The 144,179-nt window shown below is 46.5% G+C and overlaps 1 protein-coding gene across 4 annotated transcripts; it reads left to right on the forward strand.

Moving 5' to 3' along the window:
* Positions 1 to 10,653: 10,653 nt before the first annotated feature.
* LOC147122730 (annexin A5-like) lies at positions 10,654 to 88,971 on the forward strand. Of its 4 annotated transcripts, XM_086009928.1 has the most exons (13): positions 10,654 to 10,808; positions 11,058 to 11,084; positions 19,141 to 19,225; positions 29,681 to 29,775; positions 31,311 to 31,424; positions 57,807 to 57,897; positions 60,932 to 61,011; positions 66,967 to 67,023; positions 76,900 to 76,993; positions 80,837 to 80,932; positions 81,300 to 81,358; positions 85,279 to 85,401; positions 87,937 to 88,971. In XM_086009928.1, exons 2-13 carry the CDS (start codon positions 11,067 to 11,069, stop codon positions 87,997 to 87,999), a joined length of 975 nt encoding a protein of 324 aa, XP_085866054.1. In that variant the 5' UTR covers positions 10,654 to 10,808; positions 11,058 to 11,066; the 3' UTR covers positions 88,000 to 88,971. The 4 variants fall into 4 exon arrangements, 3 of the variants coding, with proteins under 3 accessions (XP_085866054.1, XP_085866064.1, XP_085866044.1); XM_086009938.1 differs by lacking the exon at positions 11,058 to 11,084 and having other exon boundaries at positions 10,656 to 10,808; XM_086009918.1 differs by lacking the exons at positions 10,654 to 10,808; positions 11,058 to 11,084 and adding an exon at positions 15,727 to 15,815.
* The last annotated feature ends 55,208 nt before the right edge of the window (positions 88,972 to 144,179 follow it).

Genomic DNA, 144,179 nt, shown 5'->3' on the forward strand with positions numbered 1-144,179 from the left:
CATTTCCTCCTTTTCAATTTGACATTGTGGGAATTCAACCTTTGAAGCACTAAATCTAACACTTCTCGATTTTCTTCCTTGCTGCTTGTTGCGATCAGCATAAACAATTTGGAATTCCTTGCAAAATCTTATCCATTGTAGCCTGGAAGATTTTGGGGTGTGGGGGGGGGACTTTACACCAAACGGCAGCTTGGTGCCTGAGCACAGTCCCTTGTGTGTGAGATGGTGAGATACTGTTGATTCTCTTTGTCAACATTCAGCTGAGCGTAAGCGTGCGACAGGTGAAGCTTGGAGAAAATCTTTGACCCAGAGAGTGCTGCATATAAATCTTGCGATGTACGTAATGGGTACTGCTCATCGTCATCTGCTTGGTTGATAGTAACCTTGTAGACACCGCACAAGCGTACAGTTTTGTCTGCTTTGGGCACTGCCACAATCGGGGTAGCCCATTCACTTTTGTCAGTTTTTACTAGCACTCCGTTCTCTCTGACCTTCGCTAGCTCTTCCTCCACCTGACTTTTCAACGCATAGGAGACTGGTCTTGCCTTACAATGGACAGCTTCGCATTGGACTTGATGCGGATATACGCATCATATCCAGTGATGGCCTCATAACTGTCTGTGAACATGCCTTCGTACTTGTTCAGCATTGTGTCGAGTTGCTTCTTTGAAACATCTACACTGAAGATGTTTTTCCAGTCTAGTTTTAACTTTCTCAACCAGTCTTTGCCCATGAGAGTTGGCCTGTTGTTGTAGCTCACTACAATAATAGGCAGATTTACTGACTGGCCCTTGTGTTGAACTGTACATTCCATTTGTCCACATGTCTCTAGGATTTCTTTGGAGTAGGTTTTTAACTCTACGGTACTCTTTGTAAGTGGTACTTGATTAAACTTACTCTCCTCTGTGTCCTTACTCATGATAGAGCAGTCCGCCACCATGTCGACATGCATAACAAAATATTTCTGCTTGATCAAAAGTTTTGTACGGAAGTCTTTCTCACGACTGCTAGCGTTGCCGCTAGTGGCATAGATACTGTAGCTGCCTAGTCTTCAACATCAGGTGTGTTCACTTCAATATTGTGAAATCCTCCCTTTTGTTGTCACTGCTTTGCATTGCCACTAGAATAGTTCTTAATTCCTGCTTTAGATCTAGCTCTGCAAGCTGTTGAAATATGGCCTTACTTCTGGCAGTGAAAACACTTCACATTTCTGTATTGGCAGGACTGTGGTGAGTGATTTCCATTGCAGTGATAACAATTCACTGAATTGCTCTCACCGACATGCTTTTGACTCGGTCTCACAACTTTAGGTTTGGTGGTGACTTTAAGACTGTAGACCACAGCTGCACTAGTCACTTGAGTCTTAGATGCTATCTCCATAGATGCTTTGTCAAATGTTAGGGTCGGAGTGTTCAGTAACTTGGACTGTGTGCGCTCATCCACCAGTCCACACACAAACTTATCTCACAACACACGATCCAAAAATGTGCCGAAGTTACAATGCAAAGACAGGTTCTTAAGAGCTACAATGTACTCATTGATGGTTTCACTTTGTTTTTGGTTTCTGGTACCAAACATATAGCTCTCTGCTATTTCTAACAGCAAACATTCAAAGACCGAATAGATTTACTTCAGTAGTCGAAAAGATACATTTCTCTTTGTTAAAAGTTAAACCAACTTTTTCCGCAGCTTGAAGGAATCTTTTTAAATTAGAATCATGCTCCACCCTTGATTTGCCACACACTGTGATGTCATCTAAGTATGAAAAGGTGTCTTGTGATTGGTTGTTTGTTAACTGCCTTGGGATATATGTTGTAATCTCATTGGTAGTTGATGATCACATGATGTGTTGTGGCCGCCTTAAATTCAGTTCTTTTCCAGCTTTGGTTGGGACTGGATGTGGGAAGATGTGCTGCAGAGTTTAAAGTTAATAAAGCCTAGCTTTGGAAGGCAAATCTATTCTTTATTTCAAATAGGTCTAAGAGCGTTAAAAAAAACAAGCCTGAAGGCTTTGTGTCTTAATGCGAGGAGCATTTGTAATAAGGTGGATGAATTCGCTGCGCAAATAGAGGTAAATGAATATGATTTGTTTGGGATTACGGAAACGTGGCTCAAGGATGGCAAGGCTGGGAACTCAACATCCAGGGGTATTCGATATTCAGGAAAGATAGGCAAAAAGGAAAGGGAGGTGGGGTAGCATTACTGGTTAAAGAAGGGATTTACACAATTGTAATGAAGGATATTAGCTCTGATGATGTGGAATCTGTATGGGTAGAATTGAGAAATACTAAGGGGAAAAAAACATTAGTGGGAGTGGTATATAGACCTCCAAACAGTAAGGCGGAGGTTGGGGGTGGCATTAAAAGGGAAATTAAAGAAGCGTGCAATAAGGGCACAGCAGTCATCATGGGTGACTTTAATCTACATATAGATTGGGCTAACCAAATTAGTAACAATAATGTGGAGGAGGAATTCCTGGAGTGTTTACGGGATGGTTTCCTGGACCAATATGTCGAGGAACCAACCAGAGATCAGGCCATCTTAGACTGGGTATTATGTAACGAGAAAGGATTAATTAGCAATCTTGTTGTACGAGGCCCCTTGGGTCGGAGCGATCATAATATGATCGAATTCTTCATTAAGATGGAGAATGAAGCAGTTGACTCAGAAACTAGGGTCCTCAATTTAAATAAAGGAAACTACGATGGTCTGAGGAGCGAGTTGGGTAGGATTGATTGGGGAATGGCACTCAAAGGGTTGACAGTGGATAGGCAATGGCAAACATTCAAAGACCGAATGGATGAACGACAGAAGTTGTTCATCCCAGTTTGGCATAAAAATAAAACAAAAAAGGTGACTCAACCGTGGCTAACAAGGGAAATTAGGGATAGCATAAGATCCAAGGAGAGGACATACAAATTGGCCAGAAAAAGCAATAATCCTGAGGATTGGGAGCAGTTTAGGATTCAACAAAGGAGGACAAAGGGATTAATTAAGAAAGGGAAAATAGAATATGAGAGTAAGTTTTCAGGGAACATAAAAACTGACTGTAAAAGCTTTTATAGATATGTGAAGAGAAAAAGATTAGTGAAGTCAAGCGTAGGTCCCTTGCAGTCAGAATCGGGGGAATTTATAATGGGGAACGAAGAAATGGCAGACCAAATAAATACATATTTTGGTTCTGTCTTCACAAAGGAGGACACAAATAACCTCCCAGAAATGCCGGGGAACATAGGGTCTGATGAAAGGGTGGAACTGAAAGAAATCAGTATTTGTAGGGAAATGGTGTTAGGAAAATTGATGGGACTAAAGGCCGATAAATCCCCAGGGCCTGATAATCTACATCCCAGGGTGCTTAAGGAAGTGGCCCTAGAAATAATAGATGCATTGCTGGTCATCTTCCAGAACTTGATAGACTCTGGAACAGTACCCATGGATTGGAGGGTAGCTAATGTTACCCCACTATTCAAAAAAGGTAGCAGAGAAAAAGCGGGGAATTATAGACCGGTAAGCCTGACATCGGTAGTGGGGAAAATGCTAGAGTCCATTATAAAAGATGTAACAGCAGAGCACTTGGAAAGCAGTGACAGGATCGGACAAAGTCAACATGGATTTACAAAAGGTAAATCATGCTTGACGAATCTACTGGAATTTTTTGAGGATGTAACTGGTAAAATAGATACGGGAGAACCAGTGGATGTGGTGTATTTGGACTTTCAGAAGGCTTTCGATAAGGTCCCGCATAAGAGAGTAGCGTGCAAAATTAAGGCACATGGGATTGGGGGCAAGGTATTGACTTGGATAGAGAACTGGTTGGCAGACAGAAAGCAAAGAGTTGGAACAAACGGGTCGTTTTCCGAGTGGCAGGCAGTGACTAGTGGGGTACCGCAAGGATCGGTCCTAGGACCTCAGCTGTTCACAATATATATTAATGATCTGGACGAGGGAATTGGATGCAATATCTCCAAATTTGCAGACGACACAAAGCTGGGTGGGAGGGTATGCTGTGAGGAGGAGGTCATGAAACTCCAGTACGATTTGGACAGGTTAGATGATTGGGCAGAAACATGGCAAATGCACTTTAATGTGGATAAATGTGAGGTTATCCACTTTGGTGGCAAAAACAGGAAGGCAGATTATTATTTGAATGGCAATAGATTGGGGGAAGTGCAAAGAGACCTGGGTGTGCTTGTGTACCAGTCGCTGAAGGTAAGCATGCAGGTGCAGCAGGCGGTTAAGAAGGCAAATGAAATGTTGGCCTTCATAGCAAGTGGGTTCGAGTACAGGAACAAGGATGTCTTGCTACAGTTGTACAGGGCCTTGGTGAGACCGCACCTTGAGTATTGTGTGCAGTTTTGGTCGCCTTATCTGAGGAAGGACGTTCTTGCCATGGAAGGAGTGCAGCGAAGATTCACCAGGCTGATACCTGGGATGGCAGGAATGACGTATGAGGAGAGATTGTGTTGATTGGGCTTATACTCACTGGAGTTTAGAAGATTGAGAGGGGATCTCATCGAAACCTATAAAATTCTGTCAGGCCTGGACAGACTAGATGCAGGAAGGATGTTCCCAATGGCCGGGGAGTCCAGAACCAGGGGTCATAGTCTAAGGATAAGGGGTAGGCCATTTAGGACAGAGATGAGGAGGAATTTCTTCACCCAGAGAGTGGTGAACCTGTGGAATTCTCTGCCACAGAGGGCGGTGGAGGCCAGTTCATTAAATATATTCAAGAAAGAGTTGGATATATTTCTTAAGGCTAAAGGGATCAAGGGATACGGGGGGAGAAGGCAGGGACAGGGTACTGAATTTGGATGATCAGCCATGATCTCATTGAATGGCGGAGCAGGCTCGAAAGGCCGAATGGCCTACTCCTGCTCCTATCTTCTATGTTTCTATGTTTCGAACAGATTTTCTGTTTAGAATACTGCTGGGGGAGACGTTTTCTCAGGGGAATGCAGAAAGAGCCAAGTCCGTGGCACTAAGAGTGGTTCAGCTGCACAGGAGGGGAGGAAAAAGAGTGGGAGAGCAATAGTAATAGGGGATTCTATCGTACGGGGAACAGATAGATGTTTCTGTGGCTGGATGTCACTGAGCGGCTGCAGGACATTCTGAAGGGGGAGGGTGAACAGCCAGAGGTCGTGGTCCATATCAGTACCAACGACATAGGTAGAAAGAGGGACGAGGTCCTGCAAGCAGAATACAGGGAGCTAGGAAATAAATTAAAAAGCAGGACCTCATAGGTAGTAATCTCAGGATTACTCCCAGTGCCACGTGCTAGCGAGAGCTAAAAGGTATGAAGGTGGACATACAATGGCTAACATTCAAGGAAATAATGCATAATTTGATAGGAGAATAGACCAGATGAATGTGTGGCTGGAGAGATGGTGTAGGAGGGAGGGATTTAAAATCCTGTGGCTTTGGGACTGATTCTGGGGAAGTTGGGACCTGTACAAGCTGGACGGGTTACACCTCAGCAGAACCGGGACCAATATCCTCGCTGTTATGTTCATTAATAGATAGACATTCTTATTATGAACACAGCTAGCTTTTGCTAGCTACTTTTATTGAGCACATGTGGACTTGTACAGCATCTTGTAGAGGCTTCCATTTTGACTGCTGCCTTGTGGGTAGCCTAGCCTCATGGGTAATGTAGTCTTAATATATATACAGCTGGGTAGTGTAGTCTTAATACATACAGCTATATACAGCTCTACACAGCTCTACGGCGCCACCTAGTGTTCACTATAGAATGACATGTTTTTGATCGTTACACTCGCAGGGGGGTTTGCTGGTGCTGTTGGGAAGAATTTAAACTAGTTTGTCAGGGAGCTGGGAACCTAAGTGTGGGCCCAGAACAGAGAGGAAAAAAAACTAAGTGCAAGTTAGAAGAGTAGTCAGCAAAACTAGTAGGGAGCAGAACCAAAGGCCAACAGTAAAGAGGGTCAAAGTGCAGAAAAATATTAAACAGGCAAAGTTGAAGGCACTTTATCTAAATGCACGTAGCATTCGCAACAAGGTGGATGAATTAATGGCACTAATAGAAGTAAATGGGTATGATGTAATTGACATTAAAGAGACATGGTTGCAGGGTAACCAAAGCTGGGAACTGCATGTTCCAGGGTACTCAACATTTAGGAAGGACAGACAAAAAGGAAAAGGAGGTGGCGTAGCGCTGTTAATAAGGGATGAGATTGGTACGGTAGAGATAAAAGATCTTGGCTCGGCAGATCGTGATGTAGAACTGGAATCAGTTTGGGTGGAGCTAAGAAACAGCAAAGGGCGGAAAACATTGGTGGGAGTTGTGTATAGGCCACCAAACAGTAGTGGTAATGTAGGGCACAGTATCAATCAAGAGATTAGAAGTGCATGTAACAAGGGCAATACGGTAATCATGGGGGACTTTAATCTACATATTGACTGGGCAAATCAAATTACCACTAATGGTGTGGAGGACGAATTCTTGGAACGCATGCGAGATGGTTTCTTGGATCAGTATGTGTGTAATGTTATCTTAATACGTAATTACGAGTCTCACAAGCAGTTGTAGAGGAGTGCCATTTATTCAGTCCTGACTCTGTGTCCCCAGTACAGTATCTGAAGCATGGCCAAGATGGCGTCGGATCCCGCTCCCGGATATGACATCAGCCGTCAACCAGCTGTCAATCAAACCCCGCTGTCTTTACGACAGCTACGGTTATCCGTACAATGTGGAGGAACCAACCAGGGAACAGGCTATTCTGGATCTGGTACTGTGTAATGAGAAAGGGTTAATCAATAATCTTATGGTAAAGGGGCCTTTAGGGACAAGCGACCTTAATATGATTGAATTTTATATTAAGTTTGAGAGTGATGTAATCCAATCTGAAACTAAGGTCTTCAATCTAAACAAAGGAAACTACAAAGGTATGAGGGACAAGTTGGCCATAGTAGATTGGTAGATTGGGAGACTACACTAAAAGGTATGAAGGTGGACATACAAGGAAATAATGCATAATTTGCAACAAACATATATTCCTTTAGGGCATAAAAACCCAAAAGGAAAAGCGATGGCTAACAAAAGAAATTAAAGCTAGTATTAAGACAAAGGAGGAAGCTTATTAAGTTGCCAGAAAAAGCGATCAGCCTAAGGATTGGGATATTTTTAGAAATCAGCAAAGGGGGACTAAGAAATTGATAAAGAAAGGGAAAATGGAATATGAGCATCAACTAGCGAAAAATATAAAAACGGATTGTAAAAGCTTCTATAGGTATGTGAAAAGGAAAAGACTGGTGAAGGTAAACGTAGGTCCTTTACAGTCAGAGACGGGAGAATTTATAATGGGGGATGAGAAAATGGCAGAGAAATTAAATAAATACTTTGTTTCTGTCTTCACGGAGGAAGACACAAAAAACCTCCCAGAAATACGAGAAACCAAGGGTGTGGTGAGAATGAGGAACTTAAAGAAATTATTATTACTAGCAAAACTAATGGGACTAAAAGTTGATAAATCTCAAGGACTGGATGACCTACATCCTAGGGTTTTGAAAGAGGTGGTCATTGGGATAGTGGACGCATTGGTTGTCATCTTCCAAAATGCTATAGATTGGAGAATAGCAAATGTAACCCCGCTATTTAAGAAAGGAGGGAGAGAGAAAATGGGAAGCTACAGACCTGTTCGCCTCATATCAGTAGTTGGGAAAATGCTGGAATCTATTACAAAGGATGCAATAACTGGGCACTTAGAAACGAATAGTAAGATTGGGCAGAGTCAACATGGATTTATGAAAGGGAAGTCCTGTTTGACAAACCTATTGGAGTTCTTTGAGGATGTAACTAGTGGAGTAGACAAAGGGGAACCGGTAGATGTGGTGTATTTGGATTTTCAGAAGGCCTTCGATAAGGTCCCACACAGGAGGTTGGTGAACAAAATGAGGGCACATGGAATTGGGGGTAATATACTAGCATGGATTGAGAATTGGTTAACAGACAGAAAACAAAGAGTAGGTCTTTTTCAGGATGGCAGGCTGTGACTAGTGGGGTACTGCAAGGATCGGTGCTTGGGCCCCAGCTATTCACAATCTATATCAATGATTTGGATGAGGGGACTAAATGTAACATTTCCAAATTTGCTGATGACACAAAGCTAGGTGGCAGTGTCAGTTGTGAAGAGGATGTGAAAAGGATTCAAGGGGATCTCGACAGGCTCAGTGAGTGGGCAATAACATGGCAGATGGATTATAATGTGGATAAATGTGAAGTTATCCACTTTGGTAGAAAAAACAGAAAGGCAGAGTATTTCCTAAATGGTGAAAGATTGGGGAATGCAGATGCTCAAAGAGACCTGGGTGTCCTTGTACATGAGTCACTGAAAGTGAATGTGCAGGTGCAGCAAGCCATTAGGAAGGCAAATGATATGCTGGCCTTCATTACAAGAGGATTTGAGTAAAGAAGTCTTACTCCAATTATATCGGGCCTTGGTGAGACCACACCTGGAGTTCTGTGTACAATTTTGGTCTCCTTACCTAAGGAAGGATATACTTGCCATAGAGGGAGTGCAACGAAGGTTCACGAGATTGGTTCCTGGGATGGTGGGACTGTCGTATGAGAAGAGATTGAGTAAACTAGGCCTGTATTCTCTTGAATTCAGAAGAATGAGAGGGGATCTCATTGAAGCATACAAAATGATTACAGGGCTTGATAGGGTGAATGCTGGGAGAATGTTTCCCTTGGCTGGGGAGTCTAGAACCAGGGGCCACAGCCTCAGGATGAAGGGTAGGCCATTCAGGACTGAGATGAGAAGAAATTTCTTCACACAGAGGGTGGTGAATCTTTGGAATTCTCTACCCCAGAGGGCTGTGGATGCTCAGTCATTGGGTATATTCAAAACAGAAGTCGATAGGTTTCTGACTAGTAAGGGCATCAAGGGATATGGCGATAAGGCCGGTGAATGGAATTGAGGCAGAAGATCAGCCATGGTCTCATTGAATGGCGGAGCAGGCTCGAAGGGCCGAATGGCCTATTCCTGTTCCTATTTCTAATGCTGTGTATACATACATGCGAAGGCGAAGCACAGACGGTTCTGCATGAGCATTAACGATAAAACATCGCAAAAGATTCAGTTTAGGTGTCACAAATTCACCTTAAACTTGTCCACTTGAAGGTTTAACACTGTCCTTCCATGATCCCTAAAAATGACTTTGGGATCCCATCCTCGTCGCCAAAATGTAATATACTTGGGTAGAACAACTGAAGGACAGAGACAGGATGAGTTGTTAGTCCATGTGCTTGTTTATTAGGCCAGAGCAAACTGAGCATGCTCATACTAAACCATGTGATAATACATTACACCTTCTTTATTTGGGACCAGTCAAATACAGGAATCTCTACAGGGGCGTGGCACTGGAAAAACCCACCTGGTGGCACTTGGTCTCCAAAATAGTCCCGTTTCAGAAACTTTCGGAACTTGTTTCCAGAGTGCCCCATCATGATGAGAGTTTTTTTTGAGTCAAACATATTTATTTAAATATGATAGTACTTGTTACAACTCATCAATTGCATTATAAATCCATTACATTCATTAGCCGCAATAAAACAAAGCCTTAAAAACAGCTTTAGGGTTAACAGTACAGGTTGACTATCCCTTATCCGAAAACCTTGGGACCAGCTGTGTTTCGGTTTTCAGAAGGTATTATTTCAGACTGGGAAACTCTGAACATTAAATTAATTTGGTAATTAGTATTTGTATTTAATATAAATTTTAAAAGTTCAGGCTACCTCTTGCAACTGTTCCGTGTCTCATTCCCCTTCCTGCTTCTCTGTGCTGCCGCTCACAGTCTGTTTACAGCTCCCCCTGCTCCGTATCTGAATTCCTTGACTTAGCGGGGGTCTGGGGCTCGACTGCCGCCGCCAGTTGTGGGAAAGCCGGATATCGGCTGACTCCTACGCTAAGCTGGCCTGCAAATCAGGTCAGAAAAGCATCGGCCGCGTCGGGTCATGTTTGGCGCCACTCGGGTTATGTCGTGCGCACGACTTACGCTCCACAAAAAAACTTTCGGTTTTCGGTTTTCAGAAGTGCGGATAAAGGATAGTCTACCTGTATAAATGCAGTGGTAAATTTTACAGATAAATCAATAATATTAACAGTACAGGTACCCATAGTGAAAAACAATTTTACGCCAGTCCTATTGGCAATCTAGTGACTCCTCGTTTTTACTTGGTATTATCTAACCATGTAATATCATAGTCCTTATACACGGTCTTCAGCTTTTCCACGGAAAAGGAGCCATCCACTTTCTCAAAACACCGAATACGTGAATTTTCTTCTACTTACTGTTGTGATCAATGTTCGAGCGTTCGATCGTTATGATGAGATTCTTGATTTGGAGGTCTAAGAATTATTAATCATCAGTCTATGGTCATGAGCCTGATCCATTTCTACCAGATAGCTTCAGATGTATGGAATGTAACAATATCCCATCTTTCTAAAGCAGTTAGGTTCTCATTAATAAATATAGCCACTCCTTCACCTTTCTGACCTACTGCATCCTTCCTGAGTCCCTTGTAACCCATTGAACTGAATCTTTGAACCAACCTTGTTTGGAGTGAAAGGTGGAAAAGAAGAAAGACTGTAAAAATTCACACGAGCTAGAACTACAATCCCCAGCATACTGTGCTCCCGTCACAGTGCACCATTTCCTCAGGCAGGGTGGGGCCAGATGCTGTCCGAGTTGGAAAGTATGAGCTCACAGTTCTAGTGGTTTTTGGACTTGAGTTTGTGCAGACCCGGGAGAAGTCTTTGCAGAGCTAGGCTAAGAGACATTCTTTCATTGTAAGTATGTTTAATACGTTTTAAAACAAAACGGGGGAAGGGAAAAGGCAAAGAGCAAGATTTGTCTTTTCTGCTCAGTTGTACAGAATAGATGTCTAGATTAGAATTTGGATGTATATTTGAATTTAAAAATACAAAATGGTGACCCTGAAGAAACTTTGAAGTGACATTTTTGGAGCTAACTTTTCTACAAACTTTCCTTTTCTGGTTACTTCACTGACCTGCCTTTGCTCTGTTTGTTTTGACTAGACTGGGAAAATGGCATCGAAAGGGAAGGTAGGTCAAATATTTGCAACAAATTGAATGAAAAGCTGCTTTGTTTATACACACTAGTGATTAAATTGCAGATTGAATAACTTTAAAAGTGCTTTTAATGTAGAAAACTTATCAAAAAAGTTATATTTAGTTTCAATAATGTCAGACTGAAAAGAGTCAAACCCACATTTTCCAGCTAATACTATGGTAGGCTGAATTGCTGCAGATTGCTTTTTATAAAATGGGTGGAAATGTTGAACTGATTCCAAATATTTGAAAAAGCCACAGAAAACTTGAATCCTGACGGAATGCAGGCACACTGGGACTGCTGGACTGGATTTCTTTGTGCCTCATTTCTCTTTTTTCCCCCCACCCGAAAAAAAGGTCTTGATTTATCAGGTTTTGATTCTATGGTGTTGGTAACCTCTGTTACCTGACCCAAGTGAGCCTTGCCAGTGAGTGTCAGCAGGCTATTTGGTAGGTGGAGGGGGCACAATTGAGGCCAATCCTGCCCTAATCTGATTCCACATGAGTTTTGGCTATTTCTCTTCCTCATTCCCCCCCTCCCTTTCCCTAACCCAGTGATACTAAGGCTAATTATAACATCAAATTGAGATACGCTAGTTTAGTGTTGCCTGGGGATTGAACCTGAGACTTCTTTGATCTGTTTGGCTCAGATACTTACTGGATAAATGTGCTGAGACTTTTTTTTGGGGGTGGTGGTGGGAGCTGTAATATCTGCTTCTACTGATGCTTGGCGCCATTTATGTTCAGCTTTGAGGGCAGTGTGGTTTGTGGGTTTTTTTTCTCCACATAGTGCCAGTGCTGCTCTGACTGCACTGTCCTAAAGGCCAAACAGGACAAGGCTCACGATTAGAGTGTGGCAGCTGTGAACTAGTTCATCCAGTAGCCACAGCAGTGTGAGCTGTGGCTCAGTGGGTAGCACACTCGCCTCTGAGTCAGAAGACTGTAGGTTCAAGTCCCACTCCAGGGACTTGAGCACATAAAGCTAGGCTGACACTCCATCTTTCGGATGCGATGTTAAACCGAGGCCCTGTCTGCCCCCTCAAGTGGACGTAAAAGATCCCAAGGCACTATTTCGAAGAAGAGCAGGGGAGTTAACCCTGGTGTCCTGGACAATATTTATCCCTCAACCAACATCACAAAAACAGATTATCTGGTCGTTATCACATTGCTGTTTGTGGGAGCTTGCTGTGTGCAAATTGGCTGCTGTGTTTACCACATTACAACAGTGACTCCACTTCAAAAAGTACTTCATTGGCTGTAAAGCGCTTTGAGATGTCCGGTGCTCGTGAAAGGTGCTATATAAATGCAAGTTTTTCTTTTCTTGTCACCAAACCTCACCACTGGTGAATTCAGTCTGCCAAAGCAGGAATTTGTGAGAAATCAGCAGTAAGGTGTCATACATGTTAGAACTAGAGTGCTGCTCTATATAATTGTTGCTTTATTGGGATTGTGAATAAAACTAAATACATGTACTCTAAGTCTGTCATTTCTCAGATGAACATTGATCCTAAACACTGGTTTGTCGTGTTTTTTGTTTAATCTTTGTATGCATTATGCTTATTTAAAATAAAGGTTGCCTTTAATTAGGCTTGCTCCTTTTCAGTATCAGGTACTTGGTTGAGTGCAACATTTGCACAACAAAGGGATCTTTATTACATCTGGGGCCTCTGATTTCAAATATATTTTGTTTCCCCCAAACAACGTTCTCACATGCAGCTCATGTCACTTTTCATGGAATGTTTCAACTCTGTTTGAAGCTACGTTGCATTCTGGTGCTTTTAAGTGAGTAGCTGATATCTGAAAGAGAAACTGGCTTTGCATTTTTCCCTTGCTGTGTCCAGTGTTGTGGCTTGGAAATTTGATATAAATTATTGGAATTTTTTATAGTGTGCATAATTTTTTAATTGTCTTGAGTATAATGTCCTCTCTCTCTCTCTCTCTCTCTCCTTTTACAATTGGCAGTGGCTAGGCATAATACTTTAGCCAATGACTTTGCACCTATAGGTGACCTCAGCAGTACAGAGACACTACTCAGTGAATATCACTTTAAAAAACTGAGAGTGAGACATTTACGTAGAACACAATCTCCCATTGACCAAACTAGCAGTAAATCTTCTACCACCGTTCTGGAGAGAAATCCCTTTGTTTCAGTATTTTTTCCAGGTTGTGAAGGGATTGACTGCTGCTGATGTGTGGTTCCACAAGTACCAATGTTCGCCTTGCAGGTAGAGTGTAGCCGTACCCAACCTCTGCGATTTCTAACTCCTGGTTTGTCAGGAGCATAGTGATCGCCTGCCTCTGCATAAATATTGAACTGTTAGGACACAGTATCTAAGCCGCTAGCAGGAGCAGGAGTGCTCCTCCATGTGCTTTTTATGGCCCAGGAATCCCTCCTTCCTGACTTATCGGGGACGGCTTCCATGGGTCCCGGCTCCTGACGCAATTCCCACTCCCACCCGCTGGCGTTGACCTCATTCCCGCTGGCTTCAGTGGAGTTAAAATGGCATGGGCCTCATGCTGAACCCCCCGTGGGGATTCCCACACTCTACCCACCTTGCCTGCCCCAAACAGGGCTTAGATTTTTGTCATTACTCTTCTATGAAGCACCTTGGGACATTTTTCTGTTAAAGGCGCTAGATAAATGCAAGATGGTGGTGGTAGCTCTCCAGTATTTCTCCAAAAGACCCATCCTTCATACATGAGCCTCAAAAGCAAATATTTGTGGCCTGTTCAACAGTGGAGAGTATTGCAGCCAAGCCCAATCCTCTACCAGTGCAGACCATGTCCAGCAGATGTCACTGGCTAGCAGTCAGGAGCAGGAACCTTGGCTGATATTGTTCGTCTTTCATTGCTATGAGTGATGACTCCAATTCTACTGCCTCTACCACCATCCTTGGCTGAGATCCCCTAACTCGGCATAGGTCTGGATGTGAAGGTGGAAACTGATGCCCTGTAGAGCTCATGCTATCATGGGATGGGGGGAGGTGGAGCATTTCACTTTTTAATAATAGTTTCACGGTACCTCTTCAGGTGAATGGTACATGACTTTGTTTTCAGGCCAGTCATCCCATTTTCTAGTTCTATTTTGTTTAATAATAACCATACTCCTTATTCCATTGAATTTAAATACTGAATATAAATTTTACCATTGTGATGCAAATATCCGTGCACCTACAGTTTAGAAAAAAAGCATCAAGTTGCCAGTAACCATGAATGAGCGGGCCTCAATCTTCACTTGTATGTAAAGTGTATATCACGGCTGAGCATAATCCTGTTCTCAACTGGGCTCCACACGAGCACCTTCTAGCAATGGTCACTGGGTAGAGAGCAGGAGAAGGAATGCTGGCTTCCAACCCCTTCCCAAAACAGCTGATTGTAGTGCCCCAAATTAGATCAGCCAACTCAACACCAATTGAGAATGGAACCTGCTCAGGCCTGGGGTTAAAATGCAGTCGGGCCCCAATTTTTGTCATCCGATCTGCACAAGTCCGGTAGGATCCGGCTGCCGAAAACAGCAGCTTAAAGTTACAGCCTGCGGGCAAGCAGCGGGATTGGAGGGATACGTCTCTGCTCCTATTTTTAACTGCCCACCCGCCTCGTGTCCTCTGGGCGAGCAGGGTTAAAATCAAGCCTAATATGCTGAGATTTCTATCTTGTACTGTTATATAGTGCCAGAATCTTCAATTGGTAGAACAATTGAAATAGACTTTGAAGTAAGGCTTTGGTGAGCTGAAAAACAAAGCATTTAAAAGTAACATTGGTGTGCTTACAACTTCTTGTGTATAGATTTTCCTCTACTTTCTTGCTTTATTTGAGTGTTTGTGGCCTGTTGCACTGCTCCCTATCCTGATTAATCAATCTCTTCGGTATTGATTTAGCTAATCTTAAATTTTGGGATGCAATGGTCCCAGTTGTCAGAACTCTTAACGATTTAGATCACTCCACAGATCACTTTAAATGTCCATAGTCTTCAATTTTAAACAGCCTTTACTTGGATTTCTTATTTTGCCCTGTTTCTATCTTTTTTTCCCCCTTCCTTGCACCAATTTCAGTGTCTGCAGCGAGATAATGTGGTTAATAAGTTACTACATTTGATTTGACTAGACTTGGTTTATGAATAACTGAGCTTTCCGAGCTAAAGCCAACCTTCTGAACTCTGGTTTGCTGACCCTGTTCACAGCTTCAAACATTGCTGTTATGTTGAATTAATGTTTCTGAATTGGAACAGGAAATAGCTGATGCTGTATAAAGCCTAGCTGTTGGGAAACAAGGCAGGGTTAAGAGATTTTAAAGTTGAATGCTGAGCATGAGCCAAGGTAAGTTTAATGTTCTTGCTGAAGTACTGTATATGGAGAGGCAGTGCACTTCACCTGGAAGTGTAGGGCTGGGTTTCTAGATCTTCAGAATTTGAAGTACTTTGATTTGAATACAGTATCCTCATTAAAAAATAACGTATACTTGTTTCCTCTTTTATCCAAATTTTAAAAAATAGAAGAGGAGATCTTTAGGACAGTGGCGGTGGCAGAATCTAAACCATGCAGGGATAGCGTATTGTACTGTGTGCATCTTGTATGCTACAACACAAATTAAACATTTCTATTAAAAGGGCACTATCCTGGTTAATACTCCCTCTAGACAAAGAGTAGCTTTTGGGCTGGTGATGCACAGTGGATGATACTAACTTTCATGGTCTAGACTTTCATGGTCCTTCGCTTCAGCTTGTGGGTAAGTTACTTTATTTTTATTGTGCTGGCTGCTGTGTAATTCTATGTCCTGGTTCACCTCTCAGTCCTCGAACCCTCCCTTTCTCCCAGGAAGCAGATGTAAAAGCCCTGAGAGAGGTGGACCTTGTCTGTTATTTTGAGGACGTAAGTGCAACCACTGGTGGGAATGAGTGGGATTCACACATCTGCCCCTCCCCAAATCTTTTGCCTTGAGTTATAACCTCTTCCCCTTCCCAGCTCCAGAACTGTTGATAGATTTTATTTTTTCCTTTATCATCCTCCCGTACTCTATATATAATATGCCGCTTCCTTTCCACCTTGTATCAAACTTGGCGCCTGCTCTTTTGACACTAGAGTTAAAACCTTGTTCCCATTTTTAACTAATTGGTTTCACATGTCTTTATATGGTATCTCCAGTGCTTACACCAGAGTTGTCTATAGTTTAAAGCTGAACACTGGCATCTTTATAATGTTATCTGGAATCAACTTACACCAAGATACTGGAAACTACAGAAATTCCTTTCTATCTTTTTTTCTTTCATCTCAATAATACCGAACTAGTTAAGTGCTTTTATCTCTAAAATAACTTTATTTTAAATCGCTTGCAACTTTGGCAAACTTGCTGTAGCATTAGTGGACATATTGGCCTGTGGTAAGATGACAGCAGCATGACTAATGTGTGCTGCCCATATTCTATATTGCAGAGTCGTTCTCAAAACATTGCTGCTATTTTTTTTAAAAAGAAGCAAAGTAGCACTATTAAACTGAGTGTCTGGGCAAAAATTATGTTGAGCCATGAGTATCCTTCCATCCAGCATTAAACTTTAAACATCTTGCTGTAAACTATAAATATCTTGCACTTTTAAATTGTACAAAAATGGGAGGCAGAGGCAGTCAAGTCCACTATTGATCAAATTGTTCCAAATGAGAATTTTGGTGACATGGTATGTTGGCTAATGAGTGATAGCTCAATACTAGCACACACGGTTAACATAGTTTTGGTTCTTGAATGGGAATTGGTATGATCACCTGGCACTAGATGGATGGATAGCTCTCTTCATCTCAGGTTTAGGTGTTCAAAAGGCCTCTTAAACCAACTGCACAGGAGTATTCACCTAGAGATTTATAGAGTAGAACATTTGATTCAACTTTTTTTGGAAGCTGCATATTCCTAAATGCCTCCAACCATTGCCTAAAATCCTGGTGATCATGTGTAATGGATATCTGTCACAGGAGCTTTTACCCAGTCAGGTGTTCTTCGAATCATAGAATGGTTTTAGCACAGAAGGAGGCCATTCGGCCCGTCGAGCCCATGCCAGCTCTCTGCAAGAGCACTTCAACTAGTCCCACTCCCCCGCCCTTTCCCCGTAGCCCTGTAAATTCTTTTCCTTCAGGTACTTATCCAATTCCCTTTTGAAAGCCACGATTGAATCTGCCTCCACCACCCTTTCAGGCAGTGCATTCCAGATATTAACCACTTGCTGCGTAAAAAAATGTTTTCCCTCATGTTACCTTTTGGTTCTTTTGCCAATCACCTTAAATCTGTGTCCTCTGGTTCTCGACCTTTCCGCCAATGGGAACAGTTTCTCTCTATCTCTATCTTCCTTGGTGAAGATAGATACAAAGTACTCATTTAGTACCTCAGCCATGCCCTCTGCCTCCATGCATAGATCTCCTTTTGGTCCCTAATCGGCCCCACCTCCTTTTACTCCCTGTTTATTATTTATATGCCTATATACAAGACATCTAGAAGTGTTGCTTTTATCACTGTAATCTAAGTACTCTGGAAGTATAAGTCTGATGTTTTAAACACAGTTGTGACCCCATCAATGTAATTTGTTTTTAACCTGGCTCTAAACGCAAGACAGTAAACATATCCTCTAGAGAATGACCATTAATTGTTTGACTTCTCATTTGCAAATTATCTAATCAATTTGTGGGACTCATTGTCTACCATGACACAACCTCTATTTGTGTGAATATAAAGTTCTGGCTTAATTTCAAAACTTTACAAGTGAAAAGAGGAAGGCAGAAGCTTTGTAATGTGTGATGAGTGGCTCAACTCCTTCCCCCCCCCCCCCCCCCCCCAAACGCCTCTTCACCATATAGCAGCCCAAAGTGAGGGGTGTGATGGCATGCTCGCCACTCATCTGGATGGGTGCAGCTGTAATCAAACTGAAGGAAGCTCGAGACTTTCTAAGACCGAGCATTTGCTTAATCCTGCCACTGGTCTTCAATCTACCCCTACCCCTGCCACCATGAGCGCACTGTTGGTGTAGTATATATAATCTATAGTATATACTGCAGCACATTGTGAAGCTTTCTTTGACAGCACCTCCCAGCAATGTTAGTTCTACCAAAAAGGGCAAGAAGATCAAAGGAAGAACATCACTTCCAAGTCTCTCACCATCCTGACTTGGACATAAAGTGCCATTCCTTCATCGTTGGCTGTATCCAAATCATGGAATTCTCTAACTAACGCCATTGTGGGAGCATCAACAACACAGGACTGCAGTAGTTCAGGAGCACGTCCACCTTCTCAGGAGCCAGGGATGGGCAACAAATGCACCCTTGCCATCATCACCCACATCTTGAAACTACATTTTTAAAACTTCAGGAACTGTTGCACTTTCTGGAGTAGGAAATTTGTTTTAATTCATCTTTTTAAAATAGTTAATGAAGCTCAAACTTAATCTTGATTTATACATTATCCAAAACTGTTCCTGTGCAGTAAATGTTAGATTTTTGGGGGTATATTTGTATTAAATCAGTAATATATACAAAGATTCAGTGTTGCTGCATTTTGTTGAGAGTGCTCAAACAGTGAGGATGCACATTAGGGACAAATTGGGTACAGTGAGGTAATGTATAATTTGGTATGATGTTTGTTGTGGGGGGAGGGGGGGGGAGCAATAAAATGGGACTTTGTAAAATTAGCTCAAATTCACCACAGCAAGAAGGGTCAAATGGTTTGCCTTGTGCTTTTTAAAAAAAAAAAAAAAAAAAACATTTCTGTAAATTTTGGCTATTTAGTATTGAGTGACTAAAGTTACAGAATGGCAGTATGATTCAGTTAGATGAAGTTGTGGCTCTGTCCAGTAGCGCTAAGGTGTATAATGAAAAGTCACTCCTGGAGCACAGCTTCAGCAATACTGTGGGCAATGAAGGTACAGTCCGAGAATCCATAATGTGTAATATTTCACAACAACATTAAAGTTTGTCATTTAGGAGCTGTTTATAGACTTGAGTTTACAAACTTTTATAATCCTATAGCTGTCTATATTTAAAATAAAAACTGATACTTTTCATTGCAATTTGCTGGCTAGGCTCCAAGAGGAATTATTAAGGACTACCCAAACTTTGATGCCAATCATGATGCAGAGGTGCTTCGAAAAGCAATGAAAGGACTGGGTAAGTACTCTTATATTAACACCAATCTTGGAAATACATAATACTCTAAAACTAGAAAATATTTCTTCTGTAATTTTCTTGTCGTCATTCTTATTAGTCTATAATTAAAGATAGTCACTGAACACATTGAAAATTTTCAGCTGATCAGAGCAAGCCAGCATAGATTTGTAAAGGGTAGGTCATACCTGATGAACCTGATTACATTTTTTGAAGAGGTGACTAAAGTAGAGGACTCTGGAGTATCTATCGATCGAAGGCATTTGATAAAGTCCCTCATAAGAGACTGTTGGCTAAAGTTGAAACTCCTGGAATTGAAGGTAAATTATTGACCTAGTTAGGAAATTGGCTGAGCAGCAGGAGATAGAGAGTAGGGATAATGGGCAGGTATTCTAATTGGCGGGTGGTGCCCCGCAAGGATCTGTGTTGAGGCCTCAAATATTCACCGTATATGGCTTATGGGGCTTTGGTTAACATTCAAATGCTGACAGCTCTGACAAAGCAGCACTTCACTAGAGTCAGTCTGGATTACACGCCCCCGTTCAAGAGCCTAGCTTAAGCCAAAGCCTTTTGACTTCTCCCTCCCCCAATAAGGCTTTGCTTTGATACCCCACAAATTCATAGTACTTCCAAACATAACCACAGTGCAACAGGCATCTTATCTTAATTACTAACCTCAAGCTCTACATACTTACTAGACTTTTGGCATCCTGATAATTGAAAATTTTGCACAGATGTTTTACTTGTACTGGGGTACTCCTCCATGTTGAACAAAACTTGGAAGAAGCACTGAGTAGCAATGGCACAGAATGTACTCTGGGTGGGGGACTTCAATGTCCATCACCAAGAGTGGCTTGGCAGCACCACTACTGACTGGGCTGGCCGAGTCCTGAAGGACATAACTGCCAGTCTGGGCCTGCGACAGGTGGTGAGTGAACCAACACGAGGGAAAAACCTACTTGACCTCGTCCTCACCAATCGACCTGTCGCAGATGCATCTGTCCATGACAGTATTGGTAGCAGTGACCACCGCACAGTCATTGTGGAGACGAAGTCCTGTCTTTACAATGAGGACACATTCCATCGTGTTGTGTGGCACTACCACCATGCTAAATGGGAAAGATTCAGAACCGATCTAGCAGCTTTAACTGGGCATCCATAAGGCGCTGTGGGCCATCAGCAGCAGCAGAATTGTATTCCACCACAATCTGTAATCTCATGGCCTGGCATATCCCTCACTCTACCATTACCACCAAGCCAGGGGACCAACCCTGGTTCAATAAGTGTGATAAATCCATGTAGTGAGACAAGGAACTCGAAGAGGTGAGGTATTAGGATTAATACGAGTACTTTATTAAACGACTACGAAACAACCAGGCCGGCCTGCATCCAGGCATTGCACCTTTGCTGACCTTAACAGGAAGCAAACCCCTGACCTTGGCAGCAGCATTGGCTACAGCACCACCTGGCGGATAACCTTAATCATAACATCTCAGATTACTATATCCCTCCCCCCTTAAGATTTCAGTATGAATTTCTTAAACAACCATTCCTGAGGGTCACATAAGAAGTCTCCATTCACCATGTTCCATACTTGACGAATCTAACAGGTCAGTATCAATCTCTCTGGTGGCTTGCGAGACCTTTGTGAACGTCTGACAGTAAAGTCCCTGCTTGTTTGTGGTGAAGCCACCAGCTGCTCCTGAGCAGTGCTCGGAGTATCTGACTGCAACGATGGTTCCCTCTTGACGAATGGGTTCCTGTGGAATTGTCTCTGTCCCTGGTGGTGGCACCACAGATGCACTTGGATAACTGGGGGCAAACCTGTCCTCAGCCATTGCATCTGGAACCTTCATTTCAATTTCCCCTTGTCTGGTAAGTATCTGATCTACATGTCTGCGTACTACCCTACCATCACCCAACATAACCTTGTATGATACGGGACCGGTCATTGAGTCTATGAAGCAGGAATCCACTTGGGTCCATAACTGAAATTCCTGGTAAGGACCGCATCTCCTTCTCCAAAACTTCGGCTTTGTTCTTTTGTCATGGTTCTCTTTTTGTTTGTTTTGTCTGTTTTCCATTTTCCTTTTTAGGTCTGGGTGGACAAGGTCAAGAGTGGAGCGTAGTCTACGACCTAATAACATCTCAGCAGGAGAGAGTCCTGTGGTGGATTGAGGTGTTATTCTGTAGCTGAACAGAACCCGTGACACTTTGGCTGCTAAACTCCCTTCTGCACTTTTTTTCATCATCTCTTTAAATGTTTGTACGGCTCTCTCCACAAGCCCATTTGAGGATGGATGATATGGAGCCGAGGTCACCTGCACTATGCCATTTTTTCTCAAGAACACTTTTTTGTCTCTATACTCACAAAACAAGTGGCATTGTCACTTACCACGATTTCCGGTAGCCCTTGATTACTGAAGCTCCGATGCAGGCAGTCTATAGTAGTAGTGGCGGAAGCAGAATTTACAGGATAAACATCCATCCATTTGGAATGTGCATTAATGATTATGAGGAACATCTTCCCCATGAATGGACCCGCATAATCTACGTGCAATCTTCTCCATGGTTTATCCGGCCACTCCCAGGAGTGGAGAGGAGCCGGTGCCTTCCGGTGTTCCTGACAAGTGCTGCATGTCTTGACTAGATTTTCTATCTCCTCATCTAGCTTTGGCCACCACAAGTAACTCCCAGCCAAGGCTTTCATACGCGAGACCCCAGGATGACACTGATGTAGTTGTTCTAGGATAGACTGTCGTGCTGGCTGTGGAATAATCACTCGTGCTCCCCACAACACGCAACCATCCTGCACACTCAGCTCTGTTTTCCTGACACTGTAGGGTGTGAAGTCAGCCCCTTCCGGATGCTGTGGCCATCCCCTCACCACATATTCTCGAACTCTAGACAGTACTGGATCTTTACCTGTCCATGTTCTTACTTGCTCTGCAGTCACAAGTGCCGTGTCAGTGTCCTCCAACATCAACACTCTGTCCTCTGGAGCTGCAAGGATAGGTGTGCCTGGCAGTGGAAGACGGCTCAAGGCATTTGCGTTCCCATGGTACTTGCCCGCCTTGTAGACGATGACATACTCATATGCCCTCAACGTCACGGCCCACCTCTGGATCCGGGGTGACACCATCTGTGGAACTGCTTTCATTTCATTGAAAAGAGAGAGAAGAGATTTATGATCGGTGCATATGGTGAACTTCCTGCCATATATGTACTTGTGGAGCCTCTGTAACCCAAACATGACTGCTAACCCCTCTTTGTCTAACTGGGAATAGTTTTTTTTCCGCTGGTGTTAGAGAAGCTCAGCCTCTACCTTTGGCTTCATGGCATAAGGCACAGGTTGTTGTTTAAGAACCTTGGCGGTGCCTCCTTGTCTACATAAATCTTAGCTGGGGGGCCATTAAATGTGCCAAGTTCCTCCTTGAACACATTCTCATGTTCACTCAACACTTCTTGCAAAGTCAACTGTTTGCCCGCATCTATTTGATGTACTGCTCCCCAGTCTAATTTAAGTTTTTTTATCCAGCCCCGACCTAACGGGTTTGGTCCGGTATCCGATACTATAACTACAGGTAGCTGTTCCACTGTGTCCCTGTGTTGCACAGTTACCTTAGCTGTACCTAATGTCGCTAGTTGTTCACCTGTATGTTTTAAGATGCAGGGAGCAAGGCTTTAACTCTGGAACTTTTGCATGGCTCCACAATTTTGAGTACTCTGCCTTGTTCATTATGGTTACGCCGCACCCTGTATCCACTTCAAAGTTCACCTTAGAGTCATTTACTGTCAGTTGCAATGTGATGGGAGCCACTTTTGGAATGTTCTTTAACATGCTATACATTATGAACATGTCCTCTTCTTCCTCAGCTTCCCCACTGATGTGGTGTGCTCCATGTTTTTTCACTTCTCTCCCTTGGTTTTGCTATCCTCCCCCTTTTGGTTTGGATTCCTCCACGGGTGATTTCGCCCTGCAAGCTCGTTTTATGTGTCCTTGTTGCCCACACTTGTAGCACTTTTCCTCCAGAAACCGGCATTCACTCGCCAGGTGATCGCCCTTGCATCTATAACCGGCCTTCACATGCTCACGTTGTGGTTTCTGACGCATGTTCAACTTGTGCACAACAACCTGACCTGCAACTTGCGTAGCATTAGCCCTGTCTGAACCCTGTATTTCTTTTACATCTCGGTTTGCTGTCTCTATGGCTTGAGCAAGTTCCAATGCTCTTTCATAAGTAAGCTCAGTCTCGGATAATAATCTACGCTGCATTCGGTCGTCCATAATGCCGCAAACTAGCCTATCTCGCAGCATTTCCTTCAGGTTGTTCCCATAATTGCAATCTTGTGCTAATTTACGCAACACCGCTACATAGTCCATTACACTCTCTTCCTCTTCTGTTCCTTGAATTAAACTTGAACCGCTGTACAATCTCACTAGGCTTAGGTTTGAAATGTTCCTTTAGCAAGGCCACTAATTCAACAAATGATCTGTCGCCAGGCTTTTCAGGACTGAGCAGATTCTCCATCAAACTGTAGGTTTTGCTTCCCACTGAACTAAGCAGAATGGCTTTCCTTTTTCCGGCATCATTTATTTCATTTGCTTCGAAAAAATAACCCAACGCTTCACAGTATTCCTCCCAGGTTTGTGCTTGAATATCAAAAGCGGAGACCATTTCTACCGTGGCAGCCATGCTCTCTTCCAACTGGTAGCTAACTTTAGCTTGTGATTTTGTCGTTTAAATGTCCTGGCAGACTTCTCTTCTTTATTCAGGGTCCTGTTTTACCTCGTCGCCAAATGTGATAAATCCATGTAGTGAGACAAAGAACTCGAAGAGGCGCGGTATTAGGATTAATACGAGTACTTTATTAAACGACTGCGAAACAACCAGGCCGGCCTGCATCCAGGCATTGCACCTTTGCTGACCTTAACAGGAAGCAAACCCCTGACCTTAGCAGCAGCATTGGCTACAGCACCACCTGGTGGATAACCTTAATCATAACATCAGATTACTATAATAAGGAGTGTAGAAGAGCATGCCAGAAGCAGCACCAGGCGTACCTAAAAATGAGGTGCCAACCTGGGAAAACTGCAACACAGGACTACATGTATGCTAAAAAGCGTAAGCAGTATGCTATAGACAGGGCTAAGCGATCCCACAATCAACGGATCAGATCAAAGCTCTGCAGTCCTGCTACATCCAGTCGTGAATGGTGGTGGACCATTAAACAACTAACGGGAGGAGGATGCTCCATGAATAACCCCATCCTCAATGATGGTGGAGCCCAGCACGTGAGTGCAAAAGACAAGGCTGAAGCATTTGCAACCATCTTCAGCCAGAAGTGCCGAGTGGATGATCCATATCGGCCTACTCCTGAGGTCCCCACCATCACAGAAGCCAGTCTTCAGCCAATTCAATTCACTCCATGTGATAACAAGAAATGGCTGAGCGCACTGGATACACCAAAGGCTATGGCTCCCAACAACATCCCGGCTATCGTGCTGAAGACTTGTGCTCCAGAACTAGCTACGCCTCTAGCCAAGCTGTTCTAGTACAGCTACAACACTGGCATCTATCCAACAATGTGGAAAACTGCCCAGGTATGTCCTGTCCACAAAAAGCAGGACAAATCCAACCCGGCCAATTACCGCCCTATCAGTCTACTCTCAATCATCAGCAAAGTGATAAGGTGTCATCGACAGTGCAATCAAGTGGCACTTACTCACCAATAACCTGCTCACTGATGCCCAGTTTGGGTTCCGCCAAGACCACTCTGCTCCCGACCTCATTACAGCCTTGGTCCAAATATGGACAAAGGAGCTGAATTCCAGAGGTGAGGTGAGAGTGACTGCCCTTGACATCAAGGCAGCATTTGACCGAGTAAAACGGAAGTCAATGGGAATCTGGGGGAAAACTCTCCCCTGGCTGGAGTCATACCTAGCACAAAGGAAGATGGTTGTGGTGGTTGCAGGTAAATCATCACAGCCCCAGGACATTGCTGCAGGAGTTCCTCAGGGCAGTGTCCTAGGCCCAACCATCTTCAGCTGCTTCATCAATGACCTTTCCTTCAACATAAGGTCAGAAATGGGGATGTTCACTGATGACTGCACCATGTTCAGCGCCATTCACAACTCCTCAGATAATGAAGCAGTTCATGCCCGCATGCAACAAGACCTGGACGACGTTCAGACTTGGGCTGATAAGTGGCAGGTAACATTTGTGCCACAGAAGTGCCAGGCAATGACTATCTCCAACAAGCGAGAGTCTAACCACCGCCCCTTGACATTCAATGGCATTACCATCACCGAATCCCCCACCAACAACATCCTGGGGGGTCACCGTTGACCAGAAACTTAACTGGACCAGCCACATAAATACTGTGGCAACAAGAGCAGGTCAGAGGCTGGGTATTCTGCGGCGAGTGTCTCACCTCCTGGCTCCCCAAAGACTTTCCACCATTGACGAGGTACAAGTCAGGAGTGTGATGGAATACTCTCCACTTGCCTGGATGAGTGCAGCTCCAACAACACTCAAGAAGCTTGACACCATCCAGGACAAAGCAGCCCGCTTGATTGGCACCCCATCCACCACCTTAAACATTCACTTCCTCCACCTCCGGGGTACTGTGGCTGCAGTGTGTACCATCTACAAGATGCGCTGCAGCAACTCGCCAAGGCTTCTTTGGCAGCACTTCCCAAACCCGCGACCTCTTCCACCTAGAAGGGCAAGGGCAGCAGGCACATGGAGGGGAACTTGGAGGTGGTGGTGTTCCCAAGTCACACACCATCCTGACTTGGAAGTATATCGCCGATCCTTCATCATTGCTGGGTCAAAATCCTGGAACTCCCTCCCTAACAGTGCTGTGGGAGTACCTTCACCATATGGACTGCAGTGATTCAAGGAGGTGGCTCACCACCACCTTCTCGAGGGCAATTAGGGATGGGCAATAAATGCTGGCCTTGCCAGCGATGCCCATATCCCATAAATGAATAAAAGAAAGATGAGAAACTTTAAACTTGCACTACTATAAACTTGAACTTTCATTCATTCCTACTGTATGTATCTTGACAAATATAGATGGGTTGTAAGAGAAAAGGTTTTCAAATGTACCAATTGGAACCAAGTAGCACTCCGTTCAATTTTCGCAAGATATATTTGCCTTGGAAAGGGTACGGAACTGATTCACCAGAATGATACCTGGACTTAGTTAATTTAAGAGTATAGGTTGTGTAGACCTGGTTTGTATTCCATTAAATTTAGAAGGTTGAGGGATGATCTAATCATGGTATTTAAAATGATGATAAAGGGATTTAATAGGGTAAATAGAATTGCATAGAATTACATAAAGTTTACAACACAAAACAGGTAATTTGGCCCAACCAGTCGATGCTGGCGTTTATGCTCCACTCGAGCCTCCTCCCATTCTTCCTCATCTAACTATTTCAGCACAAGCCTCTTCACTTTTCCCTCATACTTGTCCAGCCTCCCCTTGAATGCATCTATACTATTTGCTTCAACCACTCCCTGTGGTAGCAAGTTCCACATTCTCACCACTCTTTGGGTAAAGAAGTTTCTTCTGATTTCCCTATTTGGTTTCTTGGTGACGATCTTATATTGATGGCTTCTAGTTTTGCTCTTCCCCACAAGTGGAAACACTCTGTGTCTATTCTATTAAAACCTTTCATAATTTTAAGCACCTCCATTAGGGCACCCCTCAGCCTTCTGTTTTCAGGTGAAAGGAGACCCAGACTGTTCATCCTTTCATGATAGGTATAACCTCGCAGTTCTGGTATCATCCTTGTAAATCTTTTTTACACCCAGTGCCTCTATATATCCTTTTTATAATATGGTGAGCAGAACTGTACACAGTACTCCAAGTGTGGTCTAACCAAGGTTCAATACAAGTTCAGCATAACTTCTCTACTTTTCAATTCTTTCCCTATAGCAATAAACCCTAGTGCTTGGTTTGCCTTTGTTATGGCTTTATTGACCTGAGCTGCTACTTTCAGTGATTTGTGTATTTTTATCCCTAGATCCCTTTGCTCCTCTACAACATTTAGATTTTTATTTTCCAAGTAATATGTGACCTTTTTTTACCAAAATGTAATACTTCACACTTATCTATGTTGAAATTCATTTGCCAATTATGTGCCCATGCTACAAATTTATTAATGTCTTCATGTAATATGTTGCAGTCCTCCGTGTTGACTATCCCTCCCAATTTGGTGTTGTCTGCAAATTTAGAAATTGTGTTTTTCATTCCAAAGTCTAAATTGTAAACAACAGTGGTCCCAGCACTGATCCTTGTGGAACACCACTTCCCACCTTCTGCCACTGTGAATAGCTACCCTTTACCCCTACTCTCCTAGTCTCTTCGTATTCTCCCTTGTCATGCTCTCTCGTGCTGTCCATGTACTTAGTGTATGTCCCTTTCTTTACCCTCAATGTTTCCCTTATGTCTTTATTCATCCTTGGTGTCACATTAGTGTTTAGTTCTTATTTTTTAGCAGAATATATTTTTCTTGGGCTCTGTTGAACACTGTTTAAATGTTTTCCATAGCTGTTGTACATCATTGTTTGCCAATATTAATGTCCATTTTATTTTCCCAAGTTCTATTCTCAACCCCTCAATATCCACTTTTCTCCAATATATTACCCTGGTCTTTGTCATGCTTATGTCCTTCTTCTCAATTATCCTAAACTGTATTATATTGTGGTCACTATTGCTTAGATGTTCACCTTTTACTCCTCTTATCTACTCTGGTTAAGTCCCCATTACCAGATCTTGTAGTGAATCCTCCCATGTTGGGTTTCATACATATTGGGTTAGAAAGGAATCCTGTACACATTGTAGGAACTCCATACCCTTATCCCCTTTATCTACCTCTTCTGGCCAATTAATTTTGGGGTAGTTGAAATCCCCCAAGATTATTATTGTATGTTGTTCATTTCCCTAATTTGTTTGCATATTTCTTGTTCCACCTCCCTTCCATATGGTCTATAAACTACCCCTATTAGTGTGATGCAGAGAAATTTCCTCTGGTGGGAGAAACCAGAACACTAGAGTACCGAAAGTAGGAATAAACTGGTCATTACAGAAAATAGGAATAAATAAGTCATTTTCGGGTTGGCAGGCTGTAACTAGTGGGGTACCGCAAGGATCCGCTCTTTACAATCTACATCAATGATTTGGGTCAGATGACGGACCGAGTGTAATGTATCTAAGTTTGCTGATGATACAAAGCTAGGTGGGAAAGAATGTTGAGAGGAGGACGCAAAGAGGCAGCAAAAGGATATAGACCGGTTAAGTGAGTGGGCAAGAACATGGCAGATGGAATATAACGTGGAGAGATGTGAAGTTCTCCACTTTGGTAGGAAAAATAGAAAAGCACAATATTTTTTAAATGGTGAGTGATTGGGAAATATTGGTGCTCAGAGGGACCTGGGTGTCCTTGTACACAAATCACTGAAAGTTAACATGCAGGTACAGCAAGCAATTAGGAGAGCAAATGGTATGTTAGCCTTTATTACAAGAGGATTGGCGTATAAGAGTAAAGACATCTTACTGCAATTATATAGGGCCCTGGTGAGACCACACCTGGAGTATTGAGTACAGTTTTGGTCTCCTTACCTAGGGAAGGGTATACTTGCCTTGGAGGGAGTGCAACGAAGGTTCACCAGACTGATTCCTGGGATGGGGAGAGGGGGTATTGTCCCATGAGGAGAGATTGAGTAGACTAGGTTGAAATTTAGACGAGTGAGAGGTGATCTCATTAAACGTATAAAATTCTTAAAGGGCTTGACATGGTAGATGATGGGAGGGTGTTTCCCCTGGCTGGGGTGTCTAGAACTAGGGGTCACAGTCTCAGAATAAGGAGTTGGCCATTTAGGACTGAGATGAGGAGAAATTTCTTCACTCAGAAGGTTGTGAATCTTTGGAATTCTCTACTCCAGAGGGCTGTGGAGGCTCAGTCGTGGAGTATATTCAAGACTGAGATCGATAGATTTTTGGATATTATGGGAATCTAGGGATATGGGGATAGTGCAGGAAAGTGGAGTTGAGGTCGAAGATCAGCCATAATTTTATTGAATGGTGGAGCAAGCTCGAGAGGCCGAATGGCCTACTCCTGCTCCTAGTTCTTGTGTTCTTATGTTGGCATAATCTTAAAGTTAAAGGTAGGCTATCTAGGAGTGAAATCAGAGAGACTTTTACTTTTGTTTAATGACTCAAAAGATTAACATTAATACCAGGTGACTTGTCTAAATCCTGTCACTGCTGTGACATGCTGCATTTGCTCTCCTTGACAGCATCTGAAAAGGAAGGTTAATGTTTCAAGTGCAGACCCTTCATCAGAACCCCAGAATAACGTGCAGTAAACTGACACAGTCCTGCCTCATACTTGTGCCTGAGTGAATATGATTCTAAAGCTTTAGATTTTCTTTTGTCCTGTAGGCACTGATGAAAGTGCCATTCTTCACGTCCTAACGACCAGGAGCAGTACCCAGCGTGTGAAAATCTGCCTTCAATACAAAACTCTGTTTGGCAAGGTAGGAAAACATTTTGTTTTCATTATGCTGTTCAACTTGGTTTTAGTGGATTTAATAGGAACATAAGAATTATTAGATAGAACAAGATTAAGGTCCATCCAGTTCTCCTTCTACCATCCTGGAATTCGCATGATGCAGCGGTAATGGAGACGTTGACTAATCATGGCAATCAATCTCTATCAATTTGTTTAACAGACCCAGACATGAGGCGAAGGAAATCCCCAGTGGTGGAAATCTTTACGAACAATAGGTGGAAAGATCCTGTTCCTCCCGAGCATGCTACACTGGTGCCATGTCTTCAATTACTCATGTACTGAGTATTACACGTACTCAGAAAAAATATTTTCTGACACAAATCTGTCTAATTTGCATTTGAATCAACGATATCTGCTTCCACTGTCTTCATAGGGAGCCTGTTCCTTAGATTGCCCACTTGATCACTGAAATAGCAGGGCGAATTTTAACAGCCCAGGACAGGTGGAAGAGGGGCGTGGGTTAAATTACTGACTCGTCTCTCGAGAGCAGGTTACTCGCTCTCCCCCCAACCTGCCGCAAACGAGCCTACTTCCTGTTCAATCTTTCACTATTTACTTTCACACTGCAATTCATCATTTAAAAATAAGCCTTCGTAATCCCCGTGTTTGCGTGGGTTTTCTCCGGGTGCTCCGGTTTCCTCCCACAGTCCAAAGATGTGCGGGTTAGGTTGATTGGCTATGATAAATTGACCCTTAGTGTTAGGGGGATTAAATACGTGGGGTTACGGGAATCGGGTGGGATATGTGTTGGTGTAGGGGTTACGGGAATCGGGTGGGATATGTGTCAGTGCAGACTCGATGGGCCGAAATGGCCTCTATCTGCACTGTGGGGTTTCTGTGATTCCCAGTAACATTCCAGTAAATCCTTTACTATGTCTATAATAATGGCTACCTGGAACTGTGTACAATACTAGACCTAATTTAAATTCATCTTTGCTTCCTTGCTTTTTATTCAGTGCCCCTCCCTATAAAACCCAGAATCCCAGTTGATCTTTTCTACCTGCACTCCCGCTTTTAAATGGCTATAAAGTTTTCGCAAACTTTGACATCTGTAAGCAGTTGTTTTTCTTTAGGCTGCTCTCTTGTGTTCCAAGCAAGATTTTAAAAAGGAATTGTCATTATTCTTTTAAAAGTAGAGGTGATTGAAATTTTCAGTCATAGGTTTTCTGAAGTTTCTTTATTCTGTATTTTAAAGAGTGACCAGAGAAGAAGAATATTGTTTGTACAAAGTATTGCCGTCTTTAACAATATTACTGTAACATTGCAATCCACTTTTTGTCCTGAGCTGCTTGCTCTTTCTTGCGTTGTCAGTTTTATTGAGGCCTGACTTGTATCCATTCTGAAAAATGATTTACAAATTCCTGCTCTGTGACAATTAAATTTGATGGGAGGGCAGCTCACTAAGTGAAACCATGTTTCAACTGTATTCACTGTGGAATCTTGGTAGAGGCTTGTTCAAAGAATGTACTGTATAACAGTAACCTTATTTATGTGCAACAGGATCTTGTTGAGGACCTAAAATCTGAATTGGGTGGGAAGTTTGAAAAACTGATTGTTGGGCTGTTGAAGACTCCTCTCCAGTATGATGTCTCCGAATTGCACAATGCACTTAAGGTAAATTGATAGATGGATTATTCTGCTTTTTACTGTGTTATCTACAAGATCTTGTTCTGCTAGATGCCAGAGGTACAGCTGTATTTAACCCTAAAAAAGGAAAGTATATTGTAACTTCATCAATTCAGTTTTTAACGATGATTAAGGCTCCAGTAGATCGCCATTTAAGAACATAAGAAATAGGAGCAGGAGTAGGCCAATCGGCCCCTCGAGCCTGCTCCGCCATTCAATAAGATCATGGCTGATCTGATCCTAACCGCCAATCTACTATTATAAGACCCTGGTCACTAATCTGGAACACTGCTGCTGATCAAGTTGCATGTGCTGATTTCACTCCCACATTTATACTTTTATAGCATTCCTTGTGGGCCAGGATAGGAGGAGTGCTCCCTCCGGCCCTTCAAGGATCCTTCAGCCTCCCCTCTGCTGATCTCGGCCTTTCCCTCCTCCCTGCCACGATCTGCGACCTGAACCAAACCGAGATATTGCACAAAGGGCAGCGGGCCCAGTGCTTGGGGCAATTCTCACAGGGCACATCGTCCTACACTCAGCTCAGCACCAACATTTCTAAACCATTCCCTGGGCTTGGACTCAATAAAGGAGAGTTTTCATAAAATAATAGAAATTGCAGCACAGGAAGAGGCCATTCGGCCCACTTGCCTGGGTTGTTGCTGGCGTACTCTCTATCCTGCATCTTTGTGCTGCCTGCTCATTAGCATGATTTCTACGTGCAAAACAAAATGCTTGTTGCATTGGAAAGCCTGCCAGAAAGCCTGCGGTCAAAGTCGAGCAGCGTGGAGTTCGGCACTAACTTGGCACAGGTCTTTGCACAGAGCTTGGAACCTATCCTTTCCAGCATGGCCAACTCCATTAGCACACCTGTGGAACCCACCATGATACAGTGTCTGATGGCCGATGTCTCGGCTTCCATTGCAGCTCAAGCAACTTCTACCAAAAGTATGATTGCTGCCGTGCCAGCTCCGACTCCTGACAGCATGGCTGCAGGTACCAGTGTGGAAAGGGACTTGCAGGGTGTCCCAGGAGCCCAGCAATATCTCCTACAGCAGATGACTAGGATTGCTGAGGCGCTGCCCTAGGGGAGTGGCAGTGGCTCCATGGAGCACAAACCTGTTGTCCTCTCTGGATGACCGCATTCGTGCTCCCACCCTTGCCACTCTGCCAGTGCCCTTGCCACTCTGCCAGTGCCCTTGCCACTCTGCCAGTGCCCTTGCCATTGTCTGTCCGCCAGCCAGCCTAGACTGCTGCCGCCCATGCCGAGATGGTGCAGTCCGAAGCCGGGCCTTCTAGTCCCAGAGCTGCTCGAGGTCGTCCTCGAAGGCCATCTGCAGTCTCCTGCATTGAAAGTCAGCAGCCTTCCACCAGCCATGTTGTCGCCACTGGGGTATCACTTCGTAGGAGCACTGGGACAGGCAAAGGCACACGGAAGACAAGCTCTAAGGGAATGCACAAGGGTGATTAGTTTAATTGTGTATGGAATATGGCATAACTTCATTTATAAATTTGGTTTGCAAGGCTTATTTTGTGGTGGCTTTTATTTTTGCATTGTGGCCAAGAGGACAATGTATTGATCAGTGAGGAACGGGGAAGTGAGGTTGCGGTTACTGGTATTGCACTCGAATTAGTTCTTCACGGACAGCCGGGCAGAAAGAGGTTATGTAGGTTTCCTCCCTCTTCTCCTTGTACCTGATAGCTAGTAGCAAGAGCTGTCCCCTCATGATGGCGATGTTGTGCAGCATGCAGGTGACCTATGTTCCCTCTAAGGTGCATGGGAGGGCACTGATCTTTAACCTCCTGCACACTTAAAGTCACAGGCCGCGCAGTGAGCTTGACAGCTGGAGCGGCCCAACACTTAACGAGCGGGAAAAAGTCATTGTGCTGAGAGAATGCCCCAGGAACCCCTCCAAGCCGATTCGAATTAGAACGTCGTTTGGAAAGAGCCCTGGAACCTGGTGAGAGTTGTCTCGGACAGCCGTCGACTAATGGTGGCTGCAGGACCCACAATTCTCTGCGCCCCAGCAACACCTCTCCACTGCGCTGATTTCCCCAGTGAGAGTGCACATGACCCCCCAGGGCCACGATGCAGTCTTGAACGGGTTGGACTCGGTGGAAGAAACCGGGAAGCGGCGGGTAGGATGGGGGGGGCTGGAGCAGCAAATTCATGTGCCGGGCCCCTTGCTGCACATCTGCTGGGGTCTGAGGCGCCCACTCGGTGTTGCTGAGGCCTGTGCTCGCCCCTGCTCAGTTTCCTGGACCTGCTCCTCGCATGTCCGCACTTTGGAGCAACACACCGTGGGAGCCTGACCGATAAGTCACGAGTTCTGGGTATGCAAGTTGTGCGCTGAATTATTTTGATGAGTGCTCGTTATTAGGCTTAAGAAAGTGATGTTGAAGATTGTATTCAGGTTCCTGAGAAGGGTCTCAGTTACAGTTACACTCGTTACAGCATTGCCTTTCTACCTCTGGGCGTTGGGTTTGAATCCATTGCGGAGAGGTGAAAGGAAAGTCCCTGGTCTTCTGTTTTGAAAGGCCAGGACAGTATTACTGAATCACATAACTTTACATGAGATGTTGAATCGTTCTGAAGGCTGAAATTACAGAATAGTAAACCGTTTACATGATGAATTATTATAGCAAGCTTAGAAGTAATGACAGAGATTCTGGATTTTGGACTCTCACAATGAAGTGGTTTACAGTTGGCTCTGTATAGTTTCCAAAGGACACAAGTCCTCAGACAGAAAACCACTCAGTGAAGTGAAGGCAGGAAAGTGAATAGTTATATTTTTATTATCTTGTATTTGGAATATATTTATTTTTAAGTTTTTAAAAAAAAAAAAAATTATCCCAATCTCTAGACAGTGAGTGTCTTGGTGAACCTCTTCAGGCAAAACTTTTTTCTTTGTCTCCATTACACCACATGAATTGAAAAAGGTGAGCTGTGGATGTGTAACCCAAGAATGATAGAATCATAGAAATTTACAGCACAGAAGGAGGCCATTCAGCCCATCGTGTCCTCGCCAGTCACAAAGGGCTATCCAGCCTAATCGCACCTGCCAGCTCTTGGTCTGTAGCCTTGTAGGTTACGGCACTTCAAGTGCATATCCAAGTTCTTTTATAAATGTAATTAGGGTTTCTGCCTCTACCACCCTTTCAGGCAGTGAGTTCCAGACCCAAACAACCCTCTGGGTGAAAAAAATTCCCCTCAAATCCCCTCTAAACCTGCTATCATTTACTTTAAATCTATGCCCCCTGGTTGTTGACCCCTCTGCCAAGGGAAACAGTTCCTTCCTACCCACTCTATCTTGGCCCCTCATAATTTAATACACCTCAATTAAGTCTCCCCTCAGCCTCCTCTGTTCCAAAAAAAACAACCCCAGCCTATCCAATCTTTCCTCATAACTAAAATTCTTCAGCCCAGGCAACATCCTTGTAAATCTCCTCTGTACCCTCTCTAGTGCAATCACATCCTTCCTGTAATGTGGTGACCAGAACTGCACGCATTACTCTAGCTGAGGCCTAACTAGTGTTTTATACAGTTGAAGCATAACCTCCCTGCTCTTGTATTCTACGCTTGGCTAATAAAGGCAAGCATTCCGTATGCCTTCTTAACCACCTTATCTGCCTGTCCTGCTACCTTCAGGGATCTGTGGACATGCACTCCAAGGACCCTCTGTTCCTCTGCACTTCTTGGTGTCCTACCATTTAATGTGTATTCCCTTTCCTTGTTAGTCCTCCCCAAATGCATTACCTCACACTTGTCCGGATTAAATTCCATTTGCCATTGTTCTGCCCACCTGACCAGTCCATTCATATCTTTCTGCAGCTTTCCACACGGTCAATTTTTGTATTGTCTGCAAACTTCTTAATCATACCCCTACATTCAAGTTTAAATCACTGATACTCCTCTGGAAACAGCTTTCCAGTCAAAAAAAAAATTGACCATAACCCTTTGCTTCCTACTTCTGAGCCAATTTTCGATCCAACTTGCCGCTTTGCCTTGGCTTTTACTTTCGTGGCCAGTCTGCCATGTGGGACCTTATCAAAAGCCTTGCTAAAATCCATATACACTACATCAAACACACAACCCTCATTGACCCTCCTTGTTACCACCTCAAAAAATTCAATCAAGTTTCTCAGACACGACCTCCCCTTAACAAATCCATGCTGACTGTCCTTGATTAAACCATGTCTTTCTAAATGAAGATTTATCCTGTCCCACAGAATTTTTTTCAATATTTTTCCCACCACCGAAGTTAGGCGGACTGGCCTGTAATTACTTGGTCTATCCCGTTCTCCTTTTTTAAACAATGGTATGATGTTAGCAGTCCTCTGGCACCACACCTGTAGCCAAAGAGGATTAGAAAATGATGGTCAGAGCCTCTGCTATTTCCCCTGTTGCTTTTCTTAACAGCTTGGGATACATTTCATCAGGGCCTGGGGAGTTATCCACTTTCAAAGATGGTCCTGAACTGGAAATGTTGATGTGAATGATGAGTGACAGATGAAAGCTGAAAATACCACAGCAGGAGAGGGAGGGAAGCACTTTTTAATCTTAAATTGTGCAATGAGAAAGGGTTAATGAATAACCTTGTTGTAAAGGGGCCTTTAGGAAAGAGTGACCATAATAGGATAGGATTTTATATTGAGTTTGAAAGTGACTTCGTTAAATCTGAAACTAGGGTCTTAAATCTAAACAAAGCAAACTACATAGGTATGAGGAGTGAGTTGGCTAAGGTAGATTGGGAAACTACATTAAAAGGTCTGACTGGATGAGCAATGGCTAGCATTTAAAGAATTAATATATAATTTACAACAAACATACATTCCTTTTAAGGCACAAAAACCCCACAGGAAAAGTGGTCCAACTGTGGCTAACAAAAGAAGTTAAAGATAGTATTAGATCAAAGGAAGAGGCTTATAATGTTGCCAAAAAGAGTAGTAAGCCTGAGGATTGGGAGGATTTTAGAATTTAGCAAAGGAGAACCAAGAAATTGATAAAGAAAGGGAAAATAGAATATGAGAGTAAACTAGCGAGAAACATAAAAACAGACTGTAAAAACTTCTATAGTATGTAAAAAGGAAAACATTAGCGAAAGTAAATGTGGGTCCCTTAAGGCTGAGACAGGAGAAATTATAATGGGAAATAAGAAAATGGCAGAGAAATTAAACAAATACTTTGGGGTCGATTTTCCTGGAGCCGTCAGGCGGGGTTTCAGGCGTGTGGGGGGTGGGGGGGAAATCCCAAATTTGGGGGTCTCGACACCATCCCGCCCAAAACACCGCCCCACGCAAGTTTCAGGGGCGGCGGGTACCTGCCCCGCACTGGGACCTGCCGAAACCAGGCGGGAAGGGATTAGTGCCAATTAACTGCCCGTTAACAAGCAGTTTTTAGCCTAATCACTATTGTGACGGGTTTCCTGTGGGATTCCCGACGGCTCCAAACCACGCCAGGTTAGAGCAGGCGGGCCGTCGGGTTGAAGGAGTTGGAGGGGTCGCGATGTCGGTGCTCAGGTGAGTGATGGGTGCATGAGTGCAAAGGTAAGTGTGTTTGGTGTGTCTAAAGTGTGTAAAGAACTTTTACTTACCTGTACTTACCTTAACAGCCTTTCTTCCTGTAGCCGTCGGGAGCCCATCACTCAGCCGGCACTTAAAGCTGAACGGCTGCGATTTGTGAAAAGTGACAGCCTTCAGCTTTGAGTGCTGCTGAGAGTTCTAACTGAGTCTGTGCAGAATGACTCATGTTAGAACTCAGACTGTCAGTGTTTCACAGCTTCAAACAGCTGTGAAACACTTGATATTTCATCTGTCAAGAACTCTTGACAGATGAAATTGCAGTCTGTGATGTCACCTGTTGCCGGGTGGCCCTTAATTGGCCTGCTGAGCCCGCTGGGCGGGCTCAACAAGGTCAATCAAGGGAAAATCGCGCGGATTGGCCGGATGTCGAAGTAGGCGGGACTAAAACCTGAAAGTTGTAGTCTCGCCACCTTCCCGACAGCTTCAGGAAAATCGACCCCCTTGTGTCTGTCTTCACGGAAGAAGATGCAAAAAACTTCCTGGAAATAGTGGACAACCAAGGGTCTAGCGAGAATGAGGAATGGAAAGATATTAGTATTAGTAAAAAAAAAAAGTAGTACTGGAGAAATTAATGGGACTGAAAGCTGATGAATCCCCTGGACCTGATGGCCTACATCCTAGGGTTTTGAAAGAGTTGGCTATAGAGGTAGTGGATGCATTGGTTGTCATTTTCCAAAATTCCATAGATTCTAGAACGGTTCCTGTGGAATGGAAGGTAGCAAATGTAACCCCAATATTTAAGAAAGGAGGGAGAGAGAAAACGGGGAACTACAGACCAGTTAGCCTGACATCAGTAGTAGGGAAAATGCTAGAATCTATTATTAAGGACATGGTAACAGGGCACTTAGAAAATAATAATAGGATTGGGCAGAATCAACACGGATTTATGAAAGGGAAATTGTGTTTGACAAATCTGTTGGAGTTTTTTGAGGTTGTAAGTAGCAGAATAGATAAGGGGGAACCAGTGAATGTGGTGTATTTGGATTTTCAGAAGGCATTCGATAAGGTGCCACACAAGAGGTTATTAAACAAAATTAGGGCTCATGGGATTGGGGGTGATATACTAGCATGGATTGAGGATTGGTTAACAGACAGAAAACAGAGAGTAGGAATAAACAGGTCTTTTCGGGTTGGCAGGCTGTAACTAGTGGGGTACCGCAAGGATCAGTGCTTAAACCTCAGCTATTCACAATTTACATCAATGATTTGGATGAGGGGACCAAATGTAATGTATCCAAGTTGGCTGATGATACAAAGCTGGGTGGGAATGTAAGTTGTGAGGAGGATGCAAGGAGGCTTCAAGGGGATATAGACCAGCTAAGTGAGTGGGCAAGAACATGGCAAATGGGTTATAATGTGGAGAAATGTGAAGTTATCCACTTTGGTAGAAAAAATAGAAAAGCAGAGTTTTTTTTAAATGGTGAGAGATTGGGAAATGTTGGTGTTCCGAGGGACCTGGGTGTCCTTGTACATGAATCACTGAAAGTTAACATGCAGGTACAGCAAGCAATTAGGAAAGCAAATGGTATGTTGGCCTTTATTACAGAGGATTTGAGTATGAGTAAAGACGTCTTACTGCAATTATATTGGGCCCTGGTGAGACCACACCTGGAGTATTGTGTACAGTTTTGGTCTCCTTACCTAAGGAAGGATATACTTGCTATAGAGGGAGTGTAACGAAGGTTCACTAGACTGGTTCCTGGGATTGTGGGGGGGGGGGGTTGTCCTATGAGGAGAGATTCTCTAGAGTTTAGAAGAATGAGAGGTGATTTCATTGAAACATATAAAATTCTTACAGGGCTTGACAGGGTAGATGCGGGGAGGATGTTTCTCCTGGCTGGGGAGTCTTGAACCAGGAGTCACAATCTCAGAATAAGGGGTTGGCCATTTAGGACTGAGATGAGGAGAAATTTCTTCACAGAGGGTGGTGAATCTTTGGAATTCTCTACCCCAGAGGGCTGTGGAGGCTCAGTCGTTGAGTATATTCAAGACAGAGATTGATGGATTTTTGAATATTAAGGGAATCAAGGGATATGGGGATAGTTCGGAAAAGTGGAGATGATGTAGAAGATCAGCCATGATCTTATTGAATGGCGGAGTAGGCTCGAGGGGCCGAATGGCCTACTCCTGCTCCATGTTCTTGTGTTCTAAATTAGGCCGCAGTTCTAAATTAGGCCGCAGTTCCAGAAGCGCTTTTGCTCCCATGGAAGGTGGTTTGGGTGCACTTCAATGAAAAAGTGGTGGTATAGCCTAAGAGATAATTGAGAGTACTAAAGGCGAGAGGCACGAGTCTCGTACGGGTTTATGTTTGCACTGAGTGCACGTTAACTCCAGCTTTAGTTTCTCACCACCTCCCAACGAATGTTAGAAACAAAGTTATTGCTAATGTCTGGTGTAATAATAAGAAAAGTTAACAGAACAAGTCAGTTGGTTCATCAGGTGTTTTCCTTCCACCAACAGTATCCAGTCTATTTGTTTTTGGGATGAGATGTTAAATCTGCTCCTGTGGTTCAGATGGATTAATAAGGCAAATTGTGTCTGATTAAACTGAGGTAGCATGGGATGTGAGAGACTTTGCCCAGAATGTATATTGAAGCGAGGTTACTTTTCTCCAAACCTTCAGACCTTGACATAAAGGCCATCTTTGGTTTAACTGCTAATCAATTTAACCTGATGTTTCCTGTTACAAAGGAACAGGAGAACAATTTTAGATAGTTGTGACCTTGCTAAGTGTTAGCTTTGGTGCCTCTATTGTTCTGGACAATCTGCTATTAATCTGCTGGGATGAGTCCCAACCTGTCTTTTTTTCCTACTCCACCATTGTCTCCAATATTAGCATATCCTAATTGGACAATTACCCTGAGATAAAAACAGAAAATGCTGGAGAAACTCAGCAGGTCAGGCAGCATCTGTGAAGGGAGAAACAGAGTTAACGTTTCAGGTCGATGACCTTTCGTCATCGACCTGAAACGTTAACTCTGTTTCTCTCTTCACAGATGCTGCCTGACCTGAGTTTCTCCAGCATTTTCTGTTTTTATTTCAGATTTCCAGCATCTGCAGTATTTTCTTTTTGAATTACCCTGAGATGTGATTATCTTTGATGGGACACCTGGATGGGACACCTGACAGAGCAAATTCTAACACGAGACACGTGTAATATCGTTTTTGTAAGAGCTGTGACCTGCCACTAAGGATGTTTATAAACCAAAAAAACAACTGATTTCATGATTTTGAAGAGTTTGTCTGATTGCCTCATGATTTGAGATCTTGGGAGAAAAGCCAGCGCAAGCAGCGAGGCCCGACCAGTTCGGGGGCGGCAGCGAGGCGAGGAGGAGCTCGGGAGAAAAGCCGGCGCAAGCAGCGAGGCCCGACCAGTTCGGGGGCGGCGGCGAGGCGAGGAGGAGCTCGGGAGAAAAGCCGGCGCAAGCAGTGAGGCCCGACCAGTTCGGGGGCGGCAGCGAGGCGAGGAGGAGCTCGGGAGAAAAGCCGGCGCAAGCAGTGAGGCCCGACCAGTTCGGGGGCGGCAGCGAGGCGAGGAGGAGCTCGGGAGAAAAGCCGGCGCAAGCAGTGAGGCCCGACCAGTTCGGGGGCGGCGGCGAGGAGGAGCTCGGGAGAAAAGCCGGCGCAAGCAGTGAGGCACACCAACTCAGCAGCGGGGAGAGAGGTAAAAAGTAATCAGAGTGTGACGTCACCAGGCAGCAGGTAGGTGATTGGCTGGTGAGTATTTCTCTTTTTTAAACTTTAACTCTAGTTTATAGTTACTGGGGTCTTTTCTGGTGTAGCAGGGACTGTTGGTAGATTGTACAAGCGCCTTAGAGATAATTTTAATTGGTGATAGTAAATTAATTTAAATTAAGTAAAGGGAAGGTCATGCCAGGTGAGCCCAGCCCCGTGATATGCTCCTCTTGCTCTATGTGGGAATTCAGGGACCCCGGTGCCCCTGATGACCACGTGTGCCAGAGATGCATCCATCTGCAGCTACTAGCAGACCGCATTGAGGCGCTGGAGCTGCGGGTGGATGGGTTGTTGAGCATTCACGATGCTGAGAGGTTCGTGGATAACACGTTTAGTGAGTTGGTCACACCGCAGGGAAGGGCTGCACAGGAAGATAGGAAATGGGTGACCACCAGGCGGAACAATAGAAGCAGGCAGGTAGTGCAGGAGACCCCTGTGACCATTCCCCTCTCAAACAAGTATACCGCTTTGGAAACTGTTGAGGGGGATGACTCACCAGGGAAGGCAGCAGCAGCCAACTTCCTGGCACTGGGGGTGCTCCTGCTGCCCAGGAAGGGGGGAAAAAGAGTGGGAGAGCAATAGTGGTAGGGGACTCTATAGTAAGGGGAACAGATGGGCGTTTCTGTGGCCGCAGACGTGAATCCAGGATGGTTTGTTGCCTCCCTGGTGCCAGGGTCAAGGATATCACTGAGCGGCTGCAGGGCATTCTGGAGGGGGAGGGTGAACAGCCAGAGGTCGTGGTCCACATTGGTACCAACGACATAGGTAAAAAGAGGGATGAGGTCCTGCAGCAAGAATTTAGGGAGCTAGGTGAAGGATTAAAGAGCAGGACCTCAAAGGTTGTAATCTCTGGATTACTCCCGGTGCCACGTGCGAGTGAGTATAGGAATGGGAAGATAGAACAGATGAATGCGTGGCTAAAGGGATGGTGCAGGGGGGAGGGCTTTAGTTTCCTGGATCACTGGGTCTGCTTCTGGGAAAGGTGGGACTTGTACAAGTCGGATGGTTTACACCTGAACCAGAGGGGAACCAATATCCTTGTGGGGAGGTTTGCTAGCACTGCTGGGGGGGGGGGTTTAAACTAACTTGGCAGGGGGATGGGGTACAGAGTGGAGCTATAGCAGGGGGTGATTTACAGCCAAATACAGAGGAAAAAACAAGGCGGAGCAAATATGTGAAGGCAAAAGGGAATATGGCAGGGCTGGAAGGCATTTATTTTAATGCAAGGAGTCTTGCAAATAAGGTGGATGAACTGAAGTTGTTGTTGAACACATGGGAGTACGATATTGTTGCCATCACGGAGACATGGTTGAGGGAGGGTCAGGACTGGCAGTTCAATATTCCGGGGTATAGAATCTTCAGGCGAGACAGAGGGGGGTGTAAAAGGGGAGGGGGTGTTGCAATATTAATTAAGGAGTCAATTACTGCTGTAAGGAGGGATGATATATTAGCGGGTTCCTCTAATGAGGCCATATGGGTAGAACTTAAAAACAAAAAGGGGGCAAGCACTTTGCTGGGGGTGTACTATAGGCCCCCAAACAGTCAGGGGAGATAGAGGAACAGATATGTAGGCAAATCTCAGAAAAGTGCGAAAATAATAGGGTAATAATAGTGGGGGATTTCAACTTCCCCAATATTAATTGGAATAGTCAGAGTGTGAAAGGCTTAGAGGGTGCAGAATTCTTAAAGTGCATCCAGGAGAGCTTTTTGAGCCAACATGTAGAAAGTCCTACAAGAGAGGGGGCGATACTGGACCTAATTCTGGGGAATGTAGCCGGGCAAGTGGTGGAAGTGTCAGTAGGAGAGCATTTTGGCGACAGTGACCATAATTCGGTGAGATTTAAGGTGGTCATGGAAAAAGACAAAGACGGCCCGGAAATAAGGGTTCTAAATTGGGGGAAGGCCGATTTTAATATGATAAGGCAGGATCTGGCCAAAGTGGACTGGGAGCAGCTACTTATAGGTAAATCCACATCAAAACAGTGGGAGACTTTCAGAAGGAAAATAGAGAGAGTACAACGCCAACATGTTCCTGTAAAGGTCAAGGGGGGGACCAACAAGCAAAGGGAACCTTGGATGACAAGGGATATGCAAAAATGCATTAGAAATAAAAGGGGGGCTTTTGGCAGTTACAAAAGACTAAAGACGGAAGAAGCCCTAGAGGAGTATAAAAAGTGCAGGGGCATACTAAAAAAAGAAATTAGGAGGGAGAGGAGGGGCCATGAAATAACACTGGCGGGCAAAATAAAGGAAAATCCTAAGATGTTTTATAAGTATATTAAGGGCAAGAGGATAACCAGGGAAAGGGTAGGGCCCATTAGGGACCAAAGTGGCAATCTGTGTGTAGAGCCAGATGATGTAGGCAGGGTTTTAAATGAATTTTTTGCATCTGTGTTCACTATGGAGAGAGACGATGCAGACATAGAAATCGGGCAAGGGGACTGTGACATACTTGAACATATTAGCATCGAGAGGGAGGAGGTGCTAGCAGTTTTAGCAGGCCAAAAAGTGGATAAATCCCCAGGCCCGGACGAGATGTATCCCAGGCTGCTGTGGGAGGCAAAGGAGGAGATTGCAGGGGCTCTGACACAAATTTTCAGAACCTCTCTGGCCACAGGGGATGTACCAGAGGACTGGAGAACAGCTAATGTAGTACCATTATACAAGAAGGGTAGCAGGGATAAACCAGGGAATTACAGGCCAGTGAGCCTAACATCTGTGGTAGGGAAATTATTGGAAAAAATTCTGAGGGACAAAATTAGTCTCCACTTGGAGAGGCAAGGATTAATCGGGGATAGTCAGCGTGGCTTTGTCAAGGGTAAATCATGTCTGACAAATCTGATTGAATTTTTCGAGGGGGTGACTAGGGCGGTGGACGAGGGAAATGCTGTGGATGTGGTTTACATGGACTTCAGTAAAACTTTTGACAAAGTCCCGCATAGGAGACTGGTCAAGAAGGTAAGACAAATGTAAGAAGTCACACAACACCAGGTTATAGTCCAACAGCTTTATTTGAAATCAAGCTGTTGGACTATAACCTGGTGTTGTGTGACTTCTTACATTTGTCCAACCCAGTCCAACTCCGGCATCTCCACACCAAGAAGGTAAGAGCCCATGGGATCCAGGGTGCCTTGGCGCGTTGGATCCTAAACTGGCTGAGTGGCAGGAGGCAGAGGGTGATGGTCGAAGGTTGCTTTTGTGACTGGAAGCCTGTGTCCAGTGGGGTACCTCGGGGATCGGTGCTGGGTCCCTTGTTGTTTGTGATCTACATAAATGATTTGGATGAGAATGTAAAAGGTATGATCAGTAAGTTCGCAGATGACACGAAAATTGGTGGGGTGGTAAATTGCGAGGAGGAAAGCCTCAGGCTACAGGACGATATAAACGGGTTGGTCAGATGGGCGGAAAAGTGGCAAATGGAATTTAACCCTGAAAAGTGCGAGGTGATGCATTTTGGACGGACAAATAAGGCAAGGGAATACACAATGAGTGGTAGGACCCTAGGAAGTACAGAGGGTCAGAGGGACCTTGGTGTACATGTACATAGATCCCTGAAGGCAGCGGATCAGGTAGATAAGGTGGTTAAAAAGGCATATGGGATACTTGCCTTCATTAGCCGAGGCATAGAATATAAGAGCAGGGAGGTTATGATGGAGCTGTACAAAACGCTGGTGAGGCCACAGCTGGAGTACTGTGTGCAGTTCTGGTCGCCTCACTATAGGAAGGATGTGATTGCTTTGGAGAGGGTGCAGAGAAGATTCAGCAGGATGTTACCTGGGATGGAGCGCCTCAGCTATGAAGAAAGACTAAACAGGCTGAGGTTGTTTTCCTTGGAGCAAAGAAGGCTGAGGGGGGACCTGATTGAGGTGTACAAAATGATGAGGGGCATAGATAGGGTAGATAAAGAGGAACTTTTCCCCTTAGGGGGGTCAATAACAAGGGGGCATAGATTCAGGGCAAGGGGCAGGAGATTTAGAGGGGATTTGAGGAGGAACTTTTTCACCCAGAGGGTGGCTGGAATCTGGAACTCACTGCCTGAAAGGGTGGTAGAGGCAGGAACCCTCACAACATTCAAGAAGCATTTGGATGAGCACTTGAAATGCCATTGAATACAAGGCTATGGACCAAATGCTGGAAAATGGGATTAGACTGGACAGGGATGGATGGGCGGCGCAGACACGATGGGCCAAAGGGCCTCTTTCTGTGCTGTAAAACTCTATGACTCTATGAGATGGTGGGGTGGCAATATGGCATTACTGTATATCTGCTTTTAAGTGGTTGCTGTTGCTGTCATTGTTGTAAAAGTTGTTGTTGCTACAAAATTTGCCCACGGACAAAAAATCGTCGCGCTCAAAGGAGTTTGTGGCCCGCACAGCATAAAAAAAATGATAGTGAACATTGCAGGAGACCACGGATCTGGAAACCCCCTCAGCCGACTATTCCAGAGCGGTCCAGGCAGCAGAAGCATTGTTTCAGCATGCCAATGGTCTGCTCTGTCACAATTCTTGTGGCAGCATGGCTCGCATTGTATGCATGCCGCGCACGTGTGCGTGAGTTGTGAACCAGAGTCATGAGCCATGTCGTCCGTGGATAGCTCTTGTCGCCCAGCAGCCAATCTGGTGTGCCGTGGTGGTTGAAATACAGCTGGCGCTTCACAAGAGTGCAGCCAGACAAAAATCGACACCGAGCCCAAGGAGGAGATACTAGAACGGGTGACTAAAAGCTTGGTCGAAGGGATAGATTTTATGCAGGGTCTTAAAGGAGGAGAGAGAAGCGGAGAGGTTTAGGGAGGGAATTCCAAAGCTTGGGGCCTAGGCTGTAGAATAAAGGCATCATGGCTGCCCGTTGTCCTGGCAGCAATGACCTGCAGGAATCGCTGCCTATGGTCACACACCAGCTGGACGTTGAGGGAGTGGAATCCTTTTCAGTTCCAGTACATGGCAGAATTTGGACTTGGTGTAACAGCAAAGATAATGTAGTTCTAAAGATTTAGTTTATGAACTTGATGTGAAAATAGATCTTTTTCTGTAGATTAAGAGGAAATATATTCCATTACAGACTCCTTGAAGCCCTTGTTATGCATGAATGGATTTCCCTCTAATATTTTGTCATCAAGCAGTTGTCTTAAAAATGTCTTCAATGTTTTAAGGAGAATTAAAAAAATTCCCATTATTACTTTAGTTCAGCTTTCACATCTGTGCAGTCCATGTGGCAGGAAGGAAGCAACCGAGCCCAGAATGTAGAAGCGGATCATCAAACTCATGACTGTTAACCACTCGCTGCTCATTCTGTTCAGTAGAAGTTAGAACTACGGTGCATAGCGCAAAAAAGACATTTGCTCGGAAACTGATTTTACAATAACAGCTTGCATTTATATAGCATCTCTTATTGTAGGAAAGTATCCCAAGGCGCTTCACAGGAGTGCAGCCAGACAAAACTTGACACTGAGCCCAAGGAGGAGATACTAGAATGGGTGACTAAAAGCTTGGTCGAAGAGAGATTTTATGCAGGGTCTGGAAGGAGGAGAGAGGGGCGGAGAGGTTTAGGGAGGTAATTTCAAAGCTTGGGGCCTAGACGGCTGAAGGTACGGCCACCAATGATCGGACGAAGAAAGTGGGGGATACACAAAATGCAAGATTTAGAGGAATGCAGAGTTTTAGAAGGATTGCAGGGCTGGAGGAAGTTCGAGATGGGGAGGGGCGAGGCCATGGAGAGATTTGAATACAAGGATGAGAATTTTTAAAACGAGGTGATGGTGAACCGGGAGCTAAGATTGATTGGGTGGTGTTTCTGGGGGGATTGACAGTGGATAGACAATGGCAAGCATTCAAAGATAGAATGGAAGAATTCCAGAACATGTTTATACCGGTTTGGCATAAAAATAAACCTAAAAAGGTGGCTCAACCGTGGATAACGAGGGAAATTAGGGACAGCATAAAATCAAAAAAAAGGGCATATCAACTGGCAAAAAAAAGCACCAGACCGGAAGATTGGGGGCAGTACAGGATACAGCAAAAGAGGACAAAGGGATTAATCAGGAAGGGGAAAATAGAATACGAAAGTAAACTTGCAGCAAACATAAAGACAGACTGCAAAAGCTTTTATCGGTATATCAGGAGGAAAAGACTGGTAAAATCCCAAGTCGGTCCCTTGCAGTCCGATTCGGGAGAATATATAATGGAGAATAAGGAAATGGCAGACCAATTAAACTCATACTTTGGTTCTGTATTCACAAAGGAGGACACAAATAACCTCCCAGGAATATCGGCAAACATAGGGACTAATGAGAGGGAGGAGCTGACAGAAATTAGTATCTCTAGGGATATGGTGTTGGGTAAGTTGAGGGGACTGAAGGCCGACAAATCCCCGGGGCCTGATAAACTACATCCTAGGGTACTTAAGGAGGTGGCCCTGGAGATAGCAGATGCTCTAAGGATCATCTTCCGGAACTCCATTGACTCGGGAACAGTACCCGTGGATTGGAGGGTAGCTAATGTTACCCCAATATTTAAAAAGGGGGGTAGAGAGAAAGCAGGGAATTATAGACCAGTAAGCCTTACATCGGTTGTGGGCAAAATGCTAGAGTCCATTATTAAGGATAAAATAGCGGAGCACTTGACAAATGGGGAAAGGATCGGACAGAGTCAACATGGATTTACAAAGGGTAAATCGTGTTTGACTAATCTGCTGGAATTTTTTGAGGAAGTAACTGGTAAAATAGATGGGGGAGAGCCAGTGGATGTGGTGTACCTTGACTTCCAGAAAGCCTTCGATAAGGTTCCACACAAAAGATTATCATGCAAAATTAAGGCTCATGGGATTGGGGGCAAAGTATTAACGTGGATAGAGAACTGGCTGGCGGATAGAAAACAGAGAGTTGGAATAAACGGCTCGTTTTCGGAGTGGCAGGCAGTGACCAGCGGGGTGCCGCAAGGATCTGTCCTGGGACCCCAGCTGTTCACAATATATATAAATGATCTGGATCAGGGAATTGGATGCAATATTTCCAAATTCGCTGACGACACTAAACTAGGAGGAGGGGTGGGCTCTGATGAGGATGTCAGGAGGCTACAGTGCGATTTGGACAGGTTGGGGGAATGGGCGGATACGTGGCAGATGCACTATAATGTGGATAAATGCGAGGTTATCCACTTTGGGGGTAAAAACAGGAGGGTAGATTATTATCTAAATGGCAATAGATTGGGAGATGGGGAAGTGCAGAGGGACCTGGGTGTTCTTGTGCACCAGTCACTGAAGGAGAGCATGCAGGTGCAACAGGCGATTAAGAAGGCAAATGGTATGTTGGCCTTCATATCAAGGGGGTTCGAGTATAGGAATAGGGATACCTTACTACAGCTGTACAAGGTGCTGGTGAGACCGCATCTGGAGTATTGTGTACAGTTTTGGTCGCCCCATCTGCGGAAGGATGTTCTTGCCATGGAAAGAGTGCAGCGGCGATTCACCAGGCTGATACCTGGAATGGCGGGAATGACCTACGAGGAGAGATTGAATAGTTTGGGCTTGTACTCACTGGAGTTTAGAAGATTGAGAGGGGATCTCATCGAAACATATAAAATTATGGCAGGCCTGGACAGGCTGAATTCAGAGAGAATGTTTCCAATGGCAGGGGAGCACAGAACCAGGGGCCACAGTCTAAAAATAGCGGGCAAATCATTTAAAACAGAGATGAGGAAGAATTTCTTCACTCAAAGAGTGGTGAGCCTGTGGAATTCCCTGCCACAGAGGGCTGTGAAGGCTAATTCAATAAATATTTTCAAGAGAGAATTGGATATATTTCTGAAGGCTAAGGGGATTAAGGGTTACGGAGAAAAGGCGGGGACGGGGTACTGAACTGGTAAGATCAGCTAAGATCTCAGATGAAGATCAGCCATGATCTCATTGAATGGCGGAGCAGGCTCGAAGGGCCGAATGGCCTACTCCTGTTCCTATCTCTATGTTTCTATGTTTAATGCGAGCACTGGGGTGATGGGTGAATGGGACTTGGTGCGAGTTAGGATACGGGCAGCTGTGTTTTGGATGAGCTGAAGTTTATGGAGGGTATAAGACGGGAGGCCAGTGAGGAGAACATTGGAATAGTCGAGTCTGGAGGTAACTAATTCATGGATGAGGGTCTCGGTAGCAGATGAGCTGAGTCCAGGGCATTGGCGTTACGGATTTAGTCTAAATAGAGGTTGAGATTATCCGAATATTATGGTGTGAATGAATGCCTTGCTTGTTGCCACCAGAGCACACACTGCAAGACTTGTTCCTAGAACAAATAATTTGAACTGTTGATATTGGAGCACAGGACTAGTCGATCAGGACACTTGGCGATCTCCCTGCTTATCTTTGGATAGTTTTATGGGATCTGTTACCACTATACCCAAGTCGGCAGATAGGGCCTCAGTTTAATGTCTCATCCAAAAGATGGCTGTGGGAATTTTAACTCTTGGGTGGGAAAGCAGCCTAGCGGAAGGGCTGTGGTAGTGGGAGGGCCAATCACTTAACAGCCGGGCTTCCTGACCCAAACATCTGGGGAAGCGGCAGAAAGTCGGACAACCGGGAGGCTGCTGTCAGACCCAAGGCATGTGTGGAGACTGGAGGTCTACGCTTCACTTGTGGGGTTCGGAGGATCACTCCTGCTCCTCCGGGCCCCATACGGAAAAATTTTAAACTTGCCTTACAGGGCCCTTTCGGTTCTTGCTGTTGGGATGACTGCTGGGGGCTGACTTCCTGGTTAGGATGGTGTCGGGGACCTATTGTCGTAATAGGACTCTGATTTGTACAAATGTTTGAGGCTCCTGTCTGACGCAGCTGGGCGCCCTGTACGTGTGGAAAATCACGCATTTAAAAATTGCAAAGGATCGCTGATGGAGCAGGTAATTCACCTGCTTCATTTTAGCTGCCCACCTGCAGAACTGTAGATAATTGTAGCAGTAGGAATAATTTCTTGGTTTGTGTTTTATTACATAGGAACAGGAGAAGGCCATTCAGCCCCTTGAGCCTGTTCTGCCATTAAATTAGATCATGACTTGGCTGTATCTTAACTCCATTTATCCGTCTTGGTTCCGTCACCCTTAATGCCCTTGCCTAACAAAAATCTGTCAATCTCAGTTTTGAAATTTTCAATTGATCCCCAGCCTCAACATCTTTTTGGGGGAGAGAGTTCCAGATTTGTGAAGAAGTGCTCTCTGACATCACCCCTGAACGCCAAGCACTAATTTTAAGACCCCCTTGTTCTGGACTCCCCCACCAGAGGAAATAGTTTCTCTCTCTCTACCCTATCAAATCCTTTAATCATCTCAAATTCAGCAATTAGATCACCTATTAATCTTCTGTACTCCATGGAATACAAGCCTAGTCTAGGCTATGCTATCCTATCAATTTATCCCTTTTAGCCCAGGTATCATTCCGGTGAATCTGCACTGCACTTCCTCCAAGACCAATATATGCTTCCTGAGGTGTGGTGTCCAGAACTGAACACACTGCTCTAGATGGGGCCTAACTAGAGCTTTATACAGCTGTAACGTAACTTCCACCCCTTTGTATTCTAGCCCTCTCGAGATAAAGGCCAACGTTCCATTAGCCTTTTCAATTATTTTTTGTACCTGTCCACCAACCTTTAGTGATTTCTGTACTTGGACCCCAAAATTTCTCTGCTTATCCACAGTTCCTAACTTCTCGTCATTTAGGATCCAAAGTGGATGACTTCACACTTTCCCACATTAAACTCCATCTGCCACATTTTTACCCACTCACCTATCAATGCCCCTTTGCAAATTTCTGCTCCCATCTGCTCTATTTACTGTGCCAGCAAACCTAGATATATTCCTTCATCCAAGTCATTTATAAATATAGTGAAAAGCTGAGGCCCCAGTACAGATAGGGGACACCACTAGTTACATCCTGCCAATTTGAGTACATGCCCATTATCCCTACTCTCTGTCTCTGACCTCCTAACCAATTTCCCATCAAACCAGTAGGTTGCCTCTGTTAAGTATGTGTATTGTATTGAACAATTAACACAAAGACTTAAACGTATAACTCAAACAGGTCTTTACTGGTTGGAGGTAGGGACTATACGTAGGTCTTTACTTCATGCCCACAGGCGGGAACTGAGGGGAGATCAGTACCCACAGTACTATTTATACCCCTATGGCCAGGAGTGGTACTGCGTATCACTACGCCCTACAAGTAGTGCAGTCCTGTCCATAGGTTCAAAGTAGCACACATATTACATACACAACAGCCTCCAATTCCATACACTCATTTTTGTTAACAATCTCTCGTGGTCCAATGCCTTCTGGAAGTCCATAGAAATAGCATCCATAGACACTCCCTTATCTACTACATTAGTTACTTCCTCAAAAGTTCACATCCTTTAAACCAGAATGCCAGTGACAAAAGACCACCAGTCATATTAAGCCAATATCATGGTCATCTCAACCCCTCTCTATCCTCTCTACTGGTGATATGAATTATATTTTCCTGAAATTTAATTGGTGTGAACTTGAGGTGGATGTTTTCTTTTACAGCCTTTTTATTTGTAAATCTACTTCAAAGGTTGGTGTGAAATCAATGCTTGATGGGTAATGCTGCAGCTTGGGGTTTTCCCCCTCAAATAGTAAGTGATTTTGTTGGGATCGCCATGTGAATAATGGTTAATAGCCAGTTGTCGGTTCTGTGTGCTGGAAAAAGATTTTTGTATAGCCAAGAATGGTGGATGAAGTTTTTTTTTCAATTTTCTCTCTTCCTTTCTTGTAGATTTATGCTTGACTGGGTAGTGGGTCCAGGCTTATGGACCCTACTATCTCCCCCTGGCCTACATATTGAGTGCCAGTGGGCAATACAGCATTTGTGGATGGGGGAGCTATATATCAAAGCTGAGCTTAATCCTGTTCTTGCCTGCCATCCACACGCACATTCCAGAAAGGGCGACTGGATAGCCATTGGAAGCAGAAATGTATTTTCCCCCCTGTTCTTAGCCCAGGAAAGCTTGAGGCAAAATGTGCTGCCCCCACTAATTAAAAATTCCTGCTTCCCAGCACACGGACATTTCCAACTTTAAATTCATCCACGCACAGGAACCCAGAGCAAATACTCTGGTCACTTGAGGGGTGCAGTACAAGTGGCACCCTCTGCACGTGCAACTAATTACCCAAACTGCAAATTACAGTGATTTAGCTTGGCTGAACTTGTGGTGCCTTTCATAACCTCAGGACGCCCTAAAGCGTTATACAGCCAATAAAATACTTTTGAATTGTAGACACTGTTGTAATGTAGGAAACACGGCAGCCAATTTGCGTACAGCAAGATGCCACAAACAGCAATGAGATAAATGACCAGTTAATCTGTTGTAGTGATGTTGGATGCGAGATAAATGTTGAGACAGGACACCGGGAGAGCCCCCTTGCTGCTCGTCGAATAATGCCGTGAGACCTTTTGCGTCCACCTCAGTGGGCAGATGGGGGCTCGGTTAACATCTCATGTGAAAGCTCCACCGGAAATGTTGTGTAGTCTCCTGGCATTCAACATATATATACTTATTAGAAAATATAGAGAAACCAATGTAGAGGTTGCAAGCCCCCATGGTTTACATACCAACAAGATTAAAAAGATGAGATAAATCGGGAAGTAGTAATTTGCTGACACCAAGCTTAAGTTTCAGTAGTTTGAAGATTGAAGAACTGAAGAAAATTATAGATTTCGGTTCCAGGAAAGAGAGAGTCTGATAGAGGAGAAAGTTTCTGTCGGATGGTATTTGGAACTCTGGAGGAACCAAGGTAAAGTTCAGAGGATTTTAATTTTAAATGTTAACCATCTTGAGTGGTAAATGCAGTTTGGTTTAAATAAAAAGTAATAATTATACTTTGGGAGAAAGCTGGGTGGTATGGAAAAGCAGAAGGATTTATTTAGGGATTTACAAGTCATTAAAAGCAGCACATCAATGGGTAAGGCTATTTTAAAAAATAAATAAATAAATAAATAAAAATCTAATTGAATACTGAGTTATGGAACAGGTTAGAATATAAAAGTTGAGATGTAATGGTAACTCTATATAAAACCATAGGAAGACCACAGTTGGAGTATTGTGTACATGTTGGGCTTGGAGACAGACCTGGGTGAATTGCCATCAGCATGAAAGCTGAGAATTTGATGATAGTAGGAATTTGGTGGAGAGGAGGATGGCGGTTTCTCGTGGCCAACTCAAAAGGAGTGGAGCTGCAGAACCCGAGGATTCTAAGATAAGTATCTAGCTATCTAATATTCTTTGTGTTTAGTATCACAGTGGTTCTTAAGCTTGAGTAAATACTCTTTGGTTAATTTGCTTTGAGGAGTGAATAGAAAAATAGCTGTGTAATTCAGATCGAATTAAATGCAATTATATATAAATAAATCACCTTGTATCTGAGTTTATTTTAAGTTTCTGATTAGAATGGAGGGACAGCTGTGACCCATAGCCTGGAATTCCTGCACCATGTGGGAACTTAAGGAAGCTTCATGTGTCCCAGAGGCCATATTTGCAGGAAGTGCCTCCACCAGCTTGAACTCGGAGGGTTTCTGAGCTCGAGGGGCAGCTGGATTCACTGCAGGACATACGGGTGGCTGAATGTTTCCTGGATTGCAGGTTCCAGGAGGTGGCCAGCCCACAGCCAGATGGAATTCAGAATAGCAAGTGGGACTTCAACTACCCCAATATTGAATGGGGCAGTGATTGTGTTAAGAGCAGAGAAGGGGAGAAATACCTGAAGTATGTTTAGGAGAATTTTCTTGGTCAGTATGTTTCCTACCCAACTAGGAAGGAGGCACTGCTGGATCTCGTTCTGGGGAATGAAGTGGGTCAAGTGGATAATGTCACAGTTGGGGAGCACCTTGGGAATAGTGATCATAGTATTGTAAGTTTTAGATTAGTTCTGGAGAAGGACAAGGGGCAATCGAGAATAAAAATACTTGACTGGAGTAGGGCTAATTTCAGCGAATTGAGGAGGGATCTGGCCCAGGTAAATTGGAGTCAAAGATTGGCAGGCAGAAAAGTAATGGAGCATTGGGCGGCCTTTAAAAAAGAGATGGTTCGGATACAGTCTAAGTACATTCCCACAAGGGGGTAAGGAAGCCAAAGCTGCCTGGCTGACAAAGGAGTAGGTTGCTGAGGGAAGTAAGGGTAGAAATTGCAAAGGCACTGGCCACAATCTTCCAATCCTGCTTGGACACAGAGGACTGGAGGATTGCAAATGTTACACCCTTGTTCAAAAAAGGAGAGAAAGATAAACCTGACAATTATAGGCCAGTCAGTTTAACGTCTGTGGTGGGGAAGCTTTTGGAACCAGTAATTTGGGAGAAAATGAACAGCCACTTGAACAAACATGGACTAATAAAAGAGAACCAGCACACATTTAAGGGCAAATCATGTTTGAGTAACTTGATTTTGAGTTTTTGATGAGGTAACAGAGAGGGTGAATGAGGGCAGTACTGTTGATGTTGTGTATGTGGACTTTCAAAAGGCGTTAGATCAAGTACCATATATTAGGCTTGGTAGCAAAATTGAAGCCCATGGGATAAAAGGAGCAGCTGCAGCATGGAGATAAAATTGGCTAAGGGATAGAAAACAGAGTTGTGGCTGTATGGCTGTTTTTCAGACTGGAGGGAGGTATACAGTGGTGTTCCCCAGGTTCAGTACGAGGACCACTGCTGTTTTTGCTAAACATTAATGACTTGGACTTGTGGGTACAGGGCGCAATTTTGGAATTTGCAGATGACACGAAACTTGGAAGTGTAGTAAACAATGAGGAAGATAGTAATAGACTTCAAGAGGATTTAGGCAGGCTGGTGGAATGGGCGGATGAAATTCAACGCAGGAAAGTGTGAGGTGATATATTTTGGTAGGAAGAATAAGGAGAGACAATACAAGCTAAATGGTACGATAGCAAAATACTGCAGATGCTGGAAATCCGAAATAACAACAGAAAATGCTGGAAAAACTCAGCAGGCCAGGCAACATCCGTGGAGAGAAAATAGAGTCAACGTTTCGGGTGAAAACCTCTGTCGAGACTAAAGAAGCACAGGAAATGAAATGGATTAAGAGACCAGGCTGGGAGAGAACAAAAGAGAAGAGACATTAAGAGGTATTCAAAACGAGACGAGATGGTGATAGGACTAGTGGAGACAAAAGACGGCTCTAGATTAGGTGTGAAATGCGCTGGCAGAGTGGGAGACAGCTGCCATGTGGGAGAGAAAAAAAGAAAGGGGGGGGTGGGGGGGAAGGCCAAAACAAAGGCGTGGATAAAAAATATAAGTAAAAATGTAATAGGGGCCGAGGTTATGATCTGAAATTGTTGAACTCAATATCGAGTCCGGAAGGCTGTAAAGTGCCTAATTGGAAGATGAGGTGCTGTTCCTCGAGTTTACGGTGAGCTTCCGTGGAACAATGCAAGAGGCTGAGGACGGTGAGGTCTGAGTGGGAATGGGGTGGTGAATTAAAATGACAGGCGTCCGGAAGCTCAGGGTCACCCTTACGGACTGAACGGAGGTGTTCCGCAAAGCTAAATGGTACCATTTTGAAGAGGGTGCAAGACCTGGGGTGTTTGTGCACAAATCTTTGAAGGTGGCAGGACAGGTTAACAAAGCAGTTACTGAAGCATATGGGATCCTAGGCTTTGTAAATAGAGGTATAGAGTACATCACTCAGGAAGTTATGCTAAACCGATATAAAACACTAGTTCGGCCCCAGCTTGAGTACTGTATCCAATTCTAGGCACCACGCTTTAGGAAGGACGTGAAGGCTTTGGAGAGGGTACAGAAGAGGTTTACTAGAATGGTTCCAGCAATGAGGGATTACAGTTATGTGAATAGACTAGAGAAGCTGGGGTTGTTCTCCTTAGAGCAGAAAAGGCCTTGAGGAGATTTGATAGAGGTGTTTAAAATCATGAAGAGTTTGGATAGAGTAAATAAAGAGAATCTGTTTCCAGTGGCTGAAAGGTCAATAACCAGAGGGCACAGATTTAAGGTGATTTGCAAAAGAACCAAGGTGACATGAAGAAAACTTTTTTACACAATGAGTGGTTAGGATTTGGAATGCACCGCCTGATAGGGTGGTGGATACAGATTCTATAGTAGCCTTCAAAAGGGAATTGGATAAATGAAGGAGAAAAAATTTCAGTGATATGGGGAGTGGAACTAACTGGTTGTTCTTTGAAAGGGCAAGCGCAGACTCAGTGGGCCGAATTGCCTCCTTGTGTGCTGTACTATTCTATGTTACTGGAAGGATGTTAAGGCAATAGAGAGGTTACAGTGCAGATCCACTTGTATACTGACTGGCATGGGGCAAGTACAGATGTGAAGAAAGACATGAAAATTGAGGCTGTTTTTGTTAGAACAGAGGGAATTAAAGGGTGACTTGAAACAGACTGTTTCCAGTTATTGATGTAAGAAGTCACACAACACCAGGTTATAGTCCAACAGCTTTATTTGAAATCACAAGCTTTCGGAGCGCTGCTCCTTCATCAGGTGACCTGACGAAGGAGCAGCGCTCCGAAAGCTTGTGATTTCAAATAAAGCTGTTGGACTATAACCTGGTGTTGTGTGACTTCTTACATTTGTCCACCCTAGTCCAACTCCGGCATCTCCACACCATGGTTACTATCCAGTTATTGAGGTCTGGATGAAGGGTTATAGATACCAGACGACAGGTAGTGATGTAGGACAGAGAGCAGGAGAAACTTTTTTTTACACCGGGTTGAGGCTGCAGAATACACTATTGGAGTTAGTGATTGAAGCAGAGACCATGTCAACATTTTAAAAAAAGTTAGCTAGTTAAATAAAGGGGATTAAAGAGGTATGGGAACTGAGTGAGCACTGTGGATTTGACCTACTGTTCACATTGGAGGATAAACACTAACACTAACAGTTGAGTTGAAAGGCCTGTTTCTGTTTTGTAATTTCCATATAATTGTATGTTATTTAGCTGTCTTGTAGAATATATACATTTAGCAGAGTGCATTCTTATACAGTGAAACTCTGTATACCGTGTTTAACTGGTTCCAGTGAGGTTCGGAGTCACTCAATTTAAAATGCTCAGTGATGAGGGAGGTTGGGAGAAATTCTTTACGCAGAGGGTTATTGGAGTACGGAATACTTTGCCACAGTGGGTGTTTCAAGCAGGGAAAACTGAATAAATATTTGAAGCAGCAGATAATGAGTCTGTGCGGACAATTTGATTGGTGTGATTAGGTTTGGGTTGCTCCAGATAATGATGGGCCAAATTACCTAATTCTGTGCAGTAAACTTCCACAGTTCTAGAAGCCACAAAGTTGCAGTTAAGAAATAAAGTGTGTGTGTGTATAAAATGAGATTTCATTCATGTTATCCTATTAAAAAGCCAAGCCAATCCAATCCAAACTGATACAAAGTTGGATGATTAAATACTGCATTTAGTACTTTTTATTGCTTTGATCAAAATTCTAATCTTTTAATAGCATTGTGCAAAGCTCTGAATCCACTGATGCGTTCTGGATTAAAAAGAATAACAAGCCCTTGGCTTGAGCTGTATTGTATTGCTATTTTTCAATTTAAAATGGTCATCCTTCTAGTATTTAATCCTTTCCAAAATGCAAGCAATTCACAGATATCATTTTTCTTTTTGACTGTTTGAGAAACAGAATCAGCTTCCCCAGAAATGTATAATAAAAAGGGATGTAAAACAATCTTGGTTTGTGTATCTGCTGTACTAGCTTTGAACTGATCCGATATGGAAATGTTGTCAGCTTGGTTTCGAAATTGCCTCTGTAGCTTTGAAAAGTCAGTGCTGCTGTGCATGTGGCTGAGGCACAAGCAAGGTGAAACTGCAGACAAAGGCACATACTTTTGTAGTTGAAGGGTCTCGAAGCACTCCTGAATAATCTCTGTGACAGTCGTGTTTTTATCCAAGATGTCTGGAATAAGTTTACCAAAACAGTCTGGAGTTCACATGGAAGCCCCTATACAATATGATTGTGTAGTTGTTTTTCCCTAAATTTGATTGCTCAGACTTGTCTGTTGTTTATTTTGTATCTTCTGCAGGGCACTGGAACTGATGAAAATTGCTTGATAGAAATTCTTGCCTCAAGAACCAACCGGGAACTTAGAGCAATCATTCAGGCTTATAAGCAAGGTATGGATGTAATACATTTTGTACCTCATTTACTGTTTTGACAGCAGTGGTTGGTAAAGCAGATGAGGTGTCGCTTGATTGGCGATGCTGTACACTCTGGTGTTAATAATCACCTTCAACAAGCTGCAGCTAACCAGATTTTTGGCTGTGCCTGCTCTGTACAGACTAGTGAAACAGTTTGGTGTTCACTGGTCTGCACCCCATCTTCCTCGGCCATTGGAGAGGATCTTACAAAAAGAATTGTGAACCATGACTTAAAAATTCTGCATGCATAGTTACATAAATGTTGCACTGTTGGAGAGGTCACCCCGCAATATAGGGGAATGGTTCCTGCAGCTCTGGGAGTTGCATCTGGAATCTAGGATTCCCAACACTTCCACTTTCGGCAGGAAGTCTAGCGGAATGGGCGATTGGACGCCCGAGCACTGCTGCTGGCGACTCGGGAGAAACTCGACTTGTATGTGAGGTTTGCGCATGCGCTGCACCCTGGCTGTCGTGGCTTGCAACCAAACCGCATTGTCTGAGCCCTGCTGTTCTCCCCCGCTATGCCGGTTATGAGGATGATGGCATCGGGCCCAACGGAAATTGCCTTGAAATTGTGAGTCCTGAGGGAGAGGGAGCGCAAACGTGGAGAGGGAACTGGGAGAGGGTGGGCGAAAGAGGATCACATAGTAGAGGGAGATAAAGTTCCTGTCTGTCTGTGATGTGCTCTGTTGTATAATCTCTTTTTTTCCCGGGAGTCGGGCAGATTTGGTGCTTCTCCCTGAAGCTGGGTATCAGCGGTGGGGTGTGGGGGTCAGTGAATCGAATTACCTTTTGATTTTGATTTTGGTTTTGTTTATTTTATTAACTTGCTGTATATTGTAAAAAGTAATAAAATTGTTGAAACTTTAGTTAGAAGTTACTTATCTGTGGAATTTACTTGGTGTTTCTCATTGCGGTCTATACTGTAGAAACATCACAGTAGTAGTTTTATTTAAGCGTTACTTATCCTTGAATCTTTCTAATATTTTGTGTTTGGTTTATAAATTAAGCTATGGGGTCTCAAAAAAAAAAAAGGGAAATATTTTATTCAGGGCTTGGTGACACTGAGACAATCGACTAAGGTAAATGCGATTATATGAGCAAGCAATGGGCAAATGTCACGTGTTAAGCATCACGAGCTATGCCATGTGATCAAATGTCACATGATCAAATTTCAGGAATAAGTCGAACCAGATTTGGCAACCCTGATGGCAAATTTAGCAACTTCCTAGTTCTGCAATGCCAGATGCAGCATACTAAGTGTGCTTTTCAGAGAAACCCATTTTAGGCGAATAATGCATATGGGGCCAAAAATTGCGGTCGGAGTACGTACCTCCGGAGTAGGTCTTCAACCTGCAAAAGAATTATGCACCTACCTGCTGGCGGCGAGGCTGCGAAAACTTGCGGTGCGAAGTGGAGGGCAGCGTGATGGCCCAGGGACGCAGGCCGTGCGGAAGCGTACCTGAGATCATGTAGGCCTGGTCCTCCAATCACAAAGCAGAATTCCATTTTAATCATTTCCAAAGAGAATCCCATAATGAGATTTAATGGAATCCTGAAGTCTGATCTAATTACAATTTACAGAATTGGAATTTTATTTGTAATTACCTTCTTTCCACCAACTTCACTAAAAATGTAATTTTTTGATAATTTTCAACATTATTAAAACTGTAATCCAGGCCAATATTTGCAGAAACCCTTTTAATTCAGTGTATGTGTATAATTTCCATTATGAAAATGTTTTAATCATGCCCTAAAAATCCCCTTATGCTGATGCAAACAGGCCCTGCGCCTGATGGCCTGTTTGCATCAACCGTAACACTTCCATGTGCAATTGCTGGCCAGTCGTTGGACATATAGCCCAACTCTGCACCAGCGATTGCTTTCTCGTAACCCGCGAGGATGGCCTGTCAATGCGTATGTTGACAGACTGCAAGTTCTGGATTTCATGCGTATAGAAGCGCCTGCGATATCCCGAACTTGCGGTGAATTTCAAAGGAGGTATGGTGGCGTACTCAGAGTATACCGCCATACTGACCACAAAATCCGAGCCCATTTGTAGCTTAGTGGGAAGCATTGTCTATGGGGGGCCTTAACAACAAGTTGCAATTGGCTACCTTGTTGGGAGGTGCTTTTATATACAACTCCCAAACATGGGTGAAGAACTTAGAGGGAAGTTCCAACTGTGTCATTTCATATTAAGCTGCATGGTTCATAAAGTGGCAACTTCATAACCTGTCGAGGCAACCCAGAAGTGTTTGCAGCAGAGTCTTGTTGGCAGTGAGTGTGAATTGGAGCTATAGCAATTACAGCCCTACCTCCCACTGAGGCTCTGTGCCAGGAGCAGCATGATTTAGGATTACTGAATGTTGGCTGTATCATTTTTATAAGAAACTGCTGTACTCTCCATTGTAAATTGACTGCTTTCTCTTTTGTCCTCCCCTTCCCATCCCTCGTTGATGACCTTAACTGCAGCACTGTGGGAGGTGCCTGACTTGCATTGGTTATGTAAGGGAGAACTATCAATAGACTTCTGTATCTCCTTCCTGATAAATTACTTTCTGTACATGCAAATTTATCTATTTACTTGAAAACAAATTGCTTTGACTGCTATTGGGTGACTTTTAAGTATTGCATTCTACTCCTAGTTTAGCGTCAGTGTTTTTACATAGTCCTTTGGCTTTAAATTGTTGCTTTTCTACAAAAAAACTTGGCATGAATGATTTTGGTGGGCTGCTGTATACTTGTTGCTGACTCAGTATTTGGAACTTCCAGTGCATTGTGGTGCATGTAATTAACAGCGGCTCATATTAAAATATTTGTGTTGGTGATTCCAGGTAGTGTCCGTTGGCAAAAGCTAAAAATGTGATTCATACTGTTAGGACGAAGTGTTATTATGAATGGGACCTGGACATTTCTGTATGCCTTGAGGTATATTGTATTAACTCATCAACTACCAGAGCCAGCTCTGATCTGTGGCCCTAACTATCTCATTTAACACCTCTTTCAGAATATGGCAAAGATTTGGAAGAAGATGTTGCCAGTGACACTTCTGGCCATTTCCAAAGGATTTTGGTGATTCTTCTCCAGGTAAAAATTTAGATTCCATATCAAAGTACAAACTGCCAAACTAGTTTATTGTAAGTGTTTCGAGGCATCATGTCTGTGCAGGCGGTATTGCAATTTTCCCATTGTTTTAACCCACAAACAACAACAACTTGCATTCACTTCACAGAAGCGTTAGCAAACAACATTTGACACTGTGGCACATGAGATATTAGTACAGGTGACCAAAAGCTTGGTCAAAGAGGCAGGTTTTAAGGAGCGTCTTAAAGGAGAAGAGAGCGGTGAGGCAGTTTAGGGAGGGAATTGCAGAGCTAGGGCCTAGGCAGCTGAAGGCACGGCTGCCAATGGTTTAAAAGCAGGGAGGATTGTAGGGCTGGAGGAGGTTACAGAGATGGGGAGAAATCATGGAGGGATTTGAAAAGCAGGATGAGAATTTTAAAATTTGAGGTGTTGCCGGACTGAGGGCCAATGTAGGTTGGTGAGCACAGGGGTGATGGGTAACTGGGACTTAGTGCGAGTTAGGAAATGGGCAGCAGAGTTTTAGTTGAGCTCAAGTTTACGGAGAGTTCAGGAGAGCATTACAATAGTCAATAGTTACAAGAGGTAACAATGGCATGGATGAGCGTTTCAGCAGATGAGATGAGCTAAGGCAGGGGCAGAAACAGTCGATGTTATGGAAGTGGAAGAAGGTGATCTTGGTGATGGAGAGGATATGGCATCGGAAGCTCAGCTCAGGGTCAAATAGGGTGCCAAGGTTGCGAACGGTCTGGTTCAGCCTTAGACAGTGGCCAGGGAGTGGGATGGAATTGGTGGCTAGGGAATGGAGTTTGTGGTGGGGATTGAAGACAATGGCTTCGGCCTTCCCAATATTTAATTGAGTAAATTTCTGCTCATGCTACTGGATATCGGATAAGTCGCGTGACAAATCGGATACAGTGGAGGGTCGAGAACGGTGGTGGTGGTGAGGTAGAGCTGGGTGTCGTCAGCGTATATGTGGAACCTAACGTTGTGATTTTGGATGATGTCGTCAAGGGGCAGTATGTAGATGAGAAATAGGAGGGGTCAAGGATCGATCCTTGGGGGACTCCAGAGTTAGCGATGCGGAAGCGGGAAGATAAGGCATTGCAGGAGGTTCTCTGGCTACGATTAGATAGATATGAGTGGAACGATGTGATGGCAATCCCGTTCAGCTGGACAACAGAGGAGATGCATTGGAGGAGGATGTTGTGGTCAGCCGTGTTAAAGGCTGCAGACAGGTCAAGAAGGATGAGGGGCGGTAGTTTGCCACAGTCACGTAGGATGCTATTTGTGACTTTTATGAGCCATTTCAGTTCTGTGGCAGAAATCCGATTGAAGGGGTTTGAACATGGGAAAGATGGGCAGAGGTTTGGGAGGCGACAACATGTTCGAGGGCTTTGGAGGGGAAATGGAGGTGGGTGAAGGAGTGATAGTTTGCAAGGACAGAGGGGTCAAACGTTTTTTTTGAGAAAATGCTGGAAAAACTCAGCAGGCCAGGCAGCATCCGTGGAGAGAAATTAGAGTTGACGTTTTGGGTCGAAACACTTTTTCAAAACTGGAAAGGAAATAAAATAGATCGAAGGCAGGGCTGCGATAGAACAAAAGAAGTAAAAGAGACATTAAGAGGTATTCAAAACCAGACGAGATGGTAATAGGACAAGTGGAGACAAAAGACGGCTGAGATTAGGTGTGAAGTGTACTGGCAGGGTGAGACAGAGCTGCCATGTGGGAGAGAGGAAAAAAAAGGAAAGGTGGGGGGGGAAAGGGAAGACCCAAAACAAAGGGGTGGAAAAAAATATAAGTCATCCTGCCAGTAGACTGGCGCAGTATGAGGGAGTCATGGCAGCTGCCAGGGTACTTGGTACAAACATGCAAAATCACCACCTTGTGGTCACACACCAGCTGAACGTTAAGGGAGTGGAAGGCCTTGCAGTTGACAAAAACTCCTGGATTGCGATGGGGTGCCCTAAGGGCCACATGTGTGCAGTCAATGACGCCCTGCACCCTTGGAAGGTCTGCCAGCTGAGCTAATCCAATCGCCCTCGCCCTCACACTTGTGCGATCCCGGGTGAAATGGAGGTGATTGTGTGCGAGGGCAAAGAGGGCATCGGTGACCTGTTTGATGCAAGTGTGTGCGGCCGCCTGGGAGATGCCGCTGATGTCTGCTGCTGATCCCTGGAAGGAGCCTGAGGCATAAAAGTTGAGTGCGGTGGTGACTTTGATGGCCACTGGTAAGGAGTGTCGACCTGCTGCTCTGGGCTCCAGGTCTTGCTGTAGCATTGCGCAGGTATCAGTCACTACCTCTCGCGAAAGGCGGAGCCGCCTTTGGCACTGCTGCTCAGTCATGTTGAGGTAGCTCACCGTGTCTGTAGACCCTGTTTGGGGGGTATCTCCTGCACCGACGGGCTTCCATGCGCTGGCCCCTTCTGGCCTGTGCTGCCTCAGGTGGCTGAGCCGCAGCCTGTCGCTCCTGCTGGTGCTGCTGTTGCTGGTGCTGCTGTTGTTGCTGGATCTGCTGCAGCCTCCTCTGCTGTTGGAGATCCTCTAATGCCAAGAAGGGAAGGAACAAAAGGCCTCCCATGCTTCTGGCAGATGCCTCCGTTGAGGAAGCGCTGAGTTAGGGTGCTGAGAGGGGCTTCCCAGGAGCTCACACTGGAGAAGTGTGTGAGGCTCCAACCTTCCACCGCTGTGCCTAAGCCTTCAACAAGTTGCCCCAAGCCTGGAGCAACAAGGTCCTGCAGCCTACAAATGCTGGCTGATTAAATCTCCTCATTCCTGATTGACCTGCAGCTGAAAGTAAGCAAGCCGACATTGTTCACGCCAGGTTTCATCAGCGGTGTTCCCACCAGGCGTGGTTTACGTGGGGAAAGGCTGAAAATTGCAAGGGCCCCTTAAAATGGCATTAAAGATGCCAATTATTGCTCATTCGGCTCCCGACGACCAGTCCCGCCTGCTGCGGGCGGGACTGATTCGGGTCGCGTTGAAACAACGGGGCGAAAGTCGGACGGGGCGGGGAATCGGGCGGGGGGGGGGGGGTGGGGGTTGCGACCCCCTATTTCTGTTTTTTTTTCCCCCCAACCCCCGCCCGCCTGAAACCCCGCCTGACAGCTCCAGGAAAATCGGGGCCCTAGTCTAGGCTGACACTTCAGTGCAGTACTGAGGGAGTGCTGCATTGCCAGAGATGTTTGCTTTTGAGAGATGTTAAATTGAAGAACGTCTGCCTCCTCGGATAGATGTGAAAGATCCCTTTGCACTATTTAAAGAGGAGTTTACATTGCAGCACTGACTACACTTCAAAAGTTCTTCATTGTTTGTGTATCATTTTGGAGTGTCCTGAGGGCATGAAAGGTGCCATATAAATGCAAGCTTGTTCTCAGTTGTTGCAAATTAAAGACATTTTTATTTATATCGCAACTTTCACATCTGCTGGATGTCCGAGTGCTCAGCCAATGGAAGTAGTTTAAGGCAAACACACAGCTACAGTAGTTTGCACACAGCAAGGTCCCACAAACAGCAATAAGATAAATGACCAGATCATCTCTTGGGATTTTAGTTGAGGTATAAATGTTGGCCAAAACACCAGGAGAGGTCTATTACATCAAACTGAGAGGACTGATGTGGCCTCAGTTTAACATCTCATTCGAAAGATGGCATCTTTGACAATTCAGCACTCCCTTAATAATGCACTGAACAACAACTGGCATTTATATAGCGTCTACATGTAATCAACAAATGGACGCAGAGCCAAAGGAGGAAATATTAGGAAGAGAGTGAAGTGCAGGTGTTTAGGGAGGAAATTCCAGCGTGTGGGATCTGGGCGGCTAAAGGCACAGCTGCCAACAGTGGGACGAAGGGAGAAGGTTGCACAAGAGGCCAGCATCGGAAGAACATAATTTGGGGGTGTGGATATAGGGCTAGAGGAGATTAGCGATAGAGAGAAATATGGCTAGGTGGGATTTAAATACGAGGATGAGAATTTTATATTTGATGTGTTGGGGAACCGGGAGTCAATGAAGACCGGGCTAATAGGTGAGCAGAACTTTTCTTTTCACGAATGTACTTCTTAACATATACAATGGAGTTTTATGGTGCGGGGACCCATGTAATAATAATGGTACATATAAGATACTGAGGGGGCTTGACAAGGTAGATGCAGAGAGGATGTTTTCCCTCCTGGGGAAATCTAGAACTCGGGGGCATAGCGTCAGAATAAAGGGTTGCTCTTTTAGAACTGGGATGAGGACGAATTTCTTCTGAGGGTCGTAAATCTGTGGAATTCTCTGCTGCAGAGAGCTGTGGAGATACAGATTTCTGCAAGATAAGGGAGTGAAGGGTTATGGGGAGTGGGCAGGGAAGTGGCTTTGAGCCCAAGATCTTATTGAATGGCGGAGCAGGCTCGAGGGGCCAAGTGGCCTATTCTTGCTCCTATTTCTTATGTTAGTCCAGATTATTCCTAAATAAACAGAAGGGTTTTGACAACCTTGCTGCTTTGGGAAATGTGACCCCTTAAGAACATAAAAAACCCACAGTAATCATTTTCTGAATGATTTCAGATATTATGGCCCCAATTTGAAAGGGGGCGGAAATGGTGCACATGAGCCCCAAAGAGCGGCGCACCCAGAGAGTCCAAGGATGTGGAGGCCCTGCCGATCTTAATGACAGGGCCTCATCTACATAAGTGTTCTCTGGGTCCCGCGCAAACCCGGCCAAATCCACTACCTGGCTGGCGGGCGGGAGGGAGTGGGAATTTTGCAGCAGGAGGCCGCAGCCAGGGACCTGTGGGATCAGTCCCCGGCACTCAGTGGGAGGAGGGCCTGGAGGTTCTCGGTGCAGGGTGGGCTGGGGAGGCACAAGGACTCCTTGCAGGGTCTGGGGGAAGCACTCCTGCTCCTGGCCCATGAATTCTGACACGAGTCATTTTTAAAAACTTATCTTGACCTCTTCTGACCAGTCGGAATCTCCCGCCCTGGTTCTGCTATCCAGGCTCCCGACGATGCGGGACTCCCCTCGACCACTGCCTGCCGATAGAGGGAGCCTCGGCTCACTTAAAAGTTGGCAAATAAATTACCTGTCAGGAAATTGCTGGATTTGCGCCTTAAATGGGAATTAATCTAACTGCTGCCATTTAATTTATGTTGTAATGATGTGGTTTATAGTCCTGACATAAAACCCAACCTTGGAGGCCCAGAAGGGAAACAAGTGAAGCTCTGGACTCTCCAGCAGGTAGTGAATTGTTCCTCGAAGTGTTTTTTTTACAAATGTCTTGGGAGTATTTTTGTGCCAGTCTTACCATGTGCACACCTGGTAGTGTTGGAAGGCAATACTTTCCAGGGTACAAAGCTGTTTCAACACTCGGCAAATTATAAAGATTTATTTCAGAAAATAATTTTGGGATACCGTATTTGAGGAAGAATGTTTACCACCTACCCTGCCATTCACTTATTAACTTTCCAAGGACCAATACAACAATTCCCAAACACAACTGGGTTACAGTGTTCTCTTCTGCTTGATTTTAATATTTTTAAAACTTTTCTTTTTCTTTATTTTTTTTTCTCAATCCGTTCTCTTCTTTCCTTCTCTATCTTTCTGTCTGTAATTTGACTCTCATTCACCCTATTTCTTTGTCATTCGTTCTGTTTCTTTCTCTATCATTGGTTAAGGAGCCGGACCATTGGGCATGAGGTTCCAGATGCGACGTTGACATCACTGCGCCATAATCAATTTACATTTCCAGCAAATATTTGCGGTGCAAGTATAGCACATTCTGAAGGGTGAGGTTAAACGTACAGTTCACATCTCTCGCCGCGAGATGTGTCAATCCAGCAATTTCTGGGCTCTCAGCGTGAGTGGTAACAAAACACAGTAATCAGTCAGTTATAGAAATGCACTCCACACTTGTTTGACCAACTGTGAAAATCATAATTAATAGAAAAATGAACATTTCTTTCCTCCTCTGGTTAGGCCAATAGAGATGAGAGCACGACATGTGATGAAGCCGCAGTTAAAAAAGATGCACAGGTCAGTCGAAGCATTTCAAGGTTGAACATTTTGTTACTGTTAACAGACCTTACTCTTTAAATGATTCCATCGGCTCTTTGATCTTGCACAGTTTTGAGGCCATGAATGCTATTGTATCTACTTCATTTGGTTATTGAGCCCTGCTAGAGATTAATATTTAAAACAATTTACCAATATACAGTAATACTGACAAGGTGATGCACTGAATTGCATGCTTGTTAAGCAGCCCCATCATCTTGCAGGGCTACAGTGTGCCAAGGCTTTTTGTAAGCCGTTATCCAATCTTCTAACTTTTGTCTTTCATAGAAATTTACAGCACAGAAGGAGGCCATTTGGCCCTTCGTGTCTGTGCCGGCTGAAAAAGAGCTATCCAGCCAAATCTCACTTTACAGCTCTTGGTCCGTAGCCTTGTAGGTTACGGCACTTCAAAGTGCATATCCAAGTACTTTTGAAATGTGATGACGGTTTCTGCCTCTACCATCCTTTCAGGCAGTGAGTTCCAGACCCCCACCACCCTCTGGGTGAAAAAAGTTTTCCTCAACTCCCCTCTAATCCTTCTACCAATTACTTGAAATCTATGCCCCCTGGTTATTGATTTCTCTACTCCTCCCTATCCACTCTATCTAGGCCCCTCATAATTTTATACACCTCAATAAGGTCTCCCCTCAGCCTCCTCTGTTCCAAAGAAAACAACTCCAGCCTATCCAATCTTTCCTCATAGCTAAAATTCTCCAGTCCTGGCAACATCCTCGTAAATCTCCTCTGTACCCTCTGGTGCAATCACATCTTTCCTGTAATGTGGTGACCAGAATTGTACACAGTACTCTATAGCTGTGGCCTAACTAGGGTTTTATACAGTTCAAGTATAACCTCCCTGCTCTTGTATTCTGTGCCTTGGCTAATAAAGGAAAGTATCCCATATGCTTAACCACCTTATCTACTTGTCCTGCTACCTTCAGGGATCTGTGGACAAGCACTCCAAGGCCCCTCTGCTCTTCTGCACCTTTCAGTATTTCCTTGCCTTGTTAACCCTCTCCAAATGCATTACCTCACACTTCTCTGGATTGAATTCCATTTGCCACTTTTTTGCCCACCTGACCAGTCCATTGATATCTTTTTGCAGCTTTCTTCCTCACTATCAACCACATGGCCAATTTTTGAATCATCTTCAAACTTCTTAATCATGCCCCAACATTGAAATCTAAATAATTGATCTATACCAATAAAAGCAAGGGACCTAGTGAGTAGCCCTGTGGAACCCCACTGGAAACAGCCTTCCAGTCAAAGACATTCATCGACCATTACCCATTGCTTTCTGCCACTGAGCCAATTTTGGATCCAACTTGCCACTTTCCCTTGGATCGCATGGGCTTTTACTTTTCTGACCAGTCTGCAATGTGGGACCTTGTCAAAAGTTTTGCTAAAATCCATATACACTACATCAAACATGCTACCCTCATCGATCTTGTTACCTCTTCCAAAAATTCAATCAAATTAGTCAAGCACGACCTTCCCTTTACAAATCCATGCTAACTGTTCTTGATTAATCCGTGCCTTTCTAAATGACGATTAATACTGTCCCTCAGAACTTTTTCCAATAATTTGCCCACCACCGAGGTTAGGCTGACATTTAATTACTCGGTCTATCTCTTACTCACTTTTTTTAAAATAACCGTACAACCTTGGCAGTCCTCTGGCACTATACCTGTAGCCAGAGAAGATTGGAAAATGATGGTCAGAGCTTCTGCTATTTCCTCCCTTGCTTCTTAACAGCCTGGGATACATTTCATCCGGGCCTGGCGATTTATCTACTTTCAAAGATGCTAAACCCCTTAATATTTCCTCTATGTTTATTTCATCTAATATTTCACACTCCTCCTTAACTACTGCATTTTCCTTCTCTTGTGAAGATAGACACAAAGGGCTGGATTTTGTGAATGGAGACGGGACTGCTGCTTGTCGTGTCGATGTCCCGTCTCCATCCTCGTCTGACCAACCAGAGGGATTTTCCCCTGATTGCCCTGTGGGCTCAGCAGGCCAAGTAGGGAGGAAGTCACTGACAGAGCACGTCAACGTCAGACGTGCTCGATCAGTCAAGACTTCTTGAAAGAAGAAATGTCAGCATTTGACAGCTCCGTGAAGCTGCCAAACACCGACAGTCTCTGTAGTTTGATAAGCCTTTGTGTTCAGGACTCATCAAACCTTTCAACATTGTAAATTTCACATGGCTGTTGGTTCGGAGGATCCAACAGTCAGTCTGTGAAATCTACAAGGAGGATGTCGGGTCTCCCGATTTTTAAAACTTATCACTCACCTTACATACTTACCACTGCACACTTGCACCCATCACTCACCTATACATCTTACTTCTAGGTGCCTCCGACCACTGCAGACCTCCTTCATGTCTCCTCCAGCCTGGCGGGGTTCTCTGAGGCCGGGAAGCCTTCACCTGTGAAGGTAAAATGGCACTAATTCTTTTTTCTGCCTGTTAACTACCTGTTAACAGGCAGTTAAAAGAATGAAATGCCTTTCCCGCCTCCAGGAGATGGGACCCGAAGCAGCACATCGTCCCGCCTCCTGGCAAAAGGGCACGGGGGCGGGTTTGCCATCCGCCCCCACTTTCTGCTACTTTACCGGCAGACCCGTCCCGCCTCCTCAGGGCTTGGAAAATCCAGCCCAACGTATTCATTAAGAGCCATACCCATTTCTCCCGCCTCTCTCACGGGTTACCTTTTTGGTCTCTAATGAGCCCTACTCTTTCTTTAGTTATCCTCTTGCTCTTTATGTATTTATAAAACATCTTTGGGTTTTCCTTGATTTTACTTGCCAATACTTTTTCATGTCCTCTCTTTGCTTTCCTAATTTCCTTTTTAATTCCACCCCTGCACTTTCAATACTCCTCTTGGCTTTCTACAGTATTGAGCTGTCACTATCTGACATAAGTTTCCCATTTTTTGCGTTATCCGACCCTGTATGCTCCTTGACATCTAGGGGGCTCTAGATTTGGGAGTCCCACCCTTTCTCTTTGTGGGAACATATTTGCTCTGAGCCCTCACTATCTCCTCTTTGAATGCCCCCCACTGCTCTGATACTGATTTACCTTCAAGTAGCTGTTTCCAGTCCAGTTTTGCTAAATCACATCTCCGCTTAGTAAAGTTGGCCTTTCCCTATTTTTTAAAATAAATACAGCAGTTATTGCACCAATGTTCAGAGGTATGTAGACCTCCAGAGTGGGCCACTGTTGACATTTTAGTGTGTGTGATGTTACCTTTGTTTTTAGTTGGGCTCTCCAGTGGCTGTCCCAACCTGGAGGAAATTTGGACATGAGGAAGTAACGTAGTACTAGTGTCCAGAAGTAGGAAGCAGCAACCCAATTGCCACTACCTCTCTATAGCTGGAAGAGTCGCTATAAATGGAAATCTTGGGGAGGAGGAAAAGGAGAAGAAGCATGTGAACACAAGCAACCAGAATGAATTAAAGTAATCATCTCTGCTCTGTTCACTGCACTCTCCTCAAAATCGACAGTTTACAAAAAGCCTAAAGTGTACTTGGGAATGAAATGTAGGTTACCAAATGGAGGCAGAATAGATGAAAATTAGGGAACAAACTGTCACAATTGCCGTATACAATAAAGTGTTAATGGGGAATTAAGGTTCCTTTACTGAACGCATCATATTCTGCATGAGGTCCACAGATTTCACCTCTCATCTGAGTCCTGGAGAGAATGTCACTAGAATATTCCCAGCACCTGGAGCAGCCCCCAAATCCACCTACAGTGGACAGGGATACAACAAAAGTCATATCATGCATTGAGGTCCCATTAGGCATTCGTAATAACATCTGGGACTGTCTTCAGGAGCTGGATGTAACTAATATAACTCACTGCTGGTGGTGAGGAGAGACATCCTTGCTATGATAAAACCTTACCTTGCCATTTAGTAATGAGTAATGAGCAAGAATTAACTAATAATCTGACAGTAAGGGAGCATCATCCAAACAGTGACCGTAACATAGAACAGGAGTAGGCCATTCTGCCCTTTGAGCCTGTACTGCCATTCAATTAGATCCTGGTTGAGCTGTATCTTAACTCCATCTACCCGGCTTGGTTCCATAACCCGTAATACCATTGCCTAACAAAAATCTACCAGATTTCCAGCATCTGCGGTATTTTGCTTTTGTAAAAATCTATCAATGTCAGTTTAGAAATTTTCAATTGACCTAGCCTCAACAGCTGTTTGGCGGGGGGGCGGGGAGTTTCAGATTACCACTACCCTTTGTGTGAAACAGTGCTTCCTGATATCACCCCTGAACAGCCTAGCTCTAATTTTAAGGTTATGCCCCCTTGTTCTGGACTCCTCCACCAGAGGAAATAGTTTTCTCCCTATATACCCTATCAAATCCTTTAATCACCATAAACCCCCCAATAGATCATCCCATATTCTATATTCAAGGGAATAAAAGACCAGACTATGCAACCTATCATCATAATTTAACCCTTTTTGCCCCGGTATCGTTCTGGTGAATCTGCGCTACACCCGCTCCAAGGCCAATATATCCTTCCTGAGGTGTGGTGTCCAGAACTGAACACAGTGCTCAAGATGGGGTCTGACCAGAGCTCAGTACAGCGGCAACATAACTTCCAGCCCTTTGTATTCCAGCCCCCTCGAGATAAAGGCCAACATTCCATTAGCCGTTTTCATTATTTTTTTGTACCTGTCCACCAGCTTTTAGTGAGTTCTTTACTTGGACCCCTAAATCTCTGCTCATCCACAGCTTCTCACCAGTTAGAAAATACTCTGATTTATCTTTCTTGGGTCCAAAGTGGCGACCTCAGACTTTCCCACATTAAACTCCATCTGCCACAGTTCTGCCCACACACTTAATCCGTCAATGTCCCTTTGCAACTTTCTGCTCCCATCTACACTATTTAATTTGCCACCTAACTTGGTGTCATCAGCAAACTTAGATATACGGCAGTCTATTCCTTCATCCAAGTCCTGTAGAAATATAGGGAAAAGCTGAGGCCCCAGTACAGGTTCCTGGGCGAAACCACTAGTCACATCCAGCCAGTTTCAGTACATACCCATTATCTCTACTCTCTGTCTCCTACCTCCTTACCAATAGGTTGCCTCCAATACTATGCACTCTCATTTTTGTGAACAGTCTGAACAACAACAACTTGTATTTACATAGCGCCTTTAATGTAGTAAAACGTCCTAAGGTGCTTCACAGGAACTTTATCATACAAAATTTGGCACCGAGCCAGATAAGGAGCTATTGGGGCAGATGACCAAAAATTTGATTGAAGTGGTAGGTTTTAAGGAGCGTCTAAAAGAGGAACGAGAGGCGGAGAGGTTTAGGGCAGGATTTCCAGAGCTTAGGCCTTGGTAGCTGAAGGCACGGCCGTCAATGGTGGAGCGATTAAAATTGGAGATGCTTAAGTCTCTTTTGTGGCACCTTGTCGAATACCTTCTGGAAATCCTTCTGATAAAAACATAGAAACATAGAAGATAGGAGCAGGAGTAGGCCATTCGGCCCCTCGAGCCTGCTCCGCCATTCAATGCGATCATGGCTGATCATCCAAATTCAGTACCCGGTCCCTGCTTTCTCCCCATACCCCTTTAGCCTTAAGAAATATATCCAACTCCTTCTTGAATATATTTAATGTATTGGCCTCTACTGCCTTCTGTGGTAGAGAATTCCACAGGTTCACCACTCTCTGGGTGAAGACATTCCTCCTCATTTCTGTCCTAAATGGCTTACCCCTTATCCTTAGAATGTGACCCCTGGTTCTGGACTCCCCGACCATCGGGAACATCCTTCCTGCATCTAGTCTGTCCAGTCCTGTCAGAATTTTATAAGTTTCAATGAGATCCCCTCTCATTCTTCTAAACTCCAGCGAGTACAAGCCCAATCGACCCAATCTCTTCTCGTATGTCATTCCTGCCATCCCAGGTATCAGCCTGGTGAATCTTCGCTGAACTCCTTCCATGGCAAGAACATCCTTCCTCAGATAGTTTGACATTAAGTTCAAGAAGGAGAAAGATCACACACAAATCAAGGTTTTAAACTTAAGTAAGGCAGACTTTAACGTGTTCAGCTTGCATCTCATTTTGTCAAACTGGGCTGAGCTGTTAACATAAAAACAGTGGGAGCTATTTAATACAAAACATACCCCTAAAGAGCAAAAGTTCCACTTGTACAGTCAAGAAACCATGGATAATATATGAAGTGAGACAGAGTATAAAACTAAAGGAAATCGGTTACACAATTGATTAGGAATCCAAGGGTTGAGAAATATAGTAATAACAGCGGCACCAAGAAAATATTGAGATGCAAAAGGAATATGGAAAAAAAGCTTGCAAGTAATATAAAGGCTATAATGGTAAATTATTCATATTTAACTGTGTCTTTAAGGGAGATGTGCGCTTATCAAAGACTGACGTAGGTGATAACTGTAATAGACAACAAGATAATGGCAAATTTATTAAAGGAGTACTTTGTATCAGTTTTCATAGTAGAGGAAAAGGATAAAATACCAGATAAAAGGGAAACTAAAGATAAATCAAGAGGAGGAACTTAATGGATTCAATATAAGTAACAATATGGTAATGGAGAAAATAATGGGACTTGAAACAGATAAATCTCCAGGACCTGATGGTTTCCATCCCAGTGTATTAAAAGAAGTAGGTGAGGGAATTGCAGAAGTGTTGGTGATAATCTTTCAAAGCTCTCTTGATTCTGGGATTGTGCTATTCGATTAGGAAATTGCTAATGTCATTGCATTATTTAAGAAGGGTGGCAGAGAGAAACCAGGTAAGTAACAGGGTCTGTCAGTTTAACATCAGTTGTGGGGAAGCTAATAGAATCTGTAATTAGGGGTAGAGTTACTGAGCACGTAGACAAGTATGAATGTATTTGTTAAGGTTAGAGCATGTGGAATTAGAGGTAGCTTTTTGACTGTTTGGAAATTGGTTGGGAGATAGGAGACTGACAGTGGGGATGAAGAGTTGGTAATCTGATTGGCAGGATGCGACTAATGGTGTTTCCCAAGGATCTGTTCTGGGGCCGCAACCTTTCATCTTGTGTATTAATGACTTGGATAAAGGAATAGAGAGTTGTGTATCCAGGTTTGCAGATGGCATTAAGTTAGAACATAAGAAATAGAGCAGGCCCCTCGAGCCTCCTCCACCATTCAATAAGATCATGGCTGATCTTTGACCTCAACTCTACTTTCTCACCCGATCTCCATATCCCTTATTTCCCTTAGAGTCCAAAAACCTATCCACCTCAGCCTTGAATATACTCAATAATTGAGCATCCACAGCCCTTTGGGTTAGAGAGTTCCAAAGATTCACAACCCTGAGTTATGAAATTTCTGCTCATCTCAGTCCGAAATGACCAACCCCCTTATCCTGAGACTATGCCCCCTTGTTCTGGACTCCAGCCAGGGGAAACTGCCTCTCAGCATCTACCCTGTCGAGCCCTGTCAGAATCTTTTGTTTCAATGAGATCACCTCTTATTCTTCTGAACTGGAGAGTATAGACCCATTCTACTCAATCTCCTCATAGGACAACTCTCTCATCTCGGGAATTAATCCAGTGAACCTTCGTTGCACCCTCTCTAAGGCAAGTGTATCCTTCCTGAGGTATGGAGACAAAAACTGTGCACAGTAATCCAAAGCCCTGTACAATTACAGCAAGGCTTCCTTACTCTTATACTCCAACACCCTTGCATTAAAGGCCAACATGCCATTTGCCTTCCCAATTGCTTGCTGTACCTGTATGTTAACTTTCTGTTTCATGTACAAGGACACCCAAACCCTTCTGAACACCAACATTAATAGCTACTCACCATTTTAAAAACTATTTTGTTTTTCCATTCTTCATACCAAAGTGAATAACCTCACATTTCCCCACATTAGACTCCATTTGCCACCACCTTGTCCACTCACTTAACCTGTCTATATCCCTTTGCAGACTCTGTGTCCTCACAGCTTACTTTCCCACCTAGCTTTGTATTGTCAGCAAGCTTGGATACATTACACTTAGCCCCTTAATCCAAGTCATTAATATAGATTGTAAATAGCTGAGGCCCCAGCACTGATTCTTGTAGTAGCCTGCCAACCTGAAAATGACCTGTTTATTCCTACTCTGTTTTCTGTCCTTTAACCAATCCTCTATCCATGCTAATATTGCCCCCAACCCCATGAGCCTTTACCTTGTGTAACAACCTTTCGTGTGACACCTTTATCGAATACCTTTTGAAAATCCAAATATACTACATCCACTGGTTCCCCTTTATCTACCCTTCCCATTTACACCTACTCTAGACCCATCTTTTGTTTCTTTACTTGTCGTATTAACATCCCCTTTTGCCTTGCACTACTCTCCCTTTTGTCATATAATCTTTCCTGCTGTCCACCCGATCACAGACCTTCCCTTTGGTTCTTTCCTCCCCTCCCCCTTTCCCTGCCTCTGGTTTGCTTAAAACCTGTCACATCTCTAACTGTTTCCAGTTCTGACGAAGGGTCATCGACCTGAAACGTTAACTCGGTTTCTCTCGCCACAGATGCTGCCTGACCTGCTGAGTGTTTCCAGCATTTTCTGTTTTTATTTCAGATTTCCAGCATCTGCGGTATTTTGCTTTTGTAATAGGATTGTTGAATTGGGAGAATTCTTGAAACTACCCAGTGGGCATCTGGTCTGATGCAGGTCAAAGGATGAACTAGTCCAGTACAATTCCATGTATAATCTCTGCACTGAAAAGCAGGCAGCCTACAGAATGCAGGATTACAGTAAATGACTCTCGTGTTCTGCTGTGATTTTGTTCACTCATCGCAGTGTCTGAAGAATATTCATGTTCTAATATGTCCGACACACAAATGTCATTTTAAATGTAATTCTTAACCCATTTAGAGAAATGTCACCTACTTTAGATGTAGCAGAAGCTCTGTTTATTTTTTCTTTTAAAGAAACTCTCTTCTAGTCTAATGAACATTAATAAGATTAACACTTCAGAACCACTGTGGTGCACAATAAAGTTTTTCATTAGCGACTTAGCTCTGAATATGCCAGCAAGTTTTACAGCGGATCAAAATGCATGGATTTTTTTTCCCTGTGTTTCTTTACAAGTTGAAAAGATTATACTTTCATTAACTCTGAAGAGAGTACAGAGGAGGTTTACCAGGATGATACCAGGGATGAGGAAGTTCAGTTATGTGGAGAGATTGGAGAAGCTGGCATTGTTCTCCTTGGAGCAGAGAAGGTTAAGGGGCGACCTAATAGAGGTATTCAAAATTGAGGGGTTTTGATAGTGTAAGTAGGGAGAAACTATTTCCTCTGTCAAGTGGGTCGGTAACCAGAGGTCATTGATTTAAAATAATTGGCAAAAGAACTAGAGAGGAAATGAGAAATTATTTCACGCAGAGGGTTAAGATCTCAGAATCACAGAAACCCCACAGTGCAGATAGAGGCCATTTCGGCCCATCGAGCCTGCACCGATGCATATCCCACCCGATCCCCGTAACCCCTACACCAACGCATATCCCACCCTATCCCTGTAACCCCACGTATTTAATCCCCCTAACACTAAGGGTCAATTTATCATAGCTAATCAACCTAACCCGCACATCTTTGGACTGTGCTACGTCTACCTGCAAGGGTGGTGGAATCAGATTCCATAGTAACTTTCATAAGGTAATTGGACATGTATTTGAAGAGGACTAATTTGCAGGGTTATGGGGAAAAAGCTGGGGTTTGGGACTAAATTGGACAGCTCTTTCAAAGAGCTGGCACAGGCATGGGGGGCCGAATGGCCCCACTTCTGTGGTGTAAGTCTATGATTCTATAACAAATAACATCTTTATACCACAGGAGCTGTTTCAAGCTGGAGAACTGAAATGCGGTACTGATGAGTCGATGTTCCTCACCATCATTGGGACCAAGAGTGTTCATTACCTTCAGCAAGGTGTGCTTTGCTTGTTTAACTTTCATTACTGGTAACAAGTACTGACGTCTTTAAATGTGATGATATTGGTCGTGCAATATATTAAAGTATGACCCTTTAACAGAATATTTGGAAAAAAGTAATAATTTTAAACTTTAGTGCTTGAAGTGACTGAAGGGTAGAAGACACTAGTGTTCCTCTGCTTTATTTCTCTCCTTCCTCCTTTTCCTTCTCTTGGCTTCCTCCTCCAAAATTCTGATTACCTTGCATTTGATCTAAGTTACATTAAGCATCTGATCACTTGGTAGACTCTGAACAAAGCATTCTTTTTTGTTAATTGGGAGAAAAAGTCTCATTCACATTTTATTGGGGGATCTAAATGGTAGTGAGCTTGTATTTATAGAACCCCTTCCCAAAGTGTTCAACAGCCAATGGACTACTTTTGAAGCACAGTCACTTTTATATAGGCAAATATACAACCAACAGTGCTTGAAAAACAACCTTTATAATACTGTTCAGGACAGTAATTATCTTCACTTGTAAGATCTAATTGAAGGTTGAAGCCTCATTTTGTCTGAAGTTCACATGTTGTGTGGGAGGAGAGGAGAGCTGACTACTACGGCACCAATGCATCGTTCCAGAACATTTCAGCTGACCTTGAAGTGGGAGAATGACATGTGATGTTAGCATGTTATGCTGAACTCATTCCATTCCATTTACAGGAAACTTTGTGATATCCGGCACCGACGGGACCGAGCTGTTGCCGATCTATCAAAACTGCCGGACATACCAGCGTTAACGTTGAAGCATACGGAGGTTTTCATCTCCGTATCTGACAACAAACACTGTTGCTTAGCAACAGCTTCAAACAGTCGGCCCGTACCTTGGAAGCGTCTCTGTAGCTTAGCAACAGCTTCAGAGAGACTTTCCAGAGCCTGACTGTTGGGGGGGAAAAAAAAGCCACGAGAAGAAAAAAAACCTAACAAAACGGCTCCTGATTTCTGCCGGTAGATCGAGGTTTCCAGACATACAACCTCCGGATAAACCAAAGTCTCCTGTAATTCGGAAGATCTTGAGGGTTGTCTCAATTTTGACCCCAAGCATACGACAGCAGTGCAGTGGGGTGTGAACTTGTCATGACTTCAGTTGCAACTGTACCCAATATTCTGCCAGTTGTAGTGTGGGGGGGGGATATTAACTCTGGTGTAAAATGCCACCCCTCACCAAAAGGAAATTTTGATTTGACTGTTTGAACCCGAAGCGCGCTCTTTTTCTGCAAGTTTTTTAAATTATGCAGTTACATCATAATTGTAAGTACAACATAGCAAGTGTACATGTTTGCTGATGCCATAGCTGAATTAGATGACAATGGAAATAATAATGGTCTGTAGGCTTACTTACAACATCATAAAATTATTGAAACAAAAGCAAATCCTAGAATATTTCAAATACAGAAAGAATTGATTATCACAGTCACAGAGGATGTTATTTGTGACTTTAATTCAGACAGTTTAGGTGCTGTGGAAGGGCTGGAAACCTGATTGGAGAGGTTCAAACATGAAGTTGTGGGATAGGTTGGCACAGATTTGGGAGGCAACAACACATTCAGAGAATTTAGAGCGGAAGAGGAGATTGGCGATGAGGTGGTAGTTTGCAAGGACAGCGTGGTTGAGGGTGTTTTTTTTCTGAAGTGGGTAATGGACAATGTTCCTGTAAGTTTCAGCGCTCCAGGGACCTCGTGCAGCCGGCTTGCCAGCTTTTCAGTGAGGAAAAACGTGCATGCACGGTCTTTTGAAGGGGCCCCGCGGCGCCAAACAAAATTACAGTGAACATTGGTTATGACTGCAGTTTTAAAGGGGGTGGGCAGTCATGATTCATTAAAACCTAGTAGCAGATTTCCAATTAAATTGGTGTTAACTGAAAATTGTAAAATCATTCAATTTTTATGTTGGAGGTCTGGAATTAGTGAGAGTATGTGGAAAGATCTTGGTGGTGGTGGTGGTGGTGGTGGTAGCAAATATTCAACTGGGACTTTGAAGGTTGAATTGGAGAAGGGTTCCATGAGAACAGCAGTTGAACGTGAGTCTGTCAGTCCTACCCACCCAACCTCCCTCCCATCCCATGGCATGATTGGAACTGGCTCGGCATGGTTTAATCCGCATACTTCAATCCTTCACTGGAGATGGAAGATGGAGGCAAACTTGCACCACAAACATTTTGCCTTCAGAAAGGATCTTAGTTTCAACTGGAAATATGTTTTCTGAAGCAAGGTACTGGCTTGAGGCTCCTAGTTGGTTTCTATTTTTCAATATCCATGGGAGTATATTGGTATGGATGGCAATTGTTTATTCTAGTGTAGATAATCTGATTTTTAAATTTGTTCTTGGGATGTGAGTGTTGCTGGCAAAGTTGGCATTTATTGCCCATCTCTATTGCCCTTCAGAAGGTGGTGGTAGGCCGCCTTCCTGAATTAATGATGAAACTACAGTGTATTTAAAAATAAGCATTGCACAAGCTGCAGAGATAATGGACTGTAAACTTAACCAGCACATTACACCAACATACTTCTTCAAATTTACAAAGCCACGAGCATGTATTCTGACGTGACTTATCAGTCATCTGATTTCTCAACTCCCGCACAAACAGCATGAGCAAGGACTGGAAAAGCTATTGCCTGTTCCAAAAATGGACAGTTGGCAACTATGTTGCTGTATATTTAAATAAGGCCTATCGCACTGTCTCTTCTTACCGTTTTCCTAGGAACTGAAAACACGAACTCCTTTCTCCCCTCAGTCTTTGTTTTACAACTTAAGCTTGTTCTCATCTTGCTACTTCCTGATTTACCTTATCTTTTAGTTTTTTTTAATCTTAGTGGTGTCTACACTGTGGGCCTTTACCCTTCCAATTTTTTTTCATCGAAAATAAGCCTGATATAATGGAAAATATCTTGTATATAGCAATCCTTGACTTGGGCTGGGGAACAGCTGGAACTTGCTTCTTGTAATGATTTCTGCACAAGAGTTTTCCTGATAATTCTTAAACTACCTGCTGCGCTATGTACAGTTGTTTAGAAACTAGACAATATACTTTGCATTTTTGAAACAGAAAATGTTTCAAAATGTTTTCATTGTGTATTTATTACTTTTTGACTGTACTAATTTTGGTCCAGTTGTCATAGATTTTTTTAATTGGTGCTGAGGAGTAGAGCACTTACTTGTTCCATTTTGGGTAACTTAAGTACTGGCATGTAGGATAGTGTAAATTATATGCAAAGTAGCATTTCCTACATTATGCCCTAAGCACACGTTGGCCACCAATCTCCCAAGTACATCCACACTACACCAGTGTGATATTTCAATATGAGCCATTGTGGCCCTTAACTAATAGTTCAGTTATGATTTGACTTGTGGCCAGTAGAAGATGGTTTGAGTGCCTGAGCTAAATTTCAGCTTGTCTTGCAGCTGCTGGAGAAGACACTTTCACGCTAGGCTAGATTTGAAGTCTGATTCTCATGGTTAAAGGACCAGTTTTGGCATAACCTTAATCCAATTAGGAATCACTCTAATTTGATATTTCAGCTCCTTCACTAAATAAGGGAAGTTTCTCGGACCCTGAGGAAGCTGCATTGCAATATTTGTATTAAGGCTGCATAGTAACACTACTTAATGAGAAACTAGGAACAATGTACACCTTGAGTTTCTGGAAATATGAGGTGCTCAAGAATTTTTAAAAACCTTTTATCAGTTCTATAAAAATATCTGCTTCAGGTCTTCGGTTCTAAACACCTGCGCACATTTTTGTATACAAGAAAGGACACAACATTGTCATTTTTGGGAATGACTGTTTTAATGTGCTCTTTTTCAGTTTTTACTGAGTACATGAGAATCTCAGGCTATCAAATAGAAGAAAGTATTTCTTCCGAGACATCTGGAAATCTGAGGAATGCATTACTAGCAGTTGGTAAGAAGTGAGAGCTAATGCTCTATTATATAGTATTTCATAGTACATAGTATTTACAGCACAGAAACAGGCCATTTGGTGTTTATGCTCCACACGAGCCTCCTCCCACCCTTTTTTCATCTAACCTCAGCAACACATCCTTCTATTCCTGCTTCCCCTTAAATGCATCTATGCTGGTCACCTCAACTAGTGGCCGATTGGACTTGCAAGTCATCTCTGCTAACTGTTCCATTTCATTAATTGAAATGAATGGCCTACTAATTCCTTGTGTACACATTAACAGTAGAGCTGTAGGTGAGATTAGCTTCCTTGTCAAAAGGAACAAGAACAATCCAAGCAGATAAATGATGTTTGTGTTCTATTTCAGTGAAGTGTATAAGAGGTGTTCCTGAGTATTTTGCTGAGAGTCTCCACAATGCCATGCGGGTATGTTGAAACTATCTGGTTAATTTCACTTATTCGAGAAGCTGAAATTAAATATTTTTGGTAGAATATTTAATATAAAAATGACCAGCCTCCTTGTACCCACATTCTTGAGCTAAACATAGAAGAAACATAGAAGATAGGAGCAGGAGTAGGCCATTTGGCCCCTCGAGCCTGCTCCGCCATTCAATGAGATCATGGCTGATCATCCAAATTCAGTACCCTGTCCCTGCTTTCTCAATGCAGGGTGCCAGTTACTAGGAACAGTTGCTTTAAGGGTGTGATACCTGAAGACATATTAAAGGAACATTATATAGCAAATAGTTTTCAAAGCTAGTAAGCATCTGATTCTTGATGTACCATTGCATCACTATCTTTCTTTATTACCTTTTAAATGTAGCATCAAAATCAGGTAATGCGAAAGCTCTGTCAGGAAGGCAATGTGTAGTAACAAAGAGAGAAGTGGTCATTGAGAACTGGTGTGAAGGAAGTGTCCAAACATCTGTAAGACAAAGGTCTTCTACCAACCTGCCCCCGCCACACAATACTGCCCCCCAATTACCAAAATCCACGACATGGCCTTGGACAACATGGACCACTTTCCATACCTCGGGAGCCTACTGTCAACAAGGGTAGACGTCGACGACGAAGTCCAACACCGCCTTCAGTGTGCCAGTGCAGCCTTCGGTCGCCTGAGGAAAAGAATGTTTGAAGACCAGGACCTCAAACCCGGAACTAAGCTCATGGTATACAGAGCAGCAGTGATACCCGCCCTGCTGTATGCCTCAGAGACATGGACCATGTGCAGCAGGCACCTCAAAGCACTGGAGAGGTACCACCAATGCTGCCTCCGCAAGATCCTGCAAATCCACTGGCAGGATAGGCGTACCAACATCCGTGTTCTTGCTCAGGCCAACATCCCCAGCATCGAAGCTTTGATCACGCTCAATCAGCTCCGATGGACGGGTCACATTGTCCGCATGCCCGATACGAGACTCCCAAAACAAGCGCTCTACTCGGAGCTCCGGCACGGCAAGAGAGCCCCAGGTGGGCAGAGGAAATGCTTCAAGGACACCCTCAAAACCGCCTTGAAAAAGTGTAACCTCCCCACCGACACCTGGGAATCCCTGGCCCAAGACCGCACAAAGTGCAGGAGAAGCATCCGGGAAGGCGCCAAACACCTCGAGTTGTTTCGCTGGGAGCAAATGGAAGCCAAGCGCAAGGAGCACAGGTCAACCCAAGCACCCCACCCACCCACTCCTTCAACCACCGTCTTCCCCACCTGTGACAGAGACTGTAGGTCCTGCATTGGACTCATCAGTCACCTGCGAACTCATTTTTAATGTGGAAGCAAGTCCTCCTCGGTTCCGAAGGACTGTCGAAGAAGAAGAAGAAGGAAGTGTATATATATATATAATAAATTGCTAACCTACACCCTAGAAATACCTTTCTGTATTAATGTAATTATCGGGATTCATGGTCATGAGGTGACTGGTTGTAGCTTGCTCTATTTTACTCCATTTCTGGTCTGGATCAATGCAAAGTGGAAACTTTCTAGAAGGGAAGCAAGTCTGAAGATTCTTTGGTCGTGCTGATGTGACCGTTTTGGGAGTGGGTTCATTACCTGCTCCTGCACCAGAGGATTTGAACCCTGGTTGTAGGGATGAAAGGACTAGTGTCTAAAGAGGGAAGAAATTGAGGTCAATTTTTCTTTTCTTGTTGGTGTTCAGAGAGATTTAGGTGTCTACGTACAGGAAACAGAGTTAGCATGCAGGTACGGCAAGCAATTAGGAAGGCAATTTGCATGTTGACATTTTATTGCAAGGGGGTTGAGTACAAGAGTAAGGAAGTCTTGCTACAATTGTACAGGGCTTTGGTGAGGCCACACCTGGAGCACAGTTTTAGTCTCCTTATCTGAGGAAGGATATACTTGCCTTGGAGGCAGTGCAACAAAGGTTCACTAGATTGATTCATGGGATGAGAGGCTTGTCCTATGAGGAGAGATTGAGTAGATCAGGCCGATACTCGCTGGAGTTTAGAAGAATGAGAGGTGACCTCATTGAAACGTAGAATATTCTGACAGGGCTTGACCGGGTAGATGCTGAGAGGTTGTTCCCCCTGGCTGGAGAGTCTAGAACTAAGGGCCATAGCCTCTGGATAAGGGGTCGCCATTTAAGACTGAGAAGAGAAGGAATTTCTTCACTCAGAGGGTTGTGAATCTTCGGAATTCTCTGCCCCAGAGGGCAGTGGATGCTCAACCATTGTGTACATTCAAGGCTGAGAGAGATAGATTTTTGGACTCTAGGGGAATCAAGGGATATGGAGATCGGGCGGGAAAGTGGAGTTGAGGTCGAAGATCAGCCATGATCTTATTGAATGGTGGAGCAGGCTCGAGGGGCCGTATAGCCTACACCTGCTCCTAATTCTTATGTTCTTGAATAGTCAAAGGCAGTTTTGACTATTGAAAGTGTTGCATTTTGTGCTCTAGGCTGTTGCTGTGAACTTGAGTTTGTTACATAATTGACAAAATTGATCTGCTATTGAAATTTCTGCAGTTAAACTAGAATAGAGTTTTAAAGTGTAAGAATAGTTTGATTTTTCTGCATCCAAATCCATTTTATCCAATTGTTATGTATGAAGATACTTTACAATGCTCCTTGTGAGCAAAATGATTTAGTGGGCCAAATCTTGCTGGAGTGGGGCATCTCGCTGCATATGCTGTTGGTTAGATTTTTTCCTGCACCCTTCAGCTCAAAATTTTTTGTGTCGTAACTTGCTGGAATTGGGAGCTGAAACCGCCATGGTGAGGGTAAGGGGGCATCTGAGACCTTAGTGGATGGCAGGACCAATAGTGTAATGAGATTTAAAGATTGAGAAAGAAACAGGAAAGATTAAGAAGGAGGGTGAATCATAGTGGATGAATTGGAGTCAATTCAGGCACAGAAAGAGAAATAGAGGGAAAGAAAGATTGGATTAAGAGAGGGAGGAAAAAAGGGAAAAAATCATTTGAAATTAAAAAAATCTCTAAAAATAATTTAGTACATACAGGAATGAGACTAAATGGTTCAAATTGATCCCTTTCTGGGCCAGAGGTTGATTGGCAATGCATTACTAATTATCACATTGTTAAAGGGTACTTATGCTCTTAATTACCAGTTCTAACTTTCTGCAGCAAGTTTAATGGGCAGTTAACGTGCAAACCCAGAAAGTTAACGAGGAGGCCAAGGGTGGGATGCCATTTGTGGAAAGCAAACTCATATTGCATCTCTTAATCCCCTGAACTTGCTGGTTGATTTGCGCATTAATTGCGTGTTTAGTTAATACGCCGTTACTTTTCCCAGCATAATTTGGCCCGATATCACGCAAACGTTAATATAAACAGAAACCTTTCTATAGAATGCAATTCCTTTCAGTTACATAGTAAGCATCATGCTGGGTGCATTGCAAATGAACTTCACCAGCAATGTAGCTTGTTCTTTGTTTGATTGGGAATGTAACTGTCCACTAAACAGATTAATACATGACATGTAATTTATTGGAGGTCCACATTGATGTGTGTTGCTTCAGAGCTCATTTTTGGCACGTTATTTGTTGATTCAATTGGCAGGCATATTCGAATAGAATAAACCAGTGATTGTACACTTCCTAAAATGGCAAGGAAGATTGTTCTAACTGGTTCATACTTGCTGGAGTGTCCTGGCTCTGTAGCTTCCTTTACTGTCCAGTTTAAAGAAAACTTGTTCATGATTTATTGGGGTCCAAACAGTATGTAAAACCAGATTTACTTTGATCTTTAGAGAAGACACTTTATTGAGAATACTGCATAAACCATGCAACAGCAGCATTATCACAATCAGATATGGTGACTTCATCTGAGTCTGTTGAAAGTAGCTAAGTATTTTGACATTTTCTTTTGTAACTAGGGAGCTGGCACAGATGACGACGCGCTTATCAGGATTATGATTTCAAGGAGTGAAGTCGACCTGTTTGATATCCGTGAGAAATTCTCTGCCAACTATGGAAAATCTCTTTCCAGTATGATCAAGGTATGGCCATGAAGCAAAATGTGCTACTTGGTGATAAAGATAAAAGAAAACTAGTCAGTGATTTGCCTCCCAGGAGTGAAAACGACAGATATGAAAGATAGATATATAACTAAACATAAGTTTAAAAATAAATAATACAATGGCCCAGAAATTCGGGTCGGGGGCTTCCCGCGGGTGCAAGCCCCCGACCTGCACTTACCTTGCGCACCGGCAGTTGAGCTGTAGGGCCCCGTGGAATTCCGATCCGGGGCCTGGCCCAGCTGCCAGCGCGCAGTGCTTGCGTGTCCCAGGGGCGCAGTTAGTTCGATGTGTCCCCTGGGATCACATGGGCCATGGGCAGCCAATCGGAGCAGGGAATGCTCCATTCATAAGTCTTGACAGGAAGTGCTGTCAAGACTTATAAATACTACGGCCCCAAAATGGCAGTAAACCTTCAAAATTTTTTTTTTAAATCACATTTTTAAAATAAACTATTAATTACATTAAATAACTATTTTAAACAATAATTTAAATTTTTGATTTTTTTTTAAATATTCTAACGGGGCTAAAAATAAACTTACCTTGCTTTAAAGTATTTAAAAATAATAAACCTGTGGAAAAAATGTTTTAATTTTAATTAATTGACCACTTACCTTGTAAAAAGCAGGCCTTACGCCTGCTTTTTACATTTCTAAATTCTAAAGACTTTTTTTTTTACAGGTTTTTCTGAGGATATGTTCAAAGCGCACGCGCAGCCTCCCCCGCGCACGCGTTCAACCTCTGAACCCCTGCTTTCAGAGGAACGGAAGTGCCGGTTTCCCGCGCATGTGCAGTGCATGCAGGAAACCGGCACTTCCATCGTGCCTACGGGTGAGTACCCCGTGCGTACTCACCTGTGGAGACCCGAATTTCTGGGCCAATAAAGTGCCCTTGTCTGAATGTTAGAAGTATTTGGAATAAGATACTTGAGTAGAGATAACTGGTGTCAGTAAAATGACAATTTAAAGATGACTGAAATATGGTTCCCTCCAGAAAATTTGAGTGAATTCAATATTAGTGGTTTTAGGATGTTCAGGAAAGAGAGAAATGGCAGGACAGGTGGACAGTGTTTTATATACAGGATAACTTTGAAATGAAAGCAGTTTGCCTACACTATTACAGTGAATACTCCTTAAAAGTACTTAACTGGCTGTGAAGTGCTTTAGGACGTTCTGAGGATGTGAAAGGGCCAAGTAATTGTAAGTTTGTTCTTTGTTTCCTGATGTCTTGGAGCAGACATTGAAACAGACTTGAATTGACTCGCATACATTGATGGGGTTAACAATGGAGGACCAGACTCCCAGGGCAGGATAAGGATAAAGGTAACATAATCTGTGAAGGGTTTGGAGGGACAATAATGTGATAGTCATGGGTAACTTCAATCATCAACTCCATATAAATGGGTATATTTAAATGAAAAAAGCCTCTGAATTAGTAGAATCAGAATGTAGAAGATGCTTCCTTTGACCCAGTGTGTCAGGGACCTGACTAGGGATAACACTTATCGTGACCTCCTTGCATGGAATCAGGGCAGCATTCATATTTTAAGTAGTATTGGAATCTTTGAGAGCTACGTATCACAGTTTTAGATAATCTGACAATTGGCACAGCTAAGGCCCAAGACCAAACCATGACTTTGAAAAGGCAAACTACAAAGGAATGAGAGGAATGAAAAGAAAGTGATTGACGGGTACAACTGGCATCTCAGTTGAGGAGAAGTGGAACAAGTTTAAACCATGTTGAATATTCAGGATGAAGACAAACAGTGTTCAAAATGGATGAATAGGACAATTAAAATGGAAATTATAAAAAATATATAAAGCCTTAGGAGAGAGAATATGGTGAACTTCAGGAGGAATATACAAAACCAGCTGAGAGATTGAAGTGTGAAAAGGCCACCAGAGGTTTGAATAAATAAAGAAAGCTCAGCACAACAATAAAGCATTCTCCAGTCAAATGTGTAGAGTAATTTGCTAGGTAGGGTCATCGGCACTAACTTTAAGGTTGCTCAAAATTTACTTTATATTAGACTGGGAAAGTTGGCACTAGCTGAGGTGTCAAATAACTTTCCCCAGACAGAAAGAGGTTTCTAAAGCATAGGAGAAGATTATCTGCCTGCTTTCAGCTGGAAGTGCAGTTATAAAAAGATTAAAGGAATAAAACATTTGGGTTTGCATTTATGCAGCTCCGGTTTTTACAATTTGTAACTTCTCACATTTTTGCCATTAAAATGTTGCGGAAGGAATTGCTTTCAGCTCTTGAGATGAGATGGATCTTTTAAACAAAAGGTTTAGGTGTGGGAAACTTCCAGATGGCTTCAATGGAAATCTGTTCTGTACAGTTCCCCCCTGGCTCTGTTTATATAAGCTGTCCCTAAGCTTGTCTGAGGTCTCATTCCTATTTTGAAAACTGTTGTGAGTACGTGTCATAGTCACAGAAGATCTTTAATATTTCCAAGAGGAGAGTTTATCCTCCTAACCTGCAGGGTTACATTAACAAATTCCTTTTCTTCTGCAGAGCGATACTTCAGGTGATTACAGAAATGCCCTTCTAAGCATGTGTGGTGGTGAAGATATATAATGCTGCTTGTGAAGTAGGCAATTCCACGTACAGTATTGAGGCTTTGGCCTGTATGATTACTTAACCAAATACTATTGTAATGCAGATATTTTTATGAATTAAAGCTTGTATAGCATGTCAAAGAATGTATTTTTAACACTTAAAAAAGGAGTTTGATAGCTCCTCATTATTTGTGGAGTCTGAAATTAGTAATTCCTCTCTGACCTCAGTGGGGTACATTATGTTGAGTTTTATTGGCTTTGCAGCTTGCATATTGCAAATAAGCTTACTCTTTCCCATAATCCAATCTGTAGTGCAGCTGCTAACTTAAAAGCTTTTTATTGTCATAAGTTTGTCTGTGAAATCAAGTGGCTAACGAGAAATTTAATGTCAAGTTATGAGACAACTAAGGACCAACATGAAATAACTAAGGACTAAACATTTGTCTTTGCCCTGCTCCTGGGGGAGACAAGTATTTTAATGCATGTACCAAATGAAGTAAATTAACTAATAATCAGTATGTTCTCTTCTGTCATAACAATGGATCTTGGAGATGACTTCTATTATTTTGCTACCTTGACCTTTAGCATTAATTTGCATGGAAGGTATTGGAGAATGGGGGATGGTGCGAGGATCACTGCACAGACAGATGTTTGGATAGCTAGGGGAAGTTACTAAAATCATTAGTAATGAGGTCGATCTTGGATATAATTGGCAGTGTAAGAGGAAGCTTTTGGTGTCACAGTTTTTCCGGGAGCAACCCTTTAAAGCTTTTTATCCTGTAGGTCATGCACTGCTGCATCTAGTTTCAATTAACATGAGCTATTTCTACAAAGGTCTCTTGATCCTTTAGCTATTGATGAAATAATTGTTACTAAAATAATGTTTACATAGCTGGAGTAAACTATTGCCATAGGGTGAGGGTAATGTTTGTCAAATATTTTATATGGCAGTAATTGCTTTTGGTGCTTAATAAATGGTCTAACAAATAAATCTGTGGTGTGTGTGTTTCCTTTACTTTGATGGATCTAATACCTCAATCAGATGCATTTTGCATCCAATAGATAATTAGTAAGGCTTATTGGACATTGAAAAATAAATTGTGGTGAGAGGATGAGAATCAACAATTTTTGTCTTGAGATTAATGTAAACGCAACTGTTTGCTTTTATTCTAAATCAGTATTAACTTTTTACTTTTAAATTAATATCAGGATTATTAAAAATGCTTGAGTCATTCTGTCACTGGAATTGCATCAGCAGTTTGTCAAACATCTAGGACGTGGTTGGACCCATTTTACAAGGGATTCAGGCACAATCTTTTGGAGCTGCTTTCTGGTCTTTTTATCCGAATAACTGTAGGACTTTAAAACCCAGGAAACAAGTATGGTTGGCATCTGTATAAAAGAGGTAAACATGGATAAGCTGGAGAAATCTTGACACTGGCTACACAAGTGCAAGCTGCTCAAATTAATGGAATATGTGATCTCACTCGGGGTGGGGGGGTGGTAAAAGTGGAGGATGGAATTGACAGTTACAGGATGGGATGGTTATAAAGCCACAGAGCTGGAAGGTTGAGGAATAGGGGAAGGAAGCAGCATCGTTTATAGACGAAATTAATTAGCAGACTATTGTATCCTGCATCCAAATGCCCTTCAGAGGACAAGGAAATGCAGTATATAAGGAAAAACTAAATGCAAATCCTCACTTGTAATTCCCCACAGAAGTTCTTTTTAAAAAGAGAGTTTAACATTGAATGTGGTCTTGATGGGTAATGAATCACTGAAGTTTCAGGTATCTATGTAAATTGTATGGAGTACTTTCTCTAGTACTGCTGCAAATGTCTTAAGTTCATGGACTAATTCAGCCTCTTAGATCCGTATTGAATGGTAGATGGGAGTTCCTGTTTACAACCTTTCTCCCAACCTCTACCATGCCTATGGAATCTGAATTCCCTCTGTGTCCATTCACGTGCAATTTTGGCTGCCACTCCGGACCCGAGCTCATTACTTTTATCTCCCTCTTTTTTCGGCTTGATCTCTTGAGTCTTTCTCTCCTGTCTCTTCACTTTTCTGTCACCCAGTCATGCTACCTTTTCATTTCTCACCTCCTGGGGTACTTTCCCCCTACCAATCCCTATCCCAATCCTTTACAACTCCTCTGCCTTCCCCCTCTCCTGCTGTTCCAAGCTTGAATCTTCCTTGAACAAGCCCATAGCTGTGTCTGTCTTGGCATTCTCTGAAGCGCCCATCGAAGTTCCCATTTCTGTCTCCCTATGAGCAGCACCTAAACTGCCCCCTCCTCCTTTCCCACTGACCTTGCATATTGCCACTACCAGGGCAGAGGATCAGAGGGACCTTGGTGTGCATGTACATAGATCCCTGAAAGCAGCAGGACAGGTAGATAAGGTGGTTAAAAAGGCATATGGGATACTTGCCTTCATTAGCCGAGGCATAGAATATAAGAGCAGGGAGGTTATGATGGAGCTGTACAAAACGCTAGTTAGGCCACAGCTGGAATACTGTGTGCAGTTCTGGTCGCCACACTATAGGAAGGATGTGATTGCATTGGAGAGGGTGCAGCGGAGATTCACCAGGATGTTACCTGGGCTGGAGCGCTTCAGCTATGAGGAGAGACTGGACAGGCTGGGGTTGTTTTCCTTGGAGCAGAGAAGGCTGAGGGGGGATCTGATTGAGGTGTACAACATTATGAGGGGCATAGATAGGATAGATAGGAACTTTTCCCCTTAGTAGAGGGGTCAATAACCAGGGGCATAGTTTCAAGGTAAGGGGCAGGAGGTTTAGAGGGGATTTGAGGAAAAACTTTTTCACCCAGAGGGTGGTTGGAATCTGGAACTCACTGCCTGAAAGGGTGGTAGAGGCAAGAACTCTCTCAACTTTCAAGAAGCATTTAGATGAGCACTTGAAATGCCATAGCATACAAGGCTACGGACCAAGTGCTGGAAAATAGGATTAGAATAGACGGGGCTTGATGGCCGGTGCGGACACGATGGGCCGAAGGGCCTCTTTCTGTGCTGTATAATCCCACTTCACCCTATCCACCATTGCTTCCTTGGACTTTGCCAGAGGATCAACAATCACTGCCCCTCTCTGCATTTCCCTGAAAAATGTCTCTTCCCTCAGGACAAGGTCCTTGCAATCACAACCTTATTGTTGATGATTAACTGACGTTAAGCTATCTCCGGCAAATGAAAAGGAGCAGGGGAGTCTCTTCCTGCCCCCCCAAGTGTCCTGGTCAATATTTATTCCCTCAACCAACATCACAAACAGATTATCTGGTCATTATCACACCGCTGTTTGTGGGCCCTTGCCAAGTTTCCAGAATTACAACAAATTGGCTGCCGTGTTTCCGACCTTACAACAGTGACGACTCTTCAAAAGTACTTCATTGGCTGGAGAGAGTTTTGAGACGTCCTGAGGTTCTGAAAGGCATTCTATAAAGGCAGTGTGTATTTGCAACATTAAAGTTCTGATTGGTCTCCTTGGATGAAAAGACCAGATTTCTGATTGGGCCTCTTTGAGCATAAGACACACCCAGCAGTTTGTCTGGAATATGTAATTAGATTCTGCCTGCCTGAGTAATCAAGTACTTTACAATATGTAATTTGATCCATTCATTCTGACTGCCAGGCTCCATAGCTCACAGTACTGCTTTAAGAGAACAGACAGGGCTCACACTCGTGGGTTAAGACGTTCCCCTGCGCACCCCCACCCCCAACAAGTTCTTGACTGTTACCCTCCCCAATAATTTCCTCACCTCTTTCCCCCCCGCCCCGGGCTCCTGACCGTCTCCTTCCTTCCCCCCGCCACCCAATGTTCATGACCTCGCTCCCCACAACCCTCCCCTCCCATGGATGGGGCATTGTATGTGGGTTACAGATTGTTAACGGGTTTATTGGGTATGAAGTGAATAGTGACCGTGTTATGATTTCTGGATTTCGTCCAGTCCAATGATGTCACTAGCTGCACACGCGCCGGGCTTTCGAGAAATCAACCAGCTCTAATGGGAGGAGGAGGAGAACATGGTGGGGGTGGGGTCAGAAGAACATCCACACCTAACAGAGGAGGGAGAAAGTGATCAGTCTTCCTATCTGGGTAACGTTCTCACTATCATTTACCATCCCCCCCCCCCCCCCCCCCCAAAAACCCACTTTGGACCTGGATCACGTTCTTCCATCATGCCCACTGTGCTCTCGTTGCTCTTCATCCCGAGTTCCTGACCTCCTCCCCCCAAATACTTGGCCTCATCCCCCCGCACCGCACTCAAGTTCTGGACCTGCTCTTCTTTCTCCCCCCGCAGCTCCTGACTTTCTCTTCCCCCCCCCCCGCCCCACCAGCTCCTGCCCTCCTCTTCAACCCCCCTCCCCCGAGTTCCTGATTTCCTCTCCTCTGCACCCCCACCCCCCGCCCCCCCCCCCCCCCCCAGCTCCTGACCTGCTTTCCCCCAGCTCCTGACCACCTCTCTCCCCCCCCCCGGCAGCTCCTGACCCCTCTCCTCCCCCCCCCAGCTCCTGACCTGCTCTCCCTCCCCCAGCTCCTGACCTGCTCTCCCTCCCACCCCCCCCCACCTAGCTCCTGACCTGCTCTCCCTCCACCCCCCCCCCCCAGCTCCTGACCTGCTCTCCCCCCTGAGCTGCTGACCTCTCCCCCCAGCTCCTGACCGCTCCCCACGCCCCCAGCTCCTGACCTCTCTTCCCCCCCCCAGCTCCTGACCTCTCTTCCCCCCCCCCCCCCAGCTCCTGACCTCTCTTCCCCCCCCCCAGCTCCTGACCTCTCTTCCCCCCCCCCAGCTCCTGACCTCTCCCTCCCCTCCAGCTCCTGACCTCCTCTCCCTCCCCTCCAGCTCCTGACCTGCTCTCCCTCCCCTCCCCCCCAGCTCCAGACCTCCTCTCCCTCCCCCCCCCAGCTCCTGACCTGCCCTCCCCCCAGCTCCTGACCTGCCCTCCCCCCCAGCTCCTGACCTGCCCCCCCCCCCCCCCCCAGCTCCTGACCTGCCCTCCCCCCCCCTCTCTCTCTTACGTGTTACTTTCTAAGTTAATAAAAGCCTTGTTTTGTTTCGCTAACATCGAGTCTCGGAATTATTGAGGCACATCAATTTTATTAACTTATTTTTCAACACTATGGATCAACTCCTGAAACCTGAACGTTTGGATTTGGATCAACATGCTCCGGACGCATCAGCACGCTTCGGACACTGGTTTGAGTGTATGGAATTCTTCCTGGACAATTCCGCAGCCGTCAAAGACGCTACGGACGCTGCGAGGATGAGACTCGGAATTCTGCGGAATTGGGTAAGCCACCGGGTTTACCCCCTCATCCAAGACGCCGATACGTACCTGGCCGCCTGCGACATCTTAAAGGCGCATTACCAGCAGCCTACGAATGAGGTGTATGCTAGGCATCTGCTCGCTACTCGCGCACAGCGACCTGGGGAATCGGTGGAGGAGTTCCTAAGCACCCTGAAAATGCTTGGCAAAGACTGCAAGTGCCGAGATGTAAAAGCCGCAGTGTACACTGACGAGCTTGTTCGCGATGCCTTTATCACAGGCCTCAGCTCCACTTACATCCGGCAAAGACTGCTGGAAAAAACGGGGTTGGACCTGAAACAGGCTGCGGACACCGCGCGATCCCTGGATGTGGCCCAGAGAAACTCGGACGCCTACTCTTCAGCCCGCGCCGTCCACGCTGCCACGTGTGCACCGAGGGCGCCGCCATCTTGGAAGGCATCTTCCCCGCCCGGCAGCCCGACACCGGCGGGGCCCCGCTCTTCCCCGCAGAAGCCCTACGACAGCCGCGACGCGTCAGGGACCCAACTGCTACTTCTGCGGGCAGCCAAAACACACCAGAAACCTGTGCCCGGCGAAAGGCACCACCTGCTTTAAGTGCGGTAAGAAGGGGCACTTCGGGAAGGTGTGCAGAGGGAACCCCGCCGGAAAACCAACCGCCGGAAAACCCGCCACCGCGTGTGCGCCGTGGGAGCGGCCATCTTGGACGCCATCTTGCCCGACCTCGTGGGGTCCGCCATCTTATGAGCAGACAGCATGGACGCCATCTTGTATCGATCAGGACCCTACAGTGGCATCGGTCACAGTGGACCAGACCAGGCCGCACCCGCTATCCAAATCAATGGTGGACATCGAGGTAAACGGGTGCCGGGTTAAATGTTTAATTGACAGTGGAAGCACGGAGAGTTTTATCCACCCTGAACTGGCACAACAACTCTCCCTAAAGGTGGTCCCTGCTCAGGGTACCATCTCTATGGCTGATAAAACCCAGACATCGACCATTCTGGGTTACTGCACAGTACAATTGGGCGTTAACAGAACTGTATACGATAACTTTAAAGTATTAATCATGAAGAACCTATGTGCGAGCGTGATCTTGGGCCTGGATTTCCAGTGCAACCACCAAAGCATCACGCTCAAGTACGGTGGGTCCCAGCCGCCCCTCAGTGTGCGGTCTGGCTACCCTGAAGGTAAAGCCGCCTTCGCTATTCGCGAACTTTACCCCTAACTGCCGGCCAATAGCGACCAAAAGCAGGAGGTACAGCTGGGAGGACAGGCGGTTTATCGCGACCGAGGTAGACAGGCTCCTGAAAGAGCGCATTATTGAACGCAGCAACAGCCCGTGGCGCACCCAAGTGGTAGTGGTAAGGGGTAGCGAGAAGAAACGGATGGTGATCGACTATAGTCAAACGATCAACAGGTACACCCAACTAGACGCCTACCCGCTACCCGGCATATCAGAAATGGTGAACCAAATCGCCCAATACCGGGTGTTCTCCACCATCGACCTCAAGTCAGCGTACCACCAGCTCCCTATCAGACCAGAGGACCGCCCGTACACCGCCTTCGAGGCGAACGGACGCCTCTACCAATTCCTCAGAGTCCCCTTTGGGGTGACGAATGGGGTCTCGGTCTTCCAGAGGGAGATGGACCGCATGGTCGATGACCACCACTTGCAGGCAACCTTCCCCTACCTCGACAACGTCACCATCTGCGGCCACAATCAGCAGGATCACGACTCGAACCTCGAGAGGTTCCTGGAAACCGCACAAAAACTCAACCTCACCTACAACGAGGACAAGTGCGTTTTCAACACCACGCGCCTCTGCATACTAGGCAGCGTGGTGGAGAATGGGGAAATCGGACCAGACCCCGACCGATTGCGCCCCCTATGGGAGCTGCCCCTGCCCAACACTCCCAAAGCCCTGAAAAGGTGCCTGGGGTTATTTTCTTATTATTCCCAATGGGTCCCCAACTACTCCAACAAAGCCCGCCCCCTCTTGAAAGCATCCTCTTTTCCGCTCTCTGCTGAGGCCCACGCCGCCTTCAAAAGCATTAAGCAGGATATTGAGCGGACCACGCTACAGGCAGTGGACGAGAACACTCCATTTCAAGTGGAAAGTGATGCGTCTGACTTCGCCTTGGCGGCCACCCTCAACCAGGCGGGGCGGCCCGTAGCTTTCTTCTCGAGGACCCTCCAAGGGCCCGAGATCAGACACTCCTCCGTGGAAAAGGAGGCCCAAGCCATCGTGGAGGCAGTGCGCCACTGGCGCCACTACCTAGCCGGCAAACGCTTCACCCTACTTACCGACCAGCGGTCGGTAGCGTTTATGTTCAATAATAAACAGAGGGGGAAGATTAAAAATGATAAGATTCTTAGGTGGCGGATCGAGCTCTCCACCTTCGAGTACGACATCATTTACCGGCCAGGGGCCCTTAACGAATCCCCTGACGCCCTCTCACGAGGGATGTGTGCCAGCACCACCGGGGATCGGCTACAGACCCTCCACAACGACCTCTGCCACCCAGGGGTCACGCGGCTGTTCCACTTCATAAAGTCCCGTAACTTACCCTACTCGATTGAGGAAGTTCGGTCCCTGACCAGGAACTGCCGCACTTGCGCTGAGTGCAAGCCTCGGTTCTACCGCCGAGATAGAGCCCACTTAATCAAAGCTACACGGCCCTTTGAGCGGCTCAGCTTAGATTTCAAGGGCCCCCTCCCGTCCGTCGACCGCAATGTTTACTTCCTGAACATTGTGGACGAATACTCCCGGTTCCCATTCGCCTTCCCCTGCCCAGACATGACCAGCGCCACGGTCATTAAATGCCTCAACAGCCTGTTCTGCCTGTTCGGTATGCCGAGCTACATCCATACGGATAGGGGGGCTTCCTTCATGAGTGAAGAGCTACGCCAGTACATGCTGTCCAAGGGGATCGCCACGAGCCGTACCACCAGCTACAACCCCCGGGGTAACGGCCAAGTGGAGCGAGAGAACGGGACAGTATGGAAAGCAGTCACTCTAGCTCTAAGGACCAAGGGCCTCCCTATCTCCCACTGGCAGGAAGTCCTCTCGGATGTGCTCCATTCGATACGGTCGCTATTGTGTACGGCCACTAATGCCACGCCTCATGAACGAATGTTTGTCTTTCCCCGGAAATCCACCTCAGGCGTATCCATGCCGTCATGGTTCTCCACCCCAGGTCCGGTACTCGTGCGAAGGCATGTGAGGGGCCACAAGACGGACCCTCTCGTGGAGCCAGTACACCTACTCCACGCCAACCCCCAATACGCATATGTCCGGCACGCCGACGGAAGGGAGGACACCGTGTCCATAAAAGATGTCGCCCCAGCCGGCATCGACAACAACCTGACCTCCCCTCCCCCCAGCTCCTGACCTCCCCTCCCCCCCAGCTCCTGACCTCCCCTCCCCTCCCCCCCAGCTCCTGACCTCCCCTCCCCTCCCCCCCCAGCTCCTGACCTGCTCTCCCCCCCAGCTCCTGACCTGCTCTCCCCCCCCCAGCTCTTGACCTGCTCTCCCCCCCAGCTCCTGACCTCCCCTCCCCTCCCCCCCCAAGCTCCTGACCTCCCCTCCCCTCCCCCCCAGCTCCTGACCTCCCCTCCCCCCCAGCTCCTGACCTCCCCTCCCCTCCCCCCCAGCTCCTGACCTGCTCTCCCCCCCCAGCTCCTGACCTCCCCTCCCCCCCAGCTCCTGACCTCCCCTCCCCTCCCCCCCAGCTCCTGACCTGCTCTCCCCCCCCAGCTCCTGACCTGCTCTCCCCCCCCAGCTCTTGACCTGCTCTCCCCCCCCCAGCTCCTGACCTCCCCTCCCCTCCCCCCCAGCTCCTGACCTGCTCTCCCCCCCAGCTCCTGACCTGCTCTCCCCCCCAGCTCCTGACCTGCTCTCCCCCCCAGCTCTTGACCTGCTCTCCCCCCCCCCAGCTCCTGATCTCCTCTCCCCCCCAGCTCCTGACCACCTCTTCCCCCCCCCAGCTCCTGACCTCCTCTCCCCCAGCTCCTGACCTCCTCCTGCCCCCCCAGCTCCTGACCTCCTCCTCCCCCCCAGCTCCTGACCTCCTCCTCCCCCCCAGCTCCTGACCTCCTCCTCCACCCCAGTTCCTGAACTCCTCCTCCCCCCCCCAGCTCCTGACCTCCTCCTCCCCCCCAGCTCCTGACCTCCTCCTCCACCCCCAGCTCCTGAACTCCTCCTCCCCCCCAGCTCCTGACCTCCTCCTTCCCCCCCAGCTCCTGACCTCCTCCTCCCCCCGCCAGCTCCTGACCTCCTCCTCCCCCCCCAGCTCCTGACCTCCTCCTCCCCCCCAGCTCCTGACCTCCTCCTCCCCCCCAGCTCCTGACCTCCTCCTCCCCCCCCAGCTCCTGACCTCCTCCTCCCCCCCAGCTCCTGACCTCCTCCTCCCCCCAGCTCCTGACCTCCTCCTCCCCCCAGCTCCTGACCTCCTCCTCCCCCCAGCTCCTGACCTCCTCCTCCCCCCCAGCTCCTGACCTCCTCCTCCCCCCCAGCTCCTGACCTCCTCCTCCTCCCCAGCTCCTGACCTCCTCCTCCTCCCCCCCCCAGCTCCTGACCACCTCCTCCCCCCAGCTCCTGACCTCCTCCTCCCCCCCAGCTCCTGACCTCCTCCTCCCCCCCAGCTCCTGACCAACTCCTCCCCCCCCAGCTCCTGACCTGCTCTCCCCCAGCTCCTGACCACCTCCTTCACCCCCCCAGCTCCTGACCTGCTCTCCCCCAGCTCCTGACCTCCTCTCCCCCCCCCCAGCTCCTGACCGCCTCTTCCTCCCCCCCAGCTCCTGACCGCCTCTTTCCCTCCCCCCCCAGCTCCTGACGACCTCCTTCCCCCCCCCCAGCTCCTGACCTCCTCTCCCCCCCCAGCTCCTGACCTCCTCTCTCCCCAGCTCCTGAGCTCCTCTCCATCACCCCCCCCCCCATCTCCTGACATCGCCTCCCCTCAGTCGGTTTTTCCCTCATGTTGGTTCTCTCACCACCTGTCGCAGGCCCAGACTGACAGTTATTTCCTTCAGGACTCGGCCAGCTTGGTCAGTAGTGGTGCTACTGAGCCACTCTTGGTGATGAACAGTGAAGTCCCCCACCCAGAGTACATTCAGTGCTGTTGCTACTTTCAGTACATCTTCCAAGTGGTGTTCAACATGGAGGAGTACTGATTCATCAGCTGAGGGAGGGCGGTAGGTGGTAATCAGGCGGCTTCCTTGACCATGCTTGACCTGAAGCCATGAGACTTCATGGGGTCCGGAATCAATGTTGAGGACTCCCAGGGCTACTCCCTCCCGACTGTATACCACTGTGCCACCACCCCTGGTGGGTCTGTCTTCCCGGTAGGACAGGACATGCCCAGGGATGGTGATGGAGGAGTTTGGGACATTGGCTGACAGGTCATGATCTGTGAGTATGACTGTCAGGCTGTTGCTTGACTAGTCTGTGGGACAGCTCTCCTAATTTTGGCACAAGTCCCCAGATGTTGGTGAGGAGGACTTTGCAGGGTGCAGTGCATTCTGGGTAGGTCAGTCTGCCATTAAGCCCCAGAATGAAGTCCAAGAATCATGGAATGGATCCCATTAAGATCAGGGCCAGGAAGAATTGTGTTGGGAGCAGGGAAATCAAGAAATTGAAATCATTAATACTGTGAGTTTCCTGGTTGCAGAATGGGCACATCTCTGACCTGCGAAAAGTGAAAGTGTACCGGCGCAAACTGGGATTCTAAAGCACTTTTCTCTTGGGCTGCCAGTAGTTGTGCCTGGGAGAAAAATCCTCCATTCCGGTAGATTTTCCAGTGATTGCAAAAGAGCTAATGATATTAACGGGCAGGGTGGCCATCATCAGGATGAGTGAATATTTTTGAGCGTGACTGATTTTGGTTTTTGTATATTAAAAAAATGTTACGTTGGACTTTAACTCAGGCAATATTGACAGCAAAATGTTGTAATATATATACAAGCGGGTTGCTTCTTTATGCAACTCCAGCATGTTATGTGCAGATTAATTTATTTACGCAACCATTATGTGAAATGAACATTTCATTCCTTACCTGCTGAGCGAGGAAAAGTTAATTTACACCATTTTTAATCTCTATTTTTAATGCAGGAAAGCTGCGTGTTATACTTACTGTGTTACATAAACTTTGGTACAGAATTTCCAGGAACCAACCAAAAAACTTGTCTCTGATTATGTCTTTGCCAAAAATCCTTCCAGCAGTCATACATAGCATTTCCATATCTAGGACCACTAACCCCCACTTCCCTGGAACAATGTAAACAGTGACTCATTATTGGGCCGGATTTTGCGGTAGAAATAATGGTGATGCTAACAGCGCTCACCGTTATTTACGTGAAAATCGGACAGCAACTTCTGGCGATCGTACATACTCGGTTAAATGCATAAATCAGGAAGCTGCTGTCAGAGTTGCGCCGCTGCTTGACAATCAGTGCAATAATGGTACCTTGCTGAATGACTCACCATTCAAATACATGGAACGGCATGTAGTTGCTGTACTTACCTGATATATACTCACTAAACTCGCCGGAAAAAGTTAGGACTTGTCTGTTCCAGTGCCCTTTTAATGGCGTGACAAGCCTTAATTGCTACCAAACAACCTCTATGGTACTGAAAATTAACTTTTAACAAGTGTGGAGTCTCATTCGTTCAGATTTTAATTATTGTTGGAGATTTCAAAAAAATTAAATTAATGTTTTTAACCTTTTCTTTCAGTCTCTTTGATTTCTCTCAATCCAACCTTTCTTTCCCTCTCTTTATTTTGCTTTATGTACATGATTTGACATTTGAATTCAATATTATAACTGACAACTCGTGGTTCAGACTCTCCGTTGCTCATTAATGGTTCTCAATCTGATTGATTAAGGAGACACACAGTTGCTTGCTCTCTTCACATAGGTTCCAGATGCTTTGTAAGAACATACGAACATAAGAAATAGGAGCAGGAGTAGGCCAATCGGCCCCTCGAGCCTGCTCCGCCATTCAATAAGATCATGGCTGATCTGATCCTAACCGCCAATCCACTATCACTGAACCATCTCCTGAATCTAACAGAATTAGACACACGAAATAGGAGCAGGATCAGGCTACACGGCCCCTGGGCCCGCTCCGCTACCCACAGGGCCATGACCGATCCGAACCAAGACTCATGTCCAAATTCCTGCCCGCTCCCCGTAACCCTTAATTCCCTTTACTTCTAGGAAACTGTCTATTTCTGTTTTAAATTTATGTAATGATGTAGCTTCTACAGCTTTTTGGGGCAGCATATTCCATGGACCTACCACCCTCTGAGTGAAGTAGTTCCTCCTCATCTCAGTTTTGAAAGAGCAGCCCCTTATTCTAAGACTATGCCCCCTAGTTCTAGTTTCACCCATCATCGGGAACATCTTCCCTGCATCCACCCGATCCAACCCCTTCACAATCTTATATGTTTCAATAAGATCGCCTCTCATTCTTCTGAACTCCAATGAGTAGAGTCCCAATCTACTCAACCTCTCCTCATATGTCCATCCCCTCATCCCCGGGATTAACCGAGTGAACCTTCTTTGTACTGACTCGAGAGCAAGTATGTCCTTTCTTAAGTATGGACACCAAAACTGTACGCAATATTCCAGGTGCGGTCTCACCAATACCTTGTACAACTGAAGCAATATCTCCCTATTTTTATATTCTATCCCCCTAGCAATGAAAGCCAACATTCCATTGGCCTTCTTAATCACTTGCTGCACCTGCATACTAACCTTTTGAGTTTCGTGCACCAGGACCCCCAGATCCCTTTGTACTTCAGTACTTTCCAGTTTCTTGCCATTAAGATAATAACTTGCTCTACGATTTTTCCTGCCAAAGTGCATAACCTCACACTTTCCAGTATTGTATTCCATCTGCCAAATCTCTGCCCACTTACTTAGCCTGTCTATGTCCCTTTGCAGGTTTTTTATGTCCTCCTCACTCACTACTTTCCCCCCCATCTTAGTATCATCTGCAAACTTTGATATGTTACACTCGGTCCCCTCCTCCAAATCGTTAATATAGATTGTAAAGAGTTGGGGACCCAGCACTGACCCCTGCGGAACACCACTAGTTACTGATTGCCAGTCTGAGAATGAACCATTTATCCCAACTCTCTGCCTTCTGTTAGATAGCCAATCCTCTATCCGTGCCAGAATATTACCCCCAATCCCGTGATTTTTTATCTTAAGCAATAATCTTGGGTGGCACCTTGTCAAATGCCTTTTGGAAGTCTAAATACACTACGTCCACTGGTTCCCCTTTATCCACCCTATACGTTACTTCCTCAAAGAACTCCAGCAAATTTGTCAAACATGACTTCCCCTTCATAAAACCATGCTGACTTTGTCTTATTAAATTATGATTATCCAAATGTCCTGTTACTGTCTCCTTAATAATGGACTCCAAAATTTTACCTACCACAGATGTTAGGCTAACCGGTCTATAGTTTCCAGCCTTCTGTCTACTGCCCTTTTAAAATAAGGGTGTTACATTAGCAGTTTTCCAATCTGCCGCGACCATTGCCGAGTCCAGGGAGTTTTGGAAAATTATTACCAATGCATCCACAATCCCTACCGCCACTTCCCTCAAGACCCTAGGATGTAAGCCATCAGGTCCAGGTGATTTATCCGCATTGAGTCCCATTATTTTACCGAGTACCACTTCCTTAGTGATTTTGATCGTGTTTAGCTCCTCCCCCCCTTTAGCCCCCTGTTTGTCCAGTGTTGGGATATTCTTAGTGTCTTCTACTGTAAAGACTGATGGCAAAAACACTGAATGAATATTTTACATCTCCATATTTCCCACCATTAATTTCCCGGTCTCATCCTCTAAGGGACCAACATTTACTTTAGCCACCCTTTTTCTTTTTATATAACTATAAAAACTCTTACTATCTGTTTTTATATTTTTTGCTAATTTACTTTCATAATCTATCTTCCCTTTCTTAATCAATCTTTTTGTTATTTTTTGCTGTCTTTTAAAGTTTTCCCAATCCTCTATCCTCCCACTAGATTTGGCTACCTTATATGCCCTTGTTTTTAGTCGAATACTATCCTTAATTTCTTTACTTAGCCACGGATGGCTGTCTTTTCTTTTACACCCCTTTCTTCTCAGTGGAATATATATTTTTTGGAAGTTGTAAAATAACTCCTTAAATGTACACCACTGATCATGTATCGTCTTACCCTTTAATCTATTTTCCCAATCCACTCTACTCAATTCCGCTCTCATACCTTCATAGTCTCCTTTATTCAAGCTTAGCACGCTTGTTTGAGATCCAACCTTCTCACCCTCTAATTGAATATGGAATTCAACCATGTTATGGTCACTCATTCCAAGGGGATCCTTTACTAGGACATTTTTAATTAATCCTGTCTCGTTACACAGGACCAGATCTAAGGTTGCCTGCCCCCTGGTCGGTTCAGTTACATACTGCTCAAGAAACCCATCCCTAATACACTCAATGAACTCATCCTCAAGGCAGCCCTGCCCAATTTGATTTGTCCAATTAATATGATAGTTAAAATCCCCCATAATTATAGATGTTCCTTTATTACAAGCCTCAACTATTTCCTGATTGATACTCCGTCCAACAGGGTTGCCACTGTTCGGAGGCCTATAGACTACGCCCACTAGTGTTTTTTTCCCCTTATTATTCCTTACCTCCACCCAAACTGTTTCATTGTCCTGATCTTTTGACACAATATCATTTCTTTGTATTACAGTGATTCCTTCCTTTATTAACATAGCACCCCACCTCCCCTTCCTTCCTGCCTGTCCTTCCTGATCGTTAAATAACCTGGTATGTTTAATTCCCAGGCATTGTAGAGGGCACTGCACTTTTTGATAGTTGGCTGACAGCAACTTCCAGTGCAAAACCCCACAGAAGGTCTATAGGTAAGTGTAACAAATGTCTGGCACCATTCGTTCGTCGCTGATAGCAAAATCCAGTCCTTTAAAGTTGGACCCTGAGTACGAAGCTGGAAGAAATAAGTACAAGGCTAATTAGCCCAAAGTAAGTTCAGTGATCAGTATTTATCCACACGAATAGAACTACAGGAAACTTTGTGATATCCGGCACCACCGTTGCCGATCTATCAAAACTGCCGGACATACAAAGTTAATGTTGAAGCATACGGAGGTTTTCATCTCCGTATCTGACAACAAACACTGTTGTTTAGCGACAGCTTCTAAACAGTCGGCTGCAGCTGCAAGCGTCTCTAGCTGAAGCTGTTGCTATAGCTACAGACCTTGCAGTGCCTGACTGGGGAAAAAAAAAAGCAACGAGAACTAAAAAAACTTATAGAAAACGGCTCCTGATTTTTGCCGTTAGATTGAGTATTCCGGACATATAACCTCCGGATAAACCAAAGTTTCCTGTATGTGGAACAGGCTCCCAACATTGTGAGAATCTAACATTAAAGTAAATATTTAAATGGATTAATATCTAATTTGGAGTAGAATTGAAGGTACGATGGAGAACAGAAAGGAGATGATCAAATGTTTTGGAATAGAGTGTGCTGGTGTGCTAACGGAAGCTGTAAATTTCAATATTCTGAAGGCAATTAAACAAAACTCCAGAATGTTCCCTAGCAAGGAAAGAGTACATGAAGTATATGGTCAGCAGAGAAGAGCATGACAAGATAGAATACGAAGAAATTAGGAGAGAATTTCAAAGAAAATTAGGAAGGCAAAAAGGAATGATGAAATTAAATTATCAAGGAACATAAAACAAAATATTTTACAGGCACATCAATAAAAAAAGGAAAGTCGGGATGGGAATAGGGCCACTAAGGGATGGACAGGATCATCTCATAGGCAGTGATAGGTGGCAGAAATATTAAATAATTACTTTGCTTCAGAATTTACCAGGGAGACAGAAGAGGTGGACATGACATCGGATGATGAAATTAGAAATCAGATTAATTTAAAATAAAAAGAGGAGAAATATTAAATAAACTAAAAGAATTTAGGGAAGAGATAGCAGATACATTACTACACATATTTAATAATTTGTTAGAACAAGGTGTACGGCCAGAGGACTGGCAGACAGCTAATGTAATACCTATATTTAAGAAGGGGGATAGAACACGTCATGGGAATTATAGACCAGTCAGTTTAACATTGGTGGTAGGAAAAATAATGGAATCCCTACTAAAGGAGAAAATAGAAGAACATCTAGAAATCAAAAATATAATAATGAATAGTCAGCATAGATTTCAAAAGGGGAAGTGTTGCTTGACCAACCTCATTGAATTTTTTGAAGAAGTAGCAGAGAGAGTAGACAAGGGTAACGCGGTAGATGTCATTTATCTAGATTTTCAAAAGGCCTTCGATAAAGTACCACATAATAGATTAACGAATAAGGTCAGAGAATGTGGATTCAGGGGACAAGAAGCAGAATGGATAACTAGCTAATGTCAAGACAGAAAGCAGAGAGTAGGGGTAAAGGGTAGCTATTCGCAGTGGCAGAAGGTGGGAAGCGGTGTTCTACAAGGACCAGTGCTGGGGCCACTGTTGTTCACAATTTATATTAACGATTTAGACTTTGGAATCAAAAATACAATTTCTAAATTTGTGATGACACCAAATTAGGGGGTTAGTCAATACTGAGGATGATTGCAACAAATTACAAGAGAACATTAATAAACTTGCAGAATGGGCATATAATTGACAAATGAATTTCAACACAAATAAATGTGAAGTATTAGTGTCAGCTGTGGCTCAGTCGGTAGCACACGCGCCTCTGAGTCAGAAGGTTGTGGGTTCAGGTCCAACTCCAGGGACTTGAGCACATAAATCTAGGCTGACACTCCAGTGCAGTGCTGAGGGAGTGCTGCACTGTCAGAGAGGTACCGTCTTTCGGATGAGACGTTAAACCGAGGCCCCGTCTGCTCTCAGGTGGACGTAAAAGATCCCATGGCACTATTTAGAAGAGGAGCAGGGGAGTTATCCCCGGTGTCCTGGCCAATATTTATCCCTCAACCAAGATAACAAAAACAGATTATCTGGTCATTATCACATTGCTGTTTGTGGGAGCTTGCTGTGCGCAAATTGGCTGCCACGTTTCCCACATTACAACAGTGACTCCACTTCAAAAGTATTTCATTGGCTGTAAAGCGCTTTGAGACGTTCGGTGGTCATGAAAGGTGCTATATAAATGCAAGTCTTTCTTTTCTTTTTCTTTTATTACATTTTGGTAAGAAAAATAGGGAGGTAAGACCAAATTCAGATTGTAATAAAAATACTATTGTGGATATACTGCATGGACATTGAAAGGAATTTGTAAAATATTTGTATCTGAAGTGTTTGCATAGAGTGATCACACCGGGCACTTTTTAAATCACACATTTAATAATTAAGTCACTATTTAACTCAGCACGGAATATATATATATGCAATGTTTTACTTCAAGCCCTAACCAGCATAGAGTAATTACTCGGATATTTAAACCTATCACTCAGAGACTCTAATATTTGAGCTGACATTAAAATATGACCAAATTTGCCCAAGGGGGTTTTTCTCGGAAGCTTGGTTTTATGTTTAATAAATACTTGTTGCCATCTAGTGGTGATTTTGAAAATCGCAGCTGAGAAAAACAGTAAGATCGGGGCATCTGAGTTTATCTCAAAAACATGGCTGGATGAGTTGGTGAAAAGTGGCCAGGTGGTAACCCTAGATGGATCTAATGGCCTTTTCTTTTTACGTCCTTTGATATTTTGAACATTCAACCTTTCCATTTTTGGTTGACTAATGTTCTTGCATCAGTGCTAATGAATATTTGATCACTTGACATAGAAACACCAATAATTTGAATGATATTTTTATTTTACTTGGTCAGGTGAAGATCATACGACTCTCTGACATATTCCTAAACTAGAAAATTAGGACTTTTTAAAAGAGTGGTGCTCAATTCCTGAGAAATTATTTTAGGTAATTTTTAGAAGACCAGACAAATGGAAACAAAAACTGGCTGAAAATGCTGTCTACTTTCAAACATTTATACTTTTTATATGAAATGCTTGTCTTTTTAAAAGAAGGTTAAATTAGAAAACCATCTTGTTTAATTTTCATCAGGCTGGACACGGTTTACACGGTGCCAGACTCTGCATGCTTTTCTTTGTCTTATGTGCTTCTTTGGTTGAATTCCTTCGAATTTGCAGACTCTTGAAAAATTGTTGCCTTTTCAGTAAGCCCAACTGGTGAGTGGGTTTTCACCACCATGGTCATAGTATGTGGTTTGGGGCTTGGCATTGGCAGTAAATCTGCCTTGTTTAGTTGGACATGGCAGCTTCAGCTGTACAGTTGTAGCTGTTCGTCTGATGCCCAGTTTCTCAAAAGGCATCTAACTGGTTAGTTGGAGTTGTTTGTAGATCCCTTTAAACTTGCATCTGCAACTTTGCTGACAAATACCCTTGAAATGTCCGTTTGAAACTTCTCAAGCCTTGGGCATTGACCAGTTGCTGCCAACCAATAAACTTTGCAATGATTTATTTGGTATCAGATGAAAAAAGATGCTTCTTTGAATGAAAAATATTTACTAAGTTATAAAAGAATCAGAGTTCTGACAAAAGGTCATTGACCTGAAATGGAGCAGCAGAGAGCAGCGAGGAGGAGCCCGGCTTAAAAACCGGCGGCAGTTGCGAGGCCCGACCACTCGGAGCAGCAGAGAGCAGCGAGGAGGAGCCCGGCTTAAAAACCGGCGGCAGTTGCGAGGCCCGACCACTCGGAGCAGCAGAGAGCAGCGAGGAGGAGCCCGGCTTAAAAACCAGCGGCAGTTGCGAGGCCCGACCACTCGGAGCAGCAGAGAGCAGCGAGGAGGAGCCCGGCTTAAAAACCGGCGGCAGTTGCGAGGCGTACCAAATCAACAGCAGAGGAGAGGGGTAAATAGTAATCAGTGTGTGACGTCACCAGGGAGCAGCTGGTGCAGTCGGGAGAGCAGGAGGCCAGTAACTCTTATATAGGTGGAGCTGTTGCTAAACCCGAAACACTACAGTGTAGTGTCTCCCACCCTTCCACCTCCTCTAACCTTTTAGGGGTTAGGGGAAGTTGAAAAGGTAGGTTCAATTTATTTTATTTCAGGAGCCTAACCTAGGTGGAAAAGGCTCCAGGACAGGAGGCGGCAGTGAAAATACAACACCAGAAAACAGGTAGGTGACTGGTTGGTGAGTACTTTCACAAACTTATTCTAAGTAGAATTCAATAATTAAGCTAAATCGTAGTAAATAAAAGGGTATTGTAAGGGTTAAGTCATGGAAGGGCAGCTCGGACCCGTGTCATGCTCCTCCTGTGCCATGTGGGAAATCAGGGACACTGTCCCTGACAACTATGTGTGCAGGAAGTGTGTCCAGCTGCAGCTCCTAGAGGACCGCATGGCGGCGCTGGAGCTGCGAATGGACTCACTCTGGAGCATACGCGATGCTGAGGATGTTGTGGATAGCACATTCAGTGAGTTGGTCACACCGCAGGTAAAGGCTAGCTCAGACAGTAAATGGGTGACCAAAAGGCAGGGTAAAGGCAGGAAGGTAGTGCAGGAGTCACCTGCGGTCATCTCCCTCCAAAACAGGTTTACCGTTTTGGGTACTGTTGGGGGAGATGACTTATCAGGGGAAGGCACCAGCAGCCAGGTTCAGGGCACCATGACTGGCTCTGCTGCACAGAAGGGTGGGAAAAAGAGGGATAGGGCTATAGTGATAGGGGATTCAATTGTAAGGGGGATAGATAGGAGTTTCTGTGGCCGAGACCGAGACTCCAAGATGGTATGTTGCCTCCCTGGTGCAAGGGTCAAGGATGTCTCGGAGCGGGTGCAGAGCATTCTGAAGGGGGAGGGGGATCAGCCAGTTGTCGTGGTACATGTAGGTACCAACGATGTAGGTAAAAAGAGGGAGGAGGTCCTACAAGCTGAATTTAGGGAGTTAGGAGCTAAATTGAAAAGTAGGACCTCAAAGGTAGTAATCTCTGGATTGCTACCAGTGCCACGAGCTAATAAGTTTAGAGAGAGTAAGATAGATAAGCTAAATACGTGGCTTGAGCAGTGGTGCAAGGGAGAGGGATTTAAATTCTTGAGGCATTGGAACCAGTTCTTGGGGAGGAGTGACCTGTACCAAGGGGACGGTCTACACCTGAACTGTGAGGGAGCTGATGTCCTCGGGGTAATATTTTCTATGGCGGTTCGGGAGGATTTAAACTAATTTGGCAGGGGGATGGGAACCTAGGTAGTGGAAAAGAGGGAAGTCATATGAAGTCAGAAATAGATGGTAGAAAGGTGAGAAGCAATAAGCAAAGGAGAGAAACACAAAGGGCCAAACTAATTCATAATGAGAGTGTGAAAAAAGCAAGCCTGAAGGCTTTGTATCTTAATGCTAGAAGCATTAGGAACAAGGTGGATGAATTAGTTGTGGAAATAGAGGTAAACAAGTATGATTTGATTGGGATTACAGAAACGTGGCTGCAGGGTGGGCAAGGCTGGGAACTTAACATCCAGGGATATACAATATTTAGGAAGGATCGGGAAAAAGGTAGGGGAGGTGGGGTAGCATTGCTGGTAAAGGAGGGGATTAATGCAATGGAAAGGAAGGATATTAACTCGGATGAAACGGAATCTGTATGGGTAGAAATGAGAAATAGCAAGGGGAGGAAAACGTTAGTGGGTGTGATATATAGGCCTCCAAATAGTAATATGGAGGTGAGGGAAGGCATAAAAAGGGAAATTAGAGAAGCGTGCGATAAGAGCACAGCTGTCATCATGGGTGACTTTAATTTACATATTGATTGGACTACCCAAATTAGTAAAAATTCTGAGGAGGAGGAATTCCTGGAATGTTTTCGGGACGGTTATCTGGACCAATATGTCGAGGAGCCGACTCGAGATCAGGCCATTTTAGACTGGGTATTGTGCAATGAGAAGGGACTTATCAGCAATCTTCTTGTACGAGGCCCCTTGGGTCAGAGCGATCATAATATGATCGAGCTCTCAGTCGAGATGGAGAGTGAGGAAATTGAATCAGAGACTAAGGTCCAGAACTTAAATAAAGGGAATTATGAGGGTATGAGACGGGAATTGGGTAAGATTGATTGGGTGGTGTTTCTGGGGGGATTGACAGTGGAGAGACAATGGCAAGCATTCAAAGATAGAATGGAAGAATTCCAGAACATGTTTATACCGGTTTGGCATAAAAATAAACCTAAAAAGGTGACTCAACCGTGGATAACGAGGGAAATTAGGGACAGCATAATATCAAAAAAAAGGGCATATCAACTGGCAAAAAAAAGCACCAGACCGGAAGATTGGGGGCAGTACAGGATACAGCAAAAGAGGACAAAGGGATTAATCAGGAAGGGGAAAATAGAATACGAAAGTAAACTTGCAGCAAACATAAAGACAGACTGCAAAAGCTTTTATCGGTATATCAGGAGGAAAAGACTGGTAAAATCCCAAGTCGGTCCCTTGCAGTCCGATTCGGGAGAATATATAATGGAGAATAAGGAAATGGCAGACCAATTAAACTCATACTTTGGTTCTGTATTCACAAAGGAGGACACAAATAACCTCCCAGGAATATCGGCAAACATAGGGACTAATGAGAGGGAGGAGCTGACAGAAATTAGTATCTCTAGGGATATGGTGTTGGGTAAGTTGAGGGGACTGAAGGCTGACAAATCCCCGGGGCCTGATAAACTACATCCTAGGGTACTTAAGGAGGTGGCCCTGGAGATAGCAGATGCTCTAAGGATCATCTTCCGGAACTCCATTGACTCGGGAACAGTACCCGTGGATTGGAGGGTAGCTAATGTTACCCCAATATTTAAAAAGGGGGGTAGAGAGAAAGCAGGGAATTATAGACCAGTAAGCCTTACATCGGTTGTGGGCAAAATGCTAGAGTCCATTATTAAGGATAAAATAGCGGAGCACTTGACAAAGGGGGAAAGGATCGGACAGAGTCAACATGGATTTACAAAGGGTAAATCGTGTTTGACTAATCTGCTGGAATTTTTTGAGGAAGTAACTGGTAAAATAGATGGGGGAGAGCCAGTGGATGTGGTGTACCTTGACTTCCAGAAAGCCTTCGATAAGGTTCCACACAAAAGATTATCATGCAAAATTAAGGCTCAAGAGATTGGGGGCAAAGTATTAACGTGGATAGAGAACTGGCTGGCGGATAGAAAACAGAGAGTTGGAATAAACGGCTCGTTTTCGGAGTGGCAGGCAGTGACCAGCGGGGTGCCGCAAGGATCTGTCCTGGGACCCCAGCTGTTCACAATATATATAAATGATCTGGATCAGGGAATTGGATGCAATATTTCCAAATTCGCTGACGACACTAAACTAGGAGGAGGGGTGGGCTCTGATGAGGATGTCAGGAGGCTACAGTGCGATTTGGACAGGTTGGGGGAATGGGCGGATACGTGGCAGATGCACTATAATGTGGATAAATGCGAGGTTATCCACTTTGGGGGTAAAAACAGGAGGGTAGATTATTATCTAAATGGCAATAGATTGGGAGATGGGGAAGTGCAGAGGGACCTGGGTGTTCTTGTGCACCAGTCACTGAAGGAGAGCATGCAGGTGCAACAGGCGATTAAGAAGGCAAATGGTATGTTGGCCTTCATATCAAGGGGGTTCGAGTATAGGAATAGGGATAGCTTACTACAGCTGTACAAGGTGCTGGTGAGACCGCATCTGGAGTATTGTGTACAGTTTTGGTCGCCCCATCTGCGGAAGGATGTTCTTGCCATGGAAAGAGTGCAACGGCGATTCACCAGGCTGATACCTGGAATGGTGGGAATGACCTACGAAGAGAGATTAAATAGTTTGGGCTTGTACTCACTGGAGTTTAGAAGATTGAGAGGGGATCTCATCGAAACATATAAAATTATGGCAGGCCTGGACAGGCTGAATTCAGAGAGAATGTTTCCAATGGCCGGGGAGCACAGAACCAGGGGCCACAGTCTAAAAATAGCGGGCAAATCATTTAAAACAGAGATGAGGAAGAATTTCTTCACTCAAAGAGTGGTGAGCCTGTGGAATTCCCTGCCACAGAGGGCTGTGAAGGCTAATTCAATAAATATTTTCAAGAGAGAATTGGATATATTTCTGAAGGCTAAGGGGATTAAGGGTTACGGAGAAAAGGCGGGGACGGGGTACTGAACTGGTAAGATCAGCTATGATCTCAGACGAAGATCAGCCATGATCTCATTGAATGGCGGAGCAGGCTCGAAGGGCCGAATGGCCTACTCCTGTTCCTATCTCTATGTTTCTATGTTTCTATGTTAACTCTGTTTCTCTCTCCACAGATGCTGTCTGACCTGCTGAGCATTTCCAGCATTTTCTGTTTTTATTTCAGATTCCCAGCATCCGCAATATTTTGCTTTTGTATAAAAAGAATCTGTGGGGTTGATTTTGACACCTGGGTACCGCCCCTTGGAGCTCAGCAGCTGGTCGCCCACATTGCAAGCGAAGAGGCGGCCAAGGTTTTGAGGCCCGGACTCTTTTACAACGAGCTGGTGAGCTGTGGGGCGACAAACGGGTCTCCCGGTGAAGCTAGGAGTCTCCCGGAATGGGGCATGGATCTCTCGGGCACTTTGGCTAGCAGCCTGGGAGGTCTTAACGCTTTAAATTTCCCACTGCAGCAACGGCACCCCCGCCGCTCCATGACATCACTGGCTGCCGCCATAGAGAGCTGGGGTGTGTTGAGAACAAGCAGGACTGAGGGGAGGGGTTCCTCGGGGGTCGGGGGTCCTCGGGAGACAGGGTCGGGGGTCCTCGGGAATCGGGGTCGGGGGTTCTCGGGAGTCGGGGTCGGGGGTCCTCGGCAGACAGGGTCAGGGGTCCTCGGGAGACGGGGGTCCTCGGGAGACGGGGTCGGGGGTCCTCGGGAGTCGGGGTCGAGGGTCCTCGGCAGACAGGGTCGGGGGTCCTCGGGAGACAGGGGTCTTCGGGAGACGGGGTCGGGGGTCCTCGGGAATCGGGGTCGGGGGTTCTCGGGAGTCGGGGTCGGGGGTCCTCGGCAGACAGGGTCGGGGGTCCTCGGGAGATGGGGGTCCTCGGGAGACGGGGTTGGGGGTCCTCGGAGACGGGGCCGGGGGTCCTCGGGACCGGGGGTCCTCGGGAGTCGGGGTCGGGTGTCCTCGGGAGTCGGGGACCTCGGGAGTCGGGGGACCTCGGGAGTCAAGATCGGGGGTCCTTGGGAGTCGGGGTCGGGTGTCCTCGGGAGTCGGGGACCTCGGGAGTCGGGGGACCTCGGGAGTCAAGATCGGGGGTCCTTGGGAGTTGGGGTTGGGGGTACCAGGAGTCGGGGTCGGGGTCCTCGGGAGTCAGGGTCAGAGGTACCAGGAGTCGTGGTTGGGGGAATCGGGGTTGGGGAGTCCGCCGGGTGGGGGGGGGGTTGCTCAGGGGTCTGGGGGGAGTGGTGGGGACTGGGGAGTCCGGGGGGGGCTCGGGAGTCGGAGGGCAAAGAGAAGGAGATTGGTGAATGGGAGTCAGTCAGGGGATGCGGAGAGATGGAATGGGGGTTGGGGGATTGGAGATTAGATGGTGACTGCAAAAGGGGAGAGGAGAATAGGTTTTGGGGATGGGAATGAGAGGGGGACTGGATAATGGGGAGCGGGGGGACAGGGAGATGGGAATTAGTTTTGTGGATGGGGGCTTAGGCAGAGGGAGATTGTGGGATAGAGGGAGACTGGGAATGGAAGCCAGCGATAGGGGGTCGAGTGAGAAATGGAGACTGAAGGTCATGGCGAACAGGACTCAGGCAGTGGGGAGAGAAGAAGGATCGGGACTGGGGTCAGAGCTTGGGGCTGGAGCATGGGGAGGGAGAGATGGAGACTGGAGAATGGGGTGGGAGAGACGGAGAATGGGGTGGGAGAGACGGAGACTGAGGAATGGGTTGGGAGAGATGGAAACAGGAGAATGGGGCGGGAGAGACGGAGACTGGAGAATGGGGCGGGAGAGACGGAGACTGGAGAATGGGGACGAAGAGCTGGAGAATGGGGCGGGAGAGACGGAGACTGGAGAATGGGGAGGGAGAGCCGGAGACTGGAGAATGGGGCGGGAGAGACGGAGACAGGAGAATGGGGCGGGAGAGACGGAGACTGGAGAATGGGGAGGGAGAGCCGGAGACTGGAGAATGGGGCGGGAGAGACGGAGACTGGAGAATGGGGCGGGAGAGACGGAGACTGGAGAATGGGGAGGGAGAGACGGAGACTGGAGAATGGGGAGGGAGAGCTGGAGACTGGAGAATGGGGAGGGAGAGACGGAGACTGGAGAATGGGGCGGGAGAGACGGAGACTGGAGAATGGGGAGGGAGAGCTGGAGACTGGAGAATGGGGAGGGAGAGCTGGAGACTGGGGAGGGAGAGCTGGAGAATGGGGAGGGAGAGCTGGAGACTGGAGAATGGGTGGGAGAGCTGGAGACTGGAGAATGGGGAGGGAGAGCTGGAGAATGGGGCGGGAGAGACGGAGACTGGAGAATGGGGAGGGAGAGCTGGAGAATGGGGAGGGAGAGACGGAGACTGGAGAATGGGGCGGGAGAGACGGAGACTGGAGAATGGGGAGGGAGAGCTGGAGAATGGGTGGGAGAGCTGGAGACTGGAGAATGGGGAGGGAGAGCTGGAGAATGGGGCGGGAGAGACGGAGACTGGAGAATGAGGAGGGAGAGCCGGAGACTGGAGAATGGGGAGGGAGAGCTGGAGAATGGGGCAGGAGAGACGGAGACTGGAGAATGGGGAGGGAGAGACGGAGACTGGAGAATGGGGAGGGAGAAACGGAGACTGGAGAATGGGGAGGGAGAGACGGAGACTGGAGAATGGGGAGGGAGAGACGGAGACTGGAGAATGGGGAGGGAGAGACGGAGACTGGAGAATGGGGAGGGAGAGACGGAGACTGGAGAATGGGGAGGGAGAGACGGAGACTGGAGAATGGGGAGGGAGAGCTGGAGAATGGGGAGGGAGAGCTGGAGAATGGGGAGGGATAGACGGAGACTGGAGAATGGGGAGGGAGAGACGGAGACTGGAGAATGGGGAGGGAGAGCTGGAGAATGGGGAGGGAGAGACGGAGACTGGAGAATGGGGAGGGAGAGACGGAGACTGGAGAATGGGGAGGGAGAGCTGGAGACTGGAGAATGGGGAGGGAGAGACGGAGACTGGAGAATGGGGAGGGAGAGCCGGAGACTGGAGAATGGGGCGGGAGAGCCGGAGACTGGAGAATGGGGAGGGAGAGACGGAGACTGGGACTGGAGAATGGGGAGGGAGAGACGGAGACTGGAGAATGGGGAGGGAGAGCTGGAGACTGGAGAATGGGGAGGGAGAGCTGGAGACTGGAGAATGGGGAGGGAGAGCTGGAGAATGGGGCGGGAGAGACGGAGAATGGGGCGGGAGAGACGGAGACTGGAGAATGGGGAGGGAGAGACGGAGACTGGAGAATGGGGAGGGAGAGCTGGAGAATGGGGCGGGAGAGACAGAGACTGGAGAATGGGGAGGGAGAGCCGGAGACTGGAGAATGGGGAGGGAGAGCTGGAGACTGGAGAATGGGGAGGGAGAGCTGGAGACTGGAGAATGGGGAGGGAGAGACGGAGACTGGAGAATGGGACGGGAGAGACGGAGACTGGAGAATGGGGAGGGAGAGCTGGAGACTGGAGAATGGGGAGAGAGAGCTGGAGAATGGGGCGGGAGAGACGGAGACTGGAGAATGGGGCGGGAGAGACGGAGACTGGAGAATGGGGAGGGAGAGCTGGAGACTGGAGAATGGGGAGGGAGAGCTGGAGAATGGGGCGGGAGAGACGGAGACTGGAGAATGGGGCGGGAGAGACGGAGACTGGAGAATGGGGAGGGAGAGCTGGAGAATGGGGCAGGAGAGACGGAGACTGGAGAATGGGGCGGGAGAGACGGAGACTGGAGAATGGGGAGGGAGAGCTGGAGAATGGGGAGGGAGAGCTGGAGAATGGGGCGGGAGAGACGGAGACTGGAGAATGGGGAGGGAGAGACGGAGACTGGAGAATGGGGAGGGATAGACGGAGACTGGAGAATGGGGAGGGAGAGACGGAGACTGGAGAATGGGGAGGGAGAGCTGGAGAACGGGGAGGGAGAGACGGAGACTGGAGAACGGGGAGGGAGAGACGGAGACTGGAGAACGGGGAGGGAGAGACGGAGACTGGAGAACGGGGAGGGAGAGACGGAGACTGGAGAACGGGGAGGGAGAGACGGAGACTGGAGAACGGGGAGGGAGAGACGGAGACTGGAGAACGGGGAGGGAGAGACGGAGACTGGAGAACGGGGAGGGAGAGACGGAGACTGGAGAACGGGGAGGGAGAGACGGAGACTGGAGAACGGGGAGGGAGAGACGGAGACTGGAGAACGGGGAGGGAGAGACGGAGACTGGAGAACGGGGAGGGAGAGACGGAGACTGGAGAACGGGGAGGGAGAGACGGAGACTGGAGAACGGGGAGGGAGAGACGGAGACTGGAGAACGGGGAGGGAGAGACGGAGACTGGAGAACGGGGAGGGAGAGACGGAGACTGGAGAACGGGGAGGGAGAGACGGAGACTGGAGAACGGGGAGGGAGAGACGGAGACTGGAGAACGGGGAGGGAGAGACGGAGACTGGAGAACGGGGAGGGAGAGACGGAGACTGGAGAACGGGGAGGGAGAGACGGAGACTGGAGAACGGGGAGGGAGAGACGGAGACTGGAGAACGGGGAGGGAGAGACGGAGACTGGAGAACGGGGAGGGAGAGACGGAGACTGGAGAATGGGGAGGGAGAGACGGAGACTGGAGAATGGGGAGGGAGAGACGGAGACTGGAGAATGGGGAGGGAGAGACGGAGACTGGAGAATGGGGAGGGAGAGACGGAGACTGGAGAATGGGGAGGGAGAGACGGAGACTGGAGAATGGGGAGGGAGAGACGGAGACTGGAGAATGGGGAGGGAGAGACGGAGACTGGAGAATGGGGCGGGAGAGACGGAGACTGGAGAATGGGGAGGGAGAGACGGAGACTGGAGAGGGAGAGCCGGAGACTGGAGAATGGGGAGGGAGAGCCGGAGACTGGAGAATGGGGAGGGAGAGCCGGAGACTGGAGAATGGGGAGGGAGAGACGGAGACTGGAGAATGGGACGGGAGAGACGGAGACTGGAGAATGGGGAGGGAGAGCTGGAGACTGGAGAATGGGGAGGGAGAGCTGGAGAATGGGGCGGGAGAGACGGAGACTGGAGAATGGGGCGGGAGAGACGGAGACTGGAGAATGGGGAGGGAGAGCTGGAGACTGGAGAATGGGGAGGGAGAGCTGGAGAATGGGGAGGGAGAGCTGGAGAATGGGGCGGGAGAGACGGAGACTGGAGAATGGGGCGGGAGAGACGGAGACTGGCGAATGGGGAGGGAGAGCTGGAGAATGGGGCGGGAGAGACGGAGACTGGAGAATGGGGCGGGAGAGACGGAGACTGGAGAATGGGGCGGGAGAGACGGAGACTGGAGAATGGGGAGGGAGAGCTGGAGAATGGGGAGGGAGAGCTGGAGAATGGGACGGGAGAGACGGAGACTGGAGAATCGGGAGGGAGAGACGGAGACTGGAGAATGGGGAGGGATAGACGGAGACTGGAGAATGGGGAGGGAGAGACGGAGACTGGAGAATGGGGAGGGAGAGACAGACTGGAGAATGGGGAGGGAGAGACGGAGACTGGAGAATGGGGAGGGAGAGACGGAGACTGGAGAATGGGGAGGGAGAGACGGAGACTGGAGAATGGGGAGGGAGAGACGGAGACTGGAGAATGGGGAGGGAGAGACGGAGACTGGAGAATGGGGAGGGAGAGACGGAGACTGGAGAATGGGGAGGGAGAGACGGAGACTGGAGAATGGGGAGGGAGAGACGGAGACTGGAGAATGGGGAGGGAGAGACGGAGACTGGAGAATGGGGAGGGAGAGACGGAGACTGGAGAATGGGGAGGGAGAGACGGAGACTGGAGAATGGGGAGGGAGAGACGGAGACTGGAGAATGGGGAGGGAGAGACGGAGACTGGAGAATGGGGAGGGAGAGACGGAGACTGGAGAATGGGGAGGGAGAGACGGAGACTGGAGAATGGGGAGGGAGAGACGGAGACTGGAGAATGGGGAGGGAGAGACGGAGACTGGAGAATGGGGAGGGAGAGACGGAGACTGGAGAATGGGGAGGGAGAGACGGAGACTGGAGAATGGGGAGGGAGAGACGGAGACTGGAGAATGGGGAGGGAGAGACGGAGACTGGAGAATGGGGAGGGAGAGACGGAGACTGGAGAATGGGGAGGGAGAGACGGAGACTGGAGAATGGGGAGGGAGAGACGGAGACTGGAGAATGGGGAGGGAGAGACGGAGACTGGAGAATGGGGAGGGAGAGACGGAGACTGGAGAATGGGGAGGGAGAGACGGAGACTGGAGAATGGGGAGGGAGAGACGGAGACTGGAGAATGGGGAGGGAGAGACGGAGACTGGAGAATGGGGAGGGAGAGACGGAGACTGGAGAATGGGGAGGGAGAGACGGAGACTGGAGAATGGGGAGGGAGAGACGGAGACTGGAGAATGGGGAGGGAGAGACGGAGACTGGAGAATGGGGAGGGAGAGACGGAGACTGGAGAATGGGGAGGGAGAGACGGAGACTGGAGAATGGGGAGGGAGAGACGGAGACTGGAGAATGGGGAGGGAGAGACGGAGACTGGAGAATGGGGAGGGAGAGACGGAGACTGGAGAATGGGGAGGGAGAGACGGAGACTGGAGAATGGGGAGGGAGAGACGGAGACTGGAGAATGGGGAGGGAGAGACGGAGACTGGAGAATGGGGAGGGAGAGACGGAGAATGGGGAGGGAGAGACGGAGACTGGAGAATGAGGAGGGAGAGACGGAGACTGGAGAATGGGGAGGGAGAGACGGAGACTGGAGAATGGGGAGGGAGAGACGGAGACTGGGGAGGGAGAGACGGAGACTGGAGAATGGGGAGGGAGAGACGGAGACTGGAGAATGGGGAGGGAGAGACGGAGACTGGAGAATGGGGAGGGAGAGACGGAGACTGGAGAATGGGGAGGGAGAGACGGAGACTGGAGAATGGGGAGGGAGAGACGGAGACTGGAGAATGGGGAGGGAGAGACGGAGACTGGAGAATGGGGAGGGAGAGCTGGAGAATGGGGAGGGATAGACGGAGACTGGAGAATGGGGAGGGAGAGACGGAGACTGGAGAATGGGGAGGGAGAGACGGAGACTGGAGAATGGGGAGGGAGAGACGGAGACTGGAGAATGGCGAGGGAGAGCTGGAGAATGGAGAGGGAGAGCTGGAGACTGGAGAATGGGGAGGGAGAGACGGAGACTGGAGAATGGGGAGGGAGAGCCGGAGACTGGAGAATGGGGCGGGAGAGACGGAGACTGGAGAATGGGGAGGGAGAGACGGAGATTGGAGAATGGGGAGGGAGAGCTGGAGACTGGGGCGGGAGAGACGGAGACTGGAGAATGGGGAGGGAGAGACGGAGACTGGAGAATGGGGAGGGAGAGCTGGAGAATGGGGCGGGAGAGACGGAGACTGGAGAATGGGGAGGGAGAGCCGGAGACTGGAGAATGGGGAGGGAGAGCTGGAGACTGGAGAATGGGGAGGGAGAGACGGAGACTGGAGAATGGGACGGGAGAGACGGAGACTGGAGAATGGGGAGGGAGAGCTGGAGACTGGAGAATGGGGAGGGAGAGCTGGAGACTGGAGAATGGGGAGAGAGAGCTGGAGAATGGGGCGGGAGAGACGGAGACTGGAGAATGGGGCGGGAGAGACGGAGACTGGAGAATGGGGAGGGAGAGCTGGAGAATGGGGAGGGAGAGCTGGAGAATGGGGAGGGAGAGCTGGAGAATGGGGCGGGAGAGACGGAGACTGGAGAATGGGGCGGGAGAGACGGAGACCGGAGAATGGGGAGGGAGAGCTGGAGAATGGGGCGGGAGAGACGGAGACTGGAGAATGGGGAGGGAGAGCTGGAGAATGGGGACGGAGAGCTGGAGAATGGGGCGGGAGAGACGGAGACTGGAGAATGGGGAGGGAGAGACGGAGACTGGAGAATGGGGAGGGAGAGACGGAGACTGGAGAATGGGGAGGGAGAGACGGAGACTGGAGAATGGGGAGGGAGAGACGGAGACTGGAGAATGGGGAGGGAGAGCTGGAGAATGGGGCGGGAGAGACGGAGACTGGAGAATGGGGCGGGAGAGACGGAGACTGGAGAATGGGGAGGGAGAGCTGGAGAATGGGGAGGGAGAGCTGGAGAATGGGGCGGGAGAGACGGAGACTGGAGAATGGGGAGGGAGAGACGGAGACTGGAGAATGGGGAGGGAGAGACGGAGACTGGAGAATGGGGAGGGAGAGACGGAGACTGGAGAATGGGGAGGGAGAGCTGGAGAATGGGGCGGGAGAGACGGAGACTGGAGAATGGGGAGGGAGAGCTGGAGAATGGGGCGGGAGAGACGGAGACTGGAGAATGGGGAGGGAGAGCTGGAGAATGGGGAGGGAGAGCTGGAGAATGGGGCGGGAGAGACGGAGACTGGAGAATGGGGAGGGAGAGACGGAGACTGGAGAATGGGGAGGGAGAGACGGAGACTGGAGAATGGGGAGGGAGAGCTGGAGAATGGGGCGGGAGAGACGGAGACTGGAGAATGGGGCGGGAGAGACGGAGACTGGAGAATGGGGAGGGAGAGACGGAGACTGGAGAATGGGGAGGGAGAGAGGGAGACTGGAGAATGGGGAGGGAGAGACGGAGACTGGAGAATGGGGAGGGAGAGACGGAGACTGGAGAATGGGGAGGGAGAGCCGGAGAATGGGGTGGGAGAGACGGAGACCGGAGAATGGGGAGGGAGAGACGGAGACCGGAGAATGGGGAGGGAGAGACGGAGACCGGAGAATGGGGAGGGAGAGACGGAGACCGGAGAATGGGGAGGGAGAGACGGAGACCGGAGAATGGGGAGGGAGAGACGGAGACCGGAGAATGGGGAGGGAGAGACGGAGACCGGAGAATGGGGAGGGAGAGACGGAGACCGGAGAATGGGGAGGGAGAGACGGAGACCGGAGAATGGGGAGGGAGAGACGGAGACCGGAGAATGGGGAGGGAGAGACGGAGACCGGAGAATGGGGAGGGAGAGACGGAGACCGGAGAATGGGGAGGGAGAGACGGAGACCGGAGAATGGGGAGGGAGAGACGGAGACCGGAGAATGGGGAGGGAGAGACGGAGACCGGAGAATGGGGAGGGAGAGACGGAGACCGGAGAATGGGGAGGGAGAGACGGAGACCGGAGAATGGGGAGGGAGAGACGGAGACCGGAGAATGGGGAGGGAGAGACGGAGACCGGAGAATGGGGAGGGAGAGACGGAGACCGGAGAATGGGGAGGGAGAGACGGAGACCGGAGAATGGGGAGGGAGAGACGGAGACCGGAGAATGGGGAGGGAGAGACGGAGACCGGAGAATGGGGAGGGAGAGACGGAGACCGGAGAATGGGGAGGGAGAGACGGAGACCGGAGAATGGGGAGGGAGAGACGGAGACCGGAGAATGGGGAGGGAGAGACGGAGACCGGAGAATGGGGAGGGAGAGACGGAGACCGGAGAATGGGGAGGGAGAGACGGAGACCGGAGAATGGGGAGGGAGAGACGGAGACCGGAGAATGGGGAGGGAGAGACGGAGACCGGAGAATGGGGAGGGAGAGACGGAGACCGGAGAATGGGGAGGGAGAGACGGAGACCGGAGAATGGGGAGGGAGAGACGGAGACCGGAGAATGGGGAGGGAGAGACGGAGACCGGAGAATGGGGAGGGAGAGACGGAGACCGGAGAATGGGGAGGGAGAGACGGAGACCGGAGAATGGGGAGGGAGAGACGGAGACCGGAGAATGGGGAGGGAGAGACGGAGACCGGAGAATGGGGAGGGAGAGACGGAGACCGGAGAATGGGGAGGGAGAGACGGAGACCGGAGAATGGGGAGGGAGAGACGGAGACCGGAGAATGGGGAGGGAGAGACGGAGACCGGAGAATGGGGAGGGAGAGACGGAGACCGGAGAATGGGGAGGGAGAGACGGAGACCGGAGAATGGGGAGGGAGAGACGGAGACCGGAGAATGGGGAGGGAGAGACGGAGACCGGAGAATGGGGAGGGAGAGACGGAGACCGGAGAATGGGGAGGGAGAGACGGAGACCGGAGAATGGGGAGGGAGAGACGGAGACCGGAGAATGGGGAGGGAGAGACGGAGACCGGAGAATGGGGAGGGAGAGACGGAGACCGGAGAATGGGGAGGGAGAGACGGAGACCGGAGAATGGGGAGGGAGAGACGGAGACCGGAGAATGGGGAGGGAGAGACGGAGACCGGAGAATGGGGAGGGAGAGACGGAGACCGGAGAATGGGGAGGGAGAGACGGAGACCGGAGAATGGGGAGGGAGAGACGGAGACCGGAGAATGGGGAGGGAGAGACGGAGACCGGAGAATGGGGAGGGAGAGACGGAGACCGGAGAATGGGGAGGGAGAGACGGAGACCGGAGAATGGGGAGGGAGAGACGGAGACCGGAGAATGGGGAGGGAGAGACGGAGACCGGAGAATGGGGAGGGAGAGACGGAGACCGGAGAATGGGGAGGGAGAGACGGAGACCGGAGAATGGGGAGGGAGAGACGGAGACCGGAGAATGGGGAGGGAGAGACGGAGACCGGAGAATGGGGAGGGAGAGACGGAGACCGGAGAATGGGGAGGGAGAGACGGAGACCGGAGAATGGGGAGGGAGAGACGGAGACCGGAGAATGGGGAGGGAGAGACGGAGACCGGAGAATGGGGAGGGAGAGACGGAGACCGGAGAATGGGGAGGGAGAGACGGAGACCGGAGAATGGGGAGGGAGAGACGGAGACCGGAGAATGGGGAGGGAGAGACGGAGACCGGAGAATGGGGAGGGAGAGACGGAGACCGGAGAATGGGGAGGGAGAGACGGAGACCGGAGAATGGGGAGGGAGAGACGGAGACCGGAGAATGGGGAGGGAGAGACGGAGACCGGAGAATGGGGAGGGAGAGACGGAGACCGGAGAATGGGGAGGGAGAGACGGAGACCGGAGAATGGGGAGGGAGAGACGGAGACCGGAGAATGGGGAGGGAGAGACGGAGACCGGAGAATGGGGAGGGAGAGACGGAGACCGGAGAATGGGGAGGGAGAGACGGAGACCGGAGAATGGGGAGGGAGAGACGGAGACCGGAGAATGGGGAGGGAGTGTAAGGGGTGGTGTGTGGGTCAGCTTCACCTCTGACTTATGAGCGGTTCGAATCGCTCCCATTCCCTTGGTTCTGGACCTGGGACTTATTTGGGGGTTGTGATAAAAGTGCAGCAGACAACTGAATCTTGGTGAACGAAATAAGATCTTTATTTGAGAAAGAAAAATATACAACACAATAATGTTAACACTTTAAATTGGGGGAACACTTCGGAATATACGAGGGAAAATAACAATAGACAGAATACTTCACCCCTCCCAGTCTCACTTCACTAGCTAAGTTGGGCTCCAGAGAACCATGGGTAATGCTCACCAAAACGACGACTTTTGACAGTTGTAGAGGTTCACGATTTCAGGGTTCTCTAGGTGTGTCAGTTGGGGCCTGCCGTACCCCAGACGTGGTAGAGGACTTCACTTGTGTGGCTGGTCAGTCTTCGCGAGTCCGCTCATGCGGTTGGGTGCGTATTGGATCTATCAGGTGAGTACCCAATTTCTTTTGGTTAGAAGTAGGGTTTAGAGTCTTTTCAGTAAAATCTTACCCAGGGGTAAGTCAGGATAGATTGTAGAGTGGAAAAACTTGCGGATCTTCGGTTTTCTTCCGAGTTGGGTTTTGTTGGTCGTGGTGGCCCAGTTGCTGGTAATATTTGGTTGTTTGTTTTGTGGGGCCCTGGTCTGCCGCGAGGTCTCCAACGGTGTGTTATTTCTTCGAGAGGGAGCTTCTTCTTGGACTGAACTTGGTGATTTGATTTGATTTGACATGAATGAAGAAGCGAACTTCCTCCAGCACTGCTTTCTTGAACTCTTTTCTTCCCTCTTCCCACCCTTTTGAACTCCTTTGAATTCTCCTCTCACTCGAACCACCGTTGACTCCTTGCACTGCTTGAACCGCTTGACCCGCACTCAACTGCACTCCTTGAACCGAACCCCCACTCCTTGAACCAAACTCCTGTTGTAAAAGCAGGCCCTCAATTATACTGTTTGAGGCCTGCTAATCTGCGCACCAAATCAGTTCTGTCTCTTTGTTAGTTTTGGTGGGCTCGTTAACATTAATGGGTTAAAAATTGTTTAATAGGTTTCAGGATGGTCCCATCGATCTTAATTGGTTTAGGATTGCGTGAAGTGGTTTCGGGGTGGTCCCATCGATTCTTAAGTGGTATTAAGCAATTGTTTAACCTCTTGTCTAATTGCAGTAACATTTGTCTTTTCCTGTGGGGCCCCAAGGTTCTTTTGTTGGTTGGGGCATGTTCTGCATTATGTATACTTTGGATGGTTCTGTAATTTTGGGCGGGTACTGCTCTTCAGTTGGTCTATTGTCATTATGTAAAATGACTGAGACAGTCCAGATAGTCCCCAGACAGCTTGGCTAATGCCAATACCCAAAACTGCCCATTTACAGAGGCCAATCCCAATTCCTTTGTTGCAGCCCCCTTTTCTTCCACAGGCTCGAACATGCTTTTAAAATAAAAAACAAAAACCTGGGGTCCTTGATTTTTAAATCTCCTTTTAGGCCCAATATTCTTATACCATTCTGACATGGTTTATTAGCAGCCCAAAAATCCCTTCTTTAGGGTAATCTTCTTGGTTTTGGGGAATCTGTTGAATTTTGTGAATCTTACAGTGAGACGGAGACTGGAGAATGGGGCGGGAGAGATGGAGAATGGGGCGGGAGAGGGAGAGACGGAGACTGGAGAATGGGGCGGGAGAGACGGAGACTGGAGAATGGGGCGGGAGAGACGGAGACTGGAGAATGGGGCGGGAGAGACGGAGACTGGAGAATGGGGCGGGAGAGACGGAGACTGGAGAATGGGGAGGGAGAGACGGAGACTGGAGAATGGGGCGGGAGAGACGGAGACTGGAGAATGGGGAGGGAGAGACGGAGACTGGAGAATGGGGCGGGAGAGGGAGAGACGGAGACTGGAGAATGGGGCGGGAGAGACGGAGACTGGAGAATGGGATTGGGAGAGACTGGGAATAGTATCTGGAGCAGCGTGGTGAGTGGGAACGGAAGCGAGGGAGAAGCGAGAAGCAGGCAGTAAAAGGGTGAGTAACACCTGGGAACCTTACTGTGGGTAAATCGTGCCAGTTTGTTTCCACTAGTGGGGAAATGGGGAACATGGAGATGGAGACTGAAGATTCTCGCTGCAAGAACCTGGGGAGAAGACTCTTGAACTGTGGTCTATTAATCCATTGGATGCTTCCTCACATGGGGCTGTTGAGATAGACTAGAACAGCATTTAAAAGGGAATGATTCAAATATTTGAAAATGAGTAATGTAAAATGATCTGGGGGAATGGGATTACAGGAGGGAGCCTCAGCAGTGGCACAGACACTGGTGGTCGAATGGCCTCCTCCTGTGCTGTAATTCTACAATTCTATGAAAACTCCTTTATTGAGTCTGAGCCTAGGGAGTGTTTCAGAAATGTTGGTGCTGAGCTGGGTTTCGCCCTGTGAGAATTGCCCCAAACACCGAGCATGCTGCCTTTTGTGTGATCTCTCGGTTTGCTTCAGGTCGGTCTGTGCCAGTTGGTTTTGGGCATGTGAGGTTTAAGCATGGATCGGCTCTGCCTGAGGTTCCCAGTTCAGAGTTGTCACCTTTACACAGGACCTGTCCTGTCTCTCTTCTGCGGCCACGTTCGCACCCAGGTGGCCCTGGAGATGGAGCACGTGGTGTCCGCCGACAGGCTCGAGGCCTTCTGTGACCGGTGGGCACCATGGGGACTGGAGTGCATCAACACCCCGGCCAACAATATTTTAATTTAAGTTGTTAAGTTTCATTTAATGTTTAATTAGTTGCAATTTATTTGGTTTAGGGTGCATCCAGAAGAATACACAGGACCTGATTCCAAACCAGAGTCCAATGAGATGGGGTCTGTTAAAAGTGGCATTGACTGTGGGGAGCCTGACCGCACCTTGTGCAAAGCAGGGGGATTCTGGTTGAATTTTCAGGGTGAATATCAGCAGGCTATAGGATTACTACTAATCACAGATAGGATATCGGGGCATTGCACCAGTTAAATACAGATTAGCAGTGGTTTATAGTATTACTATTGGTTATGAGGGGAATTTGAGTGTTACCAGTATTACCATTAGTTACTGGCGGAATCAAAGTTTTCCACCTCTTGTTTCCCCCGTGAATCTCTCCCCCACCTTCGGTTTCTATTGCTTGATCACGTGTTCTCGGAACTTCTTGCAGAATGGCTACAGGCACCAAAACTCACCTACAGGGGCCTCGATTGTTAATGGGTGAATTCCATAACACTTACAGACGTCACGTGGTCAGACATCACGTGGCCAGATGTCAGGTGATCAATCCTCTGGCAGTTCCTCCAATCAGTGTTGGCAACTCTCAGTCGAGCTCATCAGATTGAGGCCTAGCATTATCGGGCCACTCCCCAGCCAGCAGCAAGGTAAGTTCAGGGTGAGGGTTTTGGATCACAGAGGCTCAGATTACTTTTGGAGGGCTCCGCACCCTACAAAATAATTCCAAACTTGCCTTTGCTTGGCCTCGTCTGCTCCATGGAACCGACCGAGCCTGCACAGCGCAGGCTCCAACCAGTTCTAACCTAAAATTGCAATGGGGATCCTGCAATGTAAATAGGACCCCAATTTGCATATTAAAAGGGTTAACCACTTTTTGTGGCCATTAACGCCAGGTGAAACCTGTACGATTATTAGGACATCTTGAAATTAATAAAATATACAGTAAATTACAACATTTGTTCACAAGGTAGGTTTGGATAAAGACGGCCCTCGGCCCATTTGAACTTCCTCTTCTAGAACACCAATGTTTCTGTTCTCCGAGTAACTACAGTTGAACCATTTTCTAACAAGTATAGCAGTAAAAGTGATTGGGGGCAATTTTTAACTTCATTGTATGGGCGGTAACCTGGCAGAGTGGGCGGCCTGCCCGTTGTGGAACCTGCCTGATTTTTGTTCATTGAGTTCAATAGGACAAAAGGTTCAACAATGAGCTGGTGATCCTCTTTGTCAGGTTACTCTTTATGAGTGTTTATTTCAACTATTGAACTCAATGAATGAAAATAAGGAAATGGAGGAGACTTTAAACAAATATTTTGTATCTGTCTTCACAGTAGAAGAAACAAAAAGTATACTAGTGGGGTGCCGCAAGGATCAGTGTATGGGCCTCAGCTAGTCACAATCTACAATAATGACTTGGATGAAGGGACCGAGTGTAATGTATCCAAGTTTGCTGACAGTACAAAGCTGGTTTGGAAAGTAAGCTGTGAGGAGGACACCAAGATCCTCCGCCTGCCCGGGAGAAGGCCCTCTGCGGGTGGAGAGTTCCATTTTTTGGAGACCCTCCACCCGCAGAAAACACTTAAACACTTACAATTCTTGCGCCTGGTAAAAGCAGGCGTAAGCCCTGCTTTTACCAGGATAAGAGTTGAAAAAAGTTTTTTTTTAATTTCCACTGATTAATCATTTAAAAATACTTTAAAGAAAGGTAAATTTATTTTTAGCCCCGTTAAAAACTTTAATGACTTTCTTCAAAAAATAAAATTTTTGTTTAAAATACTTAATTATTGTAATTTAAAGTCATTTTAAAAATGTGATGTTTTTGTAAAATTTATTTAAAGTTTCACTATGTTTTGGGGGTGATCTCTATTCATATATTCTTCCTGTCAAATGTATGAAGGGAGATTCCCTTCTCTGATTGGCTCCCCATGGCCCACGTGATCCCAGGGACGCTGCGAACCGCCTGCGCCTCTGGGATACGTGGGCCCTGCGCACCGGGAGTCCTCCGGTCCAGGCGCAGATTTTTCCAGATCACAGCCCTCCGCCCGCAGGAGGCCTGCGAATGGAATTTCTGGGCCATTATGTTCTTAATACTCGCCTAGGTTGGCAAGGATAACTAACCTGCAAGATACCATTACTGCATCGGGGAAAGAAGTGGAGTCTTCAAGCTGTTTAACATTGCCTTGGTTGTTGGTGGCTGTATTGCAGATTAGTCATCTTTAAAATCACCCTCTTCTGTCACTATGCATTGACCTGATTTGTCCTGTGATCTCCAAGTCAGACAGCACCTTGATGTTCATCAGTTGGTAATATTCCTCAATTGCCATTTCAGCAGGCATGTCGAGCAACTCCTTAAAGCAATTCCAAAAAGTCTTCAGGTTTGGAAACATCACCAAATGATAGACCTGGCTCCATACCCACATTCTTTGGTGATGTTTGCTTAGTGCTAATGGCTGGCGATGGTCTGTGGAGTGACCTCAGACCAGTAACAGCAAGATCCATGGACTGGCATCATAGGCCACTAAACAGTGCTTGAGATAGAGATTGTACTTTGCGTAGAATGTCTGACAATTCCCATATTGCAAAGCTGTAGCCTTGTGGTACTGTTGTGTGGCAGAGAAAGGGAGTCAGTGTTGTTATCAAGGAAAAGTTAAATGCCTTCTACATGCATTTTATTCAGGGCTCAGAAAAGGTCAAGATCATCCATGTTTCTGTATTTGCATTGTAACACACGGGAAGCTACTGTAACAAAAAAAACCTGCAACATCTTTGACTCTGGCTACAAAGGGTGTGATCTTGTTGGATCCGGTGGCACAGTCACACTTAGAGTGGCACAGTCACACTTAGAGTGGCACAGTCACACTTAGAGTGGCACAGTCACACTTAGGGTGGCACAGTCACACTTAGGGTGGCACAGTCACACTTAGGGTGGCACAGTCACACTTAGGGTGGCACAGTCACACTTAGAGTGGCACAGTCACACTTAGGGTGGCACAGTCACACTTAGGGTGGCACAGTCACACTTAGAGTGGCACAGTCACACTTAGGGTGGCACAGTCACACTTAGGGTGGCACAGTCACACTTAGAGTGGCACAGTCACACTTAGGGTGGCACAGTCACACTTAGGGTGGCAACTCTGGTTGAATGTATTCCTGGAGGTTTCATCACATGACCTCCTGCCTTGCAATTGTCCAACAGGTTTGAGGTTCTTGCGGCCTGTATGGATGAAAGCGGTGGCTGCAGGGTGGATGAGCAAACTGACCATGGCACCGAGGTACAGGAAGCCATTCAAGCAGGGGGAGTTAATAGGAATAGGCCCAGTGTCGGGAGCAGCCGGTGAGTATTTATACTCAGTTTTGCGGGTTTTTTCAGAGGCCCAGTGTCGGGAGTAGCTGAGGCTTACCAATCTCACAGGCCGGCGGCGGCGTTCCAGAGCCACATCAAGATTCAAAAAGTGATGCGGGCAAGAGGAAGTAGCTGATTGGGTGAGTACGGCCAGGTGAGTCTTTATACTACTCTATAGCTTGACAGTTAAGGTTAATAGTGTATAAGGTTTAGAAGGTCTTAATTTTGTGGTTTATAGTTTCTAAGGTCTCTGTTGTGTAGCGGGGAGTGCTAGTAAATTGAGTAATTAGTATCATTTAATTGTAGTGTAATTAGTGGTCTTTGATTTGATGTAATTTAATTTAAGTTAATTAAAGGGTAAGTCATGGGAGCACAGCTCGGCCCCGTGGCATGCTCCTCCTGCGCTATGTGGGAAATCAGGGACACTTCCTGTGTCCCTGACGACCGTGTGTGCGGGAAGTGTATCCAGATGCAGCTACTGGCAGACCACATTGCGGTGCTGGAGCTGTGAATGGATATACACTGGAGCATCCGCGAAGCTGAGGATGTCATGGATAGCACGTTTAGTGAGTTGGCCACACCGCAGGTAAAGGCTGCACAGGCAGGAAGTGAATGGGTGACCGTCAGGCAGTGTAGTAGGTGCAGGCAGGTAGTGCAGGAGTCCCCTGTGGCCATCCCCCTCTCAAACAGATATACCGCTTTGGATATTGTTGGGAGGGATGGTTTATCGGGGGAAGGCAGCAGCAGCCAAGTTCATGGCACTGTGGGTGGCACTGCTGCACAGGACGGGAGGAAAAAGAGCGGGAGAGCTATAGTGATAGGGGATTCTATTGTAAGGGGAATAGACAGGCATTTCTGCGGCCACAAACAAGACTCCAGGATGGTATGTTGCCTCCCTGGTGCAAGGGCCAAGGATATCTGAGCGGCTGCAGGGCATTCTGGAGGGGGAGGGTGAACAGCCAGTTGTCGTGGTGCATATAGGTACCAACGATAGAGGTACAAAACAGGATGAGGTCCTAAAAGCTGAATATAGCTATAGGGAGTTAGGAGGTAAATTAAAAAATAGGACCTCAAAGGTAGTAATCTCAGGGTTGCTACCAGTGCCACATGCTAGTCAGAGTAGAAATAGCAGGATATTTCAGATGAATACGTGGCTAGAGAAATGGTGCATGGGGGAGCGATTCAAATCCCTGGGACATTGGAACTGTTTCTGGGGGAGGTGGGACCAGTATAAACTGGATGGTTTGCACCTGGGCAGGACCGGAACCGATGTCCTAGGAGGGAGTGTTTGCTAGTGCTGTTGGGGAGGGTTTAAACTAAAATGGCAGGGGGTTGGGAACCTGTTCAGGGAGACAGAGGAAAGGGAAACAAGGATAGAAGCAAAAGATAGGAAGGAGAAAAGCAAAAGTGGAAGGCTGAGAAATCAAAGGTGTAAATCAAACAGGGCCACAGTTAAAAATAACTCTAAAAGGACTAAGAGTGTTAAAAAAACAAGCCTGAAGGCTTTGGGGGAAAAATTCGGTATCGCCCCATATGGGGCGCCATTACTGGCGGTGTGCAATGTTTAGCGTCTGGCGCTAATTATTACCTCTGACAGCAAACTTGGCTTTTATCGCCCCTGGAGGTGATTGGAGCGCTAAATCAGGCGCTACACACCTCTCTTAAGGCGCTAAGGCCGAGGAGCGAGGCGCTACCTCAGAGGGCGGGCGCAGCGCAGGTGCTGTCAGTTAGCGATTGAACACAGACACACTGGCGCCGGTCAGTTCTTAAAGGGGAGGGTTGATCTTGCTCTGCAGCCACACCCTGCTCATTGGAGCCTTGAATCTCAGCCTGGGCAGACCTGTGGCTAAATCTAGCAGCCAAACACTATGGAGAGGGCCAGGGAGCGAGCACAACGCTTCTGCAAGCGGGCTTTGGTGGCTCTGGTTCACGGGGTGGAGCGCAGAAGATCCATTCTGTACCCAGAGAGTGGCAGGAGGCCTTTGCCACACGAGTACAGAAGAGTGTGGAGGGAGGTGGCTCAGAGAGTGTCCTCAAGCAGCATGGTGCCTAGGACCCATCTCCAATGTAGGAAAAAATTCAACGACCTCACTCGGGTCATCAGGGTGAGTGCCTTTTTTTCCAAACCTCTACATCCCTCCATCTCAACCTCACTTTATGGCCAGAGGGTCTTGAAAGCCCAACACTCATCCAACACCTATGGCCCTTTCATCAAACACACACGCACATTCCACACTTTGCATACAGTAAGGGCTATTTAACCATGGGAGGCATTTCAGGCAAGACCATGGCTGCATACAGTAAGGGCTATTCAACCATGGGAGGCATTTCAGGCAAGACCATGGCTGCATATTTACTCAGACGCCGTCCTTTTTCTTTCAGGTCAAGCTGTCTCTGTGAGGACTTGAACTTGGTGAACCCAACTGCAGTAAGGCAAACTGAGGCAGAGGTTAGGTAGCAAAAACAAAGATAGACTTTACTTGAAATAAACAAAATAACAACAGCACAGATACAGGCTAGCAGGCCGGCAAGAGGCACCACAAGGCAGTGAAACTGAAGACTGAGCAATGAACATAAACTGAGCACCACTTAAATAGTAGGCATATAACAATGCACAGGTGAGTACAATTAGGAATAAAGAAGGACACAATTAAGAGTTCATGGTGCCCTCTGGTGGCGAGGCAAGGCAGAGCCTGGGTCATTCCTGACAGTCTCATAATAGGAGACAGCAGCAACAGACCAGTAGAGGGCGGCCTCAGCTGCAACCTCTCAGCAATCTTGAGGAGCGCGTCCACAGGATTGTGGCAAGCCAGGTGATTGGGCCCGTCGCCACTGGAGATGCTGACCCCGTTCTGGACAGCAATGGTAAGGTCATCACCTTTTTGTCCTCCCTCCTTCCACTTGTTCCTCACAACAGCAGCCTTTGACACTTTCAATCCAAATCACTAAATCGCTGCACTCATGCCTCCCTTGCTGTCACCCTGTCCTCACGCTAAAGCCACTCTTGTACCTCCCTGCTTTCAGATGGTGATTCACCAGGTGAGGAGATGGGCCCTCAAGCTGCCAGTGAGAGTGAAGCTGAAGGTGAGGAGGAAGAGGAAGCCGGACCATCAGCGCCACCCTCTACCGAGGCAGCCCATGCCTACACTGGGAACATGCCTTCCGTGGAGGGGAGCAGGGGGGAATGGTCTGATGAGGGTGAAGCTCCAGGACCCAGCGGGCTGCAGCAACACGATGGGGGTAGGGAAGCTCGGGGACCTTCTCCCCGGAGGGAGAGTATGGCCTCGAGTCCTGCTGCACTGGATGCAGAGGAGGAGCAGGTCCTCGCTGAAATGAGCGCCCAGGCGGAGCACAGGCACACTGAGCTCATGGCTGCAGTGGCAAGGTTGCCCGAATCCATTGAATCACTGGCAAGGAGTGTGGAGCACTTCGCTGGAGCACAGGCGGCTGCCACGCAAATGCTTAGTGCTGCAATGCAGTCAGTGGCTGGTCTCATGCAGACGCAGATTGAGGCCACGCGAGCACTGACTGCTGCCACCCTCGCTGGATCGGGCACATTTTCCCGGGGCTCTCACCGCGCCGCAGCAGGCCAGCAATCTGTGCTCCATCAGATTGCTCCGGATGCTGAAGTGCTGCCCCGTGGGAGCGCCAGTGTGTCGGTCGAGCAGGGAGTTGCTGTCCTCTCTCAAGATGACAGCATTCCTGCTGCCACCACTGTCACTTCTCCACTGGAGTTGCCACCACCTGTAGGACAGACTGCTGCCGCCCATGCAGAGTTGGTGCAGTCAGCAGCTGGGCCCTCCAGGCCCAGAGCTGGTCCAGGCCGTCCCTCAAGGGCATCTGAAGTCTCAGTTTCTGACACTCAGCAGCCTTCCCCCAGCCTTGCTGCAGCCACTGGGGTCCCATTACGGAGGAGCTGCAGGGTGGGAAGGGGGGAATTTCGCAAGGGAAGCAGATCACCCTCGAAGGGCAAAAAGTAGGAGGTGTGACAAAATGTCTTTCATTGTTTTATTGAAGGCCGAGGTTGGTGGTCAAATTTTTTTAACTGTTTTTGACATTGTCTCCAGGTTGTGAGAGCCAGTTATGTGAATGACAGCTTTTTTTTGTGTTTCTTTCCATTACTTTGTCATGCGGAAATGACACACACAGAGTTTGTGAAATAAAGAAGTGTCTGTATTCAAAATGTACATGTTTGGTCTTTGCAATCATTGTTGCGTTGACTGGCTTAGGGGTTGCGGGATGGTTTCATTCAGGTTGTTTGAATGGCAGAAGCCATTTCCTCAGAGGGGGGCCTAGAAGTGACTTGCTATGAGCCTTTGACGGACAGCCCTTCCACTTTGTGCCTCTCTCCTGCCTTGGTGCTGCTGTTGATCATCCTCCTCCTCTTCCTCCTCCTCTTCCTCCTCCTCCTCTGCTGGTGCTCCAATGCCTGGTGGCATTGGCTGGGTCCTGAGGATTGCAAGGTTATGCAGCATGCAGCACACAACAACGAAGTGGAAGACTCGCTCAGGCGAGTACTGCAGGGCTCCTCCAGAATGGTCCAGACAGCGGAACCGTTGCATGAGCACACCGATTGTGTGCTCAACGATGTTCCTGGTAGCTTGATAGCTGTCGTTGTATTGTAGCTCAGCAGGGGTGCTGGGCGAACGGAGCGGTGTCATCAGCCAGGTGCACAGAGGATATCCCTTATCCTCGAGAAGCCAACCTCCTGGGTGATGCAGTGCCTGGAAAAGGTCTGCCACAGATGTCTGGCGCAGGATGAAGGCATCGTGGCTGCTGCCAGGAAAGTGGGCATTGACAGCGAGTATCAGCTGTCTGTGGTCACAGACCAACTGGACGTTTAAGGAATGGAAGCCCTTTCGGTTGTGGAAATCCTTGGCATTCTCTTGCGGCGCCCGCAAAGCCACATGCATGCAGTCAATGGCGCCCTGCACCATGGGGAAGCCCGCTATCATCGCAAAGCCCATTGCGCGTTCTTGCTGCTTGTCTGGGGGCATGGGGAAAGAGATGTACTCTCGTCTCCTTTTAACGAGGGCATTTGTTACCTGACAGATGCAGCAATGCACCGCGAACTGGGAGATATTGGCGATGTCCCCAGTAGCTGATTGAAATGAGCCGGTGGCATAAAAGTTGAGAGCCACTGTTATCTTCACTGCCACTGACAGATGTCCTGCTCCTCAGTTGAGGCTGCAGATCTGGCTGAAGCAGGTGGCAGAGCTCAGTGGCCACCTCCTTGCTGAAGCACAGCCTTCGCAAACAGTGCTCCTCAGATGTATTAATGTAGGAGAACTGTTCGCGAAAAACCCTGGGAGGGTAAGGTCTCCTGTACCGAGGCCTGTTGGCCCTCCTCCGTCTGGCCATGATTGCCACTCTCTCTCTGTGTCTCTGTGCCCTCCGAATGTGATGGAGAAGGACGATGTTCCCATCCATTGCAGCCCACATAGTATCTAGGCAATCAAAGTTATGAAGGTCAAAAAGCAAAGTACCTGAAAAGTTATTATCAGAAGCCAAAACTACCTCAAACTGCGTTGACTCAATGCAGAAGTCTCTCTTTCTTTCTTTGTCTCTCTCAAAATCTCTCTCTCTCTTTCTCAGAATGAGTGGTGCAAAAATGGCTACCACACAAAAGAAAGGAAGAGGCCCCCTTTAAATAGCGCCCCCCCAGCCCCACAGCGACTGGGAAGCATTCCAGTCAACCTGTCGTTGGTTGCGCCAGGTGGAAAGGAGGGGGGCACCACTCAATTTCTGGTCCGGGGCGCCCCAAGGGTGTTGCACTCTCGAATGACGTCAAGATCTGCGTGCGCAGGAGATCGGGCGGTATTGTTTAGCGCCGCCGTAAAATATCCGGTCAATTTCGCGAGAGGCGCCGATATCGCCGCGCCCGGGCGCTAGTTGCTTTGCGCCCCACTTAGCGCCCTCTTAAGGCACTAACGGGTGGCGCTAACAACTGAATTTTTCCCCCTTTGTGTCTTAATGCGAGGAGCATTCGTAATAAGGTGGATGAATTAGCTGTGCAAATAGATGTAAATGGATACGGTATAATTGGGATTACGGAGACATGGCTCCAGGGTGACCAAGGCTGGGAACACAACATCCAGGGGTATTCAATATTTAGGAAGGACAGGCAAAAAGGAAAAGGAGGTGGGGTAGCGTTGCTGGTTAAACAGTAGTAAGGAAGGATATTAGCTCGGATGATGTGGAATCTGTATGGGTAGAGATGCAAAATACCGAGGGGCAGAAAACATTAATGGGAGTTGTATACAGACCCCCAAACAGTAGTGGTGAGGTTGGGGATGGCATTAAACAGGAAGTTAGAGACGCATGCATTAAGGGCACAGCAGTTATCATGGGTGACTTTAATCTGCATATAGATTGGGCTAACCAAATAAGTAACAATACTGTGGAGGAGGAATTCCTAGAGTGTATTCAGGATGGTTTCCTGGACCAATATGTCGAGGAACCAACTAGAGATCAGGCCATCTTAGACTGGGTATTATGTAATGAGAAAGGATTAATTAGCAATCTTGTTGTGCGAGGTCCCTTGGGGAAGAGCAATCATAATAGAGTCATAGAGTCATAGAGTTATACAGCACAGAAAGAGGCCCTTCAGCCCATCGTGTCTGCACCGTCCATCAAGCCCTGTCCAATCTAATCCCATTTTCCAGCATTTGGTCCATAGCCTTGTATGCAATGGCATTTCAAGTGCTCATCCAAATGCTTCTTGAATGTTGTGAGGGTTCCTGCCTCTACCGCCCTTTCAGGTAGTGAGTTCCAGACTCCAACCACCCTCTGGGTGAAAAAGTTCCTCCTCAAATCCCCTCTAAACCTCCTGCCCCTTACCTTGAATCTATGCCCCCTTGTTATTGACCCCCCTACTAAGGGGAAAAGTTCCTCTTTATCTACCCTATCTATGCCCCTCATCATTTTGTACGCCTCAATCAGGTCCCCCCTCAGCCCTCTTTGCTCCAAGGAAAACAACCCCAGCCTGTTTAGTCTTTCTTCATAGCTGAGGCGCTCCATCCCAGGTAACATCCTGGTGAATCTTCTCTGCACCCTCTCCAAAGCAATCACATCCTTCCTATAGTGAGGCGACCAGAACTGCACACAGTACTCCAGCTGTGGCCTTACCAGCGTTTTGTACAGCTCCATCATAACCTCCCTGCTCTTATATTCTATGCCTCGGCTAATGAAGGCAAGTATCCCATATGCGTTTTTAACCACCTTATCTACCTGTTCCGCTGCCTTCAGGGATCTATGTACATGTACACCAAGGTCCCTCTGACCCTCTGTACTTCCTAGGGTCCTACCACTCATTGTGTATTCCCTTGCCTTATTTGTCCGTCCAAAATGCATCACCTCGTGTCGTCTGCGAACTTACTGATCATACCTTTTACATTCTCATCCAAATCATTTATGTAGATCACAAACAGCAAGGGACCCAGCACCGATCCCTGAGGTACCCCACTGGACACATGCTTCCAGTCACAAAAGCAACCCTCGACCATCACCCTCTGCCTCCTGCCACTCAGCCAGTTTAGGATCCAACGTGCCAAGGCACCCTGGATCCCATGGGCTCTTACCTTCTTGACCAGTCTCCTATGCGGGACTTTGTCAAAAGCCTTACTGAAGTCCATGTATACCACATCCACAGCATTTCCCTCATCCACACACCTAGTCACCCCCTCGAAAAATTCAATCAGATTGGTCAGACATGATTTACCCTTGACAAAGCCATGCTGACTATCCCCGATTAATCCTTGCCTCTCCAAGTGGAGACTAATTTTGTCCCTCAGAATCTTTTCCAATAATTTCCCTACCACAGATGTTAGGCTCACTGGCCTGTAATTCCCTGGTTTATCCCTGCTACCCTTCTTGAATAATGGTACTACGTTAGCTGTTCTCCAGTCCTCTGGTACATCCCCTGTGGCCAGAGAGGTTCTGAAAATTTGTGTCAGAGCCCCTGCAATCTCCTCCTTTGCCTCACACAGCAGCCTGGGATACATCTCGTCCGGGCCTGGGGATTTATCCACTTTTTGGCCTGCTAAAACCGCTAGTACCTCCTCCCTCTCGATGCTAATATGTTCAAGTATGTCACAGTCCCCTTGCCCGATTTCTATGTCTACATCGTCTTTCTCCATAGTGAACACAGATGCAAAAAATTCATTTAAAACCCTGCCTACATCATCTGGCTCTACACACAGATTGCCACTTTGGTCCCTAATGGGCCCTACCCTTTCCCTGGTTATCCTCTTGCCCTTAATATACTTATAAAACATCTTAGGATTTTCCTTTATTTTGCTCGCCAGTGTTATTTCATGGCCCCTCCTCGCTCTCCTAATTTCTTTTTTAAGTATGCCCCTGCACTTTTTATACTCCTCTATGGCTTCCTCCGTCTTTAGTCTTTTGTAACTGCCAAAAGCCCCCCTTTTGTTCCTAATGCATTTTTGTATATCCCTTGTCATCCAAGGTTCCCTTTGCTTGTTGGTCCCCCCCTTGACCTTTACGGGAACATGTTGGCATTGTACTCTCTCTATTTCCCTTCTGAAAGTCTCCCACTGCTTTGATGTGGATTTTCCTATAAGTCGCTGCTCCCAGTCCACTTTGGCCAGATCCTGCCTTATCATATTAAAATCGGCCTTCCCCCAATTTAGAACCCTTATTTCCGGGCCGTCTTTGTCTTTTTCCATGACCACCTTAAATCTCACCGAATTATGGTCACTGTCGCCAAAATGCTCTCCTACTGACACTTCCACCACTTGCCCGGCTACATTCCCTAGAATTCGGTCCAGTACCGCCCCCTCTCTTGTAGGACTTTCTACATGTTGGCTCAAAAAGCTCTCCTGGATGCACTTTAAGAATTCTGCACCCTCTAAGCCTTTCACACTCTGACTATTCCAATTAATATTGGGGAAGTTGAAATCCCCCACTATTATTACCCTATTATTTTCGCACTTCTCTGAGATTTGCCTACATATCTGTTCCTCTATCTCCCCCTGACTGTTTGGGGGCCTATAGTACACTCCCAGCAAAGTGCTTGCCCCCTTTTTGTTTTTAAGTTCTACCCATATGGCCTCATTAGAGGAACCTGCTAATATATCATCCCTCCTTACAGCAGTAATTGACTCCTTAATTTATATTGCAACACCCCCTCCCCTTTTACACCCCCCTCTGTCTCGCCTGAAGATTCTATACCCCGGAATATTGAGCTGCCAGTCCTGACCCTCCCTCAACCATGTCTCCGTGATAGCAACAATATCGTACTCCCATGTGTTCAACAACAACTTCAGTTCATCCACCTTATTTGCAAGACTCCTTGCATTAAAATAAATGCCTTCCAGCCTTGCCATATTCCCTTTTGCCTTCACATATTTGCTCTGCCTTCCCAGCTGACTTGTTTTTTCCTCCGCATTTGGCTGTAAATCACCCCCTACTATAGCTCCACTCTGTATCCCATCCCCCTGCCAAGTTAGTTTAAACCCCCCCCAACAGTGCTAGCAAACCTCCCCGCAAGGATATTGGTCCCCCTCTGGTTCAGGTGTAAACCGTCCGACTTGTACAAGTCCCACCTTTCCCAGAAGCAGACCCAGTGATCCAGGAAACTAAAGCCCTCCCTCCTGCACCATCCCTTTAGCCACGCATTCATCTGTTCTATCTTCCTATTCCTATACTCACTAGCACGTGGCACCGGGAGTAATCCAGAGATTACAACCTTTGAAGTCCTGCTCTTTAATCTTCTACCTAGCTCCCTAAATTCTTACTGCAGGACCTCATCCCTCTTTTTACCTATGTCGTTGGTACCAATGTGGACCACGACCTCTGGCTGTTCGCCCTCCCCCTCCAGAATGCCCTGCAGCCGCTCAGTGACATCCTTGACCCTGGCACCAGGGAGGCAACAAACCATCCTGGATTCACGTCTACGGCCACAGAAACGCCTATCTGTTCCCCTTACTATAGAATCCCCTACCACTATTGCTCTCCCACTCTTTTTCCTCCCTTCCTGGGCAGCAGGAGCACCCCCAGTGCCAGGAAGTTGGCTGCTGCTGCCTTCCCCTGATAAGTCATCCCCCCCAACAGTATCCAAAGCGGTATACCTGGTTGAAAGGGGGATGGCCACAGGGGTCCCCTGCACTACCTGCCTGCTTCTATTGTTCCGCCTGGTGGTCACCCATTTCCCTTCTGCCTGTGCAGCCCTACCCTGCGGTGTGACCAACTCACTGTACGAGTAGTTCGCGACCCTCTCAGCATCGTGAATGCTCCACAACCCATCCACCCGCAGCTCCAGCGCCTCAAGACGGCCCGTTAGTAGCTGCAGCTGGATGCATTTCTGGCACACGTGTTGGTCAGGGACACTGGCAGCGTCCCTGAATTCCCACATAGAAAAAGAGGAGTATATCACGGGGCTGGGCTCTCCTGGCATGACCTACCCCTTTAATCAATTTAAATTAAATTAATTCAATACCACCAGTAAAGTAAGCCTTACCTGGTCTCTGGAGCCCTTTGTAGGCCTGCTCTACCGCTGAAGCACCCGCCGAAGCTCTGAGGCCTTGCCTCACATGACTCCCTGCAAAATCGCACTTCAAAGCCTGTTTTTATAGGCCCTGAAACAAAGACTTGCTGAGCCCAGCTACAGGAGAACCAGGTTAACCAGATTACTCCAGTTTCCCTTGTTAACTGCCTTCAGCTGCTCTGAGTTGTAGGACTTGTTTATCCCTTTTTAACCCTGCTTAAAGCTGGGAAATTAGATTTTAAACAGTAAACAGTACCCAGTAAATGTGAAAACAAACAAAAGTTTGATTTCAGCAACCAGTTAAGACTCCCTGACTCACCCAACTCTCAGCCCTCTGTTCAAATCGCACTCAGTGCAATTGATAGAATTCTTCATTAAGATGGAGAGTGAAATAGTTGACTCAGAGACTAGGGTCCTGAATTTAAATAAAGGAAACTACAATGGTATGAGGTGCGAGTTGGTTAGGATGGATTGGAGAACGTTACTTAAAGGGTTGACGGTGGATAGGCAATGGCAAACAATTAAAGATCACATGGATGAACTACAGAATTTGTTCATCTCTGTCTGGCATAAAAATAAAACAGGAAATGTGGCTCAACTGTGGCTAACAAGGGAAGTTAGGGATAGCATAAGATCCAAGGAGCAGACATATAAAGTGGCCAGTAAAAGCAGCAAACCAGAGGATTGGGAGCAGTTTAGGATTCAACAAAGGAGGACAAAGGGATTAATTAAGTGGGGGAAAATAGCATATGAGAGGAAACTTGCAGGGAACATAAAAACTGACTGTAAAAGTGTCTATAGATATGTGAAGACAAGTGAAAGTTCCTTGCAGTCAGAATCAGGGGAATTTATAATGGGGAACAAAGAAATGGCAGACCAATTAAATACCTACTTTGGTTCTGTCTTCACAAAGGAGGACACAAATAACCTCCCAGAGATGTCGGGGAACATAGGGTCTAATGAGAGGGAGGAACTGAATGAAATCAGTATTTGTAGGGAAATGGTGTTAGGGAAATTGACGAGATTGAATGCCGATAAATCCCCAGACCCTGATCATTTATATCCAAGGGTACTTAAGGAGGTAGCCCTAGAAATAGTAGATGCATTGCTGGTCATCTTCCAAAATTCTATAGACTCTGGACAGTTCCCATGGATTGGAGGGTAGCTAATGTAACCCCACTATATAAAAAAGGTGGTAGAGAGAAAACAGGGAATTATAGACCGGTAGGCCTGACATCGGTAGTGGGGAAAATGCTTGAGTCCAATATAAAAGATGTCATAGCAGAGCACATGGAAATCAGTGACAGGATCTGACAAAGTCAACATGGGTTTACAAAAGGTAAATCATGCTTGACAAATCTACTGGAATTTTTTGAGGATGTAACTGGTAGAATTGATATGGGAGAGCCAGTGGATGTGGTGTATTTGGACTTTCAGAAGGCTTTCAACAAGGTCCTGCATAAGAGATTAGCATGCAAAGTTAAAGCACATGGGATTGGAAGTAAGGTACTGACTTGGATAGAGAACTGATTGGCAGACAGGAAGCAAAGAGCTGGAATAAACGGGTCTTTTTCCAAGTGGCAGGCAGTGACTAGTGGGGTACCGCAGGGATCGGTGCTAGGACCCCAGCTATTCACAATATATATTAATGATTTAGACGAGTGAAGTAGATGTAATATCTCCAAGTTTGCAGGCGACACAAAGCTGGGTGGGCGAGTGTGCTGTGAGGAGGATGCAGAGAAACTCCAGTGTAATTTGGACAGGTTGGGTGAGTGGGCAAATGCATGGCAGATGCAGTATAATGTGGATAAATGCAAGGTTATCCACTTTGGTGGCAAAAACAGGTAGGCAGATTATTATGTGAATGGCAATAGATTGGGAAAAGGGGAAGTGCAACGAGACCTGGGTGTCCTTGTGCACCAGTTGCTGAAGGTAAGCATGCAGGTGCAGCAGGCGGTTAAGAAGGCAAATGGTATGTTGGCCTTCATAGCGAGAGGATTCGAGTGCAGGAGCAGGGGTGTCTTGCTACAGTTGTATAGGGCCTTGGTGAGACCACACCTTGAGTATTGTGTGCAGTTTTGGTCGCCTTATCTGAGGAAGGATGTTCTTGCCATGGAGGGAGTGCAGCGAAGATTCACCAGACTGATACCCGGGATGGCAGGAATGACATACGAAGAGAGCTTTGGTCGATTAGGCTTATACTCGCTAGTGTTTAAAAGAATGAGAGGGGATCTCATTGAAACTTATAAAATTCTAACAGGACTAGACAGACTAGATGCAGGAAGGATGTTCCCGATGGCTGGTGAGTCCAGAACCAGGGGTCACAGTCTAAGGATATGGGGTAAGCCATTTAGGACTGAGATGAGGAATTTCTTCACCCAGAGAGTGGTGAACCTGTGGAATTCTCTACCACAGAAGGCAGTTGAGGCCATATCATTAAATATATTCAAGAAGGAGTTAGAGATAGTTCTTAAGGCAAAAGTGATCAAGGGATATGGGGAGAAAGCAGGGACAGGGTACTGAATTTGGGTGATCAGCCATGATCTCATTGAATGGCGGAGCAGGCTTGAAGGGCCGACTGGCCTACTCCTGCTCCTCTCTTCTATGTTTCTATGAATGTAGTGGTAATTGGGGACAGCATAGTCAGAGGGATAGATACAGTTCTCTGCAGCCAAGAGCGAGAGTTACGACGGTTGTGTTGCCTGCCCGGTGCCAGGGTTGAGACATCTGCTCTGGGCTGGAGAGGAACTTGCAGTGGGAGAGGGAGGAGCCAGTGGTCATGGTCCATGTAGGTACCAACGACATCGGTAGAACTAGGAAAGAGGTTCTGCTGAGAGAGTATGAGCAGTTAGGGGCTAAATTAAGAAGCAGAACCTCAAGGGTAATAATGTCTGCATTATTACCTGAGCCATGAGCAAATTGGCATAGGATAAATAAAATGAGAGAGATGAATGCATGGCTCAAAGACTGGTGTGGGAGAAATGGGTTTCGATTCCTGGGGCACTGGCACCAGTACTGGGGAAAGTGGGATCTGTATCATTGCGACGGTCTTCACCTGAACCGTGCTGGGACTGGTGTTCTGGCGAGTCATATAACTAGGGCGGTACAGAGGGCTTTAAACTAAATATTGGGGGCAAGGGATCAAATTTGGGAAGATGTGGTAATTCAAAGAGTAGAGACAAGGCAATAGGGAAAGGCATTAATATGGGAAATGATAAACAGACCGTGACAGGAAGGGATAGAGAGTGCAAATCTAAGAGTAAATCAACAGATAAGGGTAGAGGTTACAAAAATAATAAAAGGACAAAACTAAAGGCTCTGCATCTGAATGCACGTAGCATTTGAAACAAAACAGATGAACTGATAGCGCAAATAGAAATAAATAAATATGATTTGATAGCCATTACAGAAACATGGCTGCAGGATGACATAGATTGGGACCTGAATATTGAAGGGTACATAGAAACATAGAAGATAGCAGCAGGAGTAGGCCATTCAGCCCCTCGAGCCTGCTCCACCATTTAATGAGATCATGGCTGATCATCCAAATTCAGTACCCTGTCCCTGCTTTCTCCCCATATCCCTTGATCCCTTTAGCCTTAAGAAATATATCCAACTCCTTCTTGAATATATTTAATGAATTGGCCTCAACTGCCTTTTGTGGTAGAGAATTCCACAGGTTTACCACTCTCTGGGTGAAGAAATTCCTCCTCATCTCTGTCCTAAATGGCTTACCCCTTATCTTTAAACTGTGACCCCTGGTTCTGGACTCCCCCGCCATCAGGAACATCCTTCCTGCATCTAGTCTGTCTAGTCCTGTTAGAATTTTATAAGTTTCAATGAGATCCCCTCTCATTCTTCTAAACTCCAGTAAATATAAGCCCAATCAACCCAATCTCTTCTCATATGTCATTCCTGCCATCCCAGGTATCAGTCTGGTGAATCTTCGCTGCTCTCCCTCCATGGCAAGAACATCCTTCCTCAGATAAGGCGACCAAAACTGCACACAATACTCAAGGTGTGGTCTCACCAAGGCCCTGTACAACTGCAGCAAAGGCATCCTTGCTCCTGTACTCGAATCCTCTCGCTATGAAGGCCAACATACCATTTGCCTTCTTAACCGCCTGCTGCACCTGCATGCTTACCTTCAGCGACTGGTGCACAAGGACACCCAGGTCTCGTTGCACTTCCCCTTCTCCCAATCTATTGCCATTCAGATAGTAATTCGCCTTCCTGTTTTTGCCACCAAAGTGGATAACCTCGCACTTATCCACATTATACTGCATCTGCCATGCATCTGCCCAATCACCCAACCTGTCCAAATCATCCTGGAGTTTCTCGGCATCATCCTCACAGCACACACGCCCACCCAGCTTTGTGTCGTGTGCAAACTTGGAGATATTACATCTAAAATAACAACAGAAAATGCTGGAAAACTCAGCAGGCCAGGCAACATCAGTGGAGAGAGAAATAGAGTCAATGTTTCGAGTCAAACTCTTTGTCAAGATATTACATCTAGTTCCCGCGTCTAGATCATTAATATATATTGTGAATAGCTGGGGTCCTAGCACCGATCCCTGCGGTACCCCACTAGTCACTGCCTGCCACTCGGAAAAAGACCCGTTTATTCCAACTCTTTGCTTCCTGTCTGCCAACCAGTTCTCTATCCAAGTCAGAGGACATTTAGGAAGGACAGGAAGGTGGGAAAAGGTGGAGGGGTGGCTCTGTTAATTAATGATGGTATTAGCACAATAGAGAGGGATGACCTAAGTTCAGGAAACCAGAATATAGAAGCGGTTTGGGTACAAATGAGAAATAATAAAGGCAAGAAGTCACTTGTGGGAGTGGTGTACAGGCCCCCTAACAGTAACCACATGGTAGGATAGAGTATAAAGGAAGAAATAATGGGAACTTGTCAGAAGGGTATGGCAATAATCATGGAGGATTTTAACGTGCACATCGACTGGAAAAATCAGATGGGCAAAGGTAGCCTAGATGAGGAGTTCATGGAATGTTTTTGGGATAGTTTCTTACAACCGCACGTT

The sequence above is a fragment of the Somniosus microcephalus genome, chromosome 2 (genome assembly GCF_052327205.1).
Source record: "Somniosus microcephalus isolate GS21.2 chromosome 2, FLI_Smic_1.0, whole genome shotgun sequence".
NCBI lineage: Eukaryota > Metazoa > Chordata > Chondrichthyes > Squaliformes > Somniosidae > Somniosus > Somniosus microcephalus.

What these genes read in the sequence shown, in the direction of transcription:
- LOC147122730 (XM_086009918.1), top strand. Translation starts at nt 15,792, where the DNA reads ATGGTCCTTCGCTTCAGCTTGTGG. An exon ending in AAAAGCAATGAAAGGACTGG is followed by an intron (nt 19,226 to 29,680) that starts GTAAGTACTCTT and finishes TTTGTCCTGTAG; the next exon opens with GCACTGATGAAAGTGCCATT. An exon ending in CAGTTAAAAAAGATGCACAG is followed by an intron (nt 67,024 to 76,899) that starts GTCAGTCGAAGC and finishes TTTATACCACAG; the next exon opens with GAGCTGTTTCAAGCTGGAGA.